Source organism: Thermobia domestica, chromosome 3, assembly GCF_964235325.1.
Source record: "Thermobia domestica chromosome 3, izTheDome1.hap1.1, whole genome shotgun sequence".
Taxonomy (NCBI): Eukaryota; Metazoa; Arthropoda; class Insecta; order Zygentoma; family Lepismatidae; genus Thermobia; species Thermobia domestica.
Window position 1 is genome coordinate 277494647 of NC_137456.1, and position 131391 is coordinate 277626037.

A 131391-nucleotide genomic window follows, 5' to 3' on the forward strand; every position below is an offset into this window, starting at 1 on the left:
TTGAATTTTTTCGATCGGACCATTCTAACCATATGGGGAGTTCTAGCTTGATATCAAGCTGGACTCGCCCACTTTGAATCCGATTTGCCGCTAAACAGTAGGAGCCCAAAAATTGGGATTAGAGCAACTAATTAGCCCATAAATAGCCCATAATTCTGGCGTTTGAATTTTTTCGATCGGACCATTCTAATTATATGGAGGGTTCTAGCTTGGTATTAAGCTGGACTCGCCCACTTTGAATCCGACTTCCCGCTAAACGGTAGGAGCCCAAAAATTGGGATTAGAGCAACTAATTAGCCCATAAATAGCCCATAATTCTGGCGTTTGAATTTTTTCGATCGGACCATTCTAACCATATGGGGGGTTCTAGCTTGATATCAAGCTGGACTCGCCCACTTTGAATCCGATTTCCCGCTAAACAGTAGGAGCCCAAAAATTGGGATTAGAGCAACTAATTAGCCCATAAATAGCCCATAATTCTGAGATATGTTCCGGTCGTTTTGGTGTTGGTGGTTGGTCTAACTTGACACGCGTTCCCTCCTGGGGCATTGGCAATAATTTAAAATTGAAAACATGATTTAATTAACAGAAGGGCCATTGGGCTCTGATTTCTTCCGTTCATCTTCACAGTGCATGGATCCGGTTTAGGATGGTGAAGTTCAGTAATTTGTTTGATTTACGTATAGTCGAGTGTTGTGATAATATGATTTTTTGTGTAGTGGTATGTATTAGTATTTGTTTTCTTAGTTCTTGTGTAATATAGCATGCATATGTGTAATTTAGTGTGTTGTGTGTGATCATGTATAACTAATTTACTTAAGAACAGTATATTGTTGTTGAATTATTAATTTCTTTTGGGCGGTTCAAATAAGTCAATTAGTCCGCAATGCAATTACGTAGTAATTCTATGATGTTATTTCGTGATATACAGTGTATAGTATAGCACAGTACAAAGATGTATTTACTAGTACAAAGCTTGATTTCATACTACCAACTCCATCTCGTGTCAGGCTGAGAACTATTCGCTGCTAGTTTTTTGTTACTCCAAAACTTAAAGATTTAATCGACACGAAAATTACCCTTCTTTTGTAATTATTGATGAGTAAATATTAGTTCTTGCCCATATAGGCCCCTAAATAAATATGGAAATGAGTTACATTATAAATTAGCTTTACTGAAAAGTACAATCAATTATATAGTGAGGTAATCGAATTATTAACAAAATTAAACTTTGCGTCTTTCGTTAAATTGAAGTTTGTCTATATGGCATTTTCTGTTGTCAGGCTGCAGTTTCAAAATTCTCTCTTCGTTACGTTCAGTGAACGCTCGCATTGTTGACACTTTCAGAAATTAAAATTGCATGTAGTTGAGAGGATAGTTAATGATATTGAATTTTCATTGCATACAAAATAATTTAAAGCCGTAAAGTGAAATATATTATAGTTTGTTTTAAAAGAATCTAATATCAGTTCATACAAGCACACGCGTATTGATTAGTTGACTATAGAAATTTGTTGATTTTAATATATAACAAGACTGCTTTGAACGGTGTTGGGCGTAATTGTAGAGTATAGGGTGTCTGAAAATAAATCGACGTTATAGAAAAATGAATAAATATAAGTGAGTAATAATAATATTACTGATATATATATATATATATATATATATATATATATATATATATATATATATATATATATATATATATATGCATGTTAGTGAGTGTGAATAAATAATTGGACACCCATGCATATCTGTATTCAGTTGTAAATTTTGTTACAAGGTATTGATTGTATTATTTATATAATAAATATCTAGTACACTAACCATTACTCCAGAATGTTGTGTGAGGGTAGTGTGTCGTGTAAAAATGATGGATTGTATTTTCACTTCGTGGATTGAAATTCAATAGTAATCGGACATACTAACTGATCATCCAGCCTGACGATATGAATGGTAGTCATATAGTAAATTGTTCCGGATATTTTCCAGTTAATCACAGAATAGAATAACCGCTTGCAGAATTGATACAATTTAAATATACGCGTTCAGCTTACGTTTGCAATACTACTCTGCAACTCTGATTTTTTCCACGTCACCTGATTAAGCCAAGTTCTCCACAGTTTGCAGAGACTACGAAGTGGATAAGATCGAACAACCTGGTAGATTTATTACAGTAGAAACTCGTATTACCATACCAGAGCGTCTAAATCCCAATACCCGTGAATTTTCACTTCTTTTATTTCTAGTATGTAGTGTTTGAAAGTGGACGCCTCAAGGTTAACACACTTGAGGACTTTTTGCGACTAGTAAGATTTGGCAGACAACTTACTAGTACAAAATTTAAATTTAATTTTTTTTAAAAAAAATTGGCAAATCCCTGTTGGGATTTCTTCTATTTTATCGACTTTATTCTAGTTTCCCATACTTTACTCTAAACTTCTCAGTTTCTGAGGGTCGGATAATTTTTTTATTTAGAAATTCTAAATTAGAGACCACACTGACCTTTCGGTAGCTCCGGGGTCTCCAATGGCGTTTGACCTGATACAGTGAGGAGTGGGATTTTCTTAAATCGTTTGTCTTTATGAAAATCACATTGTGGGCACGGACTTGTCACGCACTTGGGGATATATTTATCTTAGGCTACATATTTAGTAGGCCAGCTGTTTTCGGCATATAAAAGTATATTTGGCTGTGGATTGTACTATGTCTAAATCCGACCACTTATCTTTGTAGTATTTAGTTTACTGGTGTATCTTCGTTTGGCGCGCCGCTCTTTCTTTTTCTTCTCTATCTACCTTCCTATTCTCTTCTAGATTTTTTTTAAAATTTCAACCTTCTCCCTCAAGTTTTGAACTTACCAAATATTAACCATTTAATATATATCAGTCGAACCTAAATTACCAACTGAGATGTTGTGAGACACGATTCGTGGAGGTATTTGTTGATGTTGAATATCAAGGGACCGTTTTCCATCATATTTTGACCCACTGCGATAGGGATTAAATTTTGCTTTTTGTCTCTTTTATCAATATACGTTTGAAATTCTCCGTTGTGCTAGCAGTCATTTCTACTTTTGTTTCCATTGGTTATCATAAATGTGAATGTTGTCGTAGTTGTTTGGGCCCCAAAATAGTATTAACATTTTTAGAGTTATATATTTGTATATATTCTGTGTTTACGTGAATGCCCTGCGAATTAAATGTTCACTATTTTAAACAGAATGCTTGAGAATATTAATATTATCATTATGTGCGGTCAGTTAGTTAAATTTGTGGTATATTCGGATTTTCTTATGTGAAGTGTAGCAACCTAAAATTTAAATTTGTCGGGGTTATTAATTTGAAAGTTTAAATGATTATTGAGTATATGTATATTGAGATATAAATACGTGTGGAATATAAATATGACACTAAAGTAAAATGTATAATGTTGAATTAAGTAAACGAATATATGTAAAGGAGCTTAGTACCTACCCCGAATGGTTCTTGGTTCCCATGGTTCCAAAATATTCAATGAATATAAAACGTGAATTTTAAAAAAATACTGGCGCATGTTAGATATTCTCTTTAATCTTTGTAATATTATTATGTAACATATGTAACTGTTAACATCGTCTGTATTACACTAACTGCATGTAGCATGGAATTAAGGCAGGTCATCGTAACCCTAATGTATTATTAAATCTACTCTCAAATTAGTAAACTGAAATCCTTCTGTAAAATCACATCTCAATTCCATCCCTCCTATACGAATCCTCAAACCTGACCAGTGTTTCCACCTCTGTAATCGTGCTCTCGATACAAACGAAAAATCCCTTTTGGAAAAGGAAAATTCTCGTTCCTTTATAGATTGTGTGAATCTAACGATAAATGTGTCACCTGGTAATACAAGGTAATATTGATTTAAAGATAGTGAATGGGATAATAAGTGGAATGACCGAATAAGTAACATAGTCACCGTGATATTAGTGACGAAACTTTGTTCTCGTAATTCCGGAAATTTGAGAAATATATCGACAACTACTTCTACAGACCGAATATGTGTCGGTTACGATTAACAAACATAACCTAATGGGTGTATAATAAAATGAAATGAAGTTAAATGCATGGACGCCAGAAAGGGTGCTTTTATAATACATGTGATATTATAGCTCGTCTAAAGTACGAGAGAGGACTCGTAGAATTAATTTTAAAAAATATATATATGTGTTAAAGACTCATTTCCAACCCTCGTCTCAAGTTTTTTCTTTCTTTGGCTCATAATATTGTAGAATGTAATGATATTCTCGGACTTACAGCATATTTTACTAAAGGATAAATAATTATATTAATTTTTTTATCTGTCTGTTAATATCTATACACCATTGTATTGCTGTTATTCAATTTTGTATGTGAATTGATAGCTTTATATGCATACCTATTGCATGTTCATAACATCTTGTGTTTAATTTCCCAATAGATGTAATAAATGTTCACCAATTTAGTTAGATGGTTTCTTTTAAACTATTTTCACCCATGTCAATACGCTGTCCTGTTTGTATGTGTGTGTGCGTGAATGAATGACAAATTTAGTTTTAAGTAATAGCATCTAATATTGATTGATGACGATAGTCTGTAAACTGTGTGTAATAATATATTATATATATTGGTGCATGACAGAAGTCATGATAGGTAACTAACCCTAAATTACTCTAAATCGGCTCTGGGATTAAAGCCAAAACAACAGAACGATCTATAATCACGACATTCCTTCCAAGAATTTTAAAATCTTCTATTTGTGGAAAATATATACATTACTCATATTTTTTTCTTCTTGGCTGATTCAAATGTGTGTTCGATTTCCATTACGAAAATGCAGATACAAGATACAGGTTATTTAACATTTCGAAATAGTGGATAAACTATTAAATTAAATTTTCTCATCACCTGTGATGGGTCAGGGCAACTTCCACTTCCACTTCCACTTACTTACAAGGCTGGATCCAGGTCAGGGTGATATGAGGGAGCATGTGTATCTTTCGGATCACTTCAAAATTGATCCTCAAGTAATATAATTCGGATACGAATTACTTTTTAATAGCTACTCAAGTTTCTTTTCTATGTTTCCACTATTATCCAGTAATTTTTCGTCTCTAATTCTTTCTTCTTTTCTCCTTTTCCTCCTCTCCTCTTCCTCCTGTTCTCCCACCTTCTTCTTCTTCTCCTTCTTCTTAAATTTATTTTCTTTCTTTTTCTCTTTCTAATAAAACTGTAAAGGTGTCGTGACTGGGAGACGTCGCTATAGACACGGTCATCAGATTCTCTTTATGTTTCTCTTCGGAAGTCCGATAAAAATTTAACTAATAATAAGATATACGCATAAAACAAAACATCGAAATTTACTTATTAATATTTTTTTATTTATCCGATTAAACTCAAACTAGCGACATCATTCCCCAATCGCGACAATTTTTACAACCCAACCTAGCCGGTTCGAACCTAGTGTTGCCACAAGACGTGTCTCGTCTCGTCTTGTCTCGTACAGTGTAACCACCGAGCAAAAGTATTTTGTACTAACGTATGCAGAGAAAAAGCACTAGATTTGGGGAAAAAGTACTAAAATTTTATCTACTTCCGTTTCACCCCATTTATGACACTTCATGATAATATCTTATTAGAAGGTTGCCGACAGCTCCCTCTCCTCTGTGAGTGGGGGAGTGATCCCACATTATTGAAAGAATCCCAACTTCATTTTCTTTTTTACAGCCAAAATTCGATACAAACCGTGCAAACTACTTACACCTTCCCAATTTTGACTTCGCTCCTAAACTAAAAATCCTGGCGGAATACCTACTTAATTGTCACCATACAACCACTAATGTAACACAGGTATGACAAATATAGAGGATATCGGGAGAAAACAAGAAATACCATAAAATGGGTTTATTGAGAAAATCGACTTTTAAGTTTTAGGAGGCGACTGGATGACACCTATGTCATACTTATAAATACCACTGTTGCAAAAAGAAGGAAGGAAATGTTACTAGGAAGAGTTAAATTTTCGTACATTCCCAGTTTTCATGACATACCTTTTTCTCTCCCAAGTGTATTTATGAGAAAAGAAGAGGAGAAGAAAAGTACTAGATTTGTTGGTGAACGTACTATTAATAGAACCCTAAAATATTAGAAAATGTACTAGATTTAGTACGAAGGTACTAGTGGTGGTCACACTGGTCTCGTAAACGAGACGAGACAGGACCCTTTGATGTGAGACATTTTTAAAAATTTGTTTAAAAATTTATTAACTCGGAGACCGAGAGTTACCTGCATTTTCAAAATCAAACACTACATATTCAGGTCAAGTCATGTGACTTGTAAAGCAGCAGCAGATGTTGGCGGGAAAGGCCAAGATTGAAACTTCCAGTGGTCATATAGATTGCAAAAGGAAAACCCTCTTTGTGAAAAAAGATGTTGAAAAACCTTAATAGAAAAGTGTCTTCTGTCTATTGAATGAAACAATCATGATACATGAACTTCCAGGAACATCATCCTTTATCTCTTGTCCCAAATTCCCCTTGCTGTAAACTAAGGACTTTATTTTTCATTTCTGGCTTTAATGATAAACTAAACAATGGCAGGGAAGATTTTTACAAAGTCAGTAAGCCGACTACCACCACCCATTCAATTTGAAAACTGGGTAGGGATTACAATTCTCACAGACCCCGAGTCAAGCAGACCAGTCAATGCTGTCAATTGGACTGCGTTGCCACTTTACATGAATCTAGCGGCCCGCCAAACAGAATGTTGAAAGTTCTGACTGAGGTGGCAGAAGAGGTTAGACTACATTGGTCTTTATTATCTCGTGGCAGTATTCTTTTTGCTAAATGCACCGAAAACGATAATTCAAGCACGTCATCTTGCAACTAAAATTCAAGCACGCTTTCTTTCTCTCTCTCTCTCTCTCTCGCACACATACAGTGGCGTAACTAAAGGTCTGGGGGCCTCCTCGCAGGCAGCGTGGAGTGGGTCCCCTTATCCACGTCCAACTTCACGATTTGGGGGCCCTTAATGGCTTGAAGCCCCTCCCCCCAGAAATGCGGGATATGCGGAGCCCTTATTTACGTCCCTACACACACACACACAAACAAAATGTAAAATTCCCCTCTTCATGGGGAAGCCTGGCGAAGGACAAAGAAAGCCAAGAGATCGTCGATGGCCCCTTCAAATTGTTCTTTGCCTTCAGTAAGTTTATGATACTAGGAATAACATGGAGGTGAAGAGTTTTTACAAGGGGATCTTTGTTTTGTTTCGCGAAGATGCTGGATCTGAACAAAGTCCGAAATTGACCTCTGCTTTCATCTAGAGAGGAGGGGAGTATTTCCCTTTCCTAGTGAATAATATTAATTAGAACCTGAATTACCTTCAGAAACTGTTTCCTACGTGGCACATAGAACCTTTCGAACTTGATAAGTGTAAAGAACATTTGGTATAATATTCATGGAACTCCGTTGAAAGCAGAAAATATCTTGAGAACGGGCAAAATTCGAACATTGAAGAACATAATTAACAGAAAAGAAATAGGATATTCAAACCATATTTTTAATGCTGCTATAAAATAAATAGCCTATATTTTTACTAATTCTTTACACCATGAAAGTAGCCTGGGGAGGATATTCTCCCCAAATATTTCAGACTGAAATCCCTCTTATGCAGCACAATTTCGCCCCTCTGATACTGATACGAAAAGACAAGTACTTTTAAAATCCATACACATGCCCCTTCCGGGACTCGAACCGATGGTCGATCGCTGCAGACCGCTCGACCACCCAGTCAGCTTGGTATGAAGGTGTTATTCCAAAATGGATACCCAAAAACCAATTGTTTTATACCACAAGCTTATCTGGGTGTACCGTCATGGATATGTTACACAAACAGGGCAAACACCATATGGGAGCACAAACCCTCGGGTATGGGAACAAATTTGCACCATGGGTGTGTAGACCGTCCTCATATATTCTTTCATCCGATGTGTCGTTCAGTTTTATTACTATGGCACTTTAAGTAAAGCTTATTGTGTAGTAACCTATAAAATTTCAATCAAATACTTTCTATTGCTCAATAAAATTATTTTGTTCCATGCCATTTTATTTATTTATTTTAATAATTGCAACAGACTTAAACATGCCAAAATGGAAAGTAGTTTTTGGATTCTTCTGGGTTAACACTGTAAAACCTAAAGACTGGATTATACGAAATCAAAGTGTGTATGCATGGACATTGACTAAGTGGGCTGATAGTATACAGTAGTGTCGGAGATGGTGACACCTAGCTGCAGCATTGTGGTCAGTGAAGTTACATAATCGAACTTTATTTGTCGTGTAAACATTACTTGACATTAGTGTCTTCGTTTTCGACGTACCTATGAGCAATTTATATTCGTGTATTGAAACTGGTAAAACAAATTTCAATGTTTCAGAGTGTATAAAAAAATAGTTTGGGTCGAGGAGTCTCAGACAACTAACAGCAGAGAAATATTATTTGTAAACTATTTGTCCTAGTCTTGAGACTTATTTGAATTTATTTTTAAGACCTTTAGGCAATTTTGGCTCACGCCGAATTGATGATGATGGGAGAATTAATGGAATAAAGAAACTGATAGGATACGAGACAATTCCGAGAAAACACACACTCGATTTTTGTCCACCACAAAGCTCACATGACACTAACCGAGATCGAATCGACCACCACACGCACTAGAGGTGAATGCTTCACGGTGAAGCTATCGTGACAATTCTTGTATTATGTGTTCTGAATAATAAGTTCGTTGTATCTTGATCAGCATATTGCACTCTGCTACATTTTACTTTAGTTCGCATGATATGCTACAATATTATATGAGACAAACGAGACGAGACGCGACATGCTTTGCACGAGACGAGACAGTCTGAAGTCTCGTCTCGTCTCGTGGCAACACTATTTGAACCATCGGCTCGGCCGAGCCGTGGACTCTTTCCAACGGAGCTGGCTCGAGCCGGTCGCTCACCCCAACTGAGCTGGCTCAAGCCATTGGCTCAATTGAACCGAGCCTATGGCTCATCCCAACCGAACCAGCTCGAACTGTTTACTCAGTTGAAGTAAGACTAGCCGGTTGGCATCACTATCCGGGTCGGGCTTCTGCTTGAGCTCAAACATTCGACGTGCAGGTCTCAGCCTTCATGGTAAGAACTACATTATTTACTTTGTATTGGTGCTCATGACATTTGAGGTTGTCTGGTTATAAAAATCTATTGTCGTCTCGTTATCGAGACGGGACGAGACGAGACGCGAGTAGTATCCCCTGTCATGAGCAACGCTAAAAGTATTGCATATTACTGTTTACATTTCTCATAATTTTCACTTTCCAGTCTAATCAGGCCATGATTTCAAGACGAGCTGAACGAGCGAGATATTTATCAAATTCGACTCGACTCGAAACTCGACCTCAAAACAGTGACTCGGCTCGGAACTCGACTCGAGAAAATTACCTTTGACTCGACACGAATTCGAGTCGAGTTGAATTTTAGCTCGATCGTGCCCATCCCTACACAAATCTACGAAATGCTTATAGCCTTAAATATAGCTTATTTTATGAAAATCCATATTTGGCTTTTTTATAAGCCTTTAAATTAATTCTAAAGATAGTTTTTCTTTGAAATTAAAGTGTATTTTTTTAAAAAATAGCCTATTTGCCATTATATATTATCGCATTAATTGATTTCTCTTGACAGAGAGTGTCTTATTAAGCAACAAACACTTGTTTTTCATTCTCCTTTCTCACCACCTACAGATTTATAACTATTTGACAATTCTCATGGACTCAGAAAGAATTTTAATGTCGCTCCCGTGACGGCCCCGTTTGCTACTTTTTAATTATTTTAATTTTCGCATTTCATTACAAGATTGAAAGTTTTCTAATATATGTTCAGTAAACTGTCCCGTTCTTCAAGCCACAGAGATTGCTTTTGTTTATTAAAGGAAACAAATAGGACATCTAATTAGCTTGAAAACTCTCAATGTAATCATCATGGTTTATGTGGGTATACGGAGAATAAGAAGCGTTTGTTAGGACTATGACCTGCGAAGTACTACTGAAATTTGAGATAATGACAGTCTACACAAACACAATCAATCCACGATGGTGCATCCAGTTCCTGTGCCTCGGCTAGGGGTGAACGTCATCGATGATGACTTATTCAATTCAACTGATCATATTGCTATTGACTATCTCAAATGAGATGAGTTGTTGATGGATTTTATTATAATTGAAAGTCATGTATGTTGCTTGTTAGTCTTCAGTGAATAAAATTCAACATTTCAAATTTTACTACCACTTATGATCCTACACACAAAAAAGGGGTTTAATATCTACAATGTGGGTTATAGGTTAGCAGTTAAAAATTTAGCAATCATTTGGGTAAAAAAGCCTATTTCTGAAGGCCATCTAGCCTATTTCTTCAGAGCTTGTTGACAACACTAAATGTTACTCACTAAAACGTATTTTTGAAAATTCATCCGAGTTTCGAGTCAGAGAAACGTAAGAGCCAATACGTCTCTTTAGTTCTGAAAATTGAATGACTTCTTTTGAGACAGAAGAACGTATTGGATGTTACGCTCCTCTGAATCTAAGATCAGTTCGTAAATGAGAGATACGTTACTGCCTTTTAACACAAGGAAAAGAGAGTTACGTAGATTTGTCACCAAATGGGCCTTTCAAAATTATATAGATATATAAAGAAAAATGAAAATCCGATTTTTGGACTTACGTCCCTCTGATTCTCATATGACCTTTTGATACCTGTTGACTGGCAGAAGAGAGACAAATTGACGAGTTTTGATGTCCCCAGGTGGAAACCAACGTATACTGTACAGACAGGGAATTTGCCCTTGAAAAAAAATCTATTTTTTGGCCTTTTGTTCCTCTGTGCTACGTCTCGCACATCAAAGACGCGTATATTAAACATATTGTCATGAGGGAGCTCTTAATTATACTGTAAAAAAATAATAAAACAGTATTTAAACACTTTTATAACATATTTTGTTTAGAAAACCACAAGTGAGATGAATGAAGGAGGCTTAAAATTGTATTTTGTATACGCTTCTTTGTTATTGTCGTATATTAATCGACAAAGGTACTACAAATCCTGATAACTAAAGCCCGGATTTCCATGCACAAACAAACTCCGAGATATGCATGCAAATATGCATAAAAATATAAACAATATGCAATAAATTATGTATTAAAAATTTTAACGTATGCACTTCAATATACAATAAGAAAATAAAATTTCAATTTCTTATAAAAATATCTCATCTTGACCTCTGTTGTTCGAACTATTAACTTCTTCTTTGGTTTTTTCTGTAAACTCTCTGCGTTTATCAGTGAGAAACGGTTTGTAGATCGAAAAGTTCCTTTCTACATCAGTAGAAGTTACTGATGCATGTGAGAAACACCAAATGTTAGGTCCTCTTCCAATTCCATGATTTCACCATTAAGTATATTTGCAGTGTCACAGATTGTTTTATATCCGGGATTTTTGCCTAATACTTGGCAAAGTTTATCTGACAGGTTTTTTCGAAACACCGTGACTTTCACTGGACAAAATATGAGATAATTTGCCCAACAAGGAGAGTGAATTCAGCAAAGCGTTGTTAAGGCATTCTGACTGTCTGATAATTTCAGGTATTCTTGAGAAGTGATTGTGTATGTATTTAGTTTTGTTCTCAATGCCAATTGTAGAGAAACATTTTTGTAACATAAATAGCGGCTGCATCATCGGGATTTAGTGAGTTTACAACTGTCTTCACTTGATTTAACTTATCTGCATAATACAACACAGCTTAAACGCATGAGCTCCATCGGGTTTAAACTGGTTGCGGAGGTAGCGGAACATTGTACGCAACTTCGTAACATACGTACGTGCGATTGAGTTTTCACAAATACTTTCTTTATATTTGGTACAAGCGCGTATACTTTCAGATATTGGCATCTGATTGATTTTGCTACACGATGAAGACCGTGTGAAAGACAAGTCAGGTGCACTAATTTTCGATACAACTTTATTCTATTATTCTATACAACATTTTTCTCTACCTCTGCGTTTACAAAGTGATTCAGTTCACTTTAATTATAACCTATTTGCTTGTGATATACTCTGAAATATGCTAGTATGCAGCAATAAAATTCGGAAATATGCAGTATCCTGCAAAGTTTACGAAATATGCATGCACATCGAAATTCACTCAAAATATGCACTTATATGCACTATCATATGCGTCTCAAACAAATCCTTACAAATCCGTCGGAAAGAAAATAATATTTTCCATACGTTTGTAAATGTTACTATAAACATGCATTTTCCATATAAATTCGGGCTGTACTGATAACTACAGTGAAGATACTTTTTATTGCTAATATGCAAAACACACATATCAAATACTTTAAATTTTATTTTCCATTAAATTCTATAGTATTCTCACAAATCAAACACATTGATTCTTTATTCTTTACATACTATAGAATTCTCACAAGTAAAACATTTTTAAAACTAGAATTTTCACAAAGAAAAATACAATTAAATTTATTTTCCTCTCAATTCTATAGAATTGTTACAAATCAAACACATCCAATTTATCTTAATTTAAATTCTATAGTATTCTCACTAATCAAGCACATTAAATTTTTCTTTCAATTCTATAGACCTCTCACAAATGAAACAGATTATATTTTATTTCCCTTTATATTCTGAATACATTATAATTAATACACTGTATTAAATACAAGAAAGCGCTTAAAAATTTCTAAATGCTAATGAACACTGTGCTTGATGCCACTAAATGATAATGGTTTGTCTTCTGATGACCTATGGCATATTTTCTACCAATAGCTCATATTGGTACTAATTCCGTAATTAAACCCGAACGAACAATATTTTGAATACTAATAGATACTGATTGATGCCTCTGTGAAAGACATTCTGCTAAAAAATTACCAGAAGATTTAATATCTTCGGTAGTTTTTGAAACAGACTCTGCAGGTCCAGTATAACACAGTCGTACATTGTTCTTAATTTGAATATTTAACTTAATCTCGTAGTCCAATGCTTCTTCAATATTCCCAACATATTGCACGCAATGAATTAAGAAATTCGATGCATCGTGTCGGCATCGATAAAGGAATGTTTTTCCCCACAAATCAATTAGTAACGCCATCCTTGATTTGACCATATATTCCGTAGAATACATACGGCAAGAAATAGTTTCAAGATTTGAATGTTCTGTTTTGATATGAGATAATACTGTGGTTGTACTTACGAACAAATCACAGTTTTCTATTGGGCATTTGAATTTTTTGAACGTGCATATAAGTTGGTGACTTGGTAGCTCCAAAATTTTGCACATTCTAGAACATCCGAAATCCCTATTTGGACATGGTACGCGAAGAACGTTCAACATAGAATCTAGAAAGGGAATTTTCGTCTTTATAAATACACATCTACACAGTGGACATGTTTCCAATCTTTCTCTGCATTGATTACACACATGATGACCGTTGATACAGATGATGACGCTTGAAGTTGCTATATGTAAACAGACAGGGCATTCAAGCTCCCGCCAAAGCTGTTGGTCCTGCTCCAACGCGAATGTTGCATCTTTCGTTGCCATTTTTTAAACTTTCTAAAAATAAAACAAATGAGCAAAAAATGAGCTAGAGAGTATTTTATCAAACCTTAATAATGACAATCAACATAATTCATATTAATTTAAAAGTAGAGCTTGTTCGGACGTGTTGCTCTCAACTTAAAATTAAATATATTTTGTTGTACGCTCCCACTGCTAGAGGGCTTCGAGGTTTAAGTTTTGTTCACTGATTTTGGGTGGTCAATCTCTAGTTGTCACCTTCGCCAATAAGTGAAATGTTTGTGGCTACTGGATATGCAATAATGGCAATCTATGATGAGATATTTCATACACACCCAACAAAATATTCAACTTAGCAAGTATCAACGGTTTTAATAGTAAATCACCTTTGAGATTAACTACGACGAAAGCACACTTATAGATTACTTGAATGGGTTCAAAAAGATTATTTTTTAAAAAAAATTCATAATGAAGTATACAAAAAATGATTCATCAATAAGCCTGAAATGATTGGTAATTAGCAAATTTAGAACGAAGTCTTTATCAGGGAGATGTGTGTTATTGGGAAACTAGTTTGCGAAGTAATTTTGTTCCGTTCGTGTCTTCGCTACCTTACATGAATTTAGATTCATTCTTGTATTTTAATTAATTATTCCTTTCGTGGACCACTTTTCTAGAAGTGAGAGGACGATGCCTCTTCTATATTACGCTTATGAGTCGTGCGGATTTCTGGATTTCAGATTACTTTATAGTAGAGGCTTGCACGGGCCGAATTTTTTGGACCGAGCCCAATCCAGCCCGAATGTGCCTAGGCCCAGAACAGCCTGAGCCCGAAAAGTTTTGGAGATTTTCGGCCCGAGCCCGACCCGGCCCGATAAGTTTTTTAAAAATTCTTGGCCCAAGCCCGACCCGGGTCCGATAAATTTTAAAAATTTTGGCCCAACCGCGGCCCGATATTTTTTTAAAAAATTAGCTCGAGCCCCAATCTTTCTCAAAATTTAGTATTAAACTTGACCTAACCCTCAGAAACATTTTCTAAACTCTGGTTCACAACCTGACGCTTTCCTCCCGAATGGTACCATTGCCTCCTAGAACTTTGCCTGTCATCGAGAGAACAAAAACTAAACTTCTTGTAACAAAAATATAACTTAATTGATTTTTAGCATAAAGTGAAGATGGCAATATTATTTAGCGACAGGCAAAACTTTCCCACCTCTTCTTGTCATATTTTGGGTTCAGTGAAGGTCAAGGTCAGAGCTCAATTTACCGCGCAATGCTTGCAATCCTCTAAAGTGCCGCTAACCAACACAAACTGTAAATAGCTATTGGATTCTTTGTAACATTTTTCACGAACACACTTCTGCAACGTTTGGCTTTATTCCAATTATCGTTTAACGAAAGTCAATAATTATTAAAGAACTGAAATTAATCGGCCCGACCTCGGCCGGACCTGAAGAGAAATCAGTGTCGGCCCATCCAGGGCTTTGGGCCTCGGTTCGAGTCCAGCCCGTGCAGGTCTCTCTCGACTTTATAGTAGGGTTCCCAATCTTGTTTACCTGGTGCCTCCCTTTGTGAATCCTGCATACTTCACGCCTCTCATCCAGCTCGTTGGTTATATCTGCTTTTGTCTGAGCCCTTCTGTGATTTCAGATGCAGCATTGAATTCTCAAATCTTAATAATAATAATAATAATAATAATAATAATAATAATAATAATAATAATAATAATAATTATTATTATTATTATTATTATTATTATTATTATTATTATTATTATTATTATTATTATTATTATTATTATTATTATTATTATTATAACTGAAAGCAAAATACAGCTCCTAGTCTTAGAATTCAATGTTATACTTGTAGTATTATGCACGAAGAAAAAATTAAATTCTGACAATATATTTAGCGTCAAATCCTAAAACACATTAAGAAATAAATTCAAATATAACTCTAATGTAGAATATACAATTATTATAGTTAGTTAAAAGCCTTGTAATTAAAATATGTTTCCTGTCGTTCGGATGAAACAATATTCTAACTCATGTACTATATATTGTGACTTTTAAATCATTTCTTTAAAAATATACTCCGAATAACAGTGGTTGCCAAATATCTCTCTCATAGAATTCAAATCCAGCAATTTCCTCCTATCTTCTAATGGTTCAAATTTAAAATATTTTCTCCAGTAGTCTGACGAATTGGAATAATAATCAAAACCTAACTTAAAACGTAACATTAATAATATATATATATATATATATATATATTATTAAGTTACGTTTTAAGTTAGGTTTTGATTATTATTCCAATAGATATTATTCCAATAGATGATAAGGGCAAAACTTGTCCCTTTAAACCTAAATGGTTAATATATATATATATATATATATATATATATATATATATATATATATATATATATATATTAACCATTTAGGTTTAAAGGGACAAGTTTTGCCAATAGATGTCATTACAGTCTTAGTATCTCCCATGCATTTTTTACTTTTCACGAAAATACATGGTTTCTCTTACAAATTTCAACCTATAGACTTCAAATTTTTAGAGAAGGAACTTCATAGCCTATTGAAGGCAATAACCCGTGCCATTTTTTTATTTAGAATTTTCTTCATTGTTAAAATGGCTTCATTGTTGAGTTGGATATCTAAACCTTTAACAATGGAAGTGTTTCAACAATGAAGAAAATTCTAAATGAAAAATCGGCACGGATTTTTGCCTTCGATAGGTTATGAAGTTCTTTCTCTTAAAATTTGAAGTCTCCAGGTTGAAATTTATAAGAGAAATTGTAAATTTTCGTAAAAGGTAAAAAAATACATGAGAGAGATACGAAGACCGAAGTGACATCTATCGGCAAAACTTATTCCTTTACACCAACCTGTTTATACAGGTGTATTCCCGTTTCGCCTTATGCCCGTTTCCATTACTTTAGGCTATGATTCTAAGATAGTGTATGCTAATTTGATTGGAAGTGGAAACGGAAATTCCCGTTTGGCGTTTTCACGTTTCGCCTCACAGCAGAGTAGGGAATAGTATTATAAAGGAAATTTAATGTCAGTTTGCAAAACATTGTAAGGCTAGCAGTATTTACGTTTGAACGAATAAAACATCGTATAATCAAAGTAAGTATACAGAGTAATGCATTATTTGGGTTTAAAAAAAAAGTTTAACAAAACCTTAATTCAAAGCGAGTGAGAGATATGGTTATGTTATAACTATGTTGACCAATATATTTGCAAAGACTTTTAGTAAAATGTTAGCTGAGCAAATACACAAAAATAAACAGAAGAATAAATATTACACGCTGAAGCAATTGCTCATGCAGCCTTGTATTTGTATCTCAAAGAAGAAATAAGAAATGATAATGAGATAAGAAATGTACTTTGATCAAGTAGAACAGCATTATTTTTATTGTTATTTATTTATATTTAATTCTACAGTACATATGTGGTTAATACTTTAATACTTGCTTATTTTACATATTTTTAGAAATACAATTAATTTACTGATCAAAGCAATATTCTGTATATAACAGTTTAAACACATAACAAATTATCTTCATCAGACACTATAAGACAACAGAGGAATCATGAACACAAAACGATAGCTACAATTGTACCCTTAGCCTGTGATTGGCTAACTTCCACCCATCCTACCAATTACCTTTCAGGATTTGTATACATTTTACACCAACATCTTCTAACATCAAAACAAGCGGGGTAACGTAATCAGAACTTTTTGGACTCGGTGTAAAATGTAAACAAATCCTGAAACGTGATTGGTGGGATGGGCGAAAGTTAGCCAATCACATGTAGAGAGTACAATTGTAGCTTTCGTCTTATGTTCATGTTCTCTCATGTTGTCTCAGTGTCTGATGAACCCAATCAGTTATGTGGTGAAAATGTTACACAGTTAAATAACTGTTTGTATACGAGACTACAGTGGCGTATTTACGACTTTTTTTGGGGGGCTTCTAATTTTCGGGGGGCTTTGCCAAAAAATGTGAAAATTCTGCAATATATTTAATTTACTTTACTATAGTAAGATTTCGGGGGCGGTTAAGCCCGGAAGGCCCCCCTTAAATACGCCACTGAGACTGTATAAGCAATTGTTTCAGTATGTAATATACGTTTGTAGAAGACGGAGGTCCTCAGAGTTTTTTTTCTCAAACAACGTATTATTCATTAGTAGTAGTATAATTCATTGGGTATGATAGATTTAAGAATAGTGAAATTGATGTAATTTCGTATATTGATGCTGTTTCATATTATATTCACATAGAAACTTGATATGCTATTTTCGGTGTGACAAATATAATTTATTTTTTTGTAAGATATTTGAGTTTAATTTGTCTGAAATAAAAAGAGAGGTTGAATTGAGAATAAAATAAATCCCTCTTTGTTACAAATACGGAGTGAAAATTCCCTTTTATGTTGTAAGACGAAACGGGAAAAAGCAAAACGGACTCTACAGTTCCGCCTTAAGATAATATCCTTATCGGTTGTCAGTCAAAATATGTTTTGAGAGCATAAGGCTAAACGAGCATAAATCGTTTATGCATATTCTAATTTCGATCTTATCAACTATTTGTAAAGAAGTATATATATGTATCCGGTTGACAAAAAGCAGGTTATTTATTAAAAATATAATATATTATTTTCTTTGTTTCGTTATATAAATTTTGTGTGTGCTCACTAAAACATAAACAGCTATTAAACATTACACGTAGACCTCTTATCTTTTTCAAATCTTTTTCAAGATAATACCAGTATTTATATTAACTAACCTAATATTAAGATTACTGTATACACACAGTTTTTAAACAATTTACGTTAATACCGTTATGTTTACACTATACAACAGTTCTACTTAAATCATCTTGTAGCATAATATTGTTCTCAATGTTATTTACTATTCTAAAATGTTTGATGAAATTAACTTAATTTTTTCAGTTTAACAACCCACAATTACACCCACTAGATGAAGGGAGACGAAAGTTTAAAGTAAGTGAATGATAATGAAAAAATTGGTGGAGTGAGAATGTGAGAGGAAACTGGAGAACCTCGAGAAAACTCACAAATATTATGCTGTTCAGCAAAAACTTACTTGGCCGGGAATGGAGCCAGGGACCCCACATACCAGAGCTAAGTGCTCGAGCACTGAGCCATCGTGCCCTTTGGTGAAAAGTTTAATGTAGTCAACATAATTAAAACGTTAAAATGGTTTGGAACAGTTGGCAAGTCATTATTAAATATGGTAAAAAAAAGTAATGGTCCCAAACTTGAACCTTGAGGAACTCCATTGCTGATGGTGGATGAGTCTGACAAGAAATTTCCTATTTTAATTGAATATTTCAATTAACTTTCAAAAACTTTAAGTACAAGGGATATACAATTTCTTGGAAAGTAGGTTATAATCTATTGAGTCAAAATCTTTACTCATATCGATATCACATTTGTGACTTTTGTTTCAATCCACGGTAGACATAATCAGTGATTTCACAGATACTCGTTACAATGAATTTTCCTTTATGAAAACATGCTGAGATTCATGCAATCAATACATTCTTTGTATTAAAAAATAAATGTTTGTGAATAATATTTTAAAAGTTTTAGAAAACACATTCAATAAAGTTATTGTTCTGTAATTATTTGCATTTAATTTGTCATTATACTTATAAACTGGTATTACGTAACTACTAACTGTTGCTGCTTTCAATGTTTTAACTCATTTATTGTGTCTATCTTTACTAATCACATTCCCCCTAGAAGTGCTAAGGGGACATTGCACCCATTGAGGGCTTAACTTGGACTTAAATTTCATCAGAACTGTCACCAATTATTAGTGACGCTGAAAACTAATGATTCGGCACTAACACAGCTCGTTTTCGATATTTTTACACGTCATCATTTATCCATTCTGGGTGCCAGTAAGGGCTTAAATCGGACTTAAATGCCTTCGAGCGTCTCACTACTTATCTAAGCGACCCCGAAAACTAAGTAATATCTATCGTTTTCGATCATCTTTATATATATTTTCCCTTCCCTTCCGCTAAGAGTGCTAGGGATTTTTTTACCCCAATTGGGAACTGGTCTTGGACTTAAGGGGCATCAAAACTGTCACCAATCAACTTAGTGACCCCAAAAACTATGGATTCGACACCAATATCAGTTATTTTCAATTATTTTTATGTCACTATTCCTCTCTCAGTGGTAATAATGGGGAATGAATTTATATTAAAACGGCATCGGAAGTATTACTGTTCATCTCATCAAGTCAGAAAACTACAGATCTGACACTATTATCGGCTGTTTTTGATCATTCTTATATGTATCCCTCTCCCCCTTCCCCTGGGTGTGCAAGGGTATCCTACCCTCAGTAGAGGGCTGAACTTGATCTTAAAGGGCACCGAAACTGTCACAAATTTGCTTATGGACCCCGAAAATTACAGATTACACGGTAATATCGGTCGTTTTTAATCATTTTATATGTCTCCTTTAGGTGTGCTAGGGGATCATACCCCAACAGTACTCTTTTCCAGACAGTAAGTAATATGTGTACCAAGTTTAGTTAAAATTGCTCCAGGCGTTCCAGAGTTATGATATATATATATATATATATATATATGGTACACACACACACACACACACACACACACACATATATATATATATATATATATATATATATATATATATATATATATATATATATATATATATATATAAAGATTACTTCTATTGTCATGCTGTTTATTCTTCAGACTTATTATATCTCCCAATTGTATTGCTATACGATAAGATTATTAGTTACTTAAGTTTATTTTTATCAAATAAAAGGAAATGAAGCTTATGAAATAAGCTGCTTATGTCTATTATATTCATATGTAAGTTTCCTATGAAAACAATGACGATAATAACTACTGTACAGAGTACAGAAGGTTGATCCGTCTATACGTGTCCGATTTTAAACCTTTACTCCTACTTATAGTATCAACCTATTTGAATGATTCAAATAGCAGGAGAAATCAAAGACCTCTAGTATTTCGCCAAGATCAATCTTTGTGTGTGTGTGTGTGCATCATAGCTTCCAAGGCTAACAGGTTTGGGGAAGGTTACGTCGTAGCCTGTTTACACGCCAAGTTTTCCGTGACAAAGGCTCTAAAACATTAAGGGAAAACGGATATACGTGGAAGTTAACAACTATCAAGAATATAATCGACATAAACACCATAATGTTTCAGCACTACGCCCATCGATAAGGGGAGCAGAAAGCTACCGTGTATTACGGTAACTCCACTTGTAGCTCGGAAGTTGAGTCGAATACTCCTGCATAAAACCCTCTTACGTAACATGTGATGGCAAGACGATTGGACGCGTCACAGTCAACTGTGAACCGTAACGTATGTGGCAAATTAAAGTTCCGAATGGTGCTTATAAGTCGTGGAAACTGACAGACATGAAACTATGACACAAAAAGTTATAACATCCATTGAAATTTCGCTTCATTCGAGGAATGCTTCGTTGAAATTTTGGAGAGGGGATGAAATTAGGGCATTAGAACAATACTTTTACTCACATCCGCACTATGAACACAAAACGGAAGGATTGCCCAACAAAAACCATTGAGGAACTTTAAATCAGATATTGATTTTGTTTGGCATAAATGTCAGGTGGGCGCGTCATGCACTTGAGATGGGGAAATCTCTGCGTATTATGAGATGTGCCCTCAATTAGCTATGGGTTCCGCAGGACATATAGTATGGGGACTGAAGAAGTGTTCGTTACGGAGCTAGATACATATTGGTCAATAGCTCAGAATGGATATAAGTTCTTAAATAACAACAACAGGTGGTTCAGTTGTAGAGTATTCATCTCTGGTGCGTGAGGTCCCTGGTTCCATCTTACTTTGTCCCAAATGGGATTTGTAATGGGGAAACGCCGTTTAAGTGGAGAAATACCATGTTTTTTCGGGGTTCTCCTATTTTCGCCTACCATTTCATTTATTCTCATCACCAACGCCTCCTTTAGCCTTCACGATATAATCATGGGGTGTAAAATTGAGAGATTTAATTTAAATAACAAGTAAAAGTTCACAAAATGTTCGTAGCAATGTATAAAAAAATGATACTAGGTGCGTAGTATCACAATCCATCACACCCATTTCGCTTAGTTTCGAATAATCTCGCAAAACGTGCAGTGAAGCTCCATATACACGCGTACAAAGTCCCATATTTGAACTAGTATGAAATATTAAGCTTTTAAACAAAATTCAGTTTCCCTGGAATTCCTCTAGATCAACCATTATAACTCAATTCCAGTAAAAAGTGGATTTGGCGACCTTTGATACTTGGCGCCTCAAATGAAATGTTTGAGTTTTACGTACTGCGGTTATACCATGTAGACTAAGAAAGACCGTTATGACGAGAATGAGAACCAACTTTTGATTGTCTTGTATGTCTTTGAGATTAACTAAATGGATCATCTCCATCAAGAAACTCTGTTTCTATCGTTTGACCCTCAATATCCTGAGCAAAATTGATCGTAATCTATCAAGTAATTCTTAAAATTTTGTCTCTCCTGCACGGATACACAGACAAAACAGGTCAAATATATAAAGGATTTTTCAATGATACAAAGTTTTTAAAAATCAGAGGCTGTTAGAATTGAGTGCAATTAAAGGGTTGGATACATTACGAACTCGGATGCTTTACTGGTTTAAAATAACGGGTTAAGTTCCAAAGTTGGGCGTCCGTTTCCAGCAATTTTTTAAAAATTTACATGATAGATATGGATAATTTGATCGTTTGTGTGCTTGATAATATATAAAAGTTTCGAAAAATTTGTTTATTTGTTATATATAAGCGGTTATAAACATCGGATTTTACGGCAAGCGGAGGGAACTACTTGGCGCAAGGTAACCGAACAGTTGCATTATGGGAAAGAAACGAGCATTTATGTTATCAACATGGCGAATGTGCAAGGGCAATGAACTAACAGTTTTAACATTTGTGAAGCAATACGTTGATAACGAGCAAAATCTTTTAAAAGTTTGTGAAGAGCACAGATTAATGAACCTAATAACAAATTGCAGAAAGTGTGGAAAGCGAAAAAAAATGTGGCGAAAGCGGACGCCCAACTTCGGAATAAATGCCAAAATAAAATAACAATAAAATAAATAAACAAACTCAAACAAGAAATCAAAATTAAAAATACATTCAAAAGAAGACACCCTCGTATATCCGAATAGTTACTGATTTGGATGGAAGTGACCCATTTTGACGTAAATTTCAGGATATTTAAATTTTATTTGTTTTGTTTGTTGAAATTTAACGAAACTTTTCAGCACCGGGGCTACAATGAGACATGGACCTATAGTTTAAAAGGTGGAATCCGAACCACTATAATGCGTTTAATACTGTTGTACGGGGAATCAAACCCTTGGCCACATACACCAGAACTGAGCGTTTTAAGCACTATATCAGCGGAGAGGGCTTCTTTTCGATTTAATACTGCATAGTAATTGAGAAAGAAGCTGTTTAAACTCAAAAGACAGAAACAACAGGATTGAAAGCACCAGGGAGTTACACACAAACATGCAACTGTGGCCAGTGATGGATCTAAGAAGTAGCGCCGAACGAAAGAAACTCGCCTCCTCTCCTCAAGCACAGAAATTCCTCCTAGCGCCAAATCCAGTGGCGGATCTAGAACGTAAAAACTGGGGGGGGGGGACAGCTAGAATCCAGACTATGATAGGTATATCATGAGTTTACTATAAACTTTCAAAAATATATAAATTATAACTTAAATTATTTTTGTCACTCAAAAAGCTGGGGGGCCCCGGTCCTAGCCTAGAACCGCCACTGGCCAAATCTACGTTCATGCTCATTTTGAATAGAGAAGGCGACTTCTGTATAACTTTGGTAAGGTATTTTAAGATTGCATGTTTTACTATCAGTATCCAACAAAGATATCCAGATCTTGGATGCCTAAGCAAACGTTAGGAGATGCACGGTCCCCTTCGGCCCAGCAGGATCTATACTCTCTGATTGTGACTTACTAGTATTTCAAGAATACTATTTTTCACTCCTCATGTATTCAATTGTTCTTTCGAAAGAAGTCTTCTGAAATTACTATTGTCTGTGTCATTATTAAATAGAACAAGGCATTAGCGTTATAAAATTAGAAAATTAGAATCGCTAATAAATTAGAATATATTTTTGTGTATTCCGTCACGTTCAGCTCCATATCCGGTTCATTTCCCCTGTATATCTTTCTTGTTAAAACGAATGAGAATCTGTAAGTGTTGCTATCATCATTACTGAGAACTTACGGAATAAATCACAAACCTGGTGATTTATTTCAAAAGTTCTTGGTAATCACAATCTATAACGTGTGCGCATACTTGAGTTATTTACAGGGTGGCTCAGTGGTAGAGCGTTCATCTCCGGTGCTTGGGATCCCTGGCACCATGTGGACTTTGTGGTGGACAAACACCGTCCTCGTGGGTTTTTTCGGGGTTCTCCCGTTTCCTCCCACTTTCTTCACTCCACCATTTCACCCATTTCTCATTATCACCGTCTCCTTTAGCCTAACCGGCATAACCGTGGGACGTAAAACTTAAAGATTTGAGTTATTTACAGAAATGTTTCAATCATTAGAGTTTCCTCCCTTGCACTCGACAGTAGGTACACATAGAGATGTTCAATATAATTGTCTTCCCTAAGACGACTGCTAGAAATGGTTATTGCACTTATAATTGGTTTTTGAAAATATTTTCAGATATTATAATGAGCTCGTTCCATGATTAAATAAGGAAAAAACATAATTTATAAATAAATAATTTTCTATCATTTTACAAGAGGAAGAAATAGACCTGACAGACAATCATAGTCATACGTCTTGCGAATAAAATCAGAAAAATAAATACATTGCTAAACAAGACTGCATTTATTTAATATAAAAACACGTTTATACGTGACGTTTCGATCTTCTAACCAAGATCCTCATCAGACGTACACTCTGATGAGGATCTTGGCTAGAAGATCGGTGAGAATCCTCACCAGAACGCAGAGTGTACGTCTGATGAGGATCTTGGCTAGAAGATCGAAACGTAACGTGTAAATGTGTTTTTATATTAAATAAATGCAGTCTTGTTCAGCAGTGTGTTTGTTTTTCTAAGAAATAGAAGAATATTAAAAAGCGAACATTTATACACAATTTACTTTCAAGAATGGTGTAGTTAAACCTCAGACTCCATTTCATGCTACATTGGGACATTAAGACCTATTTACATAGGAAAACAACTTATCACTTACCGATAATATCTGCTGTGTTTTTCCTAGCAATGAACCACTATTATTAAAAACGATTGTGAAGCGTTGAATCAGATCTCCTAACTGAGATAACGAAGTTCTTTGACAATCACAACTTTATTATCAGTGCAATTGCTGAATCTTTTTTTTAATTGATTGGCTGCTGTTGTGATAAGGTGCATTCTAATCATTTTATTTTGGCAAGTCTTTCGTAAACTGGAAAATTAGAATAAAACCATTCTGAAGTTATTTTCTTCATAGTGCATCCCAGAACTCTCTTTGGTTATATGGATAGTGTACGTGTCTCTGGCACAGGCCATCCAGGTTCGATTCCAGGCGATAGCTCATGTGATTCGAATCCCTTTTTAAACTCTAGGTTCAGGTCTCATATAGCCTCTGTGCTGTAAAAGGCGCGAAATATATTTTTATTTCAACGTCTCACGGATACACACCTAAAGTAAAGGAGATTATTACAAAATGGATGGTAATGGTGAAATGAAGAACATTAAGGAAACGGGAGAATCCCGAAAATTCTCAGACACACGGATCTGCCACCACAAAGCTCAGTTGGTGACAGAAGGGGTTGAACCAGGGACCTCACGTACCAGAGATGAAAATGAAGGTAAATTTCAATCCAAATAATCCACATTGGCTGAGTGGCTTTGTATTGCTGGTTCGCGTGTTCGAACTTGAACGTTCGAACTCAAGATTCATTGATTGCTTAAAATTTAATGGAGACGCCAGCAGCGAGGCTATTTGTCCCCGTCACGAAAATGTCAATGATCGACACAAGCTGCACAATAGCAATTAATAATATAATTTCTAAAACAGTGTAAATCAAATATAAGATTTACAGATTAAAAGAACAAACCCTGAAAAAATAAAAACAGAGAGCTCAAGAATTCCAAATTAATTGTCATTATATTTCATTGCTTAGAAAAGATTACTTTCCTTGCTTCGTATAATTGGCCTTCAACATTAGCCAGGAAACAGACATGCAAGCAAAGCAGAAAATATAAGAATTTAACGAAACTGCAAACCTAAGGTAGAAACGCACCGAGAAGAGCTTTCCCATCGCTATGAAATCAATTTGTCATTATGTTGAGATATGGACGCTTCACCTCTTGAAGAACGCCATACAAACTTACAAATAGGACTGACAACGTGTAACATTAAGATTTTTGTCTCCAAAACCCATCATCGCAACAGCTCCATGTTAGCGCTCATTCTGCTTGTTTTTGTATATACAGTGAAACCTGTCTATGTTGGCCACTATCGGTTCCATTGAAAAGTGACAGGTGGCCAACTTACAGAAAATAAGTGTGATTTGTGTATTTTTAGAATAGAATTTCTAGTATTACTTGATTGTAAAATTTTAATAAGCAGTGGCACGACAGCTACTTATAAATAATGTATATAGAGTAATCATAAAAATATACAGTACTAGAAAATTACTATAGTATGCAAGAGCGCCGATTTCTCTGTAAATTTGGGGGAGCCCATTGAGATGCAGAAGGTAAGACAAATTGCACTCAAATTATACCAAATATTGTATACTCATAAATAAAATAGGGGCCACATGAGCTTTGGACCCCCTCGGTCCCCCAGGATCGGCGCTCTTGATAGTATGTTTAATATATATGCATATCTTTCTCTTCCTGAAAACTAGTCTGCTACATTCGATTATTCGGATTGAAAACACAATAACACAAACAATCATGAAATAGAAGTGTATGTACGCAGTTTATTGAAATTGATATTATAGCACACTGAGTTATTCAGATTTAAAACAAAAAAAGCTAAGTTATAAAAATTGAGAAATTCATATGCAATTTATATGACTTCTTTTCAGTTGTTACTGAATGGTGGTTCATTCTAGACATGTTTGCTTTATTCTTTTTGGCAGATATGCACATTCTAATATTGTAGTTAACTACCTATTGTTAATGAGCTAGAAGTGTTTCCCTCGGAGCAAAATATGTTTTGAGAAAATCTTGAGGGAATTCATATCTCAAAACCTCCGCTACCTTTTGACATGCAGTCAGGTTCCAATAAATGACAATTGAGCTTTAACCTTGAGAATTTTCCGGAATTACTAAAGCTTCCCACTGATGAAAGGAGCCGATATAGCTAATGGTTTTATCAAAACAGACAGGGTAAACAAATACGTACAACCATTTCCTGAACTCCTGTACGTGCTTTTTCTTATTCACATCTTCCTTCACCACCCTTTTATGAGGGTAGTGTTCTGGCCATTGACCTCCAAGAACAAATCGTGCGAATCTATGCTTCTTTGTGTCCAGCCACAAATACAGAACATCCGCCTCTCATATGGGAATTCGAAAGAGTTAAGAAAAATAACAAAACTGTATTTTTCGTGGCCAAGATACTCAGGTAAATTTATCATTATGATCATAGGGTAAACATAGCTTCAGTGGCCAACTTCCAAGATAGACAGGTAGTAGTAAGACAAGATAGAGTAGTAAGTAACGAATGTCTTATGGGAAAATGCAGGTTCAAGACGAACTAGGCCAAGATAAGCAGGTGGCCAACTTAGAGAGGTGGCCAAGTTGACAGGTTTCACTGTAACCGAAAATGGGACTAAGATTCAGAGGAAAACATCTGACATGTAAAAGGACTAACTAGGACTATTTTAGACATCGTTGGTTCCTTCAAAATATTCAAAAGATGCCCTCATGGCCTTCCAAAAAGAGCGAAGTTTCGCCAAAACAAGTCGCCCTCGCAGAAGAGAAGAGAAGCTGCACTCATTAGCCGACTACGATGCCGGAGTCCCGGTCTCTCATTGGTCATCGCCCAGAACTGTTCTTCAATCAATTTCGATGCCCAATAAATCAGAGGACTTTCCGTGCTACTTTCTGGACTAACCAAGTGCCCGCCAAACAACTTCTTCCAACTGTGTTATTAGTTAAGTGTTTGTGTCAATTACGGCAAACTGAAATGGAGAAACTTATATCCATAAGTAGTAATCATTTATTGACACATCTGAGTCTATTGCAGTTTCTTTTACAAATGCCTACCGATTCTGCTCTCCCGCCTAAATGTTTGCTTTTAGGCTAACTGTGGTCTTCAGTCCGACACTTATCAAAATTTTCCCAAATATTAAATTTGAAATTAGACTCATTTTAAAAACAAAGGTACTCGCGTTAAGCCTCACACACTACCTTTGCTATTAATAGATGTTTCCTTTTACGTACATTTCCTCCACGAAATTTGTGTACTTTTTATTTACCTAAATAAGTTCCCTAATAGCATAAGTATGGAAATACATTCTGGATTTGTAGGTATTGAAACCTCATCTGGAAAAGAGCGTTTAGTGTATGTTGTGCCTCTGAGCCCAGGTAAGCCTCAGTAGCACAGGCGTACCACGGTACGGTCACTAAAGACCGAATTATTCCTCAAAAGTTGATTAAGATCTTTAGGAAGCACTTAACGTCCTCTAGAGTTTGAATGTTGTAGGCATTCTACAAGAATGTTCCGAATTTTCAACGGAACGACAAAGTATTCACAATATGAAAGGTTAGGGCACGTACAGAGCCGTGCCGTGGAAATCAGCACCCGGGGCGAAAAGTATACGACGGCCCTCCCATACATATATTCCAAGCAATTTTTCCTATCTTGTTTCCTTTTTTCTATCGGATTTTTCGCCCCCTTACTTCGGCGCCCAGGGCCGTCACCCCGCTCGCCCCCCCACGGCACGGTCCTGGGCACGTAGTAATATGAATTTGTAAGATATGAGACCATTACTCAACAATGTACGGTTCACTTCATCTCGCTGAGTAGTATGTGACGACCTCTGTGAATTGAGGAGTTTGATGTAATAAGGGAGTAAGCGAGGTTTTGCCCTTTTTGCATCAAACGCATACCGGTAAGTGGCTTTTACCATGCTTGTTTAGCCTCATGTCAAAATTTCAACTCAATATCGGATTAAAATGCTGAAAACTACATTGTTTTATGTAAAAAAAAAAAAAGAAAAAAAAACTACTTAAATTTTCAACATCGTTTTTCTCCAAATGCATATTTCAGACTCACACCCTTACTGCATCAAACTCTTCTATTGTCCGAATAGGCTTTACTCTGAAATTTATTTTCGTTGGCCTGCCAGTGAATGCGCATCCTTTAGACGAAACAACTACGGAGATCGTATCACAGGAAATAGTGCTCCAGTGGAACACTTTCCAGTGCAGTGTTCCTAGCTGCTGTGTCAGCACGCTCATTTCCAAGAATGCCGACGTGTGTTGGTAAACAGCAGACAACAACGACTCAGTTTTGTTAGTGTAGTTCATGACATCTCTTAAGAATGTTTTGAACTAAAAGATGTTTGGTAAAGACATTTTGCAGGCTTATAATAAAACTTTGTGCGTCAGAGTCCACGCCACAGTTAAAGCTGAAACGTGTGGTCCAGAGCAAGTTTAACTGCTGATTGTTCTGCAGTAGATACTGAGCACAGGTAATTCAAACTAAATTCTAAAGCGTCCTTGTCTGTGGTGAAACTACAACCAACATAAATCTCACTTTTTGAACAATCCGTATAAAATATTAAAATTACCAGTACCTAACTCTAGCTGGTATTTGGTAGTGTGGTGTTTGATACGTAATGACAATCTAAGAAACGGTCACATGTACAAATTCATCTACAGTGAGACTCTGGAAAACGTAAGATTTCCTTAATGTATTTTAGATTTACACGTAATTTCCCCCAAGTATTTAAAGAACGAATGAAATTTCTTTTAATTTTCTTAGAAATTGATTTAGTAAACTGAAATGTTATAGTGAAAGTATGATTGCAAAGCTATATGCAAATTGTAGGGGAATTAGGATTTCTGGGCTTTCGGCATCTAAGGCCATTTAGCTCTTCACGTTTTGAGGAATGACGTCCCTCGGCGAGCACACAATACTGGAAAAAGGAGGGAAGAAAGGATGGGGGAAGGAAGGAAGCTCCCTGGGACCTATAAGTTAGGTACCACCCCGGCATTTGTCTGGTGTGAATGAAGAAAACCCAGGAAAACCTCATTCACGGTGGCTGGTCTGAAAAAGCGTTTTACACATTTTCGACCGAGTGCCCACACCGGGAATCGAACCCCGGACCGCTCGCACCGAAGGAGAAAGCGTTAGCGACTATGCTACGCTGGGGTCTATGCGAATTGTGTTCCACTTGTAATTCAAATAAATAACTATATAATTCCAATAGGTTGAGAATAGCAAACGCTGAAAAATAAAATTTTAAATAATAAAAAAGAGTACATAAAGATGAATTTTGGTTGCCGTTACTAGCATGAAAGTCAGAATTACATGGATGTGAGTCAATTGTCACAAGATGGGGAACCCTCACCACTAACTAACTAACTAACTAACTAACTCTATGGCCTATGGATCCCGGAGGTTCAGTGCCGCGTTCACAAAAGCTCTCCACTGACTTCTATCCTTAGCTAATTGGATCCAGTTTCTACTTTGTATTCCTATCTCTGCGAGATCCATCTTAATATTATCCTCCCATCTGCGCCTAGGTCTTCCTAATGGTCGTTTTCCTATGGGTCTACCAGTCAAGACTTTGAAAGCGTTTCTACTTTCTTCCATTCTAGCTACATGACCTGCCCACCTAAGCCTCCTAGACTTGACGACCCTAACAATGTTGGGTAAACCGTATAAACTATGTAGTTCCTCGTTATGAAGCTTTCGCCATTCCCCATTCTCGTTCCTCTTGGGTCCGAATATTCTTCTCAGGATCCTGTTCTCAAATACTTTCAGTCTATGTTCTTCCCTCAGAGTAAGCGACCATGTTTCGCAACCATACAGAACAACAGGCATGATTATCGTTTTATATATTTTAAGCTTCAAATTCCTCGACAGAATTCGCGACGACAAGAGATTTTGAACCGAATAGTAACACGAATTCCCTGCTTTTAGTCGACATTTAATCTCTTCGACTTCTCACCACGGGTTCAGTAAATTTAGTCTTTGTTAGACTTGCAGAACTTCTTGCATTTTTTGGCGTTCCTCGTAGATATATGGTTAGCGAACGTAGCTTCGGTACGGACTCCGGGGTTTAATTCATGGTAGGAGTGATTCAGATTCAACGTTAAACAGTTAGTCTATCTCTTCATGCTGAAATTGAATGGTCGAATGAATATTAATAATTTTAGTAACGATCAAAATGGAATGCATGCTTGAACTTTCCTTCTTTTAATTTGAAAGTTTAATTTTTATTTATGTGACTTTCCTCAACAATTGGAAGCAGACGCACACCCAGAAGTTTTTGTTGGGAGGGGTCTAAAGTTTGAGGGAGTCCAATGCTACAACACTTTGCTCCAAGAGCATTGCCAGAACGAACTTAAAAAGAATAGAGAGATGGAGTGGGAAAGATAACTGTCTTTGTTTCTAGATGTAAAAGGGTGTCTTCCCACTTGCGACAGTCCTATTAGCGACAGGAACTGTTAATTGTCCTATGAGCGACCGATTCGATCTGTTAACTGCCCTATGAGTCACTGATTCGTTCATACTAAGATAATGGAAGAAGATAAGGTTCTCCCTTCTTTAACTTGTTTTATGCTAATGTGATTTAGAACCTAACAAAATGTACTATGAAAAATTTCGCTCTACCTGAATTTAATACGTGAGAATGTTCTCATTACATTAACAATCTTTTATACATTTTTCCTAATATTATATTTTTAAATTAATTTCTATGAATACATTGACTCCATCAAGGGGAAAATTAACTAAATATTTAGAGTAGCTCCGCCTTTGTCTATGATTCTAATATAATTTAAAAAATATGTTAAAATGATACGGAGCATAAGTTTAGATTGAATATGTTTATGGCATAAGAAAGAAATCAGAAAGAGGTAGGGGCGCCCGAAGAAAATTTTCTAGGGAGGGGCTTCTCCATGGTTGCTGTATCACGTCTAATATATCTGTTATTTAATATAAGTGGTTTGCTATATTACGTATACATTTTTGTGAGCCAGGGGGGCGACCCCTGCCTTCCCGTCGGGCGCCCATGGAAAAAAGTTGTTCACCATTTGAGGATATCAAAGAAATCTAGAAAACACGATGTATTCGAAAAAAATATTACACAAGTTACAAATCTCTCGCAGGACTTAACAGTTCGTCCAGTTATAAGGAATTATTTCAGATTGCTACACGACAAGCTTTTATGTATGTCAAAGGAAGGGAGGAAGGCAAAGTCAGCAATTAGTTTACGTTTTAGTAGCTTACAATAGAGAGGAAGGTAGTTTAAAGAGTTTGTTTACCTTTTGCATTGTTTAGAGTGAACTGCATGGTAATTGGTGGGATTGGTTGAGAATAGCCAATCAGATGTAAGGGATCTCAAGAGGTGTCTTTTATCATTTTTTTTTCATTTTATTCATAGAGTGTTAGGAAGTCTAAAAAGTAGATAATTGGCGAAACTGTTACACGTTTAAGTTTTTCAAAATAAAATATATTACTGTGCTTAGTGAGTAACTAGATTTGAGTCAAATTAAGTACAGAAAACAGAGCTTTTGAAGAAAGGGGATATTACAACTGGATTTTCAATAATTACATAGGAATATACTTTTCATGGAAATATCCCTGTTGTCTCGTTAAGTTATTTGGTATGTTTTATGTCAAATCTAACTCAAAATTAAAATGTTTTATTTGCATTCACAGTAGAGGAAAAATATATTTGACGAACAGCATCACTGGCACGTACATATTTCGTACCAAGGTTGTTCGGACGCTAATAACGCCAGAGGCAAACATATTTTACGAGATGGAATCATATCATCTTCCATCATCTCAATGCAAATGAATCGGTCACTCATAGGACAGATAACAGTTCCTGTCGCTAATAGGACTGTCGCTTCTGGGACTAATTCATGTAAAAGTAACTCTTTTTATCCGCACCTTCTCTTTCTCGCAAAAATTAGCAACATATCACCTCTATATGACTTACAGTTCTCGAGATATGGTTGCTTAAATATCTAGAAATTCGAACTTTTTTGGCCAATATCTTTGGAACGGTGGCCAGTTGGGCAGTAGACAGTTAATCAGTGCCCACCGGTTACTATTTGGTACCAAAATATTTATCATCCTCTTAGGTATTGATCAACATCAATATCATCTCTCTACAACTTATGGTTCCCAAGCTATCGCTACTTAAATATCTAGAAATTGGTCATCTTTGGCCAATATCACGGGAACGGTAAGTTATAGAGAGATGATATTGGTGTTAATCAATTCCTAAAAATATGGTAAACATTTTGGTACCGATAATAATTGGTGGCCACTGGCCAACTGACCATTGGTCAAATCAGGAACCAGTTGGACAGTGGTCACCGGTTACTATTTGGTACCAAAATAATTTACCATCCTTTCAGATATTGATCAACACCAATATGATCTCTCTATGACGTACGGTTCCCGAGATATGGGTCCTTAAATCTTTGGAAGTCGGCCATTGTTTGGCCAATATCTCGGGCACGGTAAGAGTGAATTTAATTTAATCACTCTTAATCACTTTCTCCGATAATTTTTGATGCTCTATCGAATGTAAGGTTCAAAATTGAAAAAATCGCAAATAACAGACACACATAGAGAATTCAATAACGGACATTTTAAGTTCGTTGAAAATATCAGGGTGTCTACTGGAATACCAGAAAGTAAATTCATGACTTTTTCATGACTTTTCATGACCTCTTTGTTCAAAGTTTCATGACCATGGCGATAAAAATTTACCATTAGTAATAATAAACCCCTACCATCAGTGATCACATTATGTTCTTATCGGTTAAGATCACATTCCTACATAATGTCGATTAGCTGACAACTAATTTTAAAATGCAAGAGCAATTTAAAAGGCAGTAAACAAATTTTTAATTGCGGTTCAAGTATGGGTTTAAGGCTTACCAGGTTCTATAGATTTAAAAAAAAATCTTGTGAACAGTCCCGTTACATTCAACTAGGTTTTTTATCTGCATTTTATGTACTCTGAATTCTAAATTTATAATTTTCGTTTACAAGAAAAGACTGATTACGTAAATATACAATTCTTTTCCATCGTGTCATTTTTGAAATTAGCGTGCATAAACATACTGATAAGACCTACTGAATTTGTTCATAATGGAACATTCATCCTGGAATGGGGTCTGATACCTTCTTTCTTCTTTTTTCAAGGGTACTTTTACAAATATTTTTTTCTCACAGTCTGCATACTAGTATCACATCAAAACTTAAAAAAAAAAAGTGAACACAAAAATGGACATCTTGATTGAATATCACATAATTAAAGAACTTATCACATAATTAAAGATTGAACTTATCACATAATTAAAGATCATAGTGAGTTTAGTAAAAAACATTTCATAAAGCTTTATATGTAAAAAAAAAATATATTAGTTTACATAGAGTCTGGATACTTTCTTATACTTTTAAGCTCTTCCCAAAGTATTCATAATTTTAGGGGTCGCTGAGATAAATAGTGACATTTTAATCCAATTCAACTTCAAGGTCATACTCCACTCTCTAGGAGTGAGGTTGGGAGGGGGGCGAGATTTTAAAAGTAATCAAAAACGACCGATATTAGTGTTAAATTCATAGTTTTCGAGGTCTCTGAGTTTAACGATATCAGTTTTCACGATGTTCACGTTTATTGTCATCCCTTGGGGTGGGGGTAGGAGAGGATGACTTATTCAGATAAGATAGCTAATTAGTAACTACTGTAATTAGAGCGAATTAAAAACATTAACATATTTTCTCGTGCTTGCACGGAACTATGCGGGTTGCTAGTCTTAAATATCACTTATTGTGAATCTTAAAGAAAGAATCTAAAATTCTGCCGCCTTGTGCTCGAGCACAGAATAGCACTTACCTAAATACGGGCCTGCTCTTACCAGTGAATCACTCTATACTGTATTTGAAGTTTTAATTCTGAGTATAATTATCCATCTAGCAGAAATTTGTCTGAAATTAAGCACTCAGAGAACTGCCCAAAGACAAAACAAATTATAAAAGAAATTCGTTTTAAAAAGTAGATCATCAAATTTAAAATCTGCAAACTCAAACGAATAATATTTGCATAAGTCTAAAGGCCCAAAAATACACAATTTACATTTCTTAGAAGTAAAGAAATAGCAGATCAGAAAGTTGGACAGTAAAAAGTTGTTACTATATTACAGAGACTAGAAGATGAAATGGGGAGGAGCTAGGAAGACAGTAAAGTACCAGTTAGCCAGCACATGGCGAAATTCTCACAATTACTGACCTGATACAACTGTTTCAGTACATGCCGTATGAGGTATAAAAGTATGAAGTATAAAAATATACTCTGAGATTTCAGATTTTCATGACCAGTTGGGTAAATAAAGGACTTTTTCATGGCTTTCATGACCACGAAGCAAACTAGGCTATATGACTTTTCATGACTTTCATGACCAGTAGACACCCTGAATATATAATTAGAAGTGGATTGTTTTTATGAGAACAGAAACAGTACAGATGAAATATAACATAAAATCCTTATGCGACATTAATAGTTTCTCTGCTAAACAAGTATAGTTTTATTAACAAAGTGTAGAAAAGATACTGAATTTTTTTTGTATGTGGCGGGGGGGAGTTCGGCTCCGGTGGACCCTGGCGTCGGTGCACCGCTGGTTGGAAACCATTGAAATAAATGTAATAACACTATTATACAAGACAAGAGCGTTGCAGTTATGTGGATAAATACTGGAAGTTGGCGAAGGTGGCATTAATGTAAGTAATTTGATAATTAGTTTTAAACATGCTCGTCCAATCCTCTTGATTGTAAAAAAAAAAAAAAAAAAAAAAAAAGAAAAAATCAAGCTTCAGTTAGTTTTTCTTTCGTCCACATAGTGTCACTAGCAGCCGTCATATGGCGCCGTGGACTCTGCATAAAAGAGCTACCAAACGGCGAAATGGAGAACTAAATGGAGAACCCAGCTACGGATAATTATTTTAACAAAAATGCTTGTTCAATTTGGTAGGAGAGAATGATGAGGAACAAATTACATAGTTAGACTTTCTCTTCACAATATAATTGAAAGTAAAAGGAACAAATTATATACAGAGATTTTTCTTTAAATCCAAAGGTAGAATCAAATTTCTAAACCTTTCTTTAGCAGTACTCTATACATACACCTGGACAGAGTCAAAATTAACAAGTCAATTCTTGAGTTCAGTTGATTTTGAGTTTAATGTCACGTTCAGCAGCGAGGCTCTATGAGACGTGGACCTACTGATTAACGTGGAATTAGAACCACTTAAGCTCCCGCCGGGAATCGAACTCGGGTCTCCCGAGCCAAAGACGCGTACGCTAACCGCTTAGCCACGAAGGAACTGCAAGAGTCTATTCTTCTTCAGCAAAAATTTTAGTTTAACGTCCCTCGATTATGCCCTTTACGCTAAAGATTGATTGCATGTTTGATTTTTAGTTAAGCGTCTCTTACAGCAGCAATGCTGTATGACACGTGGACCAACAGATTAATATGGAATCTAACGTACCACATGAGCTCCTGCCGGGAATCGAACCCGGGTCTCCCATACTAAAGGTACGTGCGCTAACTGCTTAGTCACGACGCTCTTTAGGTGCAAGAAGACGGATATTCAAAGAAGGTGAATAATTGTGATTTTTTTTTGTGCTCTCCCACGGCTTTTACACACGCATCAAAAGCGGAGGCGCTAGATACTAGACCAGATGGAAGGGCTAGAAACACAATTGAGACTTCAGATATTTGTATTTCTTCATCTAAGACACACAGTCTATTCTTACTCTCATATAAGTCCGCAACATATTCTTCCCATCTTTCTAAAACTTCACATTGAGCTCCCTCGTGGCGAAGCGGTTAGCGTACGTGCCTTTGGCGTGCGAGACCTGAGTTTGATTCCCGGTTGGAGCTCATGTGGTTCGGATTCCACGTTAATCAGTAGGTCCACATCTCATATAGCCTCGCTGCTGAAAGGGACGCTAAACTAAAAAAAACTTCCTCGCTGACTATCTTTTCATTCTTATTTTCTACTGCCGTCGTAATATCCTGTTTTAATTGAGAAGTTCTATGAATTTTACTTCCTTGTACATTTCTTCATATTTCCACACTGTTTCTAATTCTTCTATGTCCTTGCATTTTATTTTGTAAATCTCTTCCCTTACTCTCTGTTTCCCTTCGTAACTCTTTCGGTGGCTCAGTGGTAGAGTGCTTGCCTCTGGCGCTTGATGTCCCTGGTTCGATTCACGGCCAAGTAAGTTTTTGGTGGACAACATTCTGTCCATGGGGTTATTCCCGTTCCTTTCCTCATTCTCATTCCACCAATCCATCCATCATCATTCACTTGCTTTATTCAACGTCTCCCTTAGTGCCAACAGAATAATAGGTAGACATGAGGAATTAGGGTAACGGCGCTCCATGCTACTGACCGAAAGAAGTAAGCTCATAAGGTGTCATATATATATTTACAAAGTAAGAAAATACGTATATCAAAACAAAACGAACTGTTTGGGATTATTTGTGTGTTTAACAGTGTGTGTGCCTTTAGCTGGCAACAGTGTTCAAGTTGCTTAACGCCTTTCTATTGTTTGGGGAAGAGTGTGAATGTGGAGGCAGCAAGAACATGAAGTTTGGTGGACCATATATCATGGTCGAAAATCATATAACATAACATAAACAATAAGCCATCGCAATCACAATCATTTACAACTAAAGACCTTGTGAACATGTTTATTCTCGTGTATATGTTTTGTGTGCAAATTGAAGTTGTAATCATTAAATACAGTGAATTTATATTTGGTAGCATTCATGTGGTGTACGAATCAAGCCTTACAGTCCACTAGTATGAATATTGTTTTTAGCATTGTTATTGTACTTTAGTGAAGTAACAAATATATACATTCAAATTGCACATTGGTCCTATCCGGGCCACATGAGTGCAAAGCTTTCTGACAATTGTGAGAATTGTTCTGTGCTGTTATGAAGAGAAATGTGTTTGTGTCGGCCTATATGTGGTGCTATCACGTACGTTGGACAATCAGCACGTTTTCTGTGTAGGCGGACAGCTGTTGTACCAGAACCACGCTTCTGGAGTATATTTCATAGGTAAAAGAAAACAAAAAACATCATCATCAGGTCAGTAGTTTTTTATTCTTCATATTTCTGCGTAGCATTTAATCATGGCTGAATCACACCAGCGTCTTTTAAGGCAAAGATCTGCATACAGAGGCCAGTTAACAAGAATAAACACTTTTGTTCAGGCCTTTGATCCAAATGAAGGCAATATAGAAGAAATACGTGCACGCTTAAAACATCTAAATAACGTCTGGTCAAAGTTGCAGGAGGTGCAAGATACTATTGAAATTGATCAAATCGAACCCGAAGCGGAAGCAGTAAACGCTCGTGCAGAAATTGAAAATGTGTATTTTTCTTTAGAGGCTCAAATGCAAGCACTTGTTTTAAAGCATGGAAATAAAGAATCAGCTGTTAATAATAACACTAGCAGTAGCGCACAAGTTAGATTACCGGTCATACAGTTGCCTGCATTTGACGGGAATTGTAAACATTGGTTATCATATAAGGACACTTTTATATCTCTTATTCACGAGAATAAAGACATTTCCACAGTACAGAAGTTTCAGTACCTCCGAACTTCTCTTAAGGGCGAAGCGTTAAACCTAATTGAAAATTTACCAATTACCGAAACAAATTATTCAGTAGCATGGCAATTACTCGTTGACAGGTATTCAAATAAAAAGCTAATTGCTTCTTCTTACATTCATGAAATACTACAAATCAAGCCAGTGTATAAAGAAAATGTAAGTGAACTTCGCGCTTTTATAAATACAGCTACTAGTAATATAAATGCGCTACAAGCACTTGAGCCAAACGTAAACCTCACAGACGTAATTTTGACCCAACACTTTGTATCAAAATTAGACGCTAGTACTAGAAAGTCATGGGAGCTTCAAAATATGAATTCTAATTTTCCTGCTTTATCAGAATTCTTTTCGTTTCTCGAGAAACGTTGTCAGGTGCTTGAGAACATGAGAACTAGTATTGATGGTGTGAAGCAGAGTAGTAGCGTACAAAACAAGCAAACAAAAAGTATTCAGTCATCAAAGACTTATTTATCAACATTTTCAAATGCATGCGAATTTTGTAATAACCAGCATCCCTTATATTCTTGTTCGTCCTTTGTGAATGCGGCACACAGCCAAAAATTGGAGTGCATTCGTAAAAATAAATTATGCATGAATTGTTTGAAAAGTAATCATTTTTTGAAGAATTGTAAATCGAGAGGTTGTAAAAAGTGTTCCAAAAAGCACAATACATTACTGCATGTAGACGTAACAAAGGACAAATCAGTGCGGTTTCCAAGTGTAAGCAGTGCTACGGTGCAAGAGCGTAGTAACAACTCAGATTCCAGTGAAAATTTAGGGCAAGTGTCATATTGTGCATTAAAGGCTAGGCCCAACGCAAGAGTGTTGTTATCTACTGCAATAGTAAAAGTAAGGGATAATAAGGGAAATTTGGTTCCTTGTCGCGCGCTTCTAGACAGTGCTAGTCAGACCAATTTCGTAACAGAGAATTTGGTGCAACAATTGAACATCAAACGGTATAGACAGTATACTCCAATTCAAGGTATAAATCAAGCGATATCTAATACAAAGTACTCTGTAGATATTAGTGTCCATTCATGTGTTAACACATTTTCATTGAATATAAGTTGTTCAGTTCTCCCTCACATTACAAGTAAACTACCGGAAGAAAGAATTAATTATGACGATTGGAACATTCCCAAGGACACTGTTTTAGCAGATCCTACTTTTAATACACCTGGAGACATAGATATTCTTTTAGGTGCGGAAGTATTCTACATAATTATGAAGTCAGGACACAAAACACGGCCAGGTGATTTTCCAGTGCTTCAGGAGACAGAATTGGGATGGATCGTGGCAGGACGCATTCCTCAAGAACGTGACCCCCATATTCCATTAACAACATGTTTTGTGAAGACAAACATAGATCTACAGCAACAACTTCAAAAATTTTGGGAACTAGAAGAAATTACTGTTACACCTAGATCAAGCGAAGAGCTTGCATGTGAGCGACATTTCGTTCAGAATACAACAAGAGATCATACAGGGCGTTTCATTGTACGATTGCCTTTGCTTGAAGACCGTACAGTTTTAGGCGATTCTTATCAGCAGGCATTGGTTAGATTAAAGCAATTGGAAAGAAGATTCGATCAACACCCGGATTTTGAAGCTAAATATACAGAATTCATGCAAGAATATGAAGATCTTGGTCACATGGTAAGGATAGATGAGCGTAAAAAGGAGGACGTCAGCGTTGCATACTATTTGCCACATCATGCAGTTTTTAAGCCTACAAGCTCTACAACGAAGCTCCGTGTGGTGTTTGATGCTTCAGCAAAATCTGACAGCGGAAAAAGCCTCAACGACATTCTCTTAGTTGGTCCTACAATACAGCAATATTTGTTTTCTATCATTTTGCGCTTTAGAACTCATTCGATAGTATTCACTGCAGATATCGCTAAGATGTATCGCATGGTCAATGTTCATCCAGAAGACACGCCATTACAACGTATATTGTGGAGAAGATCTAGAAATGAACCGATTCAAGTTTTTGAGTTGAAAACACTAACGTATGGTACGGTATGTGCTTCATTTGTGGCCACAAGATGCCTACAGCAATTAGCAGACGAAGAAGAGCATAATTACCCTGTAGCAGCAGAAATATTACGTCGAGATTTCTATATTGACGATGTTTGTAGTGGCATGAGCAACATACAGCAAGCTTTAGAGGTCCAGAAGCAATTGATAGAGTTACTGGGAAAGGGAGGTTTTACACTTAGAAAATGGAGTTCGAATGGTCCAAGATTATTGGAATCCATCTCGCCAGAGCTTCGAGAAGTGCAGCGTCCAATCCAGTTCCACGAAGGCCAAGGCGTCAAGGCATTAGGATTGTCATGGCATCCAGACAAGGATATATTTCTCGTTGAAAGCAAGACGTCACCAATGAAGGTTCAAGAGTGCATTACTAAACGCCAGATTGCTTCCATCATTGCCACTATATTCGATCCATTAGGAATAATTTCACCAGTTGTCGTTTCATACAAAATATTTTTGCAAGAATTGTGGCGGCAAAAGGTTCAATGGGACGACAATATACCAATGGAATTAGCAAAGAAATGGACTCAATTATACAAGCAGCTTCCATTAATCAATCAGATTAAATTCGACAGATATGTACTCGTTGAAGGAAACATAGCGGAAATTCAGATCCATAGTTTTTCAGATGCTTCTCAAAGAGCATATGGAGCCTGCATTTATATGCGATCGATCAATCAACAAGGAGAAATATCAGTTAAGTTATTATGTGCTAAATCACGTGTGGCCCCAGTCAAGAAAATCACTCTCCCACGTCTGGAGTTATGCGCAGCAGTTGATTTGGCAAAATTAGTTCACAAGATTTTACCAATTTTAAAATTGAACATAAGTAGCGTCCATTTGTGGACCGACTCCCAAATCGTGTTGGCATGGCTAGCTTCTCCGTGTAATAAATGGAAACCTTTCGTGGCCAACAGAGTAGCTCAAATTCAAGACTTAACTGACGTTAGCTGTTGGAAACATGTAACTTCTTCGGACAACCCTGGAGATTTGATTTCAAGAGGAATAGATGCAGTTTCCATAAAGGACAATTCATTATGGTGACACGGTCCACAATGGCTTTCTAGTTTACAATCTAATTGGTCAGTGACAAGTAAGGATTCATTGCAACCAGATCAAGTTCCAGAGAGTAAGGGAACCATAATATTGACAGTCACTTTAGACAATTGGTGCAATGGAACCATAACAAGATTCTCAAAATTGTCAAGGTTAGTTAGGACAATAGCATATTGTAGACGTTTTGTTCATAACATCAGACACAAGCAAAACAAACTAACAGAAGGTCTTTCAGTACAAGAACTCCACATAGCGCTCCATGTTTGCATCAAATGGACACAAGAAATTGGGTTTCACAGCGAATTTTAGCATCTTCGTAATGGAAACATTGTTCCGTCAAGAAGTAAATTGAACAATTTACATCCATTTTTAGATAGTGAAGGCATGATCCGAGTTGGAGGAAGATTGGAGAATAGTCAGCTTCCATTTGACGCCAAACATCAAATAGTTCTGCCTTCAAACCAACACTTGACAAAACTTATAGTTGAAGCAGAACACTTAAGATTACTTCATGCTGGACCCCAATTATTAATATCATCACTACGCCAGAAATATTGGATCATCAGGTGCAAACAGGTGGTAAAACAAGTGATCCATCATTGCTTCACGTGTTTCAAGTTAAAGGCCAGTGGTTCAAAACAACTTATGGGACAGTTACCAGCAGCTCGTGTGCAGCAAGCCAGACCATTCCTAAACGTAGGCGTGGACTACGCTGGAGCGTTTTACATAAAATCAGGAGCAGTTAGAAATAGATCTGTACGTAAGGCATACGTTGCGGTATTTGTTTGTTTATCCACCAAGGCAATACATCTGGAATTAGTAACAGATCTTAGTGCGCAGTCATTCATAGCAGCTTTACGCAGATTCATAGCCAGACGAGGAAGATGTCTCAATATATACAGCGATAATGGCACAAATTTCGTTGGAGCCAACAACGAATTGAAAGAATTGTATCAGCTGTTTTCATCAGATCCTTTTAGTTCTCAAGTTCATGATTTTACATCGACCGAAGGAATTCAGTGGCACTTCATACCACCAAATTCGCCGCATTTTGGAGGACTATGGGAAGCCGGTATAAAATCAATGAAATACCATCTACTTCGTATTACAAAAGGTGCAGTGTTAACATATGAAGAGTTTGCAACATTACTCACACAGATTGAGGCCTGTCTCAACTCTCGACCACTTACAGTGCTATCAAGTGAGCCTAACGACATTAGTGTTCTCACCCCTGGACATTTCTTAATTGGAGAAACACTTACAGCTTTACCAGAGCCTAACCTCACCGATCTACCACACAACCGCTTATCTCGTTGGCAGAAGATACAACAACTAAAACAACACATTTGGAAGAGATGGTCCCGAGATTATTTACATGGTCTTCAACAACGCTCTAAGACAACTTCACCGCAACACAATCTCAAGGTCGGAGATGTAGTTTTGCTGATTGAAGACAACGTTCCTGCATTGCAGTGGAAATTGGGCATCATTGAAAAGGTGTTCCCAGGAAAGGATTTCTTAGTTCGTGTAGTGACAGTTCGTACTACAACTGGAACATATAAACGTTCCATCAAGAAACTAGTTGCATTACCATATAACCAGGATTAGAATTGAGATTTGAGTAATAAAAAATAAGTACAGTTGTAATGTTGTTTCAAGTTTTGTGTTTGTTTCGTTTTTTATATGTATCATTTTGTTTTATTTGGTCAGACCTTAGCTGACCAACAGGGGGGAGTATGTTTGGGATTATTTGTGTGTTTAACAGTGTGTGTGCCTTTAGCTGGCAACAGTGTTCAAGTTGCTTAACGCCTTTCTATTGTTTGGGGAAGAGTGTGAATGTGGAGGCAGCAAGAACATGAAGTTTGGTGGACCATATATCATGGTCGAAAATCATATAACATAACATAAACAATAAGCCATCGCAATCACAATCATTTACAACTAAAGACCTTGTGAACATGTTTATTCTCGTGTATATGTTTTGTGTGCAAATTGAAGTTGTAATCATTAAATACAGTGAATTTATATTTGGTAGCATTCATGTGGTGTACGAATCAAGCCTTACAGTCCACTAGTATGAATATTGTTTTTAGCATTGTTATTGTACTTTAGTGAAGTAACAAATATATACATTCATATTGTACACGAACATTGGGAATAAAATCTTTGTTTAGCTGGTACAAAACTAAAATTCTATTAAGAATCATCCTTACAATAAGAAAAAAAAAAAAAAACGAGCAGTATGTATAAAGTTACTTTTTATTAGCAAAATTATATAGTTTATCAATCTTGGTTCTTACCTTTATGATTGAAGTACCTAGGTATACCTAGGAATAAAACCATACATAGTTAAGGATTAACACATTCTTCTTGCGTTGTTATTGTGTTATTTGTTAAATTAACAAAGATATGACATGCAATTAAAAAGCTTTATAAAGGATGAAGCCCAAAGCTTCAAGTAATCGTAAAATCTAACTACCATAAGGCGTACGTCCGGTAGCCAACAACAAAACTATCCAAGGGCGCCGATCCTGGGGGATGGAGGGGGCCCGGGTTCCTCCAAAGCTCATGTGGGCCCCCTATTGTATTAATGAGTGTAGAATATTTGGCATAATTTGAGTGCAATTTGTCTTAAAAATCTTCATATATATATCTTCTTACAATACATTCTGAAGAATACCATTCATAACATTTTTATATTCAGTATTTACACTTCAATTACACCATTTTCACTATCTTTAAATTAACTAATTTTAATGTAAATCAAATATAAATATTTATGCGTTTCATTTCAAGAAAAACTTATCATCTTTAAATACACGAAATCAGTTTTTTCTCTTGATAATGCAGCAATTTTTCGTACATTTTAAGGTGTGCGTTTGTTCTGATGACATAATGACATTGTGTGGGCAACACAGCTCATCGACTAAATTACCAACTAAGGTTATATGTTGGGGATGACACATTACAGAACCCAGAAGAGTTTTGGTAGATCTTTCCTGTGTTAAATGACACGATAAAGTAAAACAGATCAGATTACATTTCTTGTTTTTATGTAACTTATTATGAGTGCCGAGCCCTCTTCTATTCGCACTTAGGAGTAAGATTGTGTAATTCATCAAACAGCTGTAGCATTGGTTTTATAATCATTGACAATTGAATAAATTACATGTAATGAATGTAATAAACAAGATGATCAAATATGCTGTTCAGATTATCGCAACTAAATTCAATTTTCATACTAAGGGAATTTTGGGGCTTTATGAAGGCGTATTGAGATGTATTTTCTCAAAAATAGTTTCAACAATTTGTAAACTTGAATGTTCATTTGGACTACCTAGGTAGACGCGTTAGTTCAGTGGTGGAATCTTATCTTTTATGCAAAGCACTAGTACATCTATCTAGTCCTTATGAACTTCTCTTTTCTTATCTCAATAATTTAAAATTACTTAAGGGTCTTCACTACAGTGAAATTAAACTGCCGCTAATTTTAGAGTTTCTCTGCAATATCTTCAAAACAAATAAAAATACTCGAAAAGCAGGAACGTAGTGAACTAAACGATACGATTTTGCATGTGGTATCTTTACCAAAATTTACCTATCTGCTTTTAGTATGCCGCTATTTACAGAAGCCGCAAAAAAAATACTAAATCTATCTACAGTTGCAAATCGAAAGCAGATAGATGAGTTGTGATAACGGTATCACATGCAAAATCGTATTGTATAGTTCAGTACGTTTTTACTTTTCGAATATTTTTATTTGCTTTGAAGATAATACAGAAAACTCTAAAATTAGCGGTAGTTTAATTTCGCTGTAGCGAAGACCCTTAATATCCATCTTCTTTATCCTTGTCCTTGGATGTTAAACTTAAAACTCGAATTTAATTTAATTTGGAATGTTCGTTTTTTGAGATTGGTTATCGTTTTTGGAGTACTTTTAATGAGGTTTCTGTTTGAGCTTTGTTACAATAATATATGGTTTCCGATAGCGTAACCAAGAAACTATTTAGAAGATATCTTTTTTCTTTGTAGTTCTATAGCTCTTCAGATAAGACACCGTGTAAAATCGTATTTTTCGTATCTCAAAGCATACTTTAACTTGATGTCTGTAGGCATATTCTTTTATGTTTTCTTCATTTCTCTCCTGTACTTATGCCTGAGGAGTCAAATGCTCTTTTAACCTTTTCGAGAGCTACGTTTCAGGAAAGTAAAAGCAAACAAAGCAACACAAATTAATCAACTCAGTAAGTCAATGTAAAATTTGCTAATTCATACGGTTCCGTTGAAAACGCACCCCCAGAATAAAATTGTCTATAACTCAAAAATAAATAATAATAATAATAATAATAATAATAATAATAATAATAATAATAATAATAATAATAATAATAATAATAATAATAATAATAATAATTTTGTGATTCTAACGTAAGTGTGGGTCGCTTGTGCTTTTGAATCAGTGGATCAGAGTTGCAACAGGAGGGGGAGAAAACACCGAACTTCCTTTTTAAATGTACTGAAATTTCTCCAACGTCATATCGAAAAACTGTTGTAAGTGTTTTACTAGGGTGGTCCTTATTTATGTAGAAAAATATAAATTTCCGAAATTAATCTCGGACAACTGCCAATATGATGCAGTTTGATGTGAGAATATATAGTGTAAAATTTTTCTTTCTTTGCTAAATGGGAAAAGGTGCCGCATCCAGTCTAAAGATTGATATTGCATTCTGCAATTTGTCAGATATTGTGTATTGTGTAATCAAGTTATTAGGTAGATTTCAAAGAAATATTACTTGTTGAAATTAACCTCATGTCACGACTTCCAGAAAATTTTTGTGATAGTATCCGATACATGTCTTCCACACCCCGAAACCACCATCAGTTCAAATATAAATAATACAATTATATATAAAAAATATTCTATATTTGCTAACCTTTCTGCAAAATGATAGCGTCCGTAATTCTCAACAGGTTTTGATGAAATTTGTTATGCATAATTGTGAGGTGGAGATTTCGAAGCCTATTGTCCCGCGGTACGATATTGCCAATAGTTTTTGATATATCGAACTATTGATTTGGGCTATAGGTCGTAAAAGCTAAATCACTGCATGGATACAGATGCACTGTATAAGAAGAATGTTAAACACTGTCGTAAATTAAATACTTTTTTCATCCAATGAATATTTTAGTGACAATTGAAAATAATCAACTTCGACAAAAATTGGTTACTTGCAAAATCTAATAAAATATTTATTCTATGAAAAATATGAAAGAAAAAAATATGTTTATTAGAGTGTTTTAACATCGTTCTACATTTCGATGGTCGAGTTGTTGACTTCTACTCTTTCTTTATATATAATTCGAATTCTGTCAAAATATTTTTTTCGGTTTTACTTTTGGCACGCAATCGCAAATCGATTATGATAACTTTCCCACTATGAAATCGATTATGATAATCGACAGAAAATAACTTTCCTACTATGAAATCTACCTTCTCATTTGGGGACTACTATATAGAATATTTTTAAAATCTATTATTATTTATTTCTCTTTCCAAACTGTTTCACGTAATACCGGTACCATTTTCAATCTGTCAAAAAAAAAAAAAAAAAAAAAAAAAAAAAAACTGACTATTTCGAAGACTTTAAAAATGTTTGACCACTGTAACTCTTTTAGAGTCACGAAATGTATGTCGTTAATGAAATACTAGTTGCATAATAAACTATTTCAGTTCTTCATTCTTTGTCAACACAGTATGCTCTTCCACAAGTATACTGTTGATCTTCCTGAAGAAAAGTTTCGTCTATACTGAATCGATGAAAAATTTCACGGAACGTGGATAAACAAACTGTTCCAGTCCTTGTTTTGCAAGTATTTCAATATTCTCTGGGTTGACAATAAATGTCTTTGTTTTGAGTGATAATGGGCCCTCTTTCCTGCTATTGTTGCAGTGTAATGCTTTCACTATCAATCTTTTGATATCTGTAGGCACCTTGCTATGGAAAAATGCTAACGCAACGGTTTCTGGAGATAGATACCACAAATGATTACAAAATTTATTCAACGTTGCAAGGCTTATTTCAGGATCAATTATGCTATATTGGTGAAGAATTTTCAAGAATTTGAAGTCTTGACAGGGAGCTTTGATGGCAGTAGAATCGTTAAGCCAAGCTCTTATATACAAACTGACAAGGAAAATACAAATATCGCGTAGTCTGTATTCTTCAACTTCTGTCAGTGAAAATGAATCAGGGAAGAGTAAAATCTTCAAGGAATATATGGCTTTTGCCATGCATCTAGCATGGTGATAAGCTCCTGACATTCGAAATGATATTGCTCTAGGTGGAACTCCTCCGAGAAAAATAACAGCAAGTTCAATAATTTCAAGGTAATCTTCACTGGGTAAGTTATTCTGGATATTATACATAGCAATCTGAAGAATGTTGTTGGCCGTGTCGTGTAGTTTTTCTTAACTATTTATTCTTGAAAATTACAGGAAAGAATCTGAAAATGCTGCTTGTAAGTGCTTGTTACTACATCCTTATAAGTGCTGCCATCAATTGGGTAATTCAAAAGCTCCCAATAAATGAAGAAAAATTTTGGGTCTATGCGGCACCTTTTATCCTCATTCGATTGGAATGAAATTTTGCACAGGATAGTTTCTCGACAAGTGCCACCAAATGAAGGAGCCTCCCCCCCAAAAAATACAATGTTGTGAAATGAGGACCACCCTAGTGTTTTACTCCTCCAAGTATCAGACATAGAATCGCGTACAGATAATCTTATAAATTGAGGTTAAAGACATATTTATTTGAATCAATATTAGCATAATCGTAAGGAGACGAGTTCAACAATACCCGTGAACAATGGTGGTTTATTTGCGGGTATATGTTCGTTGGCCTTCAACGTCACTTTACAGCATGGGGCTATAGAGATAGACGTACTATTTACACCAGTATCCGAGGTTTAATAACCCATCTAACAATTCAATCATTAACTGTGTGTACAGAAAGCGTTTGCGTTAACAAATTTACCATCAATAGGCATTATTCATACACTAGCAATAATTTTGAAAATCCAAATGAGTCATCCTGGCTCTTATTTTAAGTACTGGTTATAACAAAATACTTTGGCTTGTGTAATATTTACCTGTACCTTGGGCAGAAAGTACTCATACATATGCACTATACTTAGTAGAACGTTAATTTCATATTAACAAAAGAAGAATGTTTTTAATATATGTAAGAGATTATTATGGGATAGTTGTTGATATGAACATGTTTTATGGTTACCTAGTCGGTGAGTTTGTGTACTTAATAGTTTTAAGAAAAGGATATTATAAGTTATATCAAATAATAAACCAGTTTAACATCGTTTATAGACGTTGTCATATTTATTAAAAGGGTGAGATTAATGGTATTTAAATATCGAAGCTAATATTTTTATGCCAAAGAATTACTACCACTTCGGATTTTTATCTCAGCAAACGAACCAGGTTTACGACTATCTTTTTGATAAAGTCGTTATAAAAATTTGGTTTACCTCACCCGGGACTTTGTAAATTCAGTTCCCGAAAGAAGAAGAGTAAGGTTGAATTTACTTTTATATTACAGTTAATGAATACGAACTTAACCATATTGCGAAGTGGTAAAGTAATCATAAGAAGAATGGACAACGAAACAATGCAGCAGGAATCAAATACTAGTGACAGCGATGAGACTAATGTAACGCCAGGATTGACATCGGAAGATATCTTGTTAGCTTTACAGCGACAATTAATGCAGATGTCTACCGAGATAAAGAAGCAAAATGAGGAATTAAAGCAAAACATGGAACAGAAATTCGACGAATCTAACAAGACCATGGAACAGAAGATAGAACTGAAGTTTGACGAAGCTAACAAACAAAATGAAGAATTAAGTAGGCGAATGGAACAGAAGTTTGACGAAGCTAACAAGCAAAATGAAGAATTAAGCAGACGATTGGAACAGAAGTTTGACGAAATGGAACAGAAGTTTGACCAAGCTAATAAGCAATATGAAGAATTAAGTAGACGGATAGAACAGAAATCAGATGAAACGAAACGGACAATTGTCCAGGCGGTGAACGACATATCCTCACAGTTCGAGGAAAAGTTAAAAAGGATATCCGATGATTGTCAAGAAAAGCACAATCACCAAAATCAAGAAATCTGTGCTGTAAAAAAAGATTTAGAAGTAATAGAATCTTCCATTAAACAGCAAAAGATCCAGGTCAGCAACAACTCTAATAACATACGTGTAAATACACAGTTGTTAGTTACTATTCAGGAAGAGATAAGAACGTTACAGGCTAAAGACAACATTTACCGTAATAACTTGGGTAGTGATCGCTTTGAGTTGCCCCACTCAACAGAGATGAACTCGCCTTCGCCGGGGTCTGATGAAGATATTATACTAGAAGAAAGTTGTCCGAAGAGTACTGATGAGCGAAACATAGATGGTGTGACGACACAGCATGCCACGGATAGGAACTATCACTCAACAAGAACAAGGAATGAGAAAAAGAAGGTCAAATTAAGTGTTAAAATGAGTGAAATTCGAGCTATGAGCAAATTCAGTGGTAAGTGTAATGAGAATGCTACTTCTTTCTTAGAGAAATTCCAAGACGAATGCAATATAATGTCTATCGATCGATCACAATATATGAAATTAATACCCCATGTATTACTCCCACCTTGTTCCTTATGGTTTAAGGCAATACGTGATCACATTAGTACATATGAGGAATTCAAAGCGGCCTTAATCGCAAATTATGAAAATGACTTTTTGCTGGCAAATAGAGATGCCACCCTTAGAAATCAACACTTCAATCCTCGATTGCACAAATCTGTTGTAGAATTTGTTGTAAATGTCTACAACGAATTAAAGGTCGTTAATCCTTTGCAATCGGAATCGAGAATAATAGCATCGATTCGAAATTTGCTTCCATTTAAGTTGCAACAGATCTTATTTTCCACACAGTGTATGAGTTTCAGCCATTTATTGATGCTTGTCCAATGCTACGAAACTCAATACCATGCCATGAATCCACAATCAGGAATAGGTAAAAATAAGAATAATTCAGATCATTTGGTGCCTGTTCGGAATTTAAATATTCGGAGTGTGAATAATACAGAACCTAACCTAAGCCGAGTATACTCTAGCAATCAAAATGAGCAAAATAGACAAGGTTATGTAGAGAATCCGCCTAACCTAATTAATCGTAGCAATTCATATGTTAGACCATATAGTCAAAATAGATATAAAAATAATCGAAGTACTGAGCGAAACTCCAGAAATACAGCGAACTACGTGGATAGACGTAATTGGAGATCAAGAGATGGGATTTCATACCAAAATCAGAATCACGATGAAAGACATGTACAACATAATGTAGAACCTAATCATGATAGCGCAGTACAGTGTACGTTATTAGAACCGTATGCAAGTTCGAATGTAACCTGATTACCGTTACTGAAATTAGGTTAAATTCATGTTAGTTGTAGACTCTTGTAAATTTTTATTTTAAAGTTTATGTGAATATCAATAATGAAAACAATCCTTATAATTTCGCTATACAAGCAATATGAGGAATTATAATTCGATTTATAATTAATTAAAAGCAAAGATTATTTATATTAGATTGATTTGTGTTGAAAACTTAATTGTCAAAGATTATGTTAAGAAGAAGATCTATTCTATAAAACTAATTATTCAACGACTAACTTGAATGATATTCTTCTTTATTATAACATCTTAGTGCTACGATGTATATCTTTAAATGCAACATCTGACTTATTTGTTATTTAATGCGCCCGTAAAGATTAATACTATTTGTAACCCACGTTTGTCCTTTACATTTTTTTGAAATCGCACTCTTCGACGACTAATTAAATAAGCGACGATATTTTAATAAGAAGATATATTAATAATATAGTGGATAATAATGAAATAAATATAATTAATGTAATTAAAGATAAATATTGATGAAGTGTAGGATTTGTTTAATGTATATGTGAAATGTAATGAATAGATATACAAGGTGCGATCAAAATATGATGGACATGAGCAATGTAAGAACATTAATGTAAACGGACAAGTGGTTCTTGAAGATAAAAGCCAAGCCTACTCATGACTTTTATATTCAGTCCCTTTGTCGAGCGACATTTTTATATAACAAAATACTTTGGCTTGTGTAATATTTACCTGTACCTTGGGCAGAAAGTACTCATACATATGCACTATACTTAGTAGAACGTTAATTTCATATTAACAAAAGAAGAATGTTTTTAATATATGTAAGAGATTATTATGGGATAGTTGTTGATATGGACATGTTTTATGGTTACCTAGTCGGTGAGTTTGTGTACTTAATAGTTTTAAGAAAAGGATATTATAAGTTATATCAAATAATAAACCAGTTTAACATCGTTTATAGACGTTGTCATATTTATTAAAAGGGTGAGATTAATGGTATTTAAATATCGAAGCTAATATTTTTATGCCAAAGAATTACTACCACTTCGGATTTTTATCTCAGCAAACGAACCAGGTTTACGACTATCTTTTTGATAAAGTCGTTATATGGTATGCAAAATTTTCAGCCTAATTTCAAAACATGCTAATAAATATTATTTTTTATGGCGAAATATAATTCTACATGTGGAAACATGTGGGCAATATGCATTCTTGTATGGAAAAGTAGAATAGGAGAGTTAACTTATTAGAAGTGTACTGATGTAAGTACTTAGTCAATGTGTGTAAATAATTAAGTCAGGTAAGAAAACTGGGACACAACATATGAACACGAAAATGGATGCGGAAAACTTATATGGTCTGAAGGATTTTTATTCTCTAACAAGTTTACATTAGATGAGAATGGTGACGAAGTTTAATGACAAGACACCAGAATCCTCCGATTAGAAAAGACACCAAAAAATTGTACAACGTAAAAATTGAATATGATGATCAGAAATTCAAAACTATTCCAGTTCGCCATAATCCTTATGGTGCACCTAGCCAACCTCAATTACAACTTATTTACAAGAAAGAAGAAACAAGATTGGTCATTATGTAAAAATAATCTGATATCCAAGCAGTATTGCAGGTTTGATGAAAACTAAATTTGTAATTGAAATAAAAGAGCATGTTAAAAGTTAAAAGTTAAAAGTTTTCCCTTTGGAGTTAAAAGTTTTCATTAAAATGAAACTGTTGTATCTTTATATAATTATAATTTGTATGTCCTTAAGCAAGGTCTTTCTAAAGATTATGTACTATAATACATGTTAAAATAAAAGTACAATTCCTTAATTAAGATAATAAAGTGTCTTTAGATAGAATTTTTATTTTTTTATTTTTTTTATTTTTTTTTACGACACTGCTGTATTATTCTGGGAATGCGAAACAACAAGGTATATATAATAACAGTTAGCCCCAGTTTACGTTTAGCGTTCTCATTGGCTCCCTGTCATGACGTCTTATGGAGGAACTTTTGCCGAGCCTGAAACAGTATACCAACTAGCGTAATTGTGTATATAGTACTTCACATGTGTTCTCTTGAACGATACCTCGCGATACCCAAGTATGATATAAAATAGAGAATCTGCCCATATGTACCTTCATCCTATTAGGTAACTGAATGACCGCCATATGGAGCCAACTAAATATTGGCTCAAAATACTGCGATCATCATATGTAGCCATGTAGTGTGTCTATCGTTTATTTTTATTTAATTCGTTGCTTCAGATTTATATTATATAATGGTTATATGCTGCTCGTATGGGTGTACAAATAGAAGCGAGAAGAAATTACCCGAAATAACCTTTCACAGGTAAGAAAATCACCAACCATAAGATAAGTATGACTTCATGATTTTGAGGTATGGGCAGATTCTCTATTTTATAACAATCCTTGGCGTGGCGATACCTCCAAGTGACGTCACCGATCACAAAGTATCCTGGGAAAAATGAGAGCAGAATGAATTGAGAGGCTCCTGGCGATACAATTGCTGAGCTCTTCCAAGATCCTGAAGAAGCAAGTAAAATCATGATTTTATTGGTGAAATGTTCTAAAGTGTACTCTAACTACCAGCTACGATTTAGAACAATCTTTATCCCAATTCCAACTACAGAAATATAATCGTTCGTATACGTATACCTTTTCCCTTCCTTTGTTCTTTTGGGATGTAGTTGAATTATGGATAATCTTAAAAATTACTTGAACATTAGGCTTCATTAAGAGTTCTACAGTCTGGCTAATTCTTGCATCTTTTACGCATGAGACACAACATACGAGTATACAAGGTGAAAAAGAAATATATAATTTTGTTTTTAACTTCTTTATGGTGACATGACAGTTGACAGTCTCCTCTTGAATACACGCATAAATCCCCAAAACACGCCAGATATACTAGTAAACCCCTACTGTAAAGTGGTAACACGTTCACATAGCAGTAGGTGGTCTAACAGGTAAATGTTTTGTGTTAGTCTCATGTTTGTCCCCAATTTCTTCCAATAATTTTATATCAATTCTATACAAAAACCCATCTTTGTTTCTTTCGTAACGATCCGTAAGACTTCGGGACAAAGAAAGACAGTTGCTAGACTTAATAATGTCATCTGAAGAGACACGAAGCGATTCTACAGGCCCTGAAAACGTTACTTCCTGTTTTCTCTCTAGGTCTTCGATAGCTAGTTGATAATGAAAATTTTTTGCGTCCCTAACTGTCCCTAGAAACTGGATCCAAAAGTGCCACCAACCATCAACAGTTACCTGATTCCGATAGATAAACAATCCCCAGTTGGGGACTTCTAAAATAATGACGTAACCTTTGGACAATGAGGCTGACCATGATATCTTTCTGCTTTGGAGACCAAAATCTTTCTGTGTTGTTATACGTCGAATGTCGGAATGTACGAGTTCAAAATGTTTTTCCATCATTCTTCTTGGCATCACTTTACTGCAAGAAACTACGGGGCACTTATGAGGTTCATATTCACATATATTGGTATGTTCCTCTCTTTCGTCATATATTAATATCTCCAAACATCCGTATGCTTTGTTGACACAAGGCAGAGGTAACTTCCTAATAATATTTTCAGCCAATGTATTTCTTTGCATTTCGTTGATTGCTGGAAACACTTCTTTACACTCTGGACACATTCGAGAGAGGTGGCGACATCTTTTGCAAATGTAGTGGTTCATGGAACATGTATAGATAGGTGAGGTCATTATCTCCTTACATATTGGACACTGAATTGTTTTCCATATTTCGTGGAAAATTTTCATGAAAGCTTTGACGTCGCCTGTAGCATTTGCAGTGGCCATCTGAAAATATAAATTAATTTCAATTATAAGACTATTTGAACAACAAACGTTTATGTAAAACTTAAGCAATTTAACTGAAATGGCCATTGGTATTTTCATTAATATGAAAGAAATTGCCAAATATTGGTAATTATAGAACTATAATGCAGTTCTCTGTTATCATATGTTGAAAAATCATTAAACGAATTTTATTGAGTGGAGAGCCCATTTGATGTTAACTGAGTAGTTAAATAAAGCGCTAACAGTAAATACTGCTCAAAGTTGATGTCGTAACTGTTAGCCCTTTTAAATTATGGTTTTTTGGGGTAAATTATAGACTTTCAATCACGCAGCTACAGCATTATTTACCCTGAAATCAAGGTACGTACCTCATTCTCTTCAGAATAGTACAGTCTTTCAAACGGAACCATCTACATTTCCCTATCGTGTCCCTGAGGAAGGACATTTCGAGAGAAATCTCGATTTTTATGTTCTTTTTTTAAATTTGAGAACCTCTTGATCCCTCTGTGTTAACGCACAGATTTCAAAATCAACTGAAAAATACTAAGGGGTGTACTAAATGTGTGTACAAAATTTCAAGCTTCTATCTTGAATAGTAAGGGCGGAAAAATATTTACCAATGAGGCCCACAATGCCCCAATTACTCAAAAAGACCCGGATGTGATATAAAATGTTCCTGAGGCATCCTTGTTTATCCTAGGGCCATAGTTCGTACATCATTCTCTTCAGAACAGAACAATCTTTCAAATTGTATCATTCACATGTCTCCATCATATATCTAAGGCGGGAAAATCGCAAAAAAGGGATTTTTTGTTGAACATTATCCTTCTTTTTACTTTTTGCCTCTCTAGACCCTCTGTTTTAACGCAGAGATCTGAAAAAATCTTTAAACAATTTTAAGAGATGCACTGAATGTGTGTGCAAAATTTGAATGTTCTTGGTGCAAAAGTAAGTAGGTCAAAAAATAATAAAAATAGGCATAACAAAAATTTTTTTTAAAGTTATGACGTCATCATACCCCTTGTCTCGACGCATGAAGTCCCGAAACCATACGTAACGTGTTCTACAATGCCTCCATGCTTTTTTTTTTAAAGTACAAAGTAGAAAGTATTGTAATTTTTGATCTAATAATGAAGACATTACGTAGTGCCTAAAAGTAGGCACTAAAACTTAAAAGGGTTAATGGTTTTGTCAACAGCGTATTCATGTTTTATTTTGAGCTCGCAGGAATCTTCATCAATATAACTACAGTTTCATATTTTACATTAGTAGGCCTATATTAGTACAAAATTAATTTAAATATATGCATCTCGAGCTCAGAAGAGAACAATTAACCCCTTGTCCCACTCAAATGCCCCTCCCTCCTGACTTGTGACAGAACAATACCATAGTAAACCTATTAGAGCTTTACCATATCCAGAATAGTGAGTCTAATGATACCAAGAGTAATATGATTAGTACCTAATTTTTATTTTTTTAAAGAATGGTCGCTTTGTAGAGTGTAACAATTGGAAGTGGTGTTGATTTCTCAAGTGGACAGTAAACTTCGGGATTGTTGTATTTCGCAGTCTGGATAATATCCCACGATTCCCTGGTCTTGGTAGGTGCAGTATCCCAGAGGCAAACGGGCCTCTTGACTATGTTATACCTATATAACTATTTTATTAGATTCTTTTTCAGGAGAATACAGTAAACAGCGACGTGCGTCCCAAATGTAAGTTTAGAAGACAGATGTGGAAGTAATCTAATTTTATGTTTTAGATGAACCAATGCACATTATATGCTATAGTCAACACTGCTTTCCACACTACATACACTACTACATTGTTGCCAAGATGAGTGAGGCATTTGTGTAACCGTAAGACGAGATTTCGTTAAAAAAAAAAAAAAAAAAAAAAAAGGATGCTGACTGTCGTCCCAACGTTGTATCTCTGTTTTGATATCTTCGTCACTGTCTGGTAAACTTATCTTTGGGACTTTGTCGTCCAACAGTATGAAAACTATAGAAAAATGTTTCTATGTTTCGGTCATACACTGCGACTATAGATATATGTCACTATAAGAGCCCATGTGTAATTTCCGAGAAAATCGAGGAAAAACCTTTTTTTTTAAAAAAAACCTAACATGTAGCAGTGGCACGTGTAATTATACCACGTGAAGGAGTTTGGATTTTTATGGTGTGATATTTTCTCAATTATTTTATGGTGTGATATTTTATGGAGTGATATTTTCTCAATTATTTTATGGTGTGATATTTTCTCAATTATTTTATGATGTGATATTTTCTCAATTATGTTGAAACCTGAAGTGGTAATATTTTTATACTACTTCCAGTTTCAGTAGAGAGCTGAGGGTAGAGGTGGAATGTATTCTAGGAAAGGTTAATCGATTGCAGAAAACCACTTTTCGCTATCTGGAACTGTTTTCACTGTACAACGATCAACCTGTTTTCTTATTATTTTTGCTCTACGTAGAGCAATATTGAAACCAGAAGTCGTAGTGGATTTCTACCCCTTCCGATTTCAGTGCAGATGGAATATACTTTCGGGACGCGTAATTGATTATATAAAATTGCTTATTGCTATCTACAGAATTACGGTTTTTGTTCTATAGCAATCAACCGGAACCCAGTTTTGTTGAAACCAGAAGTTGGTTTTTGCCACTTCTGCTTTGAAGAGAGGGCTATGACAGAAGATGGTACCTAATTATAGTGTATTTGAACCTCTTTCAGTCTTAGTAGAGAATTAATGCTGGAAACGCAGTATGTTTACGGACGTTTAATCGATTGTTGAAAACCGCATCTCTCTATCAATTACCGTTTTTGCTTTACAGCGATCAACGTTAAAACATGAAATGGCTAATTTCTACCACTTTCAGCTTGAGCATTGAGTAAGGAAACGAACTCATTACTTTTTTTTTTTTTTTTTTTTTTTTTTTTTTTTAACTTTCAAAATTCTGACTAAATTTGGTGATGGTTGATCAAGTAGTTCTTCAGATTTTTGGTCTCCCGGACGGACATGCCAAATATATAAAGGAGTTTTGGTAAACTAAGCTGCTTCAACATTTGTGCTGTACAAGAACCATACCATCCATGAAGGTGAAATTGATTCTGAAGTATACCCTGATTTACTGCAACATTATGGCGTTAGGAACATAACAGTATACGATATGATTACACCAGGGGCAGATCCAGGGGGGGGACGATCGCCCCGATCGCCCCCCCAGAAAAGGAAACATTTTTTATTTTATATATAAATAAAATACAGGGTTTTCATAAAGTCTGGACGGATTTAATTCGCTTATAATTTACATAAAAATGCTCATATTGAAATCAAATAAAGTGCAAACGGTAGCGGAAGGATTAAATTTTTACCTGTAATCTGCACCAGCTCAGTTCATTCACCGCAACACCTCCAACTTGGCGCCATTTACGTCCACACATTCGCGTAGGCGGCGCTGGAATCCCTTACCCTGCTCACTGTTGCAGGCGATGTTGGCGTCCTTCCACTTCGAGGACGGTCCAGGACGCTTCCTGTCTCCAAGAACTTGGCATGCCACTTTCGGATTGCACTCTCAGTCGGTGCCGGCTTTTTGAACTCGTTGGTGAACTTTCGACACACCAGAATTGGTGATTTTAGCTCTGCGTACCACAGAACACATTGCGCTTTCTCTTTCACCGACGCCATCTTTGATACGGTAAAAAAATAGTCTTCTCAGAGGAGTTCTTCATTTATTTATTTCTTTAAAAGACACACACAACAATACAGCTTACAACTTACTTTTAACAGTCAACATTGAAACAAGAATGAAAACAACAATGGATGGAATTTGGTAAGAAACTGACCCTTGCCCTCCCTCTCTCTCTCTCAACGTGTTCAGAGTTGCCGCTTATCTAACAGTGTTACCAACTAAAAATTTAATCCTTCCGCTACCGTTTGCACTTTATTTGATTTCATTATGAGCATTTTTATGAAAATTATAAGCAAATTAAATCCGTCCAGACTTTATGAAAATCCTGTATATAGTTTATTTTTGACGCTCTTAAAAGTAGCTCTAAGTAGCAGGATTACAACCCACCGCCCCCCCAGAAGTCCGTCCTGGATCCGCCCCTGGATTACACAGCAAAAAATGAGGTGTTGAAATAACACAAAATGACTACCACTTTAGCGTGTTACTTGTGTGTCAGTTCAACACCAGCCACATCGCCTTCAGAGCATATCAGAAATACCTGGTTACTGGCTGTAAGTGTTTTTTTTATTGTTTGGTGTGAGCAAAGCTTTGCGAAACATATTTCGCATTTATGGCAAGTAACTAATAACATTCCATGTTTTCTGTAATCGGTCACAATAATATTGTTGTAAACCTGTGAATCCTCTGACCAACAGTTACACAGATAGCTGTGCTTCCATCTGTTTTCTTTATCTACTAGTCTTGTGTCTTAGCATATATGAACATAAATGGCAGAACTGTTGCCTATGTAACTGTTGTCAGACGATTCACAGGTTTATAATACTATTCTTGTGACGGATTACAGAAAACATAGAACATTATTCGTTACTTGGCATAAGTGCCAAAGATATTTCGTAAAGCTTTGCTCATATTAAGCGATAAATACCAATGCAAATTCTCTCAGGTAGTAACTAGTTATTTCTGATATGCTCGGAGGGCGATGTCTTGGTGATATCCCGAAGAAAGGGTATAACCCTTTAAACGGGACGACGAACAAAACAAAAACAACAACAACAACAACAAAAAACTGAATTAACACACAAGTAACACGCTAAAGTGGTAGTCATTTTGTGTTGTTTCAACACCTCATTTTTTACAGTGTAATGAGATCAAATACATAATTATCATTAGTTCTTAATCTTTAATTTCTGCCGTAATAAAGTATTTTCCGAAGATGAACTATATGAGTCAATAGGTCATATCGGGGGGAACAAAATGCCATATTTAACGATCGAGAAAAGACTAATTTTCATGGTGCTAGAAAATATGTCGCTCGTTTCCAATACAATGCAGTTGATACATTTTATAAAAATAATCTATTTTCTCTCACCAAATCTTGTTGAGTGTTGACTTATTATTTAAATAATTCTGATGTTTCAGCAAGAATCATGTGCATCACCATGAATACACTGTATATTTTCATAAACTATCGCGGTTTTTTTAAATCTAGAAATGTACTGCCTTATGCAGAGTCATTTCGACGTATGATTAGTGTCATACTAAAGGTCTGACTACTGAACGAAACGTATCTTAGTCGAACTCTTTAGTATGACACTAATCACGCGTCAAAACGACTCTGCATAAGACCCGTAGTGTCTTAATGATTTTAAATAGTGAAAGTGTTCTATGGTTATATATCCAAAATTTTTCCGCCTGACATTCAAATTAGGGATGGGCAAAACCGGTTTTTTATAAAAACCGTTTCCTAGAAACACCGAAACCCGCAAAACTGACATTTCGGTTTTCTCCAAAACCGGTTTCGGTGAAAACCTTTGGAAAAGACAAAACTATTTCTATGGAAACGGATTCGGTTTCCGGAGAACAACGAAGCACTATTCTGGTCAGAAATAGAACACATGTTGGAAAAACCGGAACCGGATTTCAAGAAAACCGAAACCAGATCCGGTGAAAACCGAGTCGGTTTTGGAGAAAACCGATGACCGGTTTCGGGATAACCAAACCGGTTTTGAAGAAAACCGAAACCGGTTTCGGTGAAAAACCGAACCGTTTTTCTCTGAGAACCGAAAAACCGGTTTTTTTGCTCACCACTAATTCAAATATCTTGTTACTCGTAACAAGCCATCCCTGACATATCGTGTCATCTATGGAAGGGATGATGCATCAGTTTCAACTGCCTAGCTGAATCATTACGTTGGAAACAGTATTTGAATCACCTGCTGTCTGTGTTAACTCGCATACTGCATGAGAATGCTCCAGTTCACGTGACTGTTTTTCCCAGTACTGCAGTAAAATAATGTAGCTTCAATCACCGAGTTCTATAGCTGAAATGTAGCACTACAGCTTGCCCAGATTAATTTTTATATAATAATAATAATAATAATAATAATAATAATAATAATAATAATAATAATAATAATAATAATAATAATAATAATAATAATAATAATAATAATTATTATTATTATTATTATTATTATTATTATTATTATTATTATTAGTAGTAGTAGTAGTAGTAGTAGTAGTAGTAGTAGTAGTAGTAGTAGTAGTAGTATTAGCTTCTTTGCAGTTTTACGATAATGAATTTCCAATAGCTGCCCAAAGTGGAAATCATCTTTCTTCGCTAGAAACACATGGAATTAAGCACGGAGCAACTTGCTAATGTCAGAATTTGACACAAACTAAGTCATTTCGATCACAATTGTGCATTGTTATGAAGAATTTCGGGGGATATCTTGGTCAGATATCATTCGGAATGTGCACAAATTTCACATGAATTAAATTATGTACAGGATGTCCATAAAGTCTGGGTATGAGGGGAGAAAGCACATTTTATTCAATTTAATGTTAATGAATAATATTTCCAACACGATTTCCATGCTGTTGAATGCATGATTTGCTGCAAATTGCAAGATTAAGGTGAACTCGATGTTTTAAGTCTGAATTGCTGTCGATTTCAGCACACTGACTGGTAATGCTTTCTCTCAGGTGGTTTAAATTTCTAATCTTCATTGAGTAAATTTTCTCTTTCAGCATACCCCCCGCAAAAAAAGGAAATCAAGGGGAGAAAGGTCTGGAGAACGAGGAGACCACTCCACTGACTTCTTCTCCCAATCCAGTGAGGAAAAGTGTCATTTAATCAATCTGTAACAGCTGCAGCTGCAGTGAAAAAACCTAACAAAAGAACTTCTACCTCAGTAGAAGAATGAAACACGAACAGAAAGGTAAAAATTAAATTTGTGCCTTCATGCTTCACACAAACTATTTTCCCTTTAACATCAAGAACTTTCCTTGCATATAAGATATTTGGAAACAGATTACAAATTAAAAGTTATTTCTAAACTTATTCAGCTTTCAAAGAAATCAACAAAACAGATAAAGATGCCACACACAGGATCTAACCCACAGGATGTAAACTACAGCAGCTATAAAAATTGTTGTTTTGCTCTAACCTCAAACAAGGACATACACAGTGGGTGGGTCCGAAATACCGACTATTCTGTAAGTTTTTATCTAATTTTAGGAGAGATTTTACAATTTTTAATATAATTTATCCTCATGTTGAATTTGGACACTCCACGAAATAAATTCCTGCGTGCGTTCCTAATCTCAAATATATAATATCTAAAATGTATAACTCTTTATCTAAAATATAGTGTAGCTATATACATACTACTTCTTCGATTATGGTATTTCACTTTATTTCAGTTAAAGATGAACTAAAACTTTGTTTTTTTTTTTTTTTAGTTTTGTTCACATTTTTAGTTGGTTTTAATATTTTTGTTCGCGATTCAAGATTGAGATAGATCCAAGAAGTTCTCCAATATTAAGCTCGGAATTGATTCCGGGACTCGTGATTTTCGGGAAATAACCACGAGTAGTAAATCATTATGGGCGAAAGACACTACAAAGGAAAGCACGATGAGCAAAAACCATGCTACGCTCTCGTGCAGTAGGGATTGCGGTGGCTTAGTGGTAGAGCGTTCATCTCTGGTGCATGAGGTCTTTAGTTCGATCCCAGCTCGCGTCAAGTGAGTCTCGTGGTGGACAAACACCGTGTGCGTGGGGTTTTCGGGGTTCTCCCGTTTCTTCCCACTTTCTTCATTCCACCATTTCCTTCATTTCTCATCACCACCGTCTCCTTTAGCTTAGCTAGCATAATTCTGGGACGTAAAACTCAAAGATTTCATTTAATTTTCTTCTGCATGTACCGCCCTGGGCTCGGCCCCATATGGTCCTTGCGCAAATAAGGCTTCGTTATATTGATGTTGTGAAATTGATTTCTATGGTGAATGTACACAGTAATACATTATATCAATTTCTGGTATTCAGGGAAAGCGTGTGTAGGCACATTGAAAAAAAATATAGATAAAACGTTAAAGTGATGATATCACCGCGAATTATGTCTATCTTATCTCATTGTCAATGTTGACTTTTTCTCTACTGATTTCAAATTACTGGTTTATTATCTTCTTGGAGACTGAAGAACGGCAATGCTAATCTTCGAATGTTTAACTAGTGTACTTGCGGAGTTTTTGTTCCATCACCGTTCAAAAATATCTCTCTTTGTATCTGCTGTAAAAAAATGGGTTACTTTCCTACCTTTTTAAAGATAATCCGTCGAGATTCTTAAATCACATAATCAACATCATCCTAGCAGTGGCGCCCGAAGAAAATTTTCTAGGGGCGGCGCTCACCTCCTGGGTGCTTTATTACGTCTAGAATTTCTGATATTTAATGTACGTGGTTTGCTATATTACATATACATTTTCGTGAGCAAGGATGCCCGGTCCCCACACTGTCCCTTCTTTCGGACGCGCATGCATCCTAGATATTTCACGATCACTGAAAGAGCACTTGCCGCAACTGACAAACTTTCATACACCTGAACCTCTTCGTCTTCACGTATGATTTTTTCTGTTTTAATACCTCCATCGACTGCATCTTCTTTCGCCACCTCCCTCTTTTTCCTGCCACCAAATCTAGCATGTCCCTCATTATTTAAATCATGTGATTAATTCCACATAATTATATTTGCAAAATAATCAGCATCTATTTATATACAAAGGCATTATTTATTGATTTGAAGTTTTATTGTCTAGTACAAAAGTTTAATCGAAATTTTTTACAATGCACACCAGTGAAGAAATGACATTTTGCATGGAATAAGAAATGGAATGAAGGATCTAGATTTCTTGACGTAAAGTTATCTACATTTCAACTCTATCGAAGAACGCTGACAACTATTGCTTCACATAAGCGATATTTTCGCATGAAGCAAGGTATTTCTTGGTGTATATTGAGCTCCTCCGTGGCTAAACGGTTAGCGTACGCGCCTGTGGCTTGGGAGACCTGCGGTTCGATTTCCAGCGGGAGCTCATGTGGTTCGTCTTCCACGTTAATCAGTAGGTCTCGTCTCATATAGCCTCGCTACTGAAAGGGGAGATAAACTCATAATCAACTTGGTGTATATGGTGTTACTGTATCACTATTTTGTTGTTGTATGTTTTCTTGGCTTGTTTCTTCTGTTGTTATCAACGATTATTTCTTCACTTATTTCCTAATTTTACTCCTGCTGCTTTTCGTTCTGTTTTTCCTATTATTTTACCACTACTCTATCTCTCCAGTTGTTGTTAGGGCTCATTTGCTATTTTATATGAGTCATCCTGTTCCAAAACGGCTTTTGTTATTTTACAGAGAAAACTTGGGGCCGCGGTGGCTGAGTGGTAGAGCGTTCACCTCTGGGGCTTGGGGTCCCGGGTTCAAACCCTGCTCCCGCCAAGTGAACTTTGTGGTGGACAAACACCATGTGCGTGGGTTTTCTCGGGGTTTTCCCGTTTCCTTCCACTTTCTTCCTTCCTCATTCCACCATTTTATCCATTTCTCATAATCACCGTCTCCTTTAGCCTAACCGGCATAACCGTGGGACGTAAAACTCAAAGATTTCATTTCATTTTTTCCCAGAAAACTTTAAAAAAAAATTAGGATCTGCATGTTTTGTAGAACTGGGAATATTTCAGTGTGTTCATGTGAAAAAACTGAACGTCCTCAAGTATTTCCAGTCCTACAAAACGCATCGATCCTACAGTTTTTCTTGGTTTTCTGGGATTTTCTGTAAATGGCCAAGAGCTGTTTTGGAGCTTTACGACTCTTATAGGAAAACTGTCAAGGAAATATGCTGTTCGCATATGCAGATTGAAAATTTACCCCTGTTCACATGCGTAAGTAAATCAATGTTTAGAGAGAAATTTTTGGATTCTGCAGCTGATATTTGAGACGAATATTCGGACCCAAGAGGAACGGGAATAGGGAATGGCGGAAACTTCATAACGAGGAGCTACATAATTTATATGATTTACCCAACATTGTTAGGGTCGTGAAGTCTAGGAGGCTTAGGTGGGCGTGTCATGTAGCTAGAATTGAAGAAAGTAGAAACGCGTTCAAAGTCTTGACTGGAAGACCAATCGGAAAACGACCATTAGGAAGACCTAGGCGCAGATGGGAGGACAATATTAAGATGGATCTCGCAGAGATTGAAATACAAAGTAGAAACTGGATGCAGTTACTAAGGATAGAAGTCAGTGGAGAGCTTTTGTGAACGCGGCATTGAACCTCCGGGTTCCATAGGCCATAGAGTTAGTTAGTTAGTTAGCAGCTGATATTTATAATAATTTCATGACTGAAATATAAGTTATAATAAAATGTTTCGTACTTGGATCTTAATCTACAACAATCCTGATCTTCAGAATGAACTTTCAAGTTTCAGCGTTCAGAAGTACGAAAGCGTATATACATCTATTCCGTCTATTAATACAAAACTTGGTACGGTCATTTCTTATCCCATATAGTATTTTTCGAGATAATTTGGGTTCTGTGCTTTTACCCGGTGCTACTCCAGAGAGGTCCAAAGTTCATGGGAGGGATTTCTGGCGGGAATTTTCCCGACATTCTCCCAATCTTGCCTGTTTAAGTACGTTATGGCCCCAAAACTGAGAACCTCTGGAAAGCTTGTTTCATGCTGAAGAGATTGAACTCTAAATTATGACTTTTCAATGAACAGTGTTGATGCAATAGCTATTTCACTGCGAGTCTACGATTTTCTTTATACTAACAGTCTTAATGGGCCCCAAGGGCTTATTCCGTTGACTATGACACCTAATTTTTTGTACATGAACATATCTTTATTATGTTTATCGAATGGACTAGGTTTGATTCGGATGTCCGAATGACCGGTTCATGTCCGTTCCAGCAGGGACAATGTTGCTATCTCATGAAGGTGTTCATTAGGAGGGTAAGCCAATCAATTCCGTGAGTGTACGACATAAAATTCACAAAATATAAAAATTTGACAAAACATGTAACAATAATATACATAAGGACGACCACAGTAGTCTACTCTACAAGTATGTTCTTCTTATTCTATTTGTGCAGAATGATTTCTTTTTCTTTCTCTTTCTTTTTTCTTAAATATTAGATTGAATGTTCAGTACCTGCTCTGCAATACGCTGTATCAGTTTGTAATGTAAAACATTTTCGAATAAAAATTTAAGAAGCGCGACTTTGCAATGCCTCACACGTAGCTAGAGGCGGATCTAGACGGTGAAAGCTGGGGTGGGCAACTCGAACCCAGACTATGATAGGCATATCATGATTTTACTATAAACTTTCTAAAATATATAAATAATAGCTAAAATCATTTTTGCCACTCAAAGAACTGGAGACCTAGGTCCTTCGGCGGTCCTGAGCTAGATCTGTCATTGCACGTAACTGCTAATAGTCAAACTATTGGATTATCGCTTTCAACGACGCTAACAAAATGATAATGAGCAGTTGAACTGTATCTAGTGACAAAATTAGGAATTACAAAAGTCCAAGTAATAATTGATTCGTTCAGAGTACAAGGGAACCAAATCCAGTTACGAAAGTTGTGAGAAAGAAAGACATACGTTTTTAAGATGCGCTTAGTAGCTTACATGCAAAAGTTGACATGGGTTTTTACATTATAAGGGTTATTTACAATATCTGGGCATGAGTATTTAAAATCTGAAATGAGCTTTACATAGCGATCCGAAAGATTAAATATGTCCAACATGATGACAAAGTGAACATGATACCGTTGTGCACTGAACGTCCCATTTAAGATTGCTAACTCTTTATAGTCAGTGTTGTCAACAACCTCTGAAGAAAATAGGCTAGATGGTCTAAAAAAATTAAGCTTTTTTACGCAGAAAGTGGCTAGATTTTGAACTACTAACCTATAATCCACATTGTAGATTTTAAACCCCTTTTCTGTGTGTAGGATTATAAGTGAGTATAGTAAAATTAGAAATGTTCAATATTATTCGCTGAAGACTAACGAGCAACATACATGACTTTAAGTTACAATAAAATTCATCAACAACTCATCTGAGTTGTGAAAGTCAACAGACATATTATCAGATTAATTGAAATAAGTCATCATCGATGGCGTCGCGGCTAGCCCGGGGCGCTGGAACTGAATGCACCATCGTTGGATTGTGGATTGGTTGTGTTTGTATAAACTGCCATTGTCCCAATTTTCAGTAGTACTTCTTTCGACAGATCATAGTCCTTCCAAACACTTCTTATTTCTCCGTACACCCGCATAAATCAACATGATTACATTGAGAGTTTTCAAGCTAATTAGATATCCTATTTGTTTCCTTTAATAACCAAAAACAATCTCTGTGGCTTGAAGAACCGAACAGTTTACTAAATTTGTATTAGATAACTTTCATTCTTGCAATCAAATGCGAAAATTAAAATGATCTAAAAGTAGCAACGGGGCCGTTGCGGGAGGGACATTAAAATTGTTTTTGAGTCGATAAGTATTGTTAAGTAGTTGTAAATCTGTGGTTGGAAGGAGAGAAGAAGAATGAAAAACAAGGGTTTATTGCGTAATAAAACATCATTTGTCTAGAGAAATCAATTATTACGATAATGTATAACAAATAGGCTAATTTTCAAAAATTGCACTTTATTTTCAAAGAAAAATGGCAAAAGAGTTTCATAAAATAAGCCATATTTATGGCTATAAGCATTTCGTAGAGTTGTATGACCAAATGCCTCTCCAAAAAATCTAGATTTAGCCAAAGAGGCTAAATTAGCATCACTGCTTATAGATATATAGAAAAATCGTTAAAATGAATTTCGAATGGAATTACGTATATACATGACCCACATTGTACAGAAGATTGGCTACTCCTTACATATATACGAGTAAGTATGTATGTTTCTGAGAGTGTTTAAAAATGCTATATATTTAAAATATATATTTGTGTTAATAGCTTACTTACATTTGAACTATCAATGGATATCCGTTTCCTGCTGGAGGTTGATAAACTAAATTGTTAGTATTTCTCGCAGCTGGGTTTCTGCTAATGTTATAGCGTAGATAACTGATAACACTTTCTATTAAACAAATATTCGACATGTTCAATGTGGTTACAAGTAGGAATGATGATAAAGACAACGCGTCACTTATCTGAATGTAAACAGGAAGCTTATCTTTTTTTTTTTTTTTTGTATATTTGTTCAAATGGATTTAGATCGAACTCCTTTGTGTTTTATCTTTTTTTTTTTTTTTAAGTCTCTTATATTGCATTAAACACTATTTATACCTTAACAAGTGTCGGTCAGTTTATGAATATTATACACAGTGGCGTACTCGCGCGGAGCCACCGGGTCTGGGATCCCCAATACGTTGTAGCTTAATATATATTGTTAATAAAACTGTACTTATTTAGCAGGGAAATTCTTGATACGGAACTGAGATTTGACCTTACTCATCATCTGTACTATTTATTTTCTTGTAAAAACAACCGAATCTAATTTTTATCGTTTTTCGAGAGAATATACGAGTACATGTCAGTACTTAAAAATTAATTATCGTTTTTTTCTTTCTTTCACTGTACAATAACACCCTTTTGATACTATATATTGAGTCTCATTGTGCATAACATTGTGCATGGAGCAAGGTTTGAATTATTGTTCTTCTTCAAAACCCTGGGCCCTCTCCCAACAAAAATTTCTGGATGTTTGCCTGATTACATACCTACTTGAATCTTGGTTATGGTAATCGGTTTTTCGTAAAAATTGTACATAGTATTTTAACTATTTAAAAGTTGTTAAATAAGAAAGAAATCTACAGTATTATTAGGGTTTAATGACAAAAATGTCCACAAATAAGATGAATATCAATTGATACAACTCATTAAACTAGACAAGATGATATGGCATATTGTAAATTCTCATCGTAGTTGTCGGCAAAATTAAAGAAAACCTCATTTTTGTAAACTCAAAAAATAAAATTATGTTGTACGATAACCATGGTACCTATTAGAATGAAACTGATGTTGAAGTTTACATTAATCAAGGTTTTAATTATGATCCTAGCATTAAGGCAATATGTAGGATCAGTGGCGTATTTACGATTTTGTTTCGGTGGGGGATTTGCTAACTTTCGGAAGGGATTTACCTGAAAGTGTGAAAATTCTACATATTTCATATACTTTACTATAGTAAGTAAGATTTCGGGGGGCTTAAGCCCGGAAGCCCCCCTAAATACACCACTGTGTAGGATGATTAATGAGATACAGCCCAAAACCCTTACAAATTTAATGAAAAGTTTTATACAACGAATTTCACACTTCTTAGATGTTAGGTGTTTGAAATCCTTGTACTTCATTCACACATCCTTAACATCCTCACTTTGGGCTATTTCTGAATAAAAAAGAAAAAAAGGATATTTTAGTATTATAGAAATTGTCCTCCCCCATCTCCCCTTTAAGAACGGAATTATCGAGAACGCTGAAATACGCTTAAGGAGCTTTGGTACCGATTTATATATTGAGGGATTTGTGAGACACTTTATTCTTGGCAAAAAAATGGAACCGTCCTTTACCGCCCCTTCTCATTTAAAAAATAATCCTTACACGGCAATAGGAGTACTCTATCCAAATTGTAGATAAGATGAACACGATTACTGAATGCATTTTCTTACCTCCCTATGTCTTACACACGTTAGGGTAAATCAAGATCACGTAGCTAAGGTTAAGATGATTTTATTTCTGCGATGATATGTAGAGTTGTCTTCAAATAGGAATAGTGTAATATAATGAGATTAAGCAAATGCGTTGAATTCGGGAAGTTATGAATATTTGTGCAGAAAGCTTCGAATAATTGATGTTGTTTAAATGTAAATTGGTGATAGTCAAACTCTGAAAGTAAAGGGTGAACCATAAAGAACACAACTTTTGAATTGCCCGCCATTTCTGTTCTAGTAAGTTGGCAGCACTGAGCGTTACACAACAGTTACATTCTCTATAGGACACCCTATATATCTATATACGGGTTATGTGAAGACATTAATTGTATGATGTGTTTAGTCTAGCAGTAGCGTCATGCGCTTCAATCACTCACATTGTTAACGAAATTTGATAATTCGTTGATTAAATGAAATAAAATGAAATGAAATCTTTAAGTTTTACGTCCCACGATTATGCCGGTTAGGCTAAAGGAGACGGTGATGATGAGAAATGAATGAAATGGTGGAATGAAGAAAGTAGGAGGAAACAGGAGAACCCCGAGGAAACCCATGAGCACGGCGTTTGTCCACCACAAAGTCCACACAGCTGGAATCGAACTAGGGACCCCAAGCACCGGAGATGAACGCTCTACCACTGAGCCACCGCGCCCCCTCTTTCGTTGATTAAGTAAGAATATATTTGCAATACTGTGCCTGAGTTATCTGTCACGATTTTGTACGCCGGAAGTGTTTTCCTAATTCGAATAACACGCTCTGCTCTGGGGTACCACGATCAGGGGACCTGAGCATCAATGCCACATCCTGGAAACAATAAACTTTCCGCTATACGACTTTTCTGCACTTCCATGGAATGCGTAGTTACAGATAGATTATGATGAGGAGAAAGAATTATTACACTGTTAGTATTTCCGTATAGTGCTTGAACGTAAGCGAAATTTTAAATTCCTTTTTGGTAATAAATCACTAGAGCAATTGTCTCGACCGGGTTCGTTAACGGAGTCAATCTGTTATCATCTTAACGGATAACGGTGACTTACGTCCATCCGTTACTCCAGCGTTTCCCAATCGGTGTGCCGTAAATGGGCCGCTGGTGTGCCGCGAGGAATCGAAACAAAATTATTAATTTTATAGCAATCAAATTGCAAAACGTAAGGAAAAATATATATTTGTATTTCACATTACTATGAACCTCTACTATGAATCTACAATTTTAAGTTTCATACCGGATTACTGTTCTGCATTTCTAATGTTGAAGAAAGTATTTGTTATCATTACTATGACCATTATTGCTTCTTTATTGTTGCAGACTATTTCGTAACTTGAAAATTTAAAATATCATTTAATCCTCTCGACAAATTACCTACATTTATGTTTTAAAAGTAAAAGAGATTTGTTTGTTCGTTTGTTATTTAGTGATCTTCCTTCTTAGTAAAAGGTTGGATACAGTTTTTGAAAAGAAAGCGTATTTTTAAAAACCCGAGTTTAATATTTCATTGCGATTGTTTTCTATTTTAAAATTAGAATGAAAAGTAAGCATAATGATTTACCACGGGGAAAAACAAGTGATAGAGGAGGAGATCAATAATCACAGAAAACATATCACTGTGTTTTATATTTACAAATAATAATATCTATAAGTGTGCCGCGAAAATCCAAGTAACACCCGTAGTGTGCCGCAAGTTGGAAAAGGTTGGGGAACGCTGCGTTACTCCATACGATAACTCTTGAATGAAAGCGAATTTCTGAATTCTGTTGTGTTTTGAAAAAGGTAGTAGAAGATATGCGTCTCGCCGTTAGATGTCAGCAAACGCCCTCCAGCAGTTGACATCTACTGAATGAAATTGGAACTCTAGTGTGTGCGATCCTTTTTATTGTCTACTAGAGTTTACTAGTTACCGGCATAAGCATACCACAGCTTATAGTTTCACTCCAGATGTATATGTGTGTCTGTGTGCGTTTACGATACTTTATTTCTCGGTAACTACTAATTCGATATAAACAAAATTCAGTAGGCAAGTAGCCCATTACTTAAATAATAAAAATTGCTTTATTTGGTGTCTGGACTCGACCATGGACATGCTCGCCTCGACCTGGCTCGCCTTGTATTTAGTACTTTATTTCTTGATAATTACTGGCCGGATCTGAACCAAATTTGGTAGGCGAATAATCCATGGTAAAGGGAATAAAAAGTGGCCGGGCTTGGTCAGAAGAGGCTCGCATTCCTTGCATGTGGTATTTTATTTCTCGATAACTACTGGCCGAATCTGAAGGAAATTTGGTGGCCAAGTTCCCATCGTCTAGGAAATAGAGCTCGTTATACGATGGTCGAGCCCGGACATGGACAAACTCGGATCGACTACAGGGGCTGTGTTCCACAGCTTTGTATGGCGGGAGCTTGGCATGCCACGACTAGGTTTATGAATATCATGAGTCGGCCTTTGGCCACATTATGAATAGATATTGTTGTTAGCAGTTTGTTATTTTTTCTTGTTCTTGGTTTAGGTTGTTGGTTTCTGGGTTTGGTGAGTTTTGGGTGTTGACGTGTATACTTGTTCATGTTTTTTTTTTTTAAATTTTAGTTGTTTGTTTGTTTATTTGATTCTTGTGAGTATTCGTGTTCGTGTATTCTGGTGTTTGTTTGCCTTTAGCGCATATTGATTAGCTGCTGGAGTCTGCTTCTTGGCACTCAGTTGGTCTTCTGTCTTCTTCTGTAAAGTTGAGTATGAAGAATTGCTTGTCTTGGAGGTTTCTTGAGTAGTCCTTTTTTAGTCGTGCAATTACTTCCTCTATGTGTTCCAGTTTTGATAAGTTGTAAAGTTGTTGTGCTGTGCTTCGGAAGTCGCTGTATATTAGCTTGAGGAAGTAGCATTCTGTTTTCCTCAGTAGTTTTATGTTTTCCTCATCATAAAGACCGTGGCCGTACAGAAGGATAGGACGGATTAGTGCTTTGTATAGGTGGAGTTTGCGTTCCAGATTTAGAGGCGTTCTGGTGATTATTGGTTTGATAATGTGAATTGCTTTTACTGCTTTCGTCTTCGTTTCTTTTATGTGTGGTTGCAGGGAGAGGTAATGGTCCAGGGTGATGCCTAAGTACTTGGCTTTTTGGACTGGTATCCCATTATTTGATGGTGCGATGCTGGTGCCTACTCCGTTTGGATCAAAAATGATTATTTGTTTATTTGAGGCGTTTAGTGTTAACATCCATTTCTGACACCATTTCCTGAATGTGTCGATTTGTTTGCGCAGTCTCTGTAGTATGATGTGGGACGAGTTGCTGTGCGGGTCCAATATGCTGTATCGTCCGTGAAGAGGCCTATCTTCATGTTTAGGTTTTGTAGAAACGGTGTGTCATTTACATAGAGGATGTATAGTAGTGGAGCTATTGTTGTTCCCTGGGGCACACGGCTGGAGATCTCTATTGGCGCGGACGTTTTGTTGTCAATGCGAATGCATGTCGTTCTTTCATGTAGGAATTGGTAAACCCATCTGATGATTGTTGTGGGCAGGTTCATGTTTGTTAATTTGTAGATCAGGCCGTCGTGCCAGACGTTGTCAAATGCAGACGACAAGTCCATAAACGCCGCTCCTCCCCTGAGGCCTCTTGACATGTTTTTTTCTATGTCGTTTATGATCCAGAAGACTTGGTCTATCGTGCTGTGGTGGGGTCTGAACCCGGCCTGGTGAGGTTTGATAAGGTTAGTCTCCATTATGCATGTGTGCATCCTTTTTACTATGATTTTTTCGAGTACTTTGGAGATGGTTGTGGTGAGGGATATCGGTCGGTAGTTATCAGTTTGTGTTTTATCTTTATTGGGTTTGGCCATAACAATGGTTGTAGCTTCTTTCCATTGGGTAGGGATGTAGCCGGTTTTGAGGCTGGCAGTGTATAAGGAGGCTAGAACTGTATATAGGGTGTGTGGCGATTTTTTGAGTGTTTGGTTGGAAATATTCTCCAGACCGGGGGCCGAGTCCCTCCGTTTCTTTACAGCGAGTTCCACTTCTTGTGTAGTAATGGCGACCAGTAGAGCAGTAGTGTTGCCAGGGTGTTCATCTGCTAGGTCGGCAGCTGTGAGGTCGTGATGATGTTGTAAGAATTGTTTGATTCGTTGGGCTCTGTTGTAGATTTCGATTTGTTGAATTGTTTGGGGGTATGTGCCCCCCATATCTTCTGAAGTGCTTTATGGAATATTTGGAATTTTTCTTCTGTAGATGGTGTTCGTTTGCCGTCCAATGTGTCTGCTATGAATCGGTTTTGTTTGTATTTCTTTGATACTCTTGCGATTGTTTTCCAGTATGCCTTTACATTTTCTTTGTACAAAGAGTTTAGTTTTCCACAGGTTTCTGACAGTTTACCTTCTCTGTGTTGTTTTATGTCTGCTTTGATTTCGTGTTGCAGGACATTTATGTGTGTTTTTGTTTCAGGTCTGTGAAATTTATTGTAGAGTCTTTGAAGTTCTTTTTGTGTCGTATTTTCTCTAATATTCTGCGGGGTAGGCGCTCTTCGTTGACGTCTATGGTTGTTAATGGGATGTAGGTGTCCATTGTTGTCTATATAGTGTGGACCAAGACTACAAGGTGGATGCAATGCAGTGCTACATTCTTGTCGTTCTGGCGCATGACGTCATCTTGGTCGCAGACGTGGCCAGCGAGAGTCAGATGAACTTTTAACAAGCGCTTGCTCGCTGGTATCTTACACGCAAACTTCTCTTCTATTTACGAGTGATCTTTAACGAAGTAAAAATTTTAGTACAAACAATAATTATATAAACGTAATGTAATCAATGCTTAAGCTAAGTGAATTCAAAGGAAGATATTTACAATAGCAAAAGAAACAGCAATATCAGTTCATATTAAACAACTTTGAAGCTTGAACAAGCCAATATTGCTCACTTTCTGCTTTTTCTTTCTTTCTTTCTTTTTAAATATCTGAAGTAATACACTACAGTAGGTATAGGCCTGAATAGTCTATAACACAGTCTGTCGTTAATGCATTTCATTATTATATATTTATGTATGCTCAAGTATATTTTCGTAACATTGATCGGTTTCGATTTACTATTATTATTATTTTGCCTGAAAGAGAATTCTTTACTGATGACCCCATATAAATTTTGAGAATATCTCAAGGGAGAATTCATGGTTTTCGTAAACTGAAATTCCCGTACGTATATTTTCGTTATGCTTGGACAGTTTTTTAAAGAGGTTGCTCCCACGTAAGTTTCGTCAGAATCTCAGGGGAGATTAAAAACTTTATTGAGCAGGGACGCACGTATTTAATATTTTAAACATCGTTTTTATTTTGATTTATATAAAAAAAATCATCTTATTTGAAATCGCTGATCGCTTATTTATAGAATTTGTATTTAAACAAAAGGTTTGGTGAAACTGACAGTTCTCTGAATATTAGTCTCAAAATTTACGCCATAACAAACTGTATTATTAAATATTTGTACGAAATAAAACGTTACATATACTATTGTGTTCTAAAATATATATAGAAATAAATATGTATATACAAAGCAACTCAAACAAAGAAATTGCAACTTGACTATTTCAAGCAAGAAACAAATACTAGGCGTAGGTGAAGACGATGTAGGGGTGTTACAGCTAGACTAGAAAACATATAAACCATAAATTACATAATTTGCTTAATTTTCTTGATAAGTTTTCTCTTTTCTGTACCGTAGACTAAAGAAAACAAAAGATAAATGCAAGTGAATGATTATGTGGAATTTGGTGGAATGAGAATGCGGAAATACCCCGAGAAACTCACGGACACGATCTTGTCCACCTCAAACTCACTTGACCGAGAAGCGGACCAGTATCCCTTGGACCAGAGGTGAGCCTTCTGCCACTGAGCCACCGTGCTTCCTTGATTGGTTGAGAATCTACCATATTTTTGAATTTACTGCAGTCATTCTTAATTTTGTAATTCTGGAGGGGATCCCTAAATATGTATATGTAATTATCCAAAGTTATGATTAAAATGAACAAAAATTTCAAAATCTGAGTGTAAAAATGTCCCGACAATGTCGTCCTGACATGGTAGGTGGATACTTTATTCTCTTGATCTAATACATTGTTATATATCTTTGTAACCGTTAATCGTTATTACGAACCTTCCATTAGTTAGTTAATTTGAAGTGCAACGTCCCGTTTTAGCACCGAGGCTATAGGGAATGCAGGCCTCCAGAATGAAATGGGACCTGAACTACTTTAACGCGTTCAATGCTCTCCATTTGCGTAATTCGAGGGAGGTAAGCCTCCTAGATCATCGTCCCTCCCTTCTGCCTCTGTGGGGAAATTTTATCTCAATATCTTATGTAGAAGGAAATGATGATAGAAATGATCACCTCTGTCGGTCCCCCTCCCTCATGATTTCGAATCTGGGTCTTGCCTCAAAGTTCGTCTTTTTAAATTGTACTATTGGATTTTTGTATGCAGAATCAACACAAGCTACTGTAGCCCTATATACTATTATTACATACTATTAATACTAAAAAGAAACTACATAATGAAATTGTTTTTTATAATTTCATTTAACATTGCATTTATTTATTACTTTTATGTAAAAGTTACCATATTTTAGGTTTATTTTGTCCTGTCACCTGCAAGCTAAAATCCATTTCTGGAGACTTTCCCCCTCTTTTTGAGGAAATCTAAAGTATTTTATATTAGTTCCCTTAGTTTTTCTATAATAATTACTACAGCCGTACACTGCACAGTTAGGCATTCTCGATATCATTTAAGAGAACAAAGTAACAAAGAATTTCCACTTGTCACTTAAAGCCGCGCCTTTTCCCGTTGTCTCTTGCAAACCAGATGACGTCACAGCCACGACAGTGCTCCAGGCGAAATGCGCATGCAACCACCTTGTAGTCTTTCCATCATGGTGTGGACTATGTGGTTGTTCAAGTCTTCGATGGACTGTGGGTTATTATTTAGGAAGGTGTTATTTACATTGGTTTGTATGAAGTTTCTGTAGCCATCCCAGTCTGCTGCCCTGTAGTTCTTGACTTGCCGGAGATTTCTGGTTACTTCTAGGTTGTTGAGTTCCATGATGACTCCTGAGTGGTCAGATGGTAGATCGTTGATGATTGTGATTTCATGTCTTGTTTTGTATAATGATGGAGTGACTAATATCTTGTCAGGGCTTGAGTCCTCTTCACCAGGGTGCCTTGCTGGTCTAGTTGGTCCTGGGAGTTTGATGCTCATATAGTTATTGCTGGTTAAGTACTGAAGTAGATGTTTTCCATTGTTGTTGGTAAGGGCATCACCCAGGAAGCGATGTTGACTGTTTAGATCAGCCATGAGTAGTGGGTTTGGAAAGGTTATTAGGTGGTTAAGGAGGGGGAAACAGCGTATCGTGGTTTGTTGTTTAACGTTGCTATGGTGATGGGTTGAGGGATGGAAATTTCTATTATGATGGGGGTGATGACGTTTTAGCAGGGTTACTGGGGATGGGTATTTTTTATGGGGAAGGCTGTTGTGGATGAGTATGGCCGTGCCGCTGCATGTAATGCCTCCGGTTGCAGTTGTTTTGTCGTTTCTGATGCATTTGTATCCTTGGATATATAATAGAGTTTTAATTTTTAGTTTTGTTTCGTTTATGATTGCGATGTCTATAATATTATCCTGGAGATAGCTGCTTAGGTTGGTGTATTTGTCTTTAATTCCTTGAATATTGATGAATAGTAGTTTTAGTTGTTTTGTGCGTTTTCTGGCCCTCGATATTCCTTGTTGATTATTGGTCATGTTATCCGGTCTCATCTTGGTTTGTGTTTATGTAAGTTTTATTTTTTTGGGGTGTGTTTATTTTGGACAATGTCGGAGTATTTGATACAGATGTGACGTTTTTGTGAGGTTAGGGCATTAATGCGCTGGCGGAGAATCTCTTTACTGGCTTAAATTACTGAAGTATATATACACAATTCATCTCCCTATCTGCTATCTCATTGGCCCGTTCAAACAGCCAATCAGAAGCGTGGAAATCTATTTGAACTGACCAATGGGAACATATAACATTCTACCAGAAAGAAACAACGAGGAGTAAGCAACCATTGAATACACTAATTCACATCCATTTTTCTGTATTTACCAATAATATTTCTCCATTCTTTATTAATGCTGATACCTTTGGTCCAATTCATTAAGTTACATCCCCTTCCTTTTCTATCCACCAGTCTTCTTTCCACTTTCTCGGCCACAACCTTTTTTCCCATTCCAGCACAATAACTTCTTCCCAGTTCACATCATGACCTTTTTCTTTTACGTGTTTAAAGATTGCCTTAGTTTCTCTGCCATATTTCACATCACTTTTATGTTGTTTAATACTTTCTTTCAATAATTTCCCTGTCTCATCAATATATTTAATATCACAATCCTTACAATTCATACAATAAATGACACCTTTCTGATCTCTTTCTTCTTTTTTCCTCCCTTTGCTTTCGACCATGTCCAAGAACGTTCTGCTACCTTTTCTATACACCTTGACCAGTGGCGTAACTAAAGGCTTAAAGGGCCCCTGCAGACAGCGTGGAGTTTGGCCCTTTCTCTACGTCCCACTTCACGATTTGGAGGACCTCTGATGGCTTGGGGCAGCCCCCGCAATGCGGGGTCTGCGAAGCCCTTATTTACGCCACTGACCTTGATCCCTTTCTTTCTTAACATCTTTTTTAAAATCTCGGTATCTTCTCCTAGCCCTACAATTCCTTTCCATACCCCCTTATTGTCCTCTCCACTTTTACCTTTCCCAGAGACCACAGATGCTTTAACGATATCCCTTTTACTATAACCATTCTCATACAGCTGTTCTTTAAAGATTTCCACATTCTCTTCTACATTTTTGTTACAAATTTTGGTAATTCTTTCTAACATATTTCTTACGAAATTAACTTTTGTGCTTCTATCTACATTACTTTTCTTATTACAATAAATACCAGCATTGCATTTCTTTTTGATACCATTGAATCTTAATGCTCTTCCCTTCCTTATTTATTAAAATGTCAAGATAACGTAATACACCTCCCTGCTCTGTCTCTAGTTCTAATTCTATTCCCTTCTTCTTATCTTCAATACTACCCACGAACTCTATCAACTCTTCTTTTGATCCTTCCCATATCCCAAAACAATCATCAACGTATCTACATAAAAATTGAATCTTTTCTTTCCCCTTTTCTACCACATCCTTCCCCCACACATTCATAATGATATCAGACAATACCAGACTTATCTTAGATCCTATACTTAAACCATCCTTAATCTTATATATGTCATTCTTAACTTTATGAGGATCTTGGCTAGAAGATCGAAACGTCACATGTAAATGTATTTTTATATTAAATAAGTGCAGTCTTGTTCAGCTGTGTGTTTATTTTTCAGATTTTATTTGCAAGACGTATGACTATGATTATGTGTCAGAAGTTCATTACAAGCCGGCAATTATAAGGTCTTCGCCGGCATGAATATGTGATAATATGGGAAGGGGGTCGTGATCGAAATTAGGTTAGGAACACTGATATAGGATTATTATTATTATTATTATTATTATTATTATTATTATTATTTCTTTGTCGTCGTCTTCTGATTATTGCTGATCTCATGTGTGTATTGGTTGAGGAGTCAGGCCAGCGTTCAAGGGTCCCGACTTCGAATTCCGGCTGGGTTACGGCTGCTTGTGGATTTAAAACCTTCATAGCAGTGCTAGAGGACAGTCAAGACGGGCCAAAGTCCTTCGTCACTGAACGGGCCCAACAATACCTTTGTTTTCTGCTTCTCATTATTATTATTTTACTCTGATATTAATAATACTAATCATACTACCACCACCACTACTACTACTACTACTACTACTACTACTACTACTACTACTACTACTACTACTACTAATAATAATAATAATAATAATAATAATAATAATAATAATAATAGAAATCCATTTTTGTGTTGTTTCAGCCTGTGCATTTTCTCCAGCGGGTAAACGTGTTGTTTGGAAGTTACGATCGGTGTATCGTATCGCTTTCCATTTGACATCGGTTCGCTTCTATGACGTACTAGAGATCCCAATCACGACCGACTGTTATCATCTTGAGTTTCAAATATTTGTCTTCGTGAGAAAACAGGTTCCAGTGTATCACATTCTGGCATGTACGAGCAGAGTACATAATTTTCAGGGGCTATGGGGAAACGTTCATTCTACTTCCGGTTCAACGACATTGCGATTCGTAAGAGTAAGCATATTTCCATCTTTCAAATTGTGCAAATTTCAATCCAATACTAGTCGAGAAGTTCTATAGCTTTCCTTGTAAGTGCTACAACTGCTGTCAATGCCGAGAAATTTTCGTGTAAGTTCGGTTGCATCTGTTCAGGCGTTATCAAGCTGCAAATACACTGTACACCAAGAAATGAAATTGAAGCACTCAGGGGGAGATACTTTTATTGGTAACTTTCCACTGTGAATAAGAGTGGTCCAAGTACACTCCCTTATGCTACTAAGGATGTTACAGGTTGATTGCTGGAGGATACCGTCAAAGGAACTCTCTAAGTGTGGCCTTGTAGGAGCTAGTCAATAAAGATCAGAGTGGGCATGACTACCGAATCTATTGGAAATTTTATAAGGTAAATATGGCTGTTAATAGAATGGAAGGCTTTAGACAATCAAAATAGATGGTGTATCGTTGTGCGTTGTTGAAAACTCTGTTTATAGCCTGATTAAATATGTTCCTTAAGTTAGTAAGACAAGACCTAGTGGACCCGAAACCATGTTGAGCTGTATTGAAATGGAGAGATAAATTAAAAAGAAGCCCGTTTTTGATCATTTTTTCCGAAGAGAAAGGGTAAATTTTGAGGGAAGAAAAATAGGCATACAGGATGACGCGTGTACTTCCAGTCCGATTCTATAGATGAGAAAGACCTGAGATATTTTTCAAAAGGAGGGAAAATAGCCTTCTATGAGACACCCGTTAAAAAATGAGCGAAAGGAGAACAGAAATAGTAGATGCTGTGGAACGAAGAAAAATCGACCTTATATTGTCAAGGCCTGAGGCTCCTTCAGGTGAAAGAGAAAATGAGAATCACTGATCTAGAGAACTTTTAGGTGTATGAGAAAACGTAAATGAGCAAACGGACTGAACTAAGAGGAAAGCAGATGGTGAATTTGTTACAAAATAATTCATTTAAAAAATTCTGTTCTTTCGTTAGCATCTGCGCTTGAATTATCATTGTGAGTTAGGTAAAGACTGTTCTCATTATTTCTCTCCTTGATTCTCATCTGCAAGTCTAATTTTCAATTTAACATTTCATTCTTCCTATTCATTTTAAATACGTCATAGTATGATCACAGTACCCAAAGTAATTTGACTCGTCAATCTTAGTTGCGATATTGCTGTTATAAAACCGGAAAAAGTTTTTATGTTTGTTATACTGCAGTGTCTTTAACTTGCAACAATGAATAATATATGTGGTATTATAAGTTTTCGTTTCTTATGCAGATATGAAATACGTAATAATCTGACTGGCACAGCTCCTCAGGGTAGGCAGGATAGGCTATCCAATGATTAATGATGATTAATGATTGAGTTTGCAATATTTGTCGTCGTGAGAAAAGAGGTTCCAGTATGACATGTATGACATGTACATAACTTTTAGGGGCTATGGGGGAACATTCATTCTACTTCCGGTTCGACATTGCGATACGTAAGAGTAAGCATATTTTTATCTTTCAATATGTCCTTCACTTGTACAAGTTTCAATGCGATACTCATCGAGGAGTTGGATTACTTACCTTCTTAGAGAGATGTGTATACAGGTAAAATTGTAGAGTAGGTGACGAATGGAAGAGTTATGCATTATAAGATGAATCTCTATGGTTCGGAGCGTGTTGTCCAATAAACTCCATACATTAATATCAATATCAATATATATATATAATGTATTATTTCATTATATCCTACATATTAAAAGAAATAAAGACTGATCACACATAAATCAGAATCAAATCTAGAACAACTGCAACAAATAAATTTGTAGATCATTGATTCCATTCATAGACCTTCTCCAATTCTCCTCATTCCAACATCTTTTTCCTTTCTGGAGAGAAGAATTTGTTTGTCACACTGAGTATGCATTGAAATTGAAATTGAAGCATTTGAAAAACTAGTTGCAGCTGGAATCGAACACAGGTCTCCCAAATGGCAGTTTATTGTGCTAATTACTAGGCTAAAGCGTCTCTTTACCTTCATGGAGTCTGTTAGCTAGTTAAATCGTTTCATGTAAGATCATCCATAATAATGATTCTTCATGTGATTATCACAATCGAGATTTCCATCTTTAACTCAAAAGCAAGTTAAATAGACTTTCCTCAATGAGAAAACAATCACGAAACGTTTCTTAAGTTTTATGAGTATCTTCGTGACTACTAGTATATTTTCTTACCTTTATAGGAGAAATTTGCGGCGTAATGGTAAAGCAGGAGACTCCGGTCGTAGGGAACCGGGTTCGAACCTCGTCGTAGGAATTGTTTTAATTGGATTGTATTGTTGAAGTAATTGGTATAGTTATTCTGTCTTCCTTCATTATTATTATTATTATTATTATTATTATTATTATTAACTACAATTTATACTGTTTTATTAAAACTAAATAATAGCATCCAAAATATTTCATGTAAAAAAATGCACAATCTCGCGCCTTTGTCACTCGTAAAAAATTATCTTATATAGATCAAAGTATATTCCTCCTATACGAACTCTAATACTTACATTCTAAGAACAGTATGAGTCTCTACATCTTAGTGTAAAAATATTTCATGACTAGGCTATTACGGAACACTGAAGTTATTAAATCTTACGATCGTATGTGAATTTAGGCCAGCTATATCAATAGGCATAGTCTGGATAAAATAACTGGACTATCAGAGTAAAAATTAGCGCTTTCTCTAAGTTTATTGACTATATCTTATCCTGAAAATGAAAGTAAGATACAGAACGAAGTTATGAGTGCTCAAAGACACGTCGAATTGCTTCGAGAAAATGTATTCTCTGTAGCGTCATTCGATCTGAACTTAGGAGAAACTTAACATTGGAATGTTGGATAATAAAACCGATAACGTGTCCATCATGTTCTTTTCATAAAGGGTAAGTTTTCACTTACTGACTACACCGTCCTGCGAAAATATTGCGGCCAAAGTAATTTTATGTGATAGACTGTACGTGAGATTTCGTGTCCTTATGTAAAAAATACTACCGGTTGTTTCATATCACATACAGGTTTGCCACAAGTCTTTCTCATGTTTATGCTAATGGAGCTTCGTTTTTGCAAATAAGGTTTGGATTGGGTGTATGGAATGCAGGTATGGACATGTCTGAGATAAAATATTGTATGACCTCTGTTTTGGAGGGGATTAGGTAATTATCAAGTAACACCTGAACAACAAATATAACAGTTGTACTTCGCGCATGCGCAGTGACAGACAAAGTCAATATGCCAAGTTCTTTTGTCTGAGAGGGGATTCTGGGAACGTGTATCACGCCTTTGTCAACAAGTTAGAACGTGCACTTGAAGTCGATCCGTGAGTGAGTTCGTGTTAAAAATGGCAAGTGGCAGTGATGTTCGGAGGCGAAAATCTATGAACAATCCAAACTCTTCTTGTTGCCTATGTGGTCATTATACAATTAAAGGCCAGAAGCTAAATATTACACCATTTATAAAAAGTTTGCACTTGGTATTTTAACATGAAGTTAGGTGATCAGGACAAGAATTTCGCACCTCATATTGTGTGTAAAACGTTTGTAGAAAACCTGCGGCAATGGTACAAAGTGTTGTTGCCATCAATGCAATTGGAATCCCAATGGTTTGGAGAGAACAAAGAAATCAAGTTTAGGACTATTATTTTTGTGAATGTAAAGTGTCCGGTTTCAATACGGAAAACGAAAATCACATTGTGTATCCGAGCCTTCCATCAGGTACAACCCCCGTACCACATAGACCCGATATTCCTGTCCCAAAACCCCAATACAGTTACCAGAGAGTGTCTTTGTCATCTTCAAGTGCGGAGGATGGTAATCATGATACCTTTATACCCAATGTTGAATATAAAACTCTATGTCTTTATAATCAATGTGACTTAAATGATTCGATGCGCGACCTATGCCTTACTAAAGAAAAGAGTGAACTTTTAAGTTCAAGATTAAAAGAGAGAAATCTTATACTTCCTGGGAAAAAAAATCATATTGTTACAGAAGTCAGGATTAAGAATTGAGGCAGTTTTTTGTTCAAGAAGAAGAACGTGTGTTTTGCTGTGATATACAGTAAAACCTGTCAACTTGGCTACCTCTCTAAGTTGGCCACCTGTTTATCTTGGTCTGGTTCGTCTTGAACCTGCATTTTCCCATAAGGCATTCGTTACTTATTACTCTGTAAGTTGGCCACCTGTCTATCTTGGAAGTTGGCCGCATTGAAGCAATGTTTGTCCTATGTTGATAATGATAAATTTACCTGCGTATCTTGGCCACGGGAATACGTTTTGTTATTTTTTCAAAACCTTTTTCGTATTCCCGAACGAGAGCCAAATGTTATGTATTTGTTACTGGAGACAGAGAAGCATAGATCCCCACGATTTGTTCTTGGAGGTCAATGGCCAGAACACTACCCTGACAAAGGGGTGGTGAAAGAAGATGCGAATAAGAAACCTCACGTACAGGAATTCAGGAAATGGTCGTACGTATTTGTTTTCCCTGCCTGTTTTGGTAAAACCATTAGCTATATCGGCTCCTTTCATCAGTGGGTAGCTTTAGTAATTCCGGAAAGTTCTCAAGGTTAAAGCTAACCATCTCAATTGTCATTTATTGGCATGTGACTGCTTGTCGAATAGTAGCGGAGGTTTTGAGATATGAATTCCCCTAAGGTTTTCTCAAAACATCTTTTGCTCCGCTCCAAGGGAAACATTTGTAGCTCATTAACAAGTGGTAGTTACTACAAAATTAGAATGTGCATATGTGCAAAAATAAATAAATAAATAATAATAATAACAATAATAATAGTAATAATAATAATAATAAAAGACATACGTCTAGAATGAACCACCATGAATAAATTTGTTATTAATAACTGATTTTCTACTTTTCGAAAAGTATCTACAGAAAATATTTGTCTCTTCCGAAAAAAATCATATAAACCGCATATAAATTATTGAGTTTATAATTTTACTTTTCTTGTTTTCAATCTGAATAACTCAGTGTGCTACAATACCAATTTCAATAAACTGCCTACTACTTTTGATTTTATAGTTGTCTATGTGATTGGGTTTCCCGTCCGAATAATGCAGTGTACCAGACTAGTTTTCAGGAAGAAAAAGGTACATATATTAAATATACTGTAGTATATTTTTCAAGTACTGTGTATTGTTATGATTACTCTATATGCATTATTTAAAAGTAGCTGTCGTGGTATTGCTTATTAAAATTTTACAATCAAATAATACCAGAAATTCTATTCTAAAGATACACCAATCACACTTATTTTCTATAAGTTGGCCACCTGTGTAAGTTGGCCACTTTTCAATGGAACCGATGGTGGTCAACATAGACAGGTTTCACTGTTACTGGCTTGATTCGTCGTCTTGGAATAGTTTACCAAACTGGCGTCTATTTATTGATTCGAGTAAAAGAAGTCTCAAACTCGTTCTTCTGCACAATGGGAATAAACTTGCTTCAATGCTAGTCGCCCATTCAACATTTCTTCGTTAAAACTATCACAATTTATTTATGGTTATGCAGAAACTGAAATACATTGAACACAGATGGCTACTGTGCTGTGATTTAAAAGTGTACGGTATCATATTGGGACAGCAAGAAAGTTATACAATGTTTCCATATTTTCTGTGTGAATGGGACTCTCGGGACAAGGATAGACACTGGTTAGTTTCTGAGTGGCACAAGAAGAAACAGTTCGTACCAGGAGCAAACAAACATTGTAAATCGTCCATTAATTGATCCCTAAAATGTGTTATTGCCAATTCACATATAAATTGGGAATTATGAACCAGTACGTTAAGAGTTTGGATTGAAGTAGTTTCTACTTTCGGTACCTCTGTCAGAAATTTCCAGGACTGTCGGATACCAAAATTAAGGAAGGAGTTACTGACGAACGCAAATCGGAAGCTTATGAAGGATCCTACATTCACTACGACGATAAACGAAACACAGCTTCAGGCATGGTAGTCAATCAAGGATGTTTCCAGCAAATTCCTGGGGCAACTACTAACAGATTGTCGAAACCATACTGTACATCCTCCAGAAATTATGTTGCCACACGAGTTTAAAATTACATTTCCTACACAGTCATCCGGACTATTTTCCTCCAAATTTAGGAGCATTCAGCGAGGAACATGATTCCATCAAGACATTAAAGAAATAGAAGGAAGATATCAGGGAAGATGGGAAGTCTCCATGATGTCAGATTACCTTTGTATCTAGTGCCAGATAACCCTACTCAGGAACACAAACGTAAATCAAAGCGCAGCAAAAAAATAGTGTTCATGTAGTGAGATTCACACATTCTAGCAATAAACATTATACTTTAAGTAGTGCTTTTTGTATAGTCATTACAATTTTATCATGTTCTATGCACATTGCAGATATTGTCTATTATGGTGAACTTTGTAGTGAAATTAAAACAGTACGAAAAAAATGATTTCATATAGTAAGAAACTATGCGATAAGCAAAAATATAGTTCTCTTGTGGTGAGATATATACCTTTTACAAATTAACATGTTACATAAAATAGTGTTTTGTATATTCGATGCAATTTGATCATGTCCCATTCAAATCACACATATTGTCTATTATGGTGTTTTCTATCGAAATTACAACAATATAAAAATTTAGATAGCAAAAAACTGCACTTGATAAGCAGCACCGCATTTAGATTTGGTAGGGCCCTAAGCTATTAAAGGTAATGCGGCCCTTTATAGTATGTCCAACAATCCTTTGTGAATAACAAATTGTCTGCACTGCAGTGTGCAGCTGCATGTTACATGTTCGTTAAGAACGTAGGCACCCTATGCGGAGAAATGAGCAAACGAGTGATATTTTAGGAAGCAGGCTAGCAGGCGAGGCCCCATTACTCACATCATAGTAGCCTACCAAACAAAAAATTCTGTTGATGTATGTAAGTTTCATAACTTGCTTTTCACTCCCTATAGTTTGAAAATGTATATTCACTTTTTTATAATATTTTGGACCCGCCTAAGAGAGTGGGGCCCTAAGCTATAGCTTGTTTAGCTTATACGAACATCCGGCACTGGTGATAAACAAAAACGGTCCGATATTTGAAATCAGCACACCTAATTTAGTTGAAATCACCTCTTTAAGCTTTTACCGGAGAGAAAAGTTTTATTTCGCAGGCCGGTGTTATTGGTTTCATATATTATGTAATATAAATTAGTAAAACATTTTTTCTGAAAAAACAAATACTTCGACTTGGATTTGAACCTGAAATCCGTAACATGGAAACCAAATACGCTAGGCATTAGACTAGCAACGTAATGCTGTCTACCCATTTTTATCACTGATGTAACTTGCCTGTCTTCCCAATCTGTCTGCAACAGTGTAGAGTATATTATCACACGATATACAGTTGTAAGTGGAAGAGCAAGTGAAAAGTCAATCGTGAACTCAGTGACTGTGAATACTGTTTATTGGGCACTGTTGCTTTTAAGCAACATCGCACTCTATTGCGTTATCCGCACGAATTGTAACTTCAGTGATCATTTAATTGACATTATTATTTTCATACAATATTCGTACACATGATTTGCTGGTCGCTTCTTTTGATACTTCTAATCTTCGTCAACACGGGACAGTCAAATTTAGTATTGTAGAAGCTTTATATCCTACTTTTCGCGAAAGTTCTTTATTTAGTATTTTATTTGTGGTGTCTTGCTCTGTAGGGAAATATTTCAACGAAACTGTTGGTAATAACTGAGAGTATTCTTATGATATTTAACCATAAAAGGGCAATGCTGCTCAGTTTCTACACATAAGGGATCGTCCACATATGGAAAGCTATTTTTGACCAATTTTTACCTCCTCCCTCACCCTTGTCATACTTCGTAGCGTTAGACAAAACCCCTCTTCCCTTCGTTACATAATACTTTTAGATTTTTACTTTTTCGCCGAATTTGCAAATTTTGCGAGTTATTACAATAAAAGATGTTTTTAATTGTAGAATTTTTATTACAAAATGCTTGTATTCTGAATATACTTGTGGCGTTTTTTCGCCAACAAATCAAAGTATTAGAAATCCGTAAGGTTGTTTCATTAATCAGTCTTAATTCTTGTAAATTGCATACTATCGTTTTCCCAAACAGATTCCATTCTTTTAGTTCACGATGATTAGCAAGGATGAAATACTGCCGAAACATACAAGTGACATACGATCTAAAGAACCGACATCGACCTTTTGTTTCGGCATCCGTGATGCTTTGTGTATTTGAAAGTTCGCCAGTGTCGACGATGCAAAGGAGTTCTCTTCCTCATTAACCACAGATTCAAAATGGATGCATACGTGAAGGACCAGGTACATCTCGTTTGTAAACAAGCTTTCGAGCATTTCTTTGGACTTAGAACTTCAGTTTACCTCTTTTCAAATTATTCTTGTCCTGAATCAGTGCCAGAATGCGAATAAACACAACTTCTCCAGAAATATTCAAATCCAAAAAATAAAAGGTTGCCGTACGAGATGAAAATCCGACGAATTAGGTTTTTATATCTTATTTTGCTCTACAAATCGTGGATCGTTGCATCGCGAAAAATATTATTTTACAAAAAATTATTTATTCTGTTTCATATGCGAAATCCCTTACAACAGGGATGCAAATAAGCAACAACATTTTACTAGCCCAATTAAAAAACTACTAGCCCACATCCCACAATAGAAATCATTTAGTTATCTTCGGTATTGTATTAAATAATCGCCCGCACCGATGAACCACTCGCCCCGTGCGAGTGGTTATTTGCATCCCTGCCTTACGAAAATAGAGTGGGCAATGATTCAAATCAAAAAGGTTTAAATAATATTATCAGAAATAATGATAGAATTTGGAATGCATTGGTATTTTCAAGCGATGGTTGCAATTACTAAAAACTAACTCCAGCAAATTGTGTGCCGTAAACGCAATCTTGAGATAGCTACAGGGTAATGCACGCAGGGTTCTTTAACTGTCACCCTGGTGTCCAGTAGTGCCTTCGAACCCTTCTGCATGATTTAATTTAGATAGGCTGTAGCTCGCTATTTTCCAAAACAATAGAAATATTTATTTATAAAAAGAAAGAATTGGATAAAATTATTGTTCAAAAGATTGTATATGAACCTGTAAACCTGTGAAGGACCTATTTTATGTCAATGTTGTTTTGAAATAAACACCCTTTATTTTGTAACCAAAGTATAAAAATACATTAAAAATTACGAAATTATGATCAGGAAGACATGGGTCAAATGCTATCAATGCTTGCCAATTAAAGGGTTAAACGAGGCTGTTGCCGAAACACTTACGTTTAGCTACTTTGATTATAGTTTTACTTCTTTTGACTTGTTGAACTGTTGACTTGTTACAACTCTTAACACACATTAACTGCAGAAAAGACCGTTTTTGTTGCGTACGGCATATTGATTTAATAAAAAAAGCGAAGATGGAAGGCTATTCGTTCCTTATAACTAGAAGAAGAATAATTGGTATGTGGGAAGCTACGATGCCTAGACAACAAATCGGTCGAGCAATGGGACTGGATATTAAAACTATAAGACATTGGATTTGAGGATTAGAAGCAGAAGGGGCGCAGCAAAACAATTTGTGCTGCGACTAACCTGGAAACAACTTTAGGTCTGTAATGCAGTACAGACAGAGTCAGGTGACGACCTAAGAGATACGGAATTCGCTACGGACGTGTGATAGGAAAATGAGTATAAGAGTAATGCTTATAAAGTTTCTTTATGTCTCTTGTGTGGGACGAGTTTTGCGTGAGCACCATAAGTGTACTTAGAATTCATATCACCTGATCATCTAATGTGAATGAAATAAATCCACACTTCGAGGAGATAGAATTTGTTATGTGACATACCTGCGTACGGCAACATGAATTTTCACTATTTCCATGTATATTAAAGAATTTTAAATGTACATGTTGATTATTGAGGATCTTGTTGGAACAGTGGCAACACACACGCCTAAGCCATGGGACGAAATGGTCTTTGTCTGTTTTCACGGGACACAGCATCTATAATAATTAATTTATTGACAATGCATATTACATACAACTATTGTTTGTTACTTATACAAATTAGTCTATAAATTTTGATAGGAAGTCTAACTGAGGCTTCTAAACTTATGATACTACGATTACAGCGCCAAATTTATGGTACTGAGAACACCGTCTAGTATCTCTTTTCCAAGCGAAATACTTTGATCTGTTATATGTTTGTGTTACTATACAAGTGGATTTCGGCTCTGTCGAAAATTTGAAACACATTCCGACAGATTTGCTTGATGATGTAATATAGAAGTTTTCAAGCTCTTGGAAGATTAGAATTCTTTTCCTCAGCATTATACATTGCCTCAAAACTGGAATTTTGCGAAAGATACAAGATGCATATAGAATTAATGCAGGTGATGCAAACACACATTCTCAATTTTCTTCATGGGTGTTAGTGTTGCCTACGTTTTCCTCCCAAAGGTCAATGTTTATTTTTTTTCTTGTTTATGTGTATGTGTATGGACATGTTACACTTACGTCTCGCTATCATAAATGCGATGTTAACTTCGGAAAATATGCAGTCATTTGAGGAGAAATCAGGATCTACTATGCTTCGCTGCAAGATCAAAAACATTGAGTTACTTTGGGTGGCTTGCAATGGCGAAGAAAACATCTTTAAGAGCCCACAAAAGCAGATCAAGAGGTCATGTGTGTTTAGAGCTTGCTTTGAATAGTACCCTCTAAGGTCCGGCTGCGCGGGTTATTTGGGTCTCTTATTGCCGCCACTGGAGGAGTGTGACATGGTTGCTTTAATGAAACAAAATTAAAGTAATAAAATGGGGAAGTAATGAGCTAAATCATCTGAACAGAAAGAATGTTTCTAATATTAAAAATTATGATACATATTTCATGATATAGATTAGATAGTAAATGTAAACTTCAAATAATTTTTTACTAATCTTACATTCTCAAATACCTAATACGAACTCGGAACTAGACTTTAACATCGCAATAATTGGAGATAATTAGCTTGAGTTTCAGTGGATATAAAATCTAGTGATTGCATTATTAAATAGTGTAGCATAAACCACGTCTAAACCTTAGTATTTTTCATACATGCATTAACTATTTGCGTTAATACAGAATTATGTTTTGTTTTAATAAATCAAATCCATAGTAACTCATGGTCTGCAACTGCAATCATTTCAATATTAGACCTACAACTTTTTTGCTGATACACAACAGGTTCGCAAGATCTAGGTAATGGATTCTGCATGACATTGAAGTATGAATCACATCAGGTATTGAGCGGTAACCCAATTTTCGGTAAAAATTGATCTGATACAAGTTACGCTTTCCCTCAAGTACTCAAACAATTCTTCGACAAATTGCGTAAGTAATCTCTGGAGTACGGCGACACTAATCCTAGCATCTTACAGCCCTTGTGACTCCTGCCAGTGGCTTAACAGATGAACTTTAAATCCTTGTGTAGGTCAAGGGGGATTAGTAAAGGACTCTTGGCAGTCCTCAAGTCAAAACGTCTTCTATCATAAGGTATTGATTGGACCCTGAACTCACTAGTGTTTATGTATTCGGCCTGACCGTCAAATGGCTAGGAGCCAACATAGTGAGATCTCCCACTCTTCTAGCTGGCACGATTTCAGGTGCAAGACTTGACATGTATTCCGCGTGTATTCCGACTTGACATGTATTCCGTAAAAACGTTAACACTCTATAACGTTAACACACTGTATTATTATACTTCCTTTTGTATATACACACTAATCAATACAGCAATAACTCTTCTAAACGACATTGGTACTCAAGAAAATGAATAAAATTTTCCTTGTTCAAATATATTAAGGGAAACTACGCTTCTTTATTACTATATTGATTCTATATCATTTCTGTACAAATACAAATCTTAAGAAACAATAACTCTGCTAAATGACATTGACACTAGACAAAGAATATAAATGCTCCTTGTTCATATATATTTTTTTAAAAAAATCTTCACTACTAACTTTGATTTTATTAATATTTACTTAGAGAAACTAATATTCAGAAGCAATAACTCTTCTGAATGATTTTTATATTCATTTAATGAAATAATTTAAGGATTTCGCCATATTTTCTTCAGGAGGGGCAAAGTCAACCTATTTCAATTTCGATTACTTTTCATGAATTTAGGGTATTCAGGGGATTTCAAACTTGAATATCATTATATATACATAATAAGTGTACGATCGAGAACAATCAGTTCTTAGAAATGATTGTTTTTGTATTACTAAATAAGCACAATCTATGTAATTCTGAATGCTGCTTTTCAATGTAAAAATGAAATTAGTATGTTAATATGAAAGCGTAGTTTTTATACAGTGACGTATTGTCTTCTTTACTTTTCCTTCTTCACTGGTATCAACACTTGGTGAAGATGGAGAGACTCCAAGGTTAATTTGTTAATGCCTTCATGCAGCACAATGAACACTCAGGAAATACAGGCCATTCAGCCGTTTATTATTCATAGTTGATCGGAAAAAAATATTCAACACGACCCAGAGTACTCAACGATCGTTCAAGGTGGACATCATAGCAAAAAGTATACAGAAGAACTGAAGACAGTACTTCAGTAAATCAATATACTTTATGTCTATAATTTGTAACGCCATTATCTTTCAACAGTTCGTACCATGTTTGACAGTCTGGAATAAAATTGTTCAGTATTTCAAGATTAAGCGTCATGACATGAAATGTGTTTTTCTTGCACTTCGAAAAGCGGCTTTGAAATAAAGTAATTAGTAAATCTACTGTGCAAGGAGGGAACGAGTACCAAACATCTTCATTGTTCCTCAGAAAACGCAATTTAAAAGATTTCGCCTGATATTGCACCTCTCTATGGCGATAGAAAAGCCAATTTCAAAGCCTTAAGTTCATTTCGCACTCATCTAAGACTAGAAGACAAAAAATCTGAATAGCTTCAGCTCCTTTTGCACCAAGCTAGAACGACACAAGAAGCTATCTGAAAGGTTTTAGCTCATTTGCAACTGCCTAGGGGGATATAGTAGTAGATTCAAAAGCTTTGTCTCATATTTCATCCATCTAAAGCGATAGAAGGATAACTTAAAAGACTTCAGCTCGTTTTAGATCCACCTAGGACGCCAGAAGAGCAAATTTCAAAGGTTTCAGCTCTTTTCACACCCACCTACTATGGTCTCTGAATATCTTCCATTGTTTCACTTAATTTCTCATAAACAGAAAAGTACAAATACTTACTGAAACACGGCAGGAAACACAAATTTTGATATTCTACAATCCTAGCTTTAGAAAGGCTTCAGTCCATTTGTCCATTTAGCACCCATATACAGTACACTGATAGAAGAGATACTTTGCAAAGGTTTTATCTCATTTTGCACACACCTAGGACGACAGAAGAAGCAATTGCAAAGGCTTCAGCTTATTTTGCATCCACCTACAACCCCAAGGGAGGAAATTTCGAATTTTTCAGTTCTTTTTGCACCCACTTACTATAGTATTTCCATATGTTCCATTGTTATACTTAATTTCTCATAAACGAAAAAGTACTAATACTTACTAAAGTATGGTAGGAAGCTCAAATTTTGATATTCTACAAACCTAGCTTTCCTCAAGTTGGCTCTTGTCGACGGTCGTATTCCTACAATATTAACTGATTTAATATTAAGCAATGGCCAATCTGTTGAATCATCTTTGTGCTCAAAAAAGAAATGAAATAATTTTGTGTTTAAAAATTAGAAAATACTACATTTTCTCAATTTTTGATTTTAATTTTATTGAACATTTACAAACAAAAATAAATGTTAAGAAGCAGTAAGTGTTCTGAATGACTCGGAGGGAAAAAAATGTATTGTACCCAAATAATTCAACTCTGTTTTATCTTTCTTAATTTTGATTTTATTGATTAATAATACAGGTTCTTATATTACTATTTTAAGAGATGGTGATACATGAATTTATGAAATATGTAGTCTCTTAACATACATTAATTTTATAACAGTTATTCAAGTGTGCGGTGCGCTGAGATACGTTTTTCAATTAGTAAGTATTTACTATGATACACTCACTTATTGATTGCAACACATTTTATTTTACTTTGTGTACAAGATTTTATAGAAATATAAATGAAATACACAGTTATGGGCTATAATACCCCGCTCTAGGAAGAAGTGCTTTGGTTTGATACAGTATTTTTACAGTAGAAATTGTCACATAACTGAAGTTTCGAGAAAGCGATTAGGTTCAGAGAAGACTAAGATCCTTGGGGTCTTGCAGAGATACTGAATCAGTATTAAAACTATTACATTACTATAGTTATATTGAGACTTGTTTACATATTATAATATCAAAGAAATGAACGCTTTGTATCTGATAAATATACTGATACATTATTGAAATTGTCATATAACTAGTTTCTCTAAAGCAAGTGTATAAATATTGCTATAGAAGTGAAAGACGTATTCTATCTGATGAAGAACTGATACAGCATATAAGAAAACATAGCCAAAGTGTTGTTTTTATAATAGTTGTGTATTTCTTTGTCAAAATGCCTGAATGAAAAGACATTTGCATCAATAAAGAATCCAAAATAAATGGACGAGTTTCCAATACCATCTTTTTCTATACATGTTTTATATGTACTATGCTGTTGTCAATGCATTCAAAGTGTATTTGAATTCGAAAAAATCCTTGCCGGAAATAGATTATTTCAACTTCCAAAGTAAATAGAAATTGAAACCTATATTACATTCCACATCTCACAGTTAGCCTGATTCTCAAAACTCGTTCATATGTTCACGATGTTGATTGTATATGAAATCAAGAATGTAGTACTCTCAATAAAAACATTGGCTATGGCTTTACCTAAACCACCCACCGACCAACTGCACCCACTCTTTGGATCGACAACTGATTGGAAAATCCTACAAATCAATCATAACTCCCCATTCCTGCCTCCACTGCATGTACAGTAAGGGACACTTCTAGATGGTACATCCATATGGAAATTTACGGCAAAAGTGTACCATCCAGAAGTGTTCCTTACTGTACAATATACTGTTCGTTTCCTTTTTCATACTAACCTTGAAGGTTGGAGCTATGGCTCTTCTCGAAAAATTAAATAACAAACATATCACTCGGTTCATATTCTTAGATCAGTTATTTCGAATGCCCATATTGAACGTGCCCCTTTGCTGTCGAAGAAAAGGCGTGCATGTTTTCTGTGCTCGTAGTTCCATGTTCGATTCTTTGTGAGGCTATGTAGCTCGTATACAAATTCGAATACTGTTTCATGTCCCTCTTTAAACAGTACTACCCATCTCATATACATTCAATGTTGAAAAGAAACGTTAAAGTAAACTAACAGTTAACCAACAAAGAATATCATTGTTTATGTCATATTAAATCCCAACGTACGGCATAAATTAGCTTACAATTTAAGGTGACCAGACGTCCCGTTTTAGCCGGGGCAGTCCCTAATTTTCAACCGTTGTCCCGTTTCTTTCTGATTCTCAAACGGGACGTCTAAATGTCCCGTTTTTAAGCAAACTTGACCGAACTGTCCCGTAATTATTATTCAAAATATAAATTTTCAATGCTAATTCTACACTCTTCCGTACCAACACGCATTAGGAAGGTTCAGCTGTGCCTAGAACTTCTGAATATTCAAATGAAAATTGAGTGTTCTGTGGTTCAAGTGGGAATTGAGTTGGAATCCTGAATGTTGAAGTAGTTAAAAGTATTGTTGGGTTGTACTTGAGTTAGAAACGGTGTGTTATCATTCTTACTTGTGTATTTTGTAAATTGAAAACACTGCTGAGTCCCGAAATGCAATGTGGAAGTCAGCCCCTCCCCCATCGCCGATTTGTATGCGTCCCGTTTTTGAAAGTAAAAGTTCTGGTCACCTTGTTACAATTGATTTCGTATTTTCTATTCCAATTCAAGCATTTATCTCTAGTGCCATATGGATTTATATAAGTTTTTAATTACAACATTGAACTTTCTACCTGCCAATATATTGAAAGAATATTTGAGTTCAAAAGCTATAAAAATGTTTTTCGAACAGAGAGTCTTTCAATTCACTGAATAAGTGGAAATCAGAAAGTATTTTGGTACTTTTGCAACACTTTACATTGGAAGATGTGTAAATAAGTATTAATGTTGTGACATTAACAATACTTTTTAAATGTTTAATGATACTATTAGACAAACTAACGATAACGCAGAGGACTTAACAATACTCTGATACCAACAAGTAACAGCGTTTTTGAGTCCATAAGCAAGGAACAACTGCTTTCCGGAAAGAAGAAGCATTCGACTGTAACACACAGCATACTTCACCAACAACTCCTCAGTTTGAAGGAAACAGATAGATAACGTAGATGTAAATACGAAAACTATCGAGTTGTGACCTATGAGAATGTCTGACAAACTTGAGAATCTTGTCAACTATGAGTTGTGGAGAGTGAAAGCGACTGATTTCCACTTGCTCCGGAAGTTGAGACTATCTGGAAAATATTTTGTCACTACTGATAAACTCAAAAACACTTTAAACACATTGTCATCAAGCACTATAAAATACAATGGTAGCATAGAAAAACTGCTTTCACACTATAATAAGTGTTTGAAAGAGTTGAAAAGTGGATTAAAGATTCTTAAGTTTGAAATTATGAGCGTAGATAGTTACCAATGCAAACATTATGGATTTTATTTAATTCGTAATTATCCTAAAAAACAAAAGATAAAATTTTGAACGCAGTGATACGTATGCCTCTAGAGATACAGTATACATATGTTTCAACATTTTGCAATGTCCTTCGCAATCCCTTGTAGAGTTAAGTCGCACGTAAATATAGAGAGAAATAACTCAATTAAATAGGATATATTAATATAGAAATTCATCACACCAATCTTTTAAGCAGTTGTAACAGTCGATTGCCTGCTTTCTATTAGCTCCAGACTCGTCTTGTGCCCATTCTATGAAAAGTTCCTTGTTCATCTTGAGAACTAGAAATTGTCCAAGTACTGTTTGAGCCTGCAAAAGTTTTGAAAATAAAATATCTAAAAAATGAAAATCAAGTCATTTTATTTATTATACAAATTATATGCTGCTAGAATCACTTAACGCTGAAAATATTTGATAGCTGCAATTAAAATGTTTGATTTTACGTCTGGTATTAAACTCATGAATACCATATGTTGATACTGAACAACATGGATCGTCGTCTTGGAATATACGGAATAATAAGGAATGTCTCTTGCATTAGATTAACATTTCTGATAAAGAAATGAATCACGGACAATATGGTCAGAACAGTGATTGGTAAGAGATTAATGTCCAGGATGATTCTGAAAACAACCACAGAAGGCGTCGTTGCTTTGTACCTAATGTGATTGTGATTTATCACGTTTTTCTCGATCGAGCGAAACGACATTGGTCATTGCAATACTGGATTACATGAATACACCGCATCCTTGAACACAAACATTCAGCAGGTGACACAGATATTGTCTTCTGATATTGTACATGTAGCTCGAAGAACAGTACAGATTTTTCTGCGAATCCGGTATGCAACCTTTTATCACTCACCATATTGTCCTTACATCTCTTCCACCGAAAACAACCTAAAATCTTAATCAATTTATGGCAGCAAATAACTTCCTAATGATCGGATGATGAGGCGTACAACGCAGAACTCATTTGTACTACAGACTCAAGACTATTTTCGTAATGGGATCCGAACTTAGCTCAGTGATGGCAAAGTTATTATTCTGTTCACGGAGAATACTCTCATTAATTACATATTGTAGTTTTCTTTTAGACACATATCAGCTAGGCATTTCAATTGCAACAACCAAATAATTGAAAAAAATTTAATTACAGAGACTCCAGATGGACAGAAGCATTTCAAAAAATTTATGTGTAGAGAAAATTGTGTGAAACTAAATATATATATTTCAAATAATACTCTCAAAACTTGTTATAAGGGTTTGTCAAGAAAGTGATCAGACTGGTTCAACGAAACATATTTTTATTGGCAACAATGTCAAATACACTCAATACATTTCAAAACCACACCCTTCTGTAGTGGGGAAACGCTTCCAATGATCTGTCTATTGTTTGTATGCAAGCTGGTACTCACTTTCTGGAATTTTGTTAATTTTTCGTATGTCCTCCACGGTTATATGGTCATTAGAGGGAAGTGTCGCTATGCCCTATTTTAATCAGGGCACTGTGCACACATTTTGCATCTGCTAGTCATTTTTTTACAGCGTCATGAACACTTGTTTCCGGAAAGCTCAATTCTTCAGTATTAAGCAATCACTTAAGTATCGGTCAGTATCCAACAAATAACACACACAATTCACATTTCCTCCTTTTCTGTCATGAATCCTGAATCGCTGCTTTTCTTCCATGTTTTCTCTTCCATTTTTAGTGGGTTTGTGTCACCTAGAAATTAGAAATGAACCCATTGTTGCAGGTTGCCTCCTTTGTAGTAAGCAGTGTGCCGTTTGGTTTGGTAGTTAGCTGCATCATCCTCGTCTTCCAGTTTCCTAGTTGGCGTCCTCTTCCCTGGCGTTAGAATGGCCCTGATAAGGGCCTCACTTCTAAATTTTGAGTTAGAAGAAGTATGTCTTAATAGAGATTAGTTTCTTTAAACTTGTGTTAGTACCTCGGCAATGTTATCCCGAAGAGTTAGTATTGCATTACCGTCAGCCGATAGTAGGTCCAAAAGTTGTACATTCTGTATAACCAGGATGAATTTTGGCTTATAATACGGGTTAAACCGACTCGAAAAATCCCTATTTTCTTAAAGGTCATGTGTTAAGCGTTGTAAGAGAACCTCACTTTCAACTAAGTCTATTTTGGTGACAAAATTATCTCAAAAGACTACCTTATCACGGAGAGCAATCTTTAAGCACCAACCCCTTGTTAACACCTCAAGATAATCCTGAAGTTGCCATTCTTTTTGCTGAAGTATTCATCTCCACTTGCGGTTCTTCTTTTTTCTCTTCTTCTCTACGAGCGATTCGAAGCTGTCTACTACGAGGTGTAAATCTTTACCTTTTCACTCGAAACGAGACCAAGACTATTAAAAATCAAAACTCTGAATCCTTTAACATGTTTTGAGATCATACTCTGCAAACATCATTAGTTCAAGTCCGCTATAAGTAAAACACGATACTAAGAAGCTTGGAAAAGAGGACTTAAGGCAACCATTTACAACGATTTTGTTACAAAATCTATTTTTGTTTCCTTTGTAGTTTCGCTTTTACTTAACCCCTATTTTTTGTCCTAAATTTTTTCGTATTCTTTTGTCGTGGGGTTTCACAGACCCCAATATTGTAGACTGTATGTATATTGAAAATTACCACTAACAATTTAATATTACAATTTACAATGACCATCTTAGATTGTATCTATATTGAAAATGACTACTAACAATTTACTATTACAATTTACAATCATAACTAACTTAACCTAACATAATATCGTAGATTGTATCTATATTGAAACTCATGACTAACAACTTACTGTTACCATTTACAATGTCCACTAACCTAACCTAACCTAACAATTTATTATTTAGCTTAATATTCATTTAAAAAGCAAATCCTTTTCTGTTTTAGAATTTAATCTTTATTAATGCTCAAAATACAATTTCACATTTGGTACATTTCAACATATTCCTCATTATTACAAGAGAGCTAAGTTTTTTCACGTTTATTTACATGTTGCAACAAATAACTGCTTGGTGCTCTGCACAAAAGTATTTGTTGCATTTTTCACAAACTAGTCTACTTTTTCTGTCCTTCTTCCTATCACAAATATGACAACGCTTTCTTCTGTTTGCAGATGACGCTGAAATTGTTGAAGTCCTTTCAGTTTTGGAGATTCCAAAGTGTTTCATTGCTTCAGTCACTGATTTTGGTAACCGAGCTGACATCTCGCATCTTCGCTGCATGTGAGGGTTTACCATGTCCTCCACAAGGCTGGTTACAAATTTACGCCTCACATTGGGTTTATTGCATAAATCTGGATTTTGAACTTTGAACATTATAAATGCATTCAGCGTAGAAGCATCTACCATATTGAAGAACACAGCTAATGGCCACCTTCTTATTTGCCGTTTTGTTGTGAATTCTCTCACCATTTGGTCAAATTTATCCACTGCTCCTTTGGTCTTGTTATATCTGGCTTTTTCTTACCTGTGTCAGATACAGCGGTATCATGATGCTGCGTGCTGAGTAAAATCACAGCTTTGCTTCTCTTAGGTGCATAAATTACGACCGTTAGGTTTCCGTTGAATCCGAAGACAGATGTCAATGGACTACGAGATTTACTAGGTTGCATAATGTCCGGGATTTCACGTCTGTTCTTCTTCATGGTTCCAACTTGAGTGAGATTCTGAGTTATCAGGTACTGAGCAAGTTCAACTCTTGTAAAATCATTTTCCATAGTAATATTCCTTCCACTTTTGAACAAATGTTTTTAAAGTTTCATCACAACGTTCTGAGCCAGATTCTTCTCCATAGTACCTCCTGGTTGCTTTCCTACGTATACATAACCATTGAGTGCAAAATAGTTCAGTGCATCACATAACCAAAATATTTTTATGCCATATTTAGCTGGCTTATTAGGCATGTATTGAACGAAACTGCAGCGACCACGAAATGGAACTAGTTATTCATCCACTGTTACAGAATCACTTGGTATATAATAATTTCTACATTTTGCAAGAAAACATTTCCAAACAAATCGGATGGGGGCAAGTTTGTCTTCTTTCAATCTATTTGCTCGTGTTCGTTTATCATCAAATCGACGAAACCTTAGAATTTGATGAAATCGCATCTGTGACATAGTCCCACGATACAAATGAGCATTTGCACCTTTGTACATTTCTATTACAGGACAGTCCCAATTACGATCAACCCCTGCCTGAATGCACAGTCCTAGAAATGCAATTATTTCTATCTTATCTAGTGGGTGTGTGCACTTAGAGCTTGAATCGGCAGTAATGATTGCTTACAAGGAGAGACAAAAACAGCGGTCACACTGACAAATGAAGAAATTCTTAACTTTTTCTTCTTAGATTGGAAGAAATTGCGATCAACTAAGGTCAGTTATACACGATCAAACTTTCTGTTTACTTTGCATGTATCAAATTCTGGATGAGCGCATTCCTAATTCGATCAAATAACTTCACCAGTGGATGCAAGGTATATTCATTTGTAGATAACACAGTCCCATCTTCTAAATTGTCAATAATAAATTTGCGAGTCACACAAATTTACGTCACTCCGCAATTTATCAGTGATAATGTAGAGGGTAGGACTGTGCTACCTACAAATGAATACACCATGGATTTACCGGTGAAAATATCTAACTTGCCTAACTGAGCTACGGCCGCTTGGTCAATTTGGTGGTAAACTAACACACAGAAATACGCTGAAAGAAGACAAACGTTCTCCCATCAGCCTTATTTGAAAACATTCTGTGATTATTAGAGTAAAACACAAGTTAAAATCACAAATTTATAAATTGTCTTTTCCTAGTACTTTCCCCCTTGCAACAGACAGATCGCTCTAGTCCCTTAGCAGCAGCAACCAGTGACGGATCTTGGAGGTAAAATTTGGGGGGGGGCAACTAGATTCCAATCTATGATAGGTATATCATAAGTTTACGCAAACCATTTTAATTTGAAAAATATATATAAATAGTAGCTTCAATTGTTTCTGACGTTCAAAAATTTGGTGGGGCTCGGGCCACCTAGACCCGGCTAGATCCGCCACTGACATCGGCAAAAAAGTACGAGCTATTTTGAAATCATTTTACATTAGGATAATTGTCAGAAAGTGAATAATATATTTTAAAATTTCTTCATAACTATTAGCAAACTGATTCCCAGTTGGGGTCACACAGACCCCACGACAGAAATAGCAGGATTGTTTACAAATAAGTCAGATAATTATGGCTTAGGCGAAATAAAATTTGTAATAGTCATAAAATATACTTAAAATTGATATTCTGAAGATGTCAGAAACATACTGTGTTTTAACTATCAAAATAGGGAAATAATCGAGCCGTATGATTGCTTGGGGTCTGTGAGACCCCACGACGTAAAACTGGGGTTAAATATTTAGTTTCGGTTTGAGAATCAGAATTAACTCTATCAAAAGATCACTTTAGATTAAATTCTGGAATGATTTTGTAGAAACAATGGCTTCAATACCATGTCTGAACCGTTTCCTTTAAATCAGGAAATACCTTGTAGAAAAGGAAAACTCGAAATCTGATCCCAGTAGTACCAATATAGGTATCTCGGTTGCTTTTCCCTTTAAGCAAAGTGTTTAAATGTATCACAATTCTTTCTTCATAGTAGCTTGTTGCCGTGATTTGACCACGAAATTTGAGGAGTCGAGTAATATGGTTTCTTCGTGCTATTTGTTAAAGTATGTAGAACACCCGTCTCATTTCCATTCTCGAAGACTTTTCTCGTTTCATTTCAATCGTGTTAAATCTTTCTTCGTCTCGTTTTGTTAATTTATGTCCAAACGTATACTCTCATTGTTTCTTATGACTTCATCTTGAAATTATAAGAAGCCCTCTGCGCCACGAGATGTTCACGAATAGTGAGGTAACATTTAAACTAGATTTATTACTGGAGTGTATATTTAAACGTCAATATATATTCTTTATTGGATTCGTACAATCTTCTTATCGATTCAAAGTTTTATACTAAGAATAAGGCAACACTGAAACAGTTTATGAGATCTAACAAGATACATTCGCGAAGTGTCACGTAGGTATTCGTGTAAAATTAGTTCAAATGCAAAATTCTAGGTGGTTCCATGTATATTGTACTAACTTTAGCGGCTCATACCGGTAACTTATATATTTATGATCCTTCGTATATTCAGAATTCAGTCATCACTACCATAACCCTCGGATACAAAATTGCTTTTAGTTTCTTTGGAAGTCCCTGTACATGAATGTAGTCATATGCAAAACTAACTGAATCAAGAACTGCTTCTCTGACATATGTTACCCACCAAGGTCACCATCTTGGATCCGCTATATTGTATTCAACTTCCGGTTTTCCAAATGGGAATTAGTATAAGTGATACATCGAATTAATGTAAACTTTTCTCGGAAATTCATTGTTGTAGTGAGTTTTACCGTAGCTTGTACCCTTTCGACAATATTGCACGTTAAATGTTAGATACTTCACGAATATGGAACCCAATAGAAAGTTGTGCAGTGCCCCGTGTGTTATGTAATCATTTACGTGATTCACCGTTGACGAAATATTCCTTGAACATACATACCTGTAGACACACAGACGTCAATACGAAAATGGTAGCTCTTAACTCAAACCTGGTCTATCTGGATTTGTATTAGGCATATTGACTAAAATACAATACGTACTTCTTTGTTATAACATGGAAGTAATAACAATAATTCACGGAAATGTGATAAGATTATGAACCAATATTGTAAAGGGTTTGTTTATACCTACGGTATTTTTCCAGTTAGAAATTGTTTTGACTTGTGAACATCAAAAACGTAGAGCATAACTGAAATTATTCGCGAAGTGCCTGGAGGGATTTAGCATGCAATACCTTCCAAAAGGTACAAGCTACGGTAAAATTCACATCAGTGAATTTGAGAAAGTTGTCCATGAATTTGATGTATCACTTGCACTTATTCTCATTTAGAAAACCGGAAGTTCAATTAAATATGGCGGATCCAAAACATGTGTCAGAGAAGCACACTTAATCCAATTTGTTTTTCATATGCGCACGTTCATTTTCAGTTACATCTAAAGAAATTAAAAGCAATTTTGTGTCCGGGCGTTATAGTAGTGTATGATCGAATTCTGGATATATGAATATCCATAAATATAAAAATTATCGGTATGAGCAGTTAAAATTAGTACAAGTCACATTGAGCAGCGGAGAATTTCGCATTTGAATCAATTTTTCACAGATCCCGAGGGGACACTTCGCAAATGTACCTTGTAAGACTTTAGTAAATAAGTACCGAACACGACATTTGTGAAATTTGTCACCTCATCTCGAAAACGAAATTAAAATTACCACCTTTGTAGCTTTGTATTCGCTGAGGAATTAGTTTATTTCGAGAATTAGGGGTTCTGTGTTCCTTGAAGGATTAGATTCTTTAGAGATATAAGAATTCTGTACACTTAGATTCTTTACGAAATTAAAAGTTTTGCATTCCATGAATGATTATATTCTATAGATAATTAGGGGTTATGCACTCCTTGAAAGGTTAGTTACGTTAGAGAATTACGAGTTCTGTGTTCCTAAAAAGATTATATATATATATATATATATATATATATATATATATATATATATATATATATATATAGCGAATTAGGGATTCTGCGTTCCTTGATTTTTGTAGAGAATTAGGGTTTTGAGATCCTTGAAGAGTTAGATCTTTAGAGAATTAGGAGTTTTGCGTTCCTTGAACAATTAGATTGTTTAGTAAATTAGGGGTTCTGCGTTCCTTGAAGGATTTGATTCTTTAGCGAATTAGGAGTTCTGCGTTCGTAGATTCTTTAGAGAATTAGGGTTCTGCTTTCCTTGAAAATTACATTCTTTAAAGAATTACATGTTCTGCGTTCCTTGGAGGATTAGATTCTTCAGAAAATTAGAGGTTCTGGGTTCCTTGAAAGATTAGATTCTTAAGAAAATTAGAGATTCTGGGTTTCTTGAAAAATTAGATTCTTTAGTGAATCATTGCTCTCTGAATAAGTGCATATTTAAATGGGGCAATTTGTAGTTTCGTATTCATTTTAAAAAAATGGATTCTTTAAAGAGGTTGGGATTTGTATTTCTTAAAGGATTGTATTATTTTGGAATCAGGGGGATTTCAGTATGCTGGGGGATTAGATAAATCGGGCTGTTTAGAATTGAGTTAATATTTGAATTTCAGGGTTTATAACTATGTATTTGTTGAGGGATTGATATCTTTACAGAATCGCTTGTATTATTGTTTTCCATACTATTAAGATAATTTAGACGAGTTGATGTTTTACCTTGTCAAATCCTTTCTTTCGTAATCGTTCTCCAAGAACTGGTCCTATTCCTGCCAAATCGGTCACCGGCTTATCACCCATTGGTTCAGCTACAAAATTTCGGTGTACTTTCGAAGTAGTACTCATCTCGGACCTTGGGCATAAAAAGAAAATTTACTTAGCAATATAATATATTAATTGAAAGCAGAACCAAATATATGCACAAGCGATTTCTAATACCTCGTAAGTCTCTATGATCAAAACTTGCCGCGTATCATAAGTAATAATTTAATTGGCAACGGTCAGACGACCACTGCAGCACCGGGCTGTTGGTGATGCTGTGTTAGGGCAAATTCGGTGCTTCCTGAGGAGCAATGAAACGGAAGTGTACAGTGAACTACGTAGACAGTGAAATGGACGATCTCTTTAATTTCAAAAGATAGCAAAGTGTTGGTGCTCAGTTATGTTGTGTGAGCGTAACGAAATTGGCAAGTGTGTTGGATATGTCGAGGAGAACACTGTCCACGATAAAGATAGCTTACAAAACTAACAACAAAACGATGTGGCGGAGAGGAAGAATGATCGAAATAAAACTCTCAGTGATATGTGTTGCAGTAAATTAAAACGGATGTCACACACAGCCTACGTGCCACTACAGTGAAGTTCATGAGAACTCAAGCAGAACTTCCTATTCCATGCATCACAATACAGTTATATGACACGGACATACCAGGCAAGACTGCACTGACAAAACCGCTGATAACGGACCATAATGCTTTAGCACGACTTCAGTAGTGCCCTATACATGTAATATGAACCAGTAATGACTGGGAACATGCGATATACTTGGTAGTGTCTTTGACCAAGCGTGAAACATGGTGGCGGCCGTATTTCGCAGGGCGCCGTAATATTCCAGTTTTCAGTGCTTCCTTTGCTGATTCTCATAGTTACTATCATGTTACTATCTATGATTATGTGGATATCTTAGAGGGTCATATGAATCTTACAGTTCAGATGATTCTGTACAATAATGTCAGGATGTTAATGCTGAAACTCAAGTGGCATGGTATCATGAACATTAAGTTGAAGTTGAAAACCTGGCCTGCACAATGAGGATTAAGAGTGATGCATGCATGAAAAAAATGAAGCCATTCTCTCAGCTTCACCATTCCCTGATGATGGCGGTGCGTAACATGGAGAGGGAGGACTGTTCGAAAACATGTATAACAAAAAATAGGTTATCTAACGATATTTTCCTTAACACTTTCATTAAAACGCGTTTCCTATGAGACTATTGAGACGTTTAATTGATTCAAAACAGCCACTTCTCCCTATATATTACTGTTTTCACTCTATAGCGATCACCACTACAACCACCATGCTAACGGACTATGGTTTTCCAAACGGTACGTGACTTAGGGCTAACCAGACAGTTTGTCCTGGGAGATTTACAGTTTAACATTAAAACGTGCCTATATACGATATTTTCAACAACAAGACACTCATATAAAATATGCTACACAGTAAAGAGACAACAGCTAATTAGAGTGAATATGTGTAAAGATTTTGGGTGAGGTAATGGATGATTGTTTGACCTTTAAGGCTCATATAAATGAAATAAGAAACCGAGCGTATTGATTTTATAATTAGGAATGGTTTTGATTTCAATGACATTAACAGCTTCAAATTACTGTATAACATTAGTTAGAAACGAGCTGGAGTATGGTTCGTCTATGTGGGTTACATCTTGAAAGTTTAATTCAAATAAATGAGAAATGATTCATTTTTTTTTACAATTTCTTTAAGAAATATCATAAGTTTCCACTAAAATTAAGGCTTTCATACTCCAGTCTCTTGTCTGAATTTCAGTATATTAGCCTTGAGAATAGGGGTAAATACAGCAGCAAATTTCGTTTATAAAGTTGTAAACCAGAATAGATGAATTTGTAAGATAGATATTTCAAAATATTTTCAAAATATCTCATTTAATGCTGTGGGAATATAAATATGTTTAAATATGATATTCCTAGAACTGAAAAATTCAAAATGCTCTTCTTTAGCACGTTTGAGGAAACTGTATAATTACCTATCAACATAAAATCCGGTTTTGAATTTATGAGTTCCTTTGGCAACGTTTGTAAAATGTGTCAAATCTATAATAAAAATTTAAAAATTCAAATGGCTAAGTATTAATATTATAAAAGTATCCTTGTCAAATTTGAATTTTGACTAGTCATATTTCACATAATATTATTAACAAAATATGAGTTCTCCTACATGCATATTAGATTACTGGAATACTGAATGATATATTTTGGTATGTATGTAGCGATTTATTTAGATTACTTCTTTCCATTGCCTGGTATTATTTTCATATTCTTTGTTTTATTTTCTTTTACTTTTTTTTTTACCATGCATGTAATTAATATTTGTGAGTTACTTAACATGTACATTATTTTATTGTATTGCTTGTTGTTATACAGGGTGTATCAAAAGTCGCTTGGAATAGGGTAACTCTGTTATTATCAGAGTTACAATAAAACGTAAGAGGGGGAAACCGTCTCCAAATATAATGTTTTCAGTCTAGAGCGAAGGAATTTTTAAATCGAACAAGCCTTTTGGGCTATACACTATTTATGCGCCCAATGTTAAATGAAAATGCAACGTTTCTATTTACCTGGGGCTCGAGGAAGAAAGGACAGGAAGTGGACAAATTGTGCAAGAGTATGGTGAATGGTTGCATGTTTGAAATGGGGGCTGGCTATCGATACGTTGGCATAATAGACAGTAACTTTATTCACTCATGTTGTGCATCCAGATAAATGGTAACGTTGAATTGTCATTAAACGTTGGGAGCATAAAGGAATTGTACAGCCCAAACGGCTCGTCCGATTTAAAAAGAATCCTTTACTTTAGATTGAAAACATCGTATTTGGAGACGGTTTCCCCTCTTGCATTTTCTTGTAGCTCTGATAATAACAGAGTTACCCTATGTCAGAAGACTTTTGAGACACCTTGTATATCTAATTTATGTAAGCAGTATTTTTATGCGTTCTTTAATTGGAGTTATTTACTCTGTTGTCGCATAAATAAAAATAATAAAGCTTGAGATTTCGTGATTGAACTTCATTTCAAACAATATCAACGCCGCCCCGTTACAAAATAAATGACCAGCTATAGCTAGTTAAACGGTTCATCACATAACATTATGGGAGAGAGTAGTGAAAACTTGCTCATGACAAATAAAAGTCAGTAAAAGGTTGTGATCAACCAGCTGGCTACGACTAGCCAAATGGTTCATCGTCTGAAACTTAGTTCTGAACATTTCTTCAAGACATTTTAAATTTTAAAATCAGTAAAGAGTTATGGCCTACCAGAAGAATATATGACTTATCAAATGGCACGACAATAAAAGCAAATTATATTAAAACACTGCTAAAATTTTAAAATTTATGAGGATTTTTACCTCATGTAAAATAATCAACTTAATGGGTACAGGTCTAAGGTTATTGATGAAAAGTTACTTTTGATGTTAATCCCTACCTCTAACTTCCAGTTCGAGCTTGAAAGTCATTGGTTTTACATTTTGGATGTTAAGATTAAAAATGTAGTCGAATCCTCCTCAATTTTGAAAACTGTTTATTTCCTACTAGAAAACCGACCAACCATGAAATGTGTTTCTTATCTATTTAACAGTTTCTTTTCCTGAAGAATTTACTCTAAAAGTATAAGTTTGAAAATATTGGTTCGAAAACTTTTTAGTTTGAAAAATTTCTCTTTAAAAGTTTTAGTTCAAGATTTGTTTGAAATTTTTAATTCGAAAATCTTGGTTTGAAGTTTTTCAATTTGAAATTTTTAAGTTTGAAAGTTTCTACCTTCAAAAGATTTTAGGTTGAAAATTTGTAGCTCGAAAATTTTGGGTTGAAATCTTTTGGTTCTGAATTTTCAGTTTGAAATTTTTGTTCGAAAATTTAGTTAACAAAATTAGATTTGAATTGTTCGGTTTGAAATTTTTGTTCGCAAATATTAGTTCGAAAATTTTGATTTGAAATTTATTGAATCTAATTTTTTTAGTTTGAAAATCTTTTGTTCGAAAATTTTCGTTTGAAACTATTAGTTCTAAAATTTGGTTGATTTTTTTTAGTTCGAAAAGTTAACTTGAAACTTTTTGATTTCGAAAAGTTTAGTTTCAAATTTTCACTTGAACTTTCACTTGAATAACTAAAATTAGTTATGACTCACAGTTTAATCGAATAGTTAAAAATCGTTTCTTTTATTAACTGAATAGTTGAAAATAGGATAAAAGTTTGACGGTTATCGTGAAACGTTTTCCATTTATTATGATAATAACAATGTTGTTCTATTCGCTAAAATATTTTGAGTTGGGAATTTAAACAAAAACATCGAGGTTATTTAAGATATGAATCAAAAATTTAAATCATATGAGTTGGCAACAAGGTATTGCCCTCTTGTCAACAAAAAAGTTCATTAAAATACACATATTCTCATCATATTTAAACAAAGTGACAGCAAACTCTAAACTGACGAGTTCAACACAATACCAATCAGATATCATTAAAGATTCAACTTGACATCATATTTGTTTTAGTCAATGAGTTGATTAAATCGTTGATTAATCGATTAATCGAACACGTTCATGAATTGAAGTAAGTACTTAAGAAGTATTTACAGAGTCCTGGACTACCCTATTTTACACGTCTCAGAAAATGAATGTAGGCTTTCAGTGACACACAATTTAACAATTAAACATCGTGGATCGAGACACACCACTCAAAACTGAACCTTAACCTTTTGACACTCAAATGTTACATATCCCTCCCAAAGTTTCTTTTCTTGGGAGGGAGGCAATTTTATACCCATTCAAGGGAACGAACAGAGCAAATGCCGAAATCATTCCTGGACCATGCCAAACATTAAGGTCGATCTTTGACCCCAAATTTGAGAGGGTTCGCTCATGTACCTTTGCTTTATGAAAGATAATTAAGACATGACCCCACCAAGGGTACGTTTACGTACTTCTGTACTAAATCATATAACAATATAATGTAATAAAGACCTCATTAAAGAGAATAATAACAGCCGAAATTTAAGGTGTGCGTATACATACCCCATCCAGAAAATATTCATGTACTTCCGTACTGAATCATATATCAATTTAGAGTAATGAAGACTCTTCGAAGTGGTCGAAAACTTATTTTATAGTAATTTTATCCCTCTAAAAGGAACAAAATAGACCCTTATAGCCCCTGATTCAAAAATCCTGATTTAATGACGTCATAGGGTAATTTTGAATCACCTTGCTGACCCCCATATAATGATTCATAACGAAGTGATATATTAGCAAAGAAGTCAAAAACCTCCAAAATTTTATAAGATAAAAGTGAACGACAAAATTTAAGGTGGGTTATATCTACATCCTTTCCAAGACCTTATTCTCAATCATATAATAATATAAGATAAGAACTCATCATCAAAGAGAATAAAAATCTGCAAATTTTATTCCAATAAAAGGGAACGAAATAGAATCCATAGTCTCTTAATTCAAAAATCTCGGTCATAAAAAAGGGGAAAGAACCCATTTTAAATTATCCGCGAGGGCGAGTTCTTAAACCATGTGACCTAGTGACCCAGGGGGCGTGGCTAATTCTGAATTTGCCGCGGGAGCGGGACTTCAGACCACGTGACCTCTATCATCCAATCCGGCTAAAGGCTTCTGAGTGAGATAATCAAAACTGAGATTAGCTGTCCCCATTACTCTACTGACAAAACCGTGTCCATAGGTTTTCTAGTGGTACTCTCGTTTCCTCCCACATTCGCATTTCAACACTTCTTCCATCATCATTCACTTGCACTAATAGATTCTCTTATCCTAAAGGGTATAATTGTGGGCCATTGAATGAAATGAAATCTTTAAGTTTTACGTCCCACGTTTATGCCGGCTAGGCTAAAGGAGACGGTGTTGATGAGAAATGAATGAAATGAAGAAAGTGGGAGGAAACGGGAAAACCTCGAGGAAACTCACCACAAAGTTCACTTAGCACAAGCCGAGATCGAACCAGGGACCCCGTACACCAGAGGTGAACGCTCTACCACTAAGCCATCGCGGTCCCCTGATTTGTTTCGAGTAAGCTGGAAAAAAAGTTGATCATTCACATGTAATACAATGCAATGACCCATACCAAGCAAGTTTCCCATACTATTTGAAATACATTTCCGAAATTAAACTACCTACCTACTGTTTTGCAGTTCGATCCAAATCCATTTGACCTAGTAATTCAATTTCACTGAAAGTGACACTTGTCATTGAGCTCGCCCGAGCTGCTTATTTATAAAGGTGTTTAGTAAACCGTTATAAAAAAAAAATGGAAAGCAAACAGTGTGGAAATTGTCATTATGTAAAAGCAATTCTGAAATCATTAAGTAGTGTGGTTTTTCGTCTCAAAAATTGTTCGTCTCGTCTCAAAAATAACTGTCACTTTTCTGTCTCATCTGCAATTTCAAAATGTACTGTAGTTCTTGTGATTACCACTAGCGATAAGTAACAACTGTTGTATACCAGTCTCAACCGGCTTTCACACGCTAACTGGGAAAAACGAAAAATAGGTTATGAGGTATATTTCATAGAACACTTTGGTTGCAAGAGCTACAAATAAGCTCATAAATAGCTATGCAATGACATCTCCAAGCAACGTGGTTTTATGCGTTTATTTTGATCTGTATGTGATTATTGAATAATAATAATAATAATAATAATAATAATAATAATAATAATAATAATAATAATAATAATAATAACAATAATAATAATAACAATAGTTTTAAATTCCAACACTGCGTGCACAAAACCACAAAAAGGCCAAGAAAAAACCAAATCCCGTTGCGGTTTACTTATCTTTCTCAAAGCATATCCACTTCTATTCAAACGAATTGATCGTATTATTCACTGAAAGCATAAAAGGTCACAAAGTTCATTTTTGCCCTATCACAAAGTTATACTCTTTAACTTTTAGTAGCTTTGAGTAGCTGCTTTTTATTATTAAATTTAATACACAAACTTTATAGTGGTATGATTAGAATATTTGAGTTATTAGTACAAGATATTATTATTATAACTAAACTAATTAACTCTATGGCCTATGGAACCCGGAGGTTCAATGCCGCGTTCACAAAAGCTCTCCACTGACTTCTATCCTTAACCAATTGAATCCAGTTTCTACTTTGTATTCTTATTTCTGCGAGATCCATCTTAATATTGTCCTCCCATCTGTGCCTAGGTCTTCCTAATGGTCGTTTTCCGATGGGTCTTCCAGTCAAGACTTTGAAAGCGTTTCTACTTTCTTCCATTCTAGCTACATGACCCGCCCACCTAAGCCTCCTAGACTTGACGACCCTAACAATGTTGGGTAAACCATATAAATTATGTAGTTCCTCGTTATGAAGTTTCCACCATTCCCCATTCCAGTTCCTCTTGGGTCCGAATATTCGTCTCAGGATCTTGTTCTCAAATACATTCAGTCTATGTTCTTCTCTCAGAGTAAGCGACCATGTTTCGCAACCATACAGAACAACAGGCATGATTATCGTTTTTTATATTTTAAGCTTCAAATTTCTCGAAAGAATTCGCGACGACAAGAGATTTTGAACCGAATAGTAACACGAATTCCCTGCTTTTAGTCGACATTTAATTTCTTTTTGATATATGATTTTCGTCTGTTAATATTGATCCTAGTTATTATTATTATTATTATTATTATTATTATTATTATTATTATTATTATTAGTTATTGTTGGAAGAGCACGGTGGCTCAGTGGTAGAACGCTTATTCCTGGTGCTTGGGGTCCCTGGTTTGATTCCCGTCCAAGAAAGTTTGTAGTACACAACATCATGTCCGTGGATTTTGTAGGAGTACTCCTGTTTCCTTCCACATTCTAATTTCATCAATTCTTACAACAATTTTTAATTGCCTTAATCATCGTCTCCCTTCTATTAACGGGCACAAAAGTGGAACGTTGAACTGAAATATTTTCATGCACACTGAACGATTTTGATTGCCCCTGGTTCGATTGCCAGGGATCACATGTAATGCATAGCTTTTGTCACGTTGTAGGTTCACGTCTCATTTAGGATCAGTACTGAAATGGAGGCTAAAACCCAATCAAACCACCCTTATAACCAAAATATTAATTTTAACTTTTTTTTTAAAAAAAGTTTTCCCACCAACCAACCTGCGGTTACATACACATTAAGTGTTCAAATCTATAAAACGGTATGGTTGCTTTCTTAACAATAAGCAGAGCTCCCTCGTGGGCTAAGCGGTTAGAGTATCTCCTTCGATGTGGGGGATCAAGGTTTCATTCTCGGCAGGAGGTCATGTGGTTTGGATCCTATGTTAAGCTGTAAATCCACGTCCCATATAGCCTCACTGCTGAAAGGGACGCTAAACTAATTCAAGTCATAATAATAATAATAATAATAATAATAATAATAATAATAATAATAATAATAATAATAATAATAATAATAATAATAATAAGCAACAACAGATGTCGGTGTTCAATAATATCACTATCAACCTTGAAAAATATTAGAATTTATGTTACAATGAAATCGTTAAAATATACGGCAATACAGTAGAAATGTTCAGATATTAGTATTCTAATCTTAATATGGTCACAGCTTTTGTATTTTGAAAAAAAAAGATAAATAGAAACAATACTGTTTTAAGTTGCAATTCAATTGCCAGAATAGTTCTAAGTTGCAATTAAATTGCTACAATAGTATTTTAAGTTGCAATTAAATTGCTACAATAGTATTTTAAGTTGCAATCATATTTCCACAAGTTGCAATTAAATTTCCACAATAGTATTATAAGTTCCTGTTAAACTGTCACAATAGTTTTAAGCTGACCAATTATCTGCATGCAACAAAGATTGCGTCAGAAAGACAAATTATAGCAAAAATAGGGACATCTTTTAATCTACATATTAATAGAAATTAGTTTAACGCACTGACCATCTTTTGCGATCTTTTCCTTTATTATTAGACCCTATTATTATTATTATTATTATTATTATTATTATTATTATTATTATTATTATTATTATTATTACATAAACTTTACCTAAATAATGTTGAAATGTCACTCTGGCCGAACTGTTAACCATCTCCAACGAAACCCTTCTCCCTAATCAATTCTTGGAGACACCATTCCATTGTTATTTGCTAACTTATTGGAAACACAATTTTGAAGTAAACCTTAGCGCTTCTTATATCTAAAACAATTTGAAACGCTGTAATGCAGGTGGTGGTAATAGATGTTCTACGATGTGAAACATCTGTGATGGAAAAGCAATCGAACTACATTTAACGATACTGTAAAGAAACTTACCAATAAAATCCAACAACAATCTTAACCACACTTAGTGAAATTACCCCACTTTCTAATTAATATGTTTAGAGGTTTTAGTGTTAGGTCTTAATTTATATTTTACACTGTGCTTCCTACTGGTTACTAAGTATGTTTCCACAGGAAATATATTTACTTCGGCCAAAGCTCCGTGAACACTAAACAATCAATACTATTAATAAATATCGCATGAGAAGGATGGTTGCCCGAAGGACGTTGGATACACGCATCTATTCATCTGAACAATTGCTCATAAGTCTGTGTTACAACATTGTGACAGTGCGGAATGTTTACAGGAAGTTAGAATCTGTACAAATCATAAAAGTAGGGGAATAATGTTAGAGAAGATTTTAGTGAACTACGTGGAACTAAGCTTTATTATCCCCACAATAATTAGGATAACGATTAGAAAGTGGAAAGGAAAATGAAATTTTTGAGTTTAATGTTACTCTAAGAGACACGATGATTAAAACAGTTGAATGATGATAGAAGAAATGGTGGAATGAGAAAGTGCAGGAAACGGGAATATCCCGAGCAAACCAACATTCAAGATGTCCATCGTACATTTACCTGGTCGGGGATCGAACCATGGACCCCATGCACCAGAGATAAAGGCTACACTGTGCCACCGTGCTCCCCTAAAAAGTGGAAAGCATCGGAAGGTTGAAATATTTCCCAATATTGCTCGTGTTTCCGATCAAGTGTGTCATTCTGGGAGGTCAGGGAGGGAATTGCACCAGGGGCGTCATTTAGGGGGGCAGGATGGGGCAATTGCCCCCAAAAGAGTTTGAGGAACACATATACTTTAATCAATTGTATATTCATATACTAGTACAAAAGATGAAAGTCTTATGTCGGTGGTGCTCTGCCCCCCCCCCCAAAGCGAAATCTGAAATGACGCCCCTGAATTGCACCCATCTTAAGTTTCAGAGACACACGATTTAAATAAATTATATCTTAATTAAAACATTTTAAAATCCAGGTGTGTGTGTGTGTATGTTCTGGTAAGTTCTACTTGGAATATTAACTTCCATGTTCTGACCTTTAACCTGTATACATTAGAACAGGGTTTCCCAACCTCGGGGAGAGGGTTTCATTTGAGTCCGTGATAATAAGCGGAAAAGATAAATATAATTAGAATCTAATACCGGAAAATATTTTTAAATATTATTTTCAATTTTGTTTTGATAGACACACTTTTATTTTTATGTATACTGCATGTTGAAATACAATTAAAATTGAAAACTAGTGTCAGATGCGTACGTGTGTGAGAATAGTCTTTTTTGGTGACTACAGTGAAGGTAGATTTTGGTTTCGAATTTTGTTTCCTAAATTTTAAATGTAAACAAGTTGCTATTAATAGTTTTTCGTGATACTTAACACATACCAACAATACGCATTCCAAATTCACAACTATAGTCTATGAGGTGTCTCAAAGTGACGGTCTCTCGAAAATTAAAATACTCACTAACTTTTTAAACAACTGTTCAAGTTTTCTTTAACCAAAATTAGAAATCACTTTATTTTTTTTTTTTATCATATGACCTAAAATTAAAGGAGTTATGAAGTTTTAAAATTCATTTTGAAACAGTATGACTTATCAGATTTGATATTCGTAATATGATTGAACTGACTAAATTTTTTTAAAATCCATTCGGTTTTAGGGAAGTTACTGTATCCACTATACAAGAAATGGGTTCTACTATTACAGAAACAGATGGATATCGTGAGGTCTCCGCAATAGGCGTATTAAAAATCCCACACAAGCTTATTACAAACCAGAAATTATAAGGGGGTTGTTGGCAAGGGACAAGGGCGGATCCAGGACGGACTTCTGGGGGGGAGGAGATTGTAGTACTGCTACTTAAAGCTACTTTTAAGAGTTTCAAGCTCTGAGATGGGTTTTATTTATATATAAAATAAAAAAAATGCCTTTTCTGGGGAGCGACCGCCCCTATCGCGCCCTAGATCGACCCCTGCCAAGAGGATGTGATAGAATGGGAGCCGTTATAGGAATTGGGTTGAAAACCACTGCATTACAATAAATCCATTCGTTTGGCGTTTCTTTCTTTATTTTATTCTTTTATTTTTATTTATTTATTTTTACTCACCTAGTTTCGTTCCACTCGGAAAGGAAAAAGAAATGAATACACTACAGATTCTGGAGATGTCCTTGGAGTTAAGCAACTTTTCCCCTCCGAACACGTAAAGAAAAATTACTAGCGGAAAAAAAAAATATTAAACTAGTAACTCTGTCCCGTATATCGATTCTTTAATCTCTCCAACAAGCTACCTGCACAACATCGAGGCTGAAATAATGCGAAAATAATTATAGTGTAGTAGCTACGTAGTTTCTGAATGTGTACGCATTTTTAATTGATGAACATACAGAAAACACAGGAAAAGAAGATTGAGAACTCTCACATGGAAACTTAGCTGTGGTGTTTTGTTAAATAAAAAACATCGAGTTATTATTCTACATATAAACGGGGAAGTCCCATTAATTCTAGCCTCGCAGCAGGTTCCATTAACGTCGAAAGTCCAATTACAAATATTTTAATGAATTCATTCCTTGGTCATCTACCGAAGAGTCATTGATATCAAAATGAAAATTGATGCTTCTTCATTTTGTTGTACAGGATTAATTTCGTTTTTTTTCCCCTCACTCCTCACTGGTCTAGTGATTAGCGAATGGGCCTTTGCTATATGCGGGGTCTCGAGTTCGATTCCCGTTGGGAGAGCCTTGCAATTTGAAAGCATTAAAGTGGATCGGATTTCACGTTCAACTATAGGCCCATGTCTCAAATAGGCTCGGTGCTCAAAGGGACGTTGGCTAAACTATAATCCAAAAAGTGTATATATTTCTATCGAACATCCTTTCAAAAACGGAATCTCTCATATACAGGATTTTGTTCTTCAAACTGTGACAAAACATATTCTTGTAGCTACATCAGGATGGTATTGATTCCCGGAAAATAAGTACACAAATAATGTGAAAGGTTCACTAAGGACATGTCAGTAAAATCTTACCACATAAGTATTTTCGAATGTTTTGGGGGGAATGATTGGAGCTACTCAGAGGCATATTTACAAAGGCCTATAGGGCTTAAAATATCTTTTCTCTTAAGAAAAAAAAAGACACATTGATATGTAATACATAATAGTAAAATAAAACCAGTTGAGAACGTTCCAAGAGCATTACAAGAACGAACTTTAAAAACATTATTTTTTCGAAATTTATATGAAATTGTATATTAAATTTATTTGATTAACTAATAATGCAACAATTATCGAATCAATAACTAATGGCGTAATAATGATTGCATCAATCACTGGTATCGTCATTGAATCAGTATTGGCACTGATCAAAACCAATATTATCTCTCTATGACTTACGGTTCCCGAGATATAGCTCCTTAAATCTACCGAAATCGGAACTCTTTTGGCCAATATCTCGGGAAGTTTAAGAATGACGCGAAAAATTCCTTTACTTCTTTTAGTTAGTTTTTGATGCTTTATCGAACGGAAGGATCAAAATTTTTAAAAAATCTCAAGTATCAGGCAGAAACACACACACACACACACACAAACACAAACACACACAAACACAAACACACACACACACAATCAAATCTTAATGAAAAGTAACCTTTTAAAATTACAAGTTTAGTAGGTTATCTTTACATTACATTTCAATATTGTTTTCTTTATTTGTAAAAAACGCGTATCTTTTTCATACTTTTTACAGAATAACCGTATGGTCCCATTTTCCAGACAATATTCTACTCGTATGCACTGCACGAGTACATCAAGAAACGGTATACAATGGGCACACTGTTGTAGTAGAAACAAATGCATCGCGAAGAATAAGAAACATTTCTTCAAAATCATTCCTTCTTGAAAACAACACTTTGTGGCTCTATCATCATTAATTGTATAAAAATAGCATTAAGTTAAGTAAAAGGCAGATAAAATCAACTTACTTTTATTCAGCATGCCTCTTGAACGAGCAAGTCATAAAGTAATGCGATTTACTATAACCGTTGTGAACACCCTCTCCAACGTATCTGGAGTGATCATCTCTACACCCTGAACAATTCTTTGTTACAAGTCATCTGGGAGATTATGTTGCAAAATGTGGTGGAGGTAACTGCCCATATTAATAACTGGCACATGCAAGGAGCATAGGAGTACTATTTCTGTGACATTTGTGATTAACCTAAAGCTAACAAACATTTCCAGAATATGCAGCCCCCTCTTAGAGAGCTGCTATTGATATTTGTAATTATTATCTTGTTTATTATTCGTGTATATTTTATGTATTCTTAGTTAATATAGATTTAGAGAGAAATCCCGTCTGGGTAAATTATTATTACAGTTCATATAATCTAAATTTTTATTCTTGCCTTTGCATAATTTTGTTTTCTGAAGTTTGTTAACTAACAGCAGTTTCCTTCTTTCCCAAACAGGATTTTTTTTTAACAGCTCACTTAGGGGAGAGCCAGGAACGAACGCTAATTTTACCCGTTTATATTTTTTTTTTTTTTTTGTTAATTTTAAAATATTTAAACCAAGCGTCTGGCAGGTGACCGTTGGCTGTATCTTCTATATAAGAGCAGGAGAATCATAGGTGGGGGAGGATTCCACCTCGACTGTCTAAAGAGGTAGATGGTTAGGGTTCTGTCCAAAGAGGGGACGGGATCTCTTTTTCTGGAATTCTCAGATTCTCGGTCGAAGAGGCGGCTGGAGATTGACATGATACATCAAGAGGGATGTATCGCCGTGATGCAGAAACTATAGTTTGACATATTTTCAGACCTCAACTCTCTTAAGAAGAAAGAGAATCTGGGGGGCTACGGAGATTGTTGGTCTTAAACTGTACCACACAACAAGAGGGTTGTGTGAAGGGGGATGCGAATCAAGTCACTGAACCGTTTTTTTAACTGGCTTTGGGGCCACGCCACTCCTTTAAAGGGAGGAGAGGCTATGGGTTCAAATCCCGATTGACACGTCACTTAGGAGGCGAAATTAGACTTATCTGATTTTTTCCCGTTAAAATAGCGTTTCGTTTAGTATTCTTCTGCCAATTTTGGGGAATATTCGCGATAAATGGTTCTCTCCTATAAAGGGCTGGATTCTTTACTTCCAGATAAACGATACGAGATTTTGATTAGTATGATTAGTATGAATAAAGATTTACTGCAGGTTAATCCATGGGCGTTTTCCTTTCTTATATTAACTTCCCATTAAGGTTTTTTTGAATTACCTATTTGATTTTTTTTTTTGGTGTGTTGAAGTTTTGTTTAAATCTGATACATCTAAACCGGACTCGGTACATTGCTTAAAGAGAGAGATTTTTTGGGGGCTCGTTTTATTTATTTTTTCTGTTTTTATTCAACTATGCAATTCCTCCTGGGTGCACACAGATGTTAAATGAGCCGCTTTTAATCTGTGGGCACAAGTTCGGTTCTCGGGATGATTCCTTTAAACGATAAATGGTGATTAGTAATTGGGGACGAACTTTGGAGGTAGCAAATACAATTTCGAATTTTTTAAAAGATCATATGTTTCTCCGTCTGTGCTCTCTAAGGAGCTGCCTTACAAAAATAACAACCCAGATTTGAAACCTATAAATCTTTTATACTACAAGAACGCCAATATTCACATTAATTGACCAAAAAATAGTTTCTTCCCATATGTCCTTGCTAATGATATTTATGCCGAATTTTTATGTGAATTTTTGATGGGTGCTGTAGCCCCATATCAATCACTCGCACATGCAAGAATCAATGTTAGTGTAATATTAATTCTGTAAAATTTACGATTAATCTGATGTTCACTGCCATTTCGAGAATAAATCAGATTCATCTACCGTAACATGAGTCTCATCTCTCCCTCTCCCCGAATAAGCATCAAATCTGCCCGCCTTCCAATGTTGAAGACAACTGCTCCCCTGATGCACCACAGCACTGTTTTTCAACTTCATAAATATTTTGAACATCACTTAAAAAAAAAAAGATTATGCGAACGGTCTTATCCGCCCCCCCTCCCCCCAGTGTTGAAGACGGATTTGCGCCGATGTGCAAATATCGTATAACAAATGAACATTTTTGAGAAAACAGAAAGGAAGTAATTATGTTATTTAAAAAAAAATATTAAGCCTTTATAAGTTTTATAGTAATGGCCTTTATTAGTTCCTATTTATTATATCCTCGTTGTTAAATTAAGAAAAGTAGACCGGCAGTGATATTTGAAATGAAAAGTAGTTCTCAAACCTAAAAAGGCAGGTCTTAATTGGCACAAATCAAAATTCAATTTTTCATAAACGTATTATTCATGTATTTTTACTTTTGTATGAAATTATAAGCAAATGTCCCCAAAAGATAAATTGCATAGCTCTAATTTATAATGAATAATACAGCGTGATTCAAAATGATACTCTATCCAGTGGCGGCGGTTGGACGTTAGAAGTGGGGGCCAAGACATGATCTGAACAATTGTATATCAATGTTAATTTCCTGATTGTTTGTAACACTGTTTCATGAAAGGTTGTATAACTAATAGGATACTATCTTTTTTAACTTAAAATGCCGTATATTCTACAGGGTTTTCATAAAGTCTGGACGGATTTAATTCGCTTATAATTTACATAAAAATGATCATATTGAAATCAAATAAAGTGCAAACGGTAGCGGAAGGATTAAATTTTTACCTGTAATCTGCACCAGCTCAGTTCATTCACCGCCACACCTCCAACTGGGCGCCATTTACGTCCACACATTCGCGTAGGCGGCGCTGGAATCCACTCACAGCGCTCACTGTTGCAGGCGATGTTGGCGGCCTCCCACTTCGAGGACGGTCCAGGACGCTTCCTGTCTCCAAGAACTTAGCATGCCACTTTCGGATTGCACTCTCAGTCGGTGCCCACTTTTTGAACTCTTTGGTGAACTTTCGACACACCAGAATTGGTGATTTTAGCTCTGCGTACCACAGAACACATTGCGCTTTCTCTTTCACCGACGCCATCTTTGATACGGTAAAAAAATAGTCTTCTCAGAGGAGTTTTTCATTTATTTATTTCTTTAAAAGACACACACACCAATACAGCTTACAACTTACTTTTAACAGTCAACATTGAAACAACAATGAAAACAACAATGGATGGAATTTGGTAAGAAACTGACGCTTGCCCTCCGTCTCCCTATCTCAACGTGTTCAGAGTTGCCGCTTATCTAACAGTGTTGCCAATTAAAAATTTAATCCTTCCGCTACCGTTTGCACTTTATTTGATTTCATTATGAGCATTTTTATGAAAATTATAAGCAAATTAAATCCGTCCAGACTTTATGAAAACCCTGTATTTCTATTTTATTAAGTAAATTCATAAGAGCAATAAAGGTAGGTACTAGCCCTTTATACTCTTAAACAACAAAAGTGTAAGAAGAGATTTGAGTTCTTGCTCATGAACATCTTAAAATTCTGTCTGGAAAATTGTGTGATTAGATTATTTAATAAATTTGCAAATAAATAAATAGAAGGGATAGTATTAATCATAATAGTAACGAATAATGACGCTTGTTTTGCACAAGTTATATTGAAACTGGGAATTAATGAACAATTTATACTTTTAATTCCACACAGGCCATTAAATGAATGTTTTTAGTCTTAGAAAATGAAATACAGTAAGTACTGCAAGCATATGCTATGACATTTAAAGAAATATGCAATTGCAATATTAATTGCTTTGAATTGCAATTAAAAAGCAATTCCTGTAGCTTTCTTAACTCCATGGGAAGGCAAATAACCAATATGTACTCACGCAACGGCAAATATCATATGGCACCATTTTTTTCTATGGAACAGTAATACATACAAAACATTTACCAGGGTGTCCACATTCTGGGAAATAAGTGAAAGTCAGGGAAAGGTCAGGGAAGTAAAAATGTATCAGGTGAAGTCAGGGAAATGGCAGATTGGTCAGGGAAAGTCAGGAGAAAATCGATTTAGGTCCATTGTTCAATTATTGAATTTATGAAATAGGGTTGATTTCTTTACTATTACTGGATGCAAAACATGGTGTTCTCAATGGTGATATTGAGGGAGTCAGTGTTCTCTGATATAGTCGTTGAAACTTTCTGCGAAAAACACATCTAACTACATCCTGGCATATTTGCTCAAAAAGGGTAGACGCTGTTCTAGAAGAATTGCATGGTGCCAAGAGGATATCTGGCTGCGAACGCAAAGAAACAGTATCTCTAGCTCACAGTGAAAGCTCAGACTGAAGAATTTAAGGAACACTCGAATGAATTCATAGCCAATGATAGAGATGGCATTGGACCTGATGATTTTTTTTTTTTTTTTACTTAGTCTTAGGAAATGGGAAGAACTTCGTTGACTTATGGTCAGTTATGAAATGTGTTTTATCTTCTTTCACGGAAACGCATTTTTTGAAAGTGGTTTCACAATAAATAAACTTCTCATTGTTGACAACTTAAAGAAGAATCTCTGGTGGCTCAACGGATTATATATGATTCTATGATGAGAATAGGTGGATCATCAGGATTTATAATTACAAGAGGCATGATCAATTCAATGAGAAGTTCAATGAGACAATATCAAGTGTATTTGGAAAAGAAAAGAAATAAATGCTAGAGACGAGAAGAGGAGAGAGAAACGGGAAATTCAGCAACAACTAAAGGAGCTGGAGGAAGAAAAGAAAATTAATCTGCGAAGACAAGGACATTCAGATCAATGAGAAGAAAACTATGCGAGAAAATATGAAAACAAATTTCTAAATTTGTTGCATTTAACAACTGCACCAGCAAAAGTATGTGTTACATAATGTGTGTGTGTTTTTTTTTTAATAATCAGTAAAATCATGTATGAACTGTTTATTGCTATAGGCAATATTATAATGCTGTGTAATTGGCATTATAATGTGTAATTTTTTTCATATCTTAAGTACTCTGTATACTGCACACTTTCGTTTGTAACTTTACATTTTGTGTAATATGTAGGCCTAATCAATAATGGCCTAATGCACATATTTGTAAATTTACATTCCTTTGGAAAGAAAATTGAAAAAGAAAGAAACAGAAGTGGAATAGAACAAGGCCAACTATGGGGAATGTGGAGGCTGGGGTTTCTTTCTTCTATATTTTTAAGTTATTCAGGGGTCAGGGAAATCTGCAACTTTTGTCATGGAAAGTCAGGAAAAAGTCAGAGATCTTTTCTCTAAATTGTATGGACACCCTGTTTACATTTCCAAATGAAATTATATAAATTAGGGCACTTCAAAAAAGTGGGGGGGGCAACTGCCCCCTCTTGCCTCCCCTAATCGCCGCCCATGACTATATCAACAATGAAATCTCTATGGAAATACTTTCAATATTATCCTCTAGTTTTGTTTGGAACGAGCATAGTAGTTTAAGATTTATCCGCTAGGTGGCAGAGTGATTAGTTCCACGATTGCCTGTGGTGCAGAGAAAGCATTTTGCGTTTTACAGTTTCACGTTTGTCGGTCTGTTGTTAGTGTTCAACGCGAGTTCCGCACAAAATTTCATAAAGATCCACCATCAAATAACTCCATACATGAGTGGTGTGACAAATTTAACAGAACGGGATGCATTTGTAAAGAAAAACCGCCCGGTAGGCCGTCTACTTCTGAGGTAGACGTCGAAAGGGTTCGAACCAGTTTTCAACGCAGCCCACAAAAGTCTACAAGGAGACTTAGCAAAGTGCTCCAAATGTCTCAAACAACTGCGTAAACATTTAAAGATGTATCCGTATCGAGTGCAGTTGTTACAACACTTAACACCTAATGATCACACGTATCGCAAGACTTTTTGTGAGTCATTCCAAGAGTTGTGCAGTGTTGATGATGATTTTTTGGTCAAATTTTGTTTCAGTGATGAGGCTACGTTCCATAGGACAGGAAGAGTGAATAAACAAAATGTTCGCATTTGGGGAACTATTTACATGTTCTCATGTAAATAGTCACTACTTGTTACGGACTCAGTTGGTCTTCCCCTTTAGAAAAGTATTACAGTGAGACGAAGCAAATATTCACTTACATTTTTATTTCTTAAAATTTATCGTAAAAAGTAAGGAGTGTCTTGTATTCAAGAGGATCTTAATTTTGTCTGTAATTACGTACTTAGGCCTACTAGAAAATGCAATCCTTACCTCGAACTGTCTCCTTCTTGAGTTTCTTATGGATTGATAGATGATGGTCCTTGAATTGCAGTTTCTCCAGGTTCATCGATATTACTACCTCCTTGCTCTCCACGAGTTGTCGGAATTATTGGATGTTTGGTATTTATATGCTGCCACAGACCTCCTATACTTCTTCCCGCTTTTCACCACACTTTGACAATATTTACATTAGGCACTATTATGTGTTTTCTTTTAAAAAAATATTTCCACATTTCAGATCGACCCATTATGACTATACTAATAATCAAATATTTAGCACTGAAAATATGTCGGGAACAAATCAACGATTAGTTGACACTTTGCTACGGAAGCAACTATAGCTGTCGTAGCGTGTATGCAATATTAGAACTACTGAATTTTCGTGTCTAACCGAGAGCCTGCTCTTGAGAATTAGTTGAAATTAGCTGCAAGATTGAATTAGATTTTTTTTCTGCAATTCATATATATCCCCTAAACGTGAGAACAGGGTGTTTGGGAGATATCGTGGGATCGAGTTTGGTACAAAGATCACAGAATTTCTAGTAAGCAATTTTTCAAGGAAAATTCCCAATAAAAAATCTTCTCGTGGGAATGCAAACTCTTATACTTTCGTTGTATGATACGAAACAAGTTGGACCAAAACGCAGTAAAATTCTTGCAAAATTTCGAGACGATAGGCAATTATTAAATTTCTCACTGAATTATGGTAACAAACAATAAGGTTAGTTCTTTCCTACACTCCTGACGAACTAGAAACTGAGCTTTACTTGTAATTTTATTCACGTATTCTGGACATTTATAGAGACGAACAGATAAAAATCTGTAAACATCCTATCTTTCTATTAGCACTGTGTGTCATATGTGACTCTTCTGGGTTCGAAACTTTTGGTAGTATAACAAAGCAACATTTTAAGACCATAACTTCAATCTGTGTGAATGTATTTCTTTCGGCGTTCACATGATAACGAAAACCAATTTATGTGAAATCCATCGTCAAACGACTGCAGATTATTAATAATAATAATAATGAGAAGAAGATTCTCTGTGAAACACGACAACATATGACAAACACTTTTTTTTTATCCTCGTATAAAATTTTTCTCAGGGTAATTTGTTAGTAAATTACATATTTCATTTGTCTTATCTCTGTACTTAGCGACTGAATGGTCCGTCTGCTGTTTGTTAACAATGACTCTACATTTCTTTTCTCTCTCTATCGTCTATCGATAATTAAGTTCCTACGTAGCATATCTTAAACAAGTGTTTTTCATTTCATGGGAAAAAGTATCTAGTGGTAGGGTTACCAGATTTTTATTTAGCCAATTGAGGACACCTTTTTTAAAGTCAAGTTCGTGATTACGAAAAAATATAAACCAAACTAAATAACTTAGAAACATTTAATTTCATCATAAACCAGGCATGTCCAACCCCTAGACCGCAAGCCACATGGATATTCTCGAAGTTTTTTTTATGTAAATGGAAAAACAATAAAATTTTAAATTCTATTACAATTACTTGCTACTGTGTATTTGCGACTAGAAAACTTCAGTTCTGATATCTAATTTTTACAGAATAAGTTAACAAATTTGTAAAATCTGGATCTTTCAAACGTCACTGTTTATCGGATATATATATATATATATATATATATATATATATATATATATATATAGATATATATATATATATATATATATATCTATATATATATATACAGATTGTGATCAGAAAAATGGAAACACCTGAACGAAATTGCAACTTACCAGATTAATATGGTGTCGGGCCACCTTTCGCCTTCAGAACAGCCTTGATGCGACGTGGTGGGATGGAGGCATAGAGGTCGTGAATGGTAGCAAGTGGAATTTTACACCATTCCTCGTGCAGGGCATCGGCCAGTTCTGTGAGAGATGATGGAGGTGGAAATCGTCGACGGAGTCGTGTTTCCAAGACGGACCACAGATGTTCAATTATGTTGAGATCTGGGGATTGGGCGGGCCAGGGGAGGTGTTGAACTTCATCCCGATGTTCCTCAAACCACGCTGCAACAACGCCAGCTGTGTGAATGGGTGCATTATCATCCTGGAAGATGGCGTCATTGTCCGGGAACAACATCCGGACCAAAGGATGCAAGTGGTGTCCTAAAATTGCGACATAATCGTTGGCAGTGATTCGTCCGCTAAGTTTGGCCACAAGACCCAATTAAAACCATGATATGGCGGCCCACAGCATCATCGAGCCGCCGCCATGTTTCACAGTTGGGCGGAGACAATGCAGATTATAAGCTTCTTTGGGCGTTCTCCACACATAAACACGGCCCGTGTTTGGGAATAGGGTGAATGATGACTCATCCGACCATATCACACGTTTCCAGCTCTCAACGGTCCAAGTTGCATGGTCGCAGCACCATTTGCGGCGTGCGAAAGCGTTATGGTCCCTGATGAGCGGTTTGGCCCATGCAACACGACCCCGTAAGTTCATGTCATGTAATTCGCGGCGGACTGTGATTGTCAAAACAGGGTGGGGGAGGTGCTGATTGAGTTCCTCCGTCACTTGCTCCGCAGTGGCACGACGGTTCTGCGTGACAATGCGCTTTAATACGCGGCGTGACCTGTCACTCATGATTTTCTTCCGCCCACTGTTCCGCTTCCCCGATGTGGTTTTCCCGTGTGTTGTGTAGACCGTCATCACCTTGACACTGTCCCACGCGACACACCTAACACAGTAGCCACTGCCGTCACACTCACTCCACATAACCGCGCACCAACAATTTGCCCTCTTTGAAAATCTGAGAGGTCTCCCATTTTACACTACCTCCGTCTGCTGCAGCCACTGGACACTGCTGTTCCACTACGATTGACGTAGTATGGAGACCGACCTAACACACCACCACCAGCGGTCCGGCGCTGCGGGCGCCACGACACCACTGCCAATCCATACATCTGACGTGTTGCCAACTACAGGTGTTTCCATTTTTCTGATCACCATCTGTATATATATATTAATTGTGCAAAGCAGCGAGATGCCCAGATTCTCAAGTGGCACAATGTACATAAACTGTCGATCACCTGTGTCGAAAGCTGTAACAATCCTTCAATCAGCGGCAGTACATACTTACCCAAAGATATAAAATCCTGACGTATCATTATTAGTTCTTCAATCTATTTATTTCAAGCAATTTTCAAATTTGCTTGTTTTGCTTTACAACTAAACAGTTCTTGCAAGTTCTTTATACCAGTGATCCGCAATCTTTTGCTCCTCGCAACACAACATAAATTATTTATAATTCAATACGGCACACTAAAATGTAACTTCGCTCATGCAGTGTTGATATTGGCATTGCTATTACAAACACATGTTATTAATATTATTATTATTAAACAGAAATAGACTTCTAAATTTGTTAATAATTTATGAACTTTATTCACTGTAGACGGAATGTAAAATCCAAGGATGTTATAAATAGAGGATCTGCCCATATGTATCTTCATCCTATTAAATCGATGAAGCCAAAAAACAACCGAGCATCGGCACGTCTGATTGGCTATTCTCGTTTCTGCCATCGTCTGATTGGCTACTTTCGTTTCCATCATGATTGTTGGCTCAAAACATTGCGATCCTATTGGGCGGAGTGGGCAGAGTAGGGGTGGCGAAACTGTCACGTATGGTTTCAAGATTCTGTTGTAAGGGCAGATCCTCTATTTTGTAAAATCCTTGGTAAAATCTAACAAAATATACTTTTCTATTAGACCTACTATTAAAATAAATAATTCAAATAAAAATATTATTAATATTATTAAAAAAATAAACTATTAAAATAAATAATTTACACAGTAATGGAATAAACTTTATTTTTTTACACAATATAATTATGAAAGATTCGCTTTACACTATTTACCTTGTCCTGGCACTCCGGTGTACCGTGGCACACCGTTTGAGGACTACTGCTTTATACCGTCAATAGTATAAATGTCTAACGTTAATCTTTCATACTTCCACTGCTTAATCGGGTCTGCAAGTAATTCTTCCAAGTAATTGCTTTTTTCGCGCCAGGAGCTGAAGTTTAAGGAATACACTAAATACACAACTTTCAATCTAAACCATAATTATATGTAATGAAAGGAGTTTGTCTTGTGGAAAATCGTAACTAACTCCATCAATTTCATGTTTCTTTTCATAGTCGCGGACGAACTGCGATCAACGATCGGACTCCCGATTGAATTGTAAATCCTGGATTGTCCAAGCTAATCTCGGATGTCTGGTAACCCTATCTACTGATAACCCTACCTACTGAATTTTCAAAAACTTCTACTACCGGTATTATACTGAATATTAAAAAGATACTTGTATTTATGACAGTATAACTAACGCTAACTGGAGATTAATCTCCGCTTAAACAGTGTGTTAAATGGTTTACATTCTGTTCTGACGCACTTCATTCTGGACTTTCGCTACACGCTCCTTTATTACCACTTTATCTTACTGTATTTGTGGTCTGTTCAACAGTCAATATTTCTCATGCAACTTGTACCGTCTATTAAGCACATCACAGCAAATCTTCATCTACATAAAATACGATGATCAAAATTTTGTCCTACAGATCCTACTATTAAATTTCTTGACACTAGATGATAAAAGGTTTTGCTCGAGGTAGTAACCAAAATTGGACGGGTGATATGGATCAACTTGCTTTGTAGAAATAGCTTGTGTGAATTTTCTGTAACTTGATCCATCTCTAGTATAAATTTTCATTTCACAAATAATGAACATTTGACAGAGAATCATAATTAACAATATTTTCCTGAATTCCAGAATTTTACCGAAATTCTGAATTTCTCCTAATTCCGGCTTTTTTTTCTGAATTCCGGGCTTTTTCCGAGTTACGGAATTATTTTAGAATTCTGGATTTTTTCGAAATCCGGAAAGTGAAATTCCTTAAAATTTTGGCCACTCTAGCTTTTACTTACTTGACCTACACCCTATTCTAGAAAATAGATTTTAATATATAGTTAAAATTTTGCGAATTTGGTTTACGCTTTACATGTGAAATATAATTGTGAGTCTAACACATGAAAGTACTAAATATTTGCTACTATTTTTAATTTATTAATACCAGAGATATTATCTATCACAAGAGAAACTGCATGTTTTTGCGGGATAGTGTCTTTCGCCTCTTACTATGAGAATGAAATCAGTATGCATATCTTTCTACCACCTCGCGGTTTAATTAAATGTTTTAAAGATTTTTAAATATCTAACCCTCAGTACAATTCTTACTAAGTAAATCGAACACATTCTTCATTAACTAAACAACTATATTCAAATTTATTATTATAACAGATCATTATTAATAGTTCCCTTTCTACAAGACCCCGTTTTACATTCTCTTCCCTATGAGAATTCCAATTTTAATATTTCTTTGGTAATGTACTATAAATTCCATGTAGTTTCCATAATTTCAGGAAAAATAAACTGTGACTACAGGAATCTCTTTATTAGAATATTGTTCAAGAATTTGTGTGCAAAAGCTTAATCAATAACAGTTACTTCACAAAAATTAATTATTCCACATTAATTAACTGTAAAGACACTTACCTTGTTTTAATTACAGTCTTCCTAGCATTTTCATCATCGTATACAACTTTGAATCATGAAGCCTAAAGTTCACAAATAAACAACACTATTGTAAAAGATCAATTAACGCTGCGTTGCAAAACCCGTAAACACCATTTTCCATACTTAACAAAAGTAATTTAAGATACTAAAATTAGCAAAGGATTGTAGTTAATTTTTATCATATCGTAAAACAATGCAGAAGAAAAAAGTAATAAAATGACTGTTTATATATGAACCAAGGAAAAAAGATTACATTTTCATACGAAAAAATTAGAAACATAATGAAATTCATTTCCCAAAACTGAACTAAAAGAGATACACAAACATAACTATTACTGTTTTCTACAAGTCCTGACGATGCACTATCGATTGCACAAGATTTTGTCGTTAGTGCTTTCTGGGGAACTAACGTGAAGTTAGCCCTCTTATTTTTTTTTTTTATATATTTTTGCTCCTAGCATCCAAACTATTGAAGCATTAACGTTCCGATTTGGTGCTCTAAGAAGTATTGCACTAGAAGAGATCATTAATGCTTTTGAATTTGGCGGAAGTTTAACTCAATAAAAAATTCCCAATGTTTTTCTTACGTGAGTTTCGTCACATACAATTTGCCATATCTACACTAACAGTAAAGCACTAACGAAATTATTTGTGTTTTCTGGAAGCACCAACAATGTACTATCAATTGCACTAAGTTTCATTGTTAGTGCTTTCTGGGGGCTAACTTGACCTTTGTCCTTTCAAAGTGTCTTGCTTCTAGAGCCCAAACTATTGCAGCACTAATGTTTTGAGTTAGTGCTCAAGAAAGCACTAACGATTGCACTAGAAGAGATTATTAGTGCTTTTGAATTTGGCCTGAATTTGACAAAACGAAAAATTCCAAATACATTTGTATAGGGGTTTCGTGACATATAATTTGGCATATCTACACTAATAATGAAGCAATAACGAAAGTATTAGTGTTTTCTAGAAGCACTAACGATAC

At 35.6% G+C, this 131391-nt stretch overlaps 4 protein-coding genes across 4 annotated transcripts; 2 read left to right on the plus strand and 2 right to left on the minus strand.

The window, feature by feature from the left end:
* The first annotated feature begins 28270 nt into the window (after positions 1 to 28270).
* On the plus strand, positions 28271 to 41731 carry LOC145682227 (uncharacterized). The gene is made up of 3 exons (XM_081753809.1): positions 28271 to 28352; positions 39339 to 39635; positions 40056 to 41731. The coding sequence occupies exons 1-3, from the start codon at positions 28271 to 28273 to the stop codon at positions 41729 to 41731; spliced, it is 2055 nt and encodes a 684-aa protein (XP_081609935.1).
* Positions 41732 to 42127: 396 nt separating this feature from the next.
* Positions 42128 to 43351, plus strand: LOC145682228 (uncharacterized). The gene has a single exon (XM_081753810.1). The coding sequence runs from the start codon at positions 42128 to 42130 to the stop codon at positions 43349 to 43351; it is 1224 nt and encodes a 407-aa protein (XP_081609936.1).
* A 9767-nt stretch (positions 43352 to 53118) lies between these two features.
* LOC145681665 (E3 ubiquitin-protein ligase sina-like) lies at positions 53119 to 68200 on the minus strand. Its single transcript, XM_081753286.1, has 2 exons — positions 68091 to 68200; positions 53119 to 55089 (listed from the first exon to the last, which is right to left on the minus strand). Exon 2 carries the CDS (start codon positions 55087 to 55089, stop codon positions 54205 to 54207), a length of 885 nt encoding a protein of 294 aa, XP_081609412.1. The 5' UTR covers positions 68091 to 68200; the 3' UTR covers positions 53119 to 54204.
* Positions 68201 to 96945: 28745 nt separating this feature from the next.
* On the minus strand, positions 96946 to 105320 carry LOC145681666 (barrier-to-autointegration factor-like). Its single transcript, XM_081753287.1, has 2 exons — positions 105193 to 105320; positions 96946 to 97157 (listed from the first exon to the last, which is right to left on the minus strand). The coding sequence occupies exons 1-2, from the start codon at positions 105316 to 105318 to the stop codon at positions 97008 to 97010; spliced, it is 276 nt and encodes a 91-aa protein (XP_081609413.1). The 5' UTR covers positions 105319 to 105320; the 3' UTR covers positions 96946 to 97007.
* Between the last annotated feature and the right edge of the window lie 26071 nt (positions 105321 to 131391).

Excerpts from the sequence above, each read along its gene's own strand:
- LOC145682227 (XM_081753809.1), top strand. The coding sequence starts at position 28,271 with ATGGAAATACATTCTGGATTTGTAGGTATTGAAACCTCATCTGGAAAA. Across the intron at positions 28,353-39,338 it reads TGTTGTGCCTCTGAGCCCAG|ACGTAACAAAGGACAAATCA; the intron begins GTAAGCCTCAGT and ends TACTGCATGTAG. Across the intron at positions 39,636-40,055 it reads ACAGTATACTCCAATTCAAG|AAGAAATTACTGTTACACCT; the intron begins GTATAAATCAAG and ends TTTGGGAACTAG.
- LOC145682228 (XM_081753810.1), top strand. The coding sequence starts at position 42,128 with ATGATCCGAGTTGGAGGAAGATTGGAGAATAGTCAGCTTCCATTTGAC.
- LOC145681665 (XM_081753286.1), bottom strand. The coding sequence starts at position 55,089 with ATGGCCACTGCAAATGCTACAGGCGACGTCAAAGCTTTCATGAAAATT.
- LOC145681666 (XM_081753287.1), bottom strand. The coding sequence starts at position 105,318 with ATGAGTACTACTTCGAAAGTACACCGAAATTTTGTAGCTGAACCAATG. Across the intron at positions 97,158-105,192 it reads GAAAGAAAGGATTTGACAAG|GCTCAAACAGTACTTGGACA; the intron begins GTAAAACATCAA and ends AAACTTTTGCAG.